The 141,885-nt window shown below is 47.5% G+C and overlaps 3 protein-coding genes and 1 long non-coding RNA gene across 4 annotated transcripts; 3 read left to right on the plus strand and 1 right to left on the minus strand.

Annotated features, from left to right (window-relative positions):
• Nucleotides 1-17,658: 17,658 nt before the first annotated feature.
• Nucleotides 17,659-28,023, plus strand: LOC100937417 (uncharacterized). Its single transcript, XM_024255035.1, has 8 exons — nucleotides 17,659-17,682; nucleotides 17,907-18,045; nucleotides 18,219-18,321; nucleotides 19,489-19,594; nucleotides 19,777-19,793; nucleotides 27,019-27,096; nucleotides 27,398-27,521; nucleotides 27,796-28,023. Exons 1-8 carry the CDS (start codon nucleotides 17,659-17,661, stop codon nucleotides 28,021-28,023), a joined length of 819 nt encoding a protein of 272 aa, XP_024110803.1.
• A 2,807-nt stretch (nucleotides 28,024-30,830) lies between these two features.
• ADAMTS8 (ADAM metallopeptidase with thrombospondin type 1 motif 8) lies at nucleotides 30,831-54,762 on the minus strand. The gene is made up of 9 exons (XM_002833636.4): nucleotides 53,723-54,762; nucleotides 45,189-45,428; nucleotides 43,096-43,231; nucleotides 42,325-42,492; nucleotides 40,688-40,989; nucleotides 37,592-37,775; nucleotides 34,939-35,111; nucleotides 34,634-34,809; nucleotides 30,831-32,172 (listed from the first exon to the last, which is right to left on the minus strand). Exons 1-9 carry the CDS (start codon nucleotides 54,437-54,439, stop codon nucleotides 31,602-31,604), a joined length of 2,667 nt encoding a protein of 888 aa, XP_002833682.3. The 5' UTR covers nucleotides 54,440-54,762; the 3' UTR covers nucleotides 30,831-31,601.
• Nucleotides 54,763-60,591: 5,829 nt separating this feature from the next.
• Nucleotides 60,592-72,236, plus strand: LOC129048836 (uncharacterized). The gene is made up of 4 exons (XR_008511521.2): nucleotides 60,592-60,980; nucleotides 61,391-61,498; nucleotides 71,155-71,295; nucleotides 71,755-72,236. It is a non-coding gene; the product is annotated as an uncharacterized LOC129048836 (long non-coding RNA).
• A 2,213-nt stretch (nucleotides 72,237-74,449) lies between these two features.
• Nucleotides 74,450-102,200, plus strand: ADAMTS15 (ADAM metallopeptidase with thrombospondin type 1 motif 15). Its single transcript, XM_002833637.6, has 8 exons — nucleotides 74,450-75,875; nucleotides 87,263-87,395; nucleotides 87,862-88,029; nucleotides 88,272-88,555; nucleotides 94,880-95,057; nucleotides 96,478-96,659; nucleotides 96,766-96,941; nucleotides 98,598-102,200. Exons 1-8 carry the CDS (start codon nucleotides 74,919-74,921, stop codon nucleotides 99,370-99,372), a joined length of 2,853 nt encoding a protein of 950 aa, XP_002833683.1. The 5' UTR covers nucleotides 74,450-74,918; the 3' UTR covers nucleotides 99,373-102,200.
• The last annotated feature ends 39,685 nt before the right edge of the window (nucleotides 102,201-141,885 follow it).

The raw sequence follows: 141,885 nt of genomic DNA on the forward strand, positions 1-141,885 counted from the left end.
TCTGACTCCTGTAGGTTGAAACAGGGTCACGCCAGTAATCCCAGCACTTTGGGAGCCCGAGGCAGGTGGATCATGAGGTCAGGAGATCGAGACCATCCTGGCTAACACAGTGAAACCCCGTCTCTACTAAAAATACAAAAAATTAGCTGGGCGTGGTGTCAGGTGCCTGTAGTCCCAGCTACTCAGGAGGCTGAGGCAGGAGAATCGCTTGAACCCGGGAGGTGGAGGTTTCAGTGAGCCAAAATTGTGCCACTGCACACCAGCTTGGGCGACAGAGGGAGATTCCGTCTAAAAAAAAAAGAAACAGGGAAGGGAGAGGGGGCAATAGGGAAGGTCCTACTTGCACAGCACTGACATGAGCTGGCATTAGAACTCCCTGAGCTGGACAGAAGTTTAAAGTCAACTTTTTGTAGCATGGAGCACTTTGTGAACTTTTTTTGAGATCGTGTCCCTCCACCCACCACCTGGCCCCTCCCTTTTTGGGAATCTCTCACCTGTCATTTCATTCTTGCAGGAGAATGCATCTTTTCTAAGTCTTCCCTTAGCAGCTCAGTGTTCAGTTCTCTTTCTAGTTCCAGTATTTTTTTTTTTTTTCGAGATAGGGTCTGGCTCTACTGCCCAGGCTGAAGTGCAATGGCACAATCTTGCTTTACTGCAACCTCCACCTCCTGGGCTTAAACCATCCTCCTATCTCAGCCTCCTTAGTAGGGATTTCAGGTACATGCCACCATACCTGATTAATTTTTGTATTTTGGGTAGAGACGAGGTTTCGCCATGTTGCCCAGGCTGGTCTCAAACTCCTGGCCTCAAGCGATCCTCCTGCCTCAGCATAGCTCTAGTTTTCTAGAAGCTGGTCGTCTTAGCTGGATCTAGGAAACTTTATAATGGCAAACAGTCTCTTATGGCTCACAACTGGCCCATGGAAGGTATCTTCATACTTTGCTCAGATAAACTCTGGGAATGTGGAATTTCCCCAGTGCCTCTCTTTGCTCTGCCCTCAGAGCGACTACCAGCCAGTCCCCCATACTTTAGAGTTCTCAGATGTTAGATACTGTCTTCTCTGTCCTTCGTGCTCTGGGAGACTCTGAGGAAGAGCAAGAGGCCAAGAAGACTAAATTCCATTTTTAAAAAGAAGATGGTGAGACTTGTTCTATGACGTCATAAGACTTATTTAAACTATAGAAATAAGAACATAGTGGGATGGTGCAAGAATTGGAAAATAAGTCAATGAAATAGGATAGGAGCCCAGAACATCCTCACACGTATCTGGACATTCACTATATGATAAAGACAGAATTAAAAATTGGCCAGGCGTTGTGGCTCATGCCTGTAATCCCAGCACTTTGGGAGGCTGAGGTGGGTGGAACATGAGGTCAGGAGTTCAAGACCAGCCTGGCCAAGATGGTGAACTCCTGTCTCTACTAAAAATACACAAATTAGCCAGGCATGGTGGTGCACACCTGTAATCCCAGCTACTCGGGAGGCTGAAGCAGAGAATTTCTTGAACCTGGGAGGTGGAGGTTGCAGTGAGCCGAGATCATGCCACTGCATTCCAGCCTGGGTGACAGAGCAAAACTCTATCTCAAAAAAAATAGAAAATCAATGAGAAACTAATGAACTGTTTAATACATAGTGCTTGGAAAATCAATTATCCATATAGAAAAACACAAAATTAGAACCCTGTCCTACATAACAGATGGGTTAAAAATCCTATAAGTGGGCCGGGAATGGTGGCTCATGCCTGTAATCCCGGCACTTTGGGAGGCCGAGGCTGGCGGATCACCTGAGGTCATGAGTTAGAGACCAGCCTGGCCAACATGGTGAAACCCCGTCTCTACTAAAAATACAAAATAATTTGCTGGGCATGGTGACGGGCGCCTGTAATCCCAGCTACTTGGTAGGCTAAGGTGGGAGAATCGCTTGAACCTGGGAGGTGGAGGTTGCAGTGAGCCGAGATGGCACCATTGCACTCTAGCCTGGGTGACAGACTGAGACTCCGTCTCAAAAAATAAAAGAAATAAAAAGAAAAAGGGAGGGCAGTAAAATCTGGGAGATGTCTGCACAGGAAGTCTCAATTATGTTTGCAATGCTTAATTAAAAAAATAAAAATCCTGAGGTAGATCTCTAAATACCATTTCCCTTGGTGAAATGGCTGGTTCCAGGTTTGGGGCAACATATGCACATGATGAGCATTGGAGAACTTGTTTTGCCAGGAAGTGAAGAAGCACTCCAAGACTACTTAGGATTGTGTCAAAACAGCAGAGGACCCACTTTGAATGGGTTCCCACTGGCTGAAGTGGGGCAATTTCTGCATCAAAAAGGATAGTAGTAATACAATGGATTAAAACCTATCAAATACATAAAAATCATAACTTCACAATGATACCTAAAAATAATAATAAACCCAAGCAACCTAATGGCTTGTCTTTGGAGGTTACGGTTAGGGTTTATTATTCTGAAAATGAATAAATAATGAGAAAGCATTTATTTTACCTTTCCTATGACAACTACATTTTAGAATAACTAAGTAGTTGATAAAAGTAGTTCCTGCCTATATAGAATTCCAACTTATCAATGCAGGAGAAATCATAGATTTTTAAAAAATTACCTCCAATGAAATAATTGATCTAGGGCTGGGTGCAGTGGCTCATGCCTGTAATCCTAGCACTTTGGGAGGCCGAGGCAGGAGGATCACTTGAGGTCAGGAGTTCAAGACCAGCCTGGGCAACATGGCAAAACCTCGTCTCTATCCAAAATATGAAAATTAGCGGGGTGTGGTGGCACATGCCTGAAGTCCCCACCAGGGAGGCTGAGATAGGAGGATGGTTTGAGCCCGGGAGGTGGAGGTTGTAGTGGACCAAGATCTTGCCATTGCACTTCAGCCTGGGCAACAGAGCCAGACGTGTCTCAAAAAAAAAAAAAAAAAAAAGAAAGAAAGAAAAAAAAAAGAAAGACTTGATCTAGGCAACAAGGCAACATTCAATAATGAGGCTAAAACTATTGACTGGAATATTGATGGATAACATTATAATGGAAGGGCCAAGCTGACCTCACCTATACCCCATGATCAATCTATGATCAATTTCAGCCTCCCTACAAGTAGGGCAGCTCAAACACTATGTGCCTCATGGTGTAATGCAACAGGAAGCATCATTTATACTTTCTTGCCTAAACAATTGAACCTGATTGTATCGTCTTTAGAATTTGCTACTAGTTTACAGGAAATATGGGGGACAGAAGAATGACTTAAATGACAAGAATACAGCCAGCAAAATAAAAAAGGTGGGACATTCCATTGGAAAGATGACCCAGTTTTTCTCCAATAATTATGCATTATCCTCCAACCAAGATGGCATTAGAAAAAAAGAGAGGGTGGATTTTTGGGATAAAATAGACTGAGAAGAGATAACAAATGCTACGTGAGACCCTTGTTTGCATCCCAATTTGAACAAATCAACAATAAAAACACAACTTGAGAAAATCAAGGAAATATGCATATGGATTGGTATTAGAAGACACTAAGGAATTATTATGTTTGTTATGTATGATGAAAGTATAGTGATTATGTTTAAAAAACATGGCACTCTAGCATGCTGATTATTTTAAATGAAGGATCCTTGAAAGTAAGCAGATACTGAAAGATGTTATGCTCTGATATTCTCTTATCTACTTTAAGATTTGACCCTTGGCCGGGTGCAGTGGCTCACGCCTGTAATCCCAGCACTTTGGGAGGCTGAGGTGGGAGGATCACTTGAGGTCAGGTGTTTGACACTATCCTGGGCAACATAGTGAGACCGCATTTCTACAAATATTAAAAAAGAAAAAAGAAAAAGTACTGGACCATGCAAAGAAAACACAATTGCCTTCCATCCCCTCCCTGAAATTTCATTATCTATGGCAGAAAAGAAGACTGAGGAATGCAACCACACCTGGTTGACTTTTTCACAAGACAATGTCTGCCTCTGTGGCTCATTTGAATTCCAAAAAGAATCATTTACAAGTTAATCTCTGTCTCCAGGGTCTATTCATTCTCCCTAACCATTGTTTACTACCCCTCAGATGCATGGCCTGCATTCTGCATCTCCCTCCACCTACGAAGAAGGGTGCAGAAGCATCTGTATCTCATTGGGTTATGGTAACCATTCTCCTGCGATCCCCCAGTGTTTCTGCATGTTAATAAAATTGTATACCTTACAGAAACAAAGTAAAATAACAACAAAAAAATTGTATGCCTTTTTTCCTCTGTTAATCTGTGTATTGATTTATTTTTAGATGGAGTCTCGCTCTGTCACCCAGGTTGGACTGCAAGAGCGCGATCTCGGCTCACTGTAACCTCCGCCTCCTGGGATCAAGCAATTCTCCCACCTCAGCCTCCCGAGTAGCTGGGATTACAGGCGCCCGCCACCGAGCCCAGGTAATTTTGTATTTTTAGTAGAGATGGGGTTTTGCCATGTTGGTCAGGCTGGTCTTGAACTCCTGATCTCAGGTGATCCGCCCGCCTCAGCCTCCCAAAGTGCTGGTATTACGGGTGTGAGCCTCCGTGCCTGGCCAATCTGTGTATTATCAATTGATTTCAATAGACTTAGACTTGAACCATCACGGGAAAGTTTGAACTTCACTGCAGTAACATAGTGTCATACTAGACCCCTATTGACTCCAATAGAGATGGCACCATGTCCAAGAGGCCAAAGAAAAGATCTAGAGACAGCCAATGAGACATAGGGTTTATGTGGGGGAACTTACATACAGGGATGGTCTAGTCACAGTGGGCTGGACAGGACAACCACTACTATTGGTAAAAAAGCATGCAGTTTATACAGCATTTTCACATAGCATCCTCCACCTAGCAACCTTCACCTACTAACCTCCATTTAATCCCCCAAAAAGGGACTTGATCCCCTGTATTACCTGTGTTCCAAGTTACGGGCCAAAGGTTCAGATGTCCTTCATAGATTAGGAGCGGATCTCCTGGTTGGCTGCTCCTGGATCCCTTAGCTTGGGACTCTGAACACACATTCTTCTTAGACCGCAGTCATTCACAGAGTCCTGCTTCAGTGAAGTTATTGCTGTCAGGGGCGTCTGCCACATGCACGCTGAAATGCCTTTCAAATGGACTTTTACCCCAACGCTTCAGGGAGCCTTAAAGAACGAGAAGTAAAAATGAAAATATAAGCTCCGCAACTGACTGAACAGAATCCCTCTTGGCCAAGGGGACCCCAGAGAGACCTTGGAATCTAAGTTCCTGGCCATGATGGGATGGAAGCTCAGAAATGCCTCATTGTATCCCATCCCTCACTAACCACCATTAGGCTTTCTTCCCTAAGGGCTAAACAGAAACTGGCCCTTTCAGAAGAGCATCACTGATTTCCACCAACACTGACTTCTGACCCTCCCTTTTGCAGTTTCAACACAACAACTGACCGACCTTCCTTACTGATCAGAGACCAGCAACCACAGAGAGGTTCTGGCTGGTCTGTGGAGGATGTACAGTGAGGGTCTTCATGTCCTCTGCTTCACCTTTTGATCAGAGGGCTGAATACTCCATCAATGGATCGTGGTAATGCCACCATCCTTTGAACATGGGTCCTGTGGAGAGGCATGAAGCTCAGTTGTGCATGTGCATGTTTCTCCTTTCATGAATATTCATGACTCCTCCTATAGCTTATTGAATATGTATAGGTGGCCACTACATTCAGTATAAATCCCTGTTTTATATTTCTGACGCTTGAAGTTCCTGTTTCTTTTTGAGACGGAGTCTTGCTCTGTCTCCCAGGCTGGAGTGCAGTGGCACCATCTTGGCTCACTGCAACCTCCGCCTCCCAGGTTCCAGCAATTCTTCCACTTCAGCCTTCCGAGTAGCTGGGATTACAGGTACCCACTACCACGACCAGCCAATTTTGTGTATTTTTAGTAGAAACTGGGTTTCACCATGTTGGCCAGGCTAATCTCAAACTCTTGACCTCAAGTGATTTGCCTACCTTGGCCTCCCAAAGTGCTGGGATTACAGGTGTGAGCCACCATGCCCAACAAAGTGCCTGTTTCTGGCTTCTGGATGGAGGCTGTGCTTCCCGGCCTGTCTGAATGGTCACCCTGCAGGCCACGACCTTTTATGAGAAACGAAGCTCTCATTCCCCAAGTTTATGAACCTTATCACTCTTCAGTTTTCACAAACTACACAAACTGGCCAGATGCTTCACTCAAAGGTCTATAATATGAGCATCTCAGTTGGTCCTGCTGGGCACCACAGCCTGAGAATGTAATAGAAACTAGGAGGAGCAGATTCCCTGCTTTCAGTGAGGTGCGCGCCGGAGCAGCGCACTGGAGCATCACACTGGAGCACCGCACCGGTGTTTGTGGGGCTCAGAGGAGGGCACCAATGGGTGCAGCAGTGTGAAGAGCAGTGTCCTGGGGGTCCTTGGAGAGAGGCTCCAGCACCCTTCCAGAGCGCCTGTGGGGTGCCCGGGGGCTCCTGGAACCAGAAAGGCAGGGTATGAGGAAGTCTTCTACCGATGAGGGCTGAGCCCCAGGACTCTTCTGTTAGGGTCACCACCCCAGCCTGATGGGGCTTGAGGACATCTGGCCTACACTCACAGAATGTAGATTAGGCATTTTACATACAAGCACAACAGTCCAAACCCTGGGTCACCCCTATTTTACAGTTACGGAAATAAAGGCAGAAAACCATTTAGCTTTTGACCTCTTCCAAAGGCTGGGCAAGAACTATCTCCTGCCTCCAGGCTGCTCTCTCACCCCCACCATCCAGTAAATCTTTCTGACTTTCTGCACACCTTTGTCTAACATGCTGAAAGACTGTCAAAGGACTTGCAGGGTTCAGCCCAAGAGGTGTTAATAGCTACTATCTTCTTTCTGAAGCTTTTATCAGGAACTGCTGTTCTCACAAATCAAACTGTGAGAACATTTGCCAGAAATTTCCCTGGAGCCCAGGATTCACTCTTCCTGCAGCATCAGAACAGGCATGTTTAGTGGTGGTGATTGCATTTCTTGAGGCCTGTGGCCACTACCAAGCCTGAGTCCATTGCGTCCTTAGAAGCTCTGCTCTTTCCGTTTGATGCCTGTGTCTCCGGTGGAGCCCAGGAGAGGAGGGGGTGGCAACGTTTCTGTGGCACTTTGCCAGCGGCAAGAAGGCTAGGCTTGCCCTGAGAATTTCCATTTGTAGGCTCTGAATCAAGTCCAGGGAGCTACTTGCCATGGAAATCCTGGTGGTGGTTTGGCTAGAGGAGACAGGTATACTTGCAGGCAGCTATTTTCCTGGCCCTGCCAGCTGAACTGATGAAGCACCTGTGATGGATTCATTGCTCACATTCCCACGATTTGGCAATTTCTTCTGATAAAAGTTTCCTCCTTGCCATGTCCGTGGACTCAAATCTGGGAATTATGTTTTTCATGCGCGTCCGTGTGAAGAGACCACCAAACAGGCTTTGTGTGAGCAACATGGCTGTTTATTTCACCTGGGTGCAGGTGGGCTGAGTCCGAAAAGAGAGTCAGCGAAGGGAGATGGATTATCATTAGTTCTTATAGGTTTTGGCATAGGTGGTGAAGTTAAGAGCAATGTTTTGTGGGCAGGGGTGGATCTCACAAAGTACATTCTCAAGGGTGGGGAGAATTACAAAGAAACTTCTTAAGGGTGGGGGAGATTACAAAGCACATTGATCAGTTAGGGTGGGGCAGGAACAAATCACAATGGTGGAATGTCATCAGTTAAGGCTGTTTTTACTTCTTTTGTGGATCTTCAGTTACTTTAGGCCATCTGGATGTATATGTGCAAGTCACAGGGGATGCGATGGCCTGGCCTGGGCTCAGAGGCCTGACAATGTTTGATGTTGAAAGACTTTTGCGTTTTGGACTTGTTTAGACCATGTCTGCCTTGTTTATAGAGTGGGGCATCTTCTGGTTTGACGCAGTGGCTCACGCCTGTATTCCCAGCACTTTGGGAGGCTGAGGTGGGTGGATCACTTGAGGTAAGGAGTTTGAGACCAGCCTGGCCAACATGGTGAAACCCTGTCTTTACTAAAAATATGAAAATTAGCCGGGCTGGTGGCTGGCGCCTGTAATCCCAGCTACTTGGGAGGCTGAGGCAGGAGAATTGATTGAACCAAGGAGGCAGAGGTTGCAGCAAACCAGGATCTAGCCACTCACTGCACTCCAGCCTGGGCGACAGAGTGAGACTCTACCTCAACAGCGACAGCAACAACAGTAACAGCAACAACAAACAATAACAACAGAGTCGAGCATCTTCCTGTTATAAGTATATGTTCATCTCTACTCTCTGTAAAGACAAGAAACTAAGAAGGGGTTAATAAGAAGAGGATAAAAAGTAGGGTATTTTCCCTGGTCTTCTTGAAGGTAATCCCATGATGTATGTACCAGATACTGAAACCAACAAAACCAGATACCAGTATCATGCAGAATGGTACAGAATAAAGAGCTCCACATTAGGAGGTGGGCGCTGTGGCCTTTTCAAGGTGTTCAGTCCACACTGGCCTTGGTTGGCTCCTCTGTAAAATAAGACTAAATAATGACTAACCTAAGTAAAGGCAAGAGGTTCAACCTGATCAATATCTGGAGTGACTTTCCTTTTCTTTAAATCTGGGCAATACTGACAATCTAACCATCCATTCACTCATTCACTATTGCTTCATGTACTCATTGATTTGTACATTCGTTCACTCAACAAGTTTTCGTCGAGGGCATATTATATTTTCTATGGAAAGAGCCCAACTCTGTAAAATATTTTAAGAGATTTATTCTGAGCCAACTGTGAGTGACCGGGGCCTGAGACACAGTTTCAAGAGGTCCTGAGAACATGTGCCCAAGGTGGTTGGGCACAGCTTAGTTTTATACATTTTAGGGAGGCATAAGACATCAGTCAATACATGTGAAGTATATATTGGTTTGGTCTGGAAAAGCAGGACAACTTGAAGTGGGGTGGGGCTTACAGGTCATAGGTGGATTCAAAGATTTTCTGATTGGCACAAAAAATACAAAAATTAGCTGGCCATGGTGTCACACACCTGTAGTCCCAGCTATTCAGGAGGCTGAGGTGGGAGGATTCCTTGAGCATGGGAGGTCAAGATTGCAGTGAGCCAAGATGGTGCCACTGCACTCCAGCTTGAGAAACAGAGTGAGACCCTGTCTCAAAAAAGAAGAAAAAAAAAAAAAAAGAAAACATTCAGTTCCAGTAATATGGGAAAGCATTAGGAAAGAGGTGACAAAGAAAATAAAATATGGTCTGTCTATAGATGCTCACAGGTGGGGAATCAGAAAGCAACAGGAGGTGGGTGGTTTGGAACTAAAGGTCTATGTAGCAGTGAATTTTGTCAGCATAAGCTGCCAGCCAGTTGTCTTGGTAGGGGCTGTCAAACTCAGTTTAGCAAGTTCCCACACAACCCACCTTGTTGGCCTCTGCAGTCTGCTTTTCTACTTGGGTTGAAACCATCAGTCTCTGGGGAAGGACTGTTGGCAGATGAGCCCGATGAGTTGGGGAATGAAGTTAGACCTAGGTGGTCTCCCAAGGGCAGGATTTTGTCAAGACTGAAATTTGACAATGAAGCTGATGCAAATGCAGACAGGTGGTGCCCGCTGTGCCCTTTGTGTTGCCTTCCTGTGCTTCTAACTTGGTGTGACTTGTTCCAAATCCCACCTACTACTTCACCAAGACTAGCTTTCCACATTCTGAAATGGATTTCTGCTTGTGGTCTGTTAGGCCACTGTGCGGTTTCCCCTACGGGATTCCTTTTTGTGGTTGGAGGTCAAATTCTTTCTTGCCTGCTGCTTCCAGGAATGTGTGCTGTGTGTCTCAGTGTGCTGCACAGGAGGGTTTTATTTCACCTCCCTTGAATGGAATGGCAGTTATCCAGCAGGTCTGGGTGCATGTATAAATAGAGGGATGCGTAAGCCTGCATTTAATATCTAGAACATAAACCAGCCACCACTGCGTGCTACACAGTCATGTTTTGATTAAAGGCTGCTGACAGCACCGCAGACCATGCTGTGGGGCCCAGCAAACCACCTAATCCCACTGCTTGATCCCAGGCATAGATGAGGCAGATTTCACTGCCAGGAACAATTTCTTTCCAGCCACCAGCAGCTCTGAGTTTTTGCTGCTTTTCCTGCTTCAGCTGCTCATTGCTGATGACTCTGGGTCAGACAGGCCAGAGTGCACATGGAAGACTGAAGTGGACAGCTAATCCCCAAGTTGTAGTCTTTTTTTTTTTTTTGCCAGAAGATTTAGATTCACTCCCCTGTGAATACTTTTGACTACAGAGCTGATGTCAGAAGAGCTGGTTGATCTTCTTTTCTTTTTTTTTGTTCTTGGCCATGAACCAAGAAGGGACATTAAAAGTTCAGCATTTCAGCCAGACGCGGTGGCTCACGCCTGCACTCCCAGCATTTTGGGAGGCCAAGGCGGATTGCTTGAGCCCAGGACTTTGAGACCAGCCTGTGCAACATGGCAAAACTCTACCTCTACAAAAAATACAAAAATTACCTGGGCATTGTGGCATGTGCCTGCAGTCCCAGCTACGCCGGGGGCTGAGGCGGTAGGATCACTTGAACCTGGGAAGTTGAAGCTGCCGTGAGCTATGATCAGACCACTGCACTCCAGCCAGGGAAACAGAGCAAGACTGTCTCCCGATTAAAAACAAACAAACAAACAAACAAAAACAACCAGTTGTTCAGCATTTCTGTATCTTTGCCCAACTTCCTACAATGTGCCATGTGAGGGCATCACTTCCTAGTCTATACAGGATACAGTATGAATTCCTGCTTCTGCCATTCAGATTCGTCACAGTGTAGTCCCAAACCTTTCTTTTTCTTTCTTTTTTTTGAGATAGGGTCTTGCTCTGTTGCTTAGGCTGGAGTGCAGTGGTGCAATCATGGCTTACTGCAGCCTCCACCTCCCCAGGCTCAGGTGATTCTCCCATCTCAGCCTTCCAAGTACCTGGGACTACAGGTGCATGCCATCACACCCAGCTAGTTTTGTATTTTTTTGTAGTGATGGGCTTTCACTATGTTACCCAGGGTGGCCTCAAACTCCTAGGCTCAAGGCATCCACCCACCTTGGCCTCCCAAAATTTTGGGGTTACAGACGAGAGCCACCATGCCCAGCCTCCAAACTGTCTTTTTGATCTTATGACCACTGTACCCCTACTTTAACATCTATGTAAGTGGATTGGTCTACTTTCCATTTTCCATGCACCTTGTACCATTTATCATTATTGTAGTGGTCTTTTCACCTAGATTGGCTCCCATTCTCTCTGCCTAGTGAAAGCCTTTCTGTCTATTGGGGCTGAGTTTGATTCTAGGGCCTCCATAACGACCCTTGTCCACAGGTGTCTTTCTATAGCATGCATTATTTCTACTATTTAGTCAACAAGTAATTGTATCATAATCCATACTTTATTGTTGTATATACTGACTACAACTGAAAGATTTTAGATTGGAATTCTAGATTCTAGTCTCCCCTAGATTGGAAACCCCGTGAGGTCAGGGGTCATGCATGTGCTATGTGCTTGGTAACTCGTGCAGTGTCAAGTGTTATGTTCTACACATGAGAGGGATTGGAAAGTGCTTGCTGATTGAATTAATCAAAATCCACTCTTGAAAAAGCAGAGTTGGCAGTATTTATTAGTGAATCACGTGACCCGTCAAGGACGTTCTCTGGCTACGCACTGGAAAACTGGAATATGAAGTAGTAATTAAAGTTATTCTCAGGTCCAGAAGGGAACCCAGAGAATGTTACTCTCTTGACATCCCCTGGAGCCATCCGGAATTTCAGTTTAACTGATCTTACAGGTTAGGTTACTTCCGAAACTGTAGGTTTCTTGGGATTCTATGCTATGAACTCAGAAGACCTGATTTTTACAATTATCATCCCTCAATAAGTAGTTGATAATTTGTATTAAGGAAGGAACAACTGTGTCTAACTTTCTGCTAGATATTGTGGAGAATGCCTGGGAGAGATATATATATATTTTTTTAATACAGGGTCTCACTCTGTCACCCAGGCTGGAGTACAGTGGTGTGATCTCAGCTCACAGCAGCCTTGACCTCCCATGCTCAAGAGATCCTCCTACCTAAGCCTCCCATGTAGCTGGGACTACAGGCATTTGCCACCATGTCTGGCTATTTTTTTGTATTTTTTGCAGAGATCAGGTTTTGCTGTGTTGCCCAGGCTGCTCTTGAACTCCTGGGCTCAAGCAATCCACCCCCCTTGGCTGCCCAGAGTGTTGGGATTACAGGCGTGAGCCACCATGCCTGGCATACCTGGGATATTTGTATAAGATATAAATGCTCTTTATACAAAATTTTGGTTTTGACCAATGCCTTTGGAATTCTTTAAGTAACTGAAACATATAGTCAGTGGCTGCAAACCTTTTTTTCTAAAACAACAAATTTGACTTTTATAAACATCTAAATATCATTTTAGCTATATCTGATTAATAAAATGGAGACTCAGATACAATAATATCATTTTAGCAAAAGTAAGAAACAGGCCAGAAACCGTGGCTCATGCCTGTAATCCCAGCACTTTGGGAGGCTGAGGCAGGCAGATCACTTGAGGTCAGGAGTTCGAGACCAGCCTGACCAACATGGTGAAACCCCATCTCTACTAAAAATACAAAATTAGCCAGATGTGGTGGTGTATGCCTGTAATCCCAGCCACTCTGAAGGCTGAGAAGGGAGAATCGCTTGAACCTGGGAGGCTGAGTTTGCAGTGAGCTGAGATGGCACCACCACACTCCAGCCTGGGCGACAGAGTGACACTCTGTCTTAAAAAAAGCAAGAAACACACACACACACACACACACACACACACACAAAACTGATGATTTTTGAATGTGGCTTAAGGACTTTGACGGTAATTTCAAAAGATACCTTTCAGAAATGTATTGAATTTTAGAAGCATTACTGTAATAATAGTGGCTTTCACTGACTGAACATTTGTTGTGAGTCCTTAAGCACTCGATATTTAAAATTTTGTGTAATCCTAAAAGTAACCCTGTGAAGAGGTTTTTTGATAAGCTACATTTTAGAGGCCTGGAAGCTAGTGGTTAGGATGGTTATCCAAGATGTGAACTCAGATTTCTCACACTCCAAGGTCCGTGCACCACTGTGATGCCCACCTTGAAGGATAAACACTGACTGGTTGTGTTCAACTTAGTATCATTAAGGCCACTTAGGGCTGTTCATTGTACAACCCCAGGAGGTGTCATTCATCTCCTGCTCCTAGCATATTTGGATAGTTTTTATGACAAATTTCTAGCAGATGACAGTAAAGTGTCTTGAGGAAGGGGAGGTCTTTAATTCACATTTGCTCAAAAGTTGAAAGTTGGTCTCAGTGCACCATGGTCACATATAGAAGGCCCTGAAACTGGAGGGATTCAAAACCTTGAGAAGCTTTTACTTAGTTTATTTATTTTTTTGAGATGGAGTTTCGCTCTTGTTGCCCAGGCTGGAGTGCAGTGGCACGATCTCAGCTCACTGCAACCTTTGCCTCCTGGGTTCAAGTGATTCTCCTGCCTCAGCCTCCTGAGTAGCTGGGATTACAGGTGCGTGCCACCACACCTGGCTGATTTTTGTATTTTTAGTAGAGACAGGGTTTCACCATGTTGGTCAGGCTGGTCATGAACTTCTGACCTTAGGTGATCCATCCACCCCAGCCTCCTAAAGTGCTGGGATTACAGGCTTGAGCCACCGCACCCAGCCTTGAGAAGCTTTTAGACGAGCCATGTTGGAACTGACAAATGAGAGTTCTTTCTTTCTTTCTTTTTTTTTTTTTTCTTGAGATGGTGTCTCGCTCTGTTGCTTGGGCTGGAGTGCAGTGGTGTGATCTCTGCTTACTACAACCTCCACCTCCCGGGTTCACGCGGTTCTCCTGACTCAACCTCCCAAGTAGCTGGGATTACAGGCGCCTGCCACCATGCCCGGCTAATTTTTTTGTATTTTCAGTAGAGATGGGGTTTCACTATGTTGGCCAGGCTGGTCTCAAACTCCTGACCTCGTGATCCACCTGCCTCGGCCTCCCAAAGTGCTGGGGTTACAGGCATGAGCCACCTCACTCGGCCTTTTCTGTTTTTTTAAGACAGGGTATCACACTGTTACCTAGGCTGGAGCGCAATGGCACCATCACGGCTCACTGCAGCCTCAATCTCCTGGGGCTCAAGCAATCCTCCTACCTCAGCCTCCTGAGTAGCTGGAACCATGGGTGCTTACCATCACACTTGGCTAAGTTTTAAAAAAATGTTTTTATTTTGTAGAGATGGGATCTCCCTATGTTGCCCATGCTGGAGACTTTGTATTACTTAGGATCTGACAGAATATATCACCTGCCTTTTTTCTGTCTTTGGAGTGAAGTATATTTTTCCCTAATCTTAGGTGTTAATTTAGTTTCATGGAACAGGCAATGCATAGTATTAAGAATTGATTGTATGGGAGATGCTATGGTAGGCCCCTGGCAGGAGGAATGAGGATGGGGAATGAGGAGAGAAGGATCAGCGGTGGGCATGGAGTGACATGGTGGGGGTGGGAACTCAAGAGAGATGCAAACATGAGTAAGATGTGGGCTTGACCACAATGCGTGAACTGTGGAGGAGACCCAACTATGAAGGCTGTCCCTAAGTGTTATGATGGTGGGGGAGGAAGGCATAAACAAAATCCTCTGGGTACACAGGAGAGAGAGAAATACATTCTGCCTGGGAGAGCTGGAGAAGGCTTCATGCAGAAGGTGACATCTGAGCTGACTCTTGAAGGATAGGTAGGCCCCAGACACACAGAGAAGAAAGGAACAGTAGCAGGAAAGCCATGAGGTGACAGTGGTCTGCGGCTAACATGACAGTGAGCCACACCTGTTGGGGTGGGTAGAAACTGTGGCAGGAAAAGCAAAGAACTTTGAATGTCCTCTTAAAGACTGTAGATTTTCTATGGGCAACGGGAGTGACTGAAGGTTTTTGAGCAGAGGAGTGACGTCTTTTGATTTTTTGATTTTCCAGGGATGGCTCCTTTGGCGTGTGTGGTTATTTGGCAGCGTTGGTTATATGATGTGGTGCGAAACTATGCTTTTATTTTTCCTTTCCAGGGGAGCCCTCTCAAGGAAAAGAACCTTATTGTGCTTTTATCTCCTTTTGTCCAGGCTTAGTTTGATCCTCTGTTTGCCATTTCCCCTCTCTTCTCTTTGATGTTCTTGGCAAGGGAAGAGTTATACCATTGACATCTTCCTATTGACATCTGTGTTAGGTACTTGATTCCTAATACCACATGATTATTGTTTTTGATGAATCAATGGGCAAGGAAATAAGTTGATCTCACTGTCCATGGGTTGGAAACCCAGGGAAGTTTAGGAATAAAAGAGTCGAAGAAAGCAGCACACAGACAGAGAGGTGGGACGTGCATCAGAGCGGAGGACAGCATGGTCGGAGGAGGTCTCAAAATAGAAGGTGCTTCTCTTGGGATTCACACCACGGGCCTTGGCAGGCAGCCCACCCTTATCGTCACTAATTTCCTGAGTTCAGAATTGGGCACCACACCCTGGTGTTAAGCTGTTAACCTCCAGCATCAAGGCCACAGCCGCTGGGGAGAATTCCTTTCTCAAGCTGTGGCCTCCTCAGAGTTGTCCTCTGAACATGCCACAAAGGGTGAATGTTCCATCCAGTCCCACGATTCTGGAATTCTATGTATACTTATGTACCTCCCACGCCTTTCCTCCAGGACACGCACACACAGAGCAAAGTCTTCCTGTAGTGGGCCATGATGCTGCAATTGCAGAGTATGTAAGTGTATGTGTAGGTGTGTGTATATTTGTAAAAGCAGAAGTGCGTGCATACGTGTGTGTGTGTGTGTGTGCATGTGTATGGGGCATGCACACAGGAATAGGTAGGCTTTCAATGCATAGAACACGACTTTCCTTTCAGACCTTTTTTTCTTCTATTGCCTGAAAGTATAAAACCTGAAATAATGTGGATAGTTTGAGGAAATCAAGGATGTTTCTAGAGCCTGGCTTTTCATAGGCTCTAGAAACAGAGCTCTGTCTGCTCTAGGTTTCAAGACTGGTTACCGTTCTCAGATCCAGGAGTTCTTTAGACTTCATCCAGTTTTCCTTGCTATGTGCTGTGAAATTACAGCCGTGCCATCAGTAGAGGGCTCCCTCAACCTTGGAAGCTGGTGAGACTGCTTGAAGGCCACGCAATGTAAATGGGAGAAAAATGCAGATCTGACTGTGAATTTAAAATCCAATGCCCCAAAGTACTTTTGTAGAGAAGAAACCCTAACCCATCCTGAAAACAGACCATTTCAGCAAGAAGGTATTTGTAGTGTTTACATTACACGACACTGTTTAAATTCCTGGATCAAGGTCAGCGTAATGTTTATGCTCAGAGTAACACACAGCTAAGTTATTCTTCAAAGAACGCAAGAAGCAGGATACCTCCCTGACCAATGGTTTAATTGTTTCTGGACGCGTCACTCGTGTTCCTAAACTCAGGGGTTCCTAACTATACAATTACAGAACCATCAATCACCTTCAGTCCCAGTCCTGGGCCAAAGCTTTGCAGATGGCAGATCTCAATTTGGCATTTACCCAGATTTGTGCCAGCTAAACGTCGAGTGTCCAGCTGACAAAGCACCATGTCCATGTGTTGAATGCCGCTGTCTGCTCAGGTGATTGCAGCTGGCTAGCTGCTCTGCATTAACATTGAGAAGGCTGTGTGGTGGATGTGCAGGCAGGGAAAGGAAGCTGGACACTGCTGAATCAATGTTTATCTATTGATTGATACCTCTCTTTTTTATAATTTTTAAAAAAGGGTCTTACTCTTTCACCCAGGCTGGAGTGCAGTGGCACAATCCTGGCTCACTGCAGCCTCTACCTCCTGGGTTCAAGCAATCCTCTTGCCTCAGCCTCTCAAGTAGCTGGACCTACAGGTGCGTGCCACCACATCTAGCTAAGTTTTTTAATTTTTGTAGAGATGTGGTTTTGCCATGTTGCCCAGGCTGGTCTCGAATTCCTGGGCTCAAGCCATCCTCCCACCTCGGCCTCCCAAAGTGCATGAGCCACTGCACCTGGTCTAAAGTTAGTATCTCGTGAGAGTATTCCAATTTTCCACTCTGAAGACAAAGTGGTCTAGGACCCAAGAGCACGTATTAGTCAGAATCGGAGTGTTCTCTCCCTCGAAATGTGCTAGATAACCACTGTCCCGGTTTTGGATTGAACTCTTTTCCTTATTAGCTCTAGTCGGCCAAGCACGCTCCATTATTATATCATCATCCGAGACATGTCACAATGAATGAGGCCACCATTTGCTTGGCCTCAGGTATGTGTTCCTGAGGAAACTGCAGAAGCACACCCCAAATTCCTTGACTACATTTGGGAGGTATCTTGGGCTTTTAATTGGGGGTGGTAAGGACATACCTGGGCAGTGGGTGAGGCTTCCTGATGTTTTCAAATTCTGGAGAAAAGGAGACACCATATACTGTGACCAAAATCTACCTCTGACCTGTCTGCTATCAAAATGTATCAAACACAGCAACAAAGCCAAAGAACCACCTGCAGACTGTGGCGCGGAAGGGCTTGGGGACTGGAAGGAAAGCGGAGTTCGTGAGGTCAGGGTCCGTTATTGTGAACTGGATAGGTTTCCAAGAAGTAGCATGAGTCTTCTTCGTGATAGAAAGGTAAATGCGCACAAGTAGAAGTCTTGGGGAAGCCACTTCAGCCCACTGCAGTGGGAAACAGTGATTTCTGTTTGTCCTGGCTTCCTCCATTCAGATGTTTCTCATCAGCTACGTTCAGATTGATTCCATTTGCAAAGCTCTCCTGGCAGTCTCAGTGGAGCAGGCTTGGTGGCAAAATCTCTGGCATTTTCTGATCCTGTCCAGGCTCTGCTCTTCTTGTGTAGTTTCTTGGTGTTTTGGCTCCCAAGCAGAAACTGGCTAAACAGAGGCTGCTGCTGAACAAAGCCAAATGTAAAACAGAACATTGGAACGCCAAGCGGAGTGGTTTTGCTAAATGTGGGGGCTGGGAATGGGCAGAGGACAGTAAGGGATCAGGAAAGGGAGGGACCTCCTTAGAATCAGGCTGAATTATGCCCTGGTGAAAGTCTGTCACGGCCCCATCAGGTCCGCATCCTCACTCACTGTGCAAGATCAAAGGTTGCATCCTTTCGCTCTCCAGTCTCACTAATGAACAACAATATTTGGGTTGCACCCAGCAGCACCCTCTCACTTCCTGGCCCTCGTGAAACTGTACGATCCTCGAGGCCCTGACACCTCTCTTCCTTCTCATCATCCGTCAGCCCCGCCTTGCAGCCTCTTGTCAGTTTCCTTCTTGGCATCCCCCTCCCCAGCCACACTGTTCCACACCTGCTCCCTCTTTCCTTCGTCCACTTGATGCTAACATTTCCTGTACTGTTCTGGAGGGTCCTCATCCTCCCTCTCTTCACACTGCCACAGCAGGGCGAGGAGGTCCGGTTGGAAAAACTGCCAGTTCCTCCCTTCCACTGTCAGGAGTGGGAGAAGGATGCTGCTGTCACGGCCCCTTGGTTCTTGGTTGCAGGGGCTGACAGCACACCTTCTGTTACTCTGGTCCTGCATCTTGCTGTCTGGATTTAACTTCCCCACGAGCAGGTCACACATCTGAACTTCCAGTGGATAGCTGAGTATTAGGAAGCAGGCAGCCCACTGGCTTTAAGTCCAAGGTGTTTATTGAGTCCAGTAAATCGGATTCACGCACACACGCACAGGCACATGCGTGCACACGATAATGCAGTCTTATGGTCACACAGTTCAAAAATCAAAAGGTGCAAAAAGGCAGAGAGTGAATGTTCTCCCCTTTGTTTTCCCCTAGCTTCTTAGTTCTCCTCAGCAGAGGCACCTGTGTTTAAGCATCTCCTCTTCTGGGCGTGTTTTATACACATTCAGACAAATACGTACTTACATTCATATACTTCTTCCACAATCGGTAGCATACCATAGATACGGTTCAACACCTTGCTGTTTTTCACTTTTTAAAATGGCTGCATAGTATTTTTTTTCTTTTTTTGAGATGGAATTTCGCTCTTGTTGCCCAGGTTGGAGTGTAATGGCGCGATCTTGGCTCGCTGCAACCTCCGCCTCTGGGTTCAGGAAAATCAAGGGATTCTCCTGCCTCAGCCTCCCCAGTAGCTGGGATTACAGGCACACACCACCACGCCTGGCTAATTTTTTGTATCTTTAGTAGAGATGGGGTTTCACCATGTTGGCCTGGCTGATCTTGAACTCCTGACCTCAGATGATCCACCCACTTTGGCCTCCCAAAGTGCTGGGATTACAGGCATGAGCCACCATGCCCAGCCATGGCTGCATAGTATTTTGTTGAGTGAATTTCCATAATTTATCTAACTAGTCCCATACAGATGGGCATCAGGTTGTTCCCAATCTTTTGCTATTATAAAAAATAAAGCTGACATTTTGATCCTCACATCTTGTGTTTATTTCCCAAAGGCTTAGGATTCAGAGGAGAGAGGAGTGTGGTCTACACTTCACATGTCTGCCAAGCCTGGCACTGGATTTGAAGTTCCACACCACTGAGCCAAACACATCCAGGTCTGCTTTTTTGTTCTCCTTAATTTCCTCCAACTTGCCAGCATGCACAGAATTTATGCTACCAATTTTGGTGTTCACTAAATTAGGTAATTTTATGCTTTTCTTTATCTTTCTCTGCCTAGACCCTCTTCCAACCCGGGGATCTGGTGGTAAGCAAAATACTATTCCAGCAAGTGATGCCCCCAGTCTCCTAAGGATATAAGGTATTGAATTTCCTACATTCATGTAGTGTGTTGTAATTTGCAAACCACCGTCACATAGCATTCTTTCATTTGATTTTTGCACACATTTTTTGAGGTTGGTAGGACATCTTCTAGATGAAGAAACTGAGGCTCAGAGGAACTGACTGAATGGCTTGCCCAAGGTCACCTAATTGGTGAATGGCGAAGACAAAACTCAAAACCAGGCCATCTAACTCTCCGCCTGTTGCTTTTCTAACACGTGCTGATCCTTTAGCATATATATGAAGTCAAAGTCAGCTCTCAATTTGCAATATGGTGGGAGGCCGAAGTTCTAGCAAATTTCCCTCCAGATTTTATTTTCATCACCAGATAGGGTGAGGCTATTGGGAATTAAGGACCAATACATCCCACAGTGGGCCACTGGGATAGTGCGCAACCTAATCAGGGCAATGCCAGTTGTCCAGGGGGCAGGGGAAAGTGTGTTGGAGAGGAGGGCCAGGACTGGAAGCCTCTGACCTAAAAGCACATGCTTGATGTGGAGGCTTACAAGCTGGGCAACAGGGAGCGAGGAAAGGAATGCACATTTACGGAGTGTCCACTGTGGGCCGTGCTGACCCATTAATCACTCTCAGAACTTGGGAAGGACACTCACAGAGATAGGCCAAGGCTGTGCCAGTTCACACCAGGTCTTGTGGTGCTCTGCCCAGCAGATGGGGGACATTCTCAAGGGTGGACAAGGGGCTTCATAAGTGGTGATGCCCAGTGCTGAGGGATAGGTTCTGGGCTCATCTCAGAACAGCCTCTTCTCTCCAGAGACTCAGGCCCAGTTCCGTGTGTGTGTGGCTCTGCCTCTGTCAGGATGAGGCTTCTTTGCAGCAGCTTCTCAGCTCTGGGAGCACATGTTTCTGGAAGTCATCTGCATCTGTTCACTCTGATGCTTGGATTTACTACTCAGGCTGCAGAGAGCATGCTTTGAGGGAGCTGTGGATGAGGTTCAGCGGCACCAATGCTGCAGAGAGCTGAGCAGCCCCCTGGGAGGCAGGGGCTATTGAACAGGCATGAACTCTGGGCACGCTCCTGAAAGAGAAAGACATACTTTCCAGGGGCACTGCTGAGTATCCCCATGGTAACCCAAGGCTGGGTTATCACAGGCCCAGATGCTGAGCTGAGGACTTTAGGACTTCTTCTATAGGCAGTGGGAATTATTGAAAAACTTTCAGGAAAGAAGTGACAAGATTAGACATACATTTTAGAAATACTTCTCTGTCAGCAATTCACTTATTTTTTTCTTGGAACACTGAGATCATTAGCTATGGACTGACTTTTGTCTCCCCAAAATTCATATATTGAAGCCCTGACTTCCAATGTGACAGTATTTGCAGCTGGGGCCTTTGGGAGATAATTAGGTTTAATGAGATCCTGAGGGTGGGGCGCTTGGGATGGGATTAGTGCCCTTATAAGAAGAAACTGCAGAGAGCTCCCTATCGCTTCTCTACACATATGCATGGAGGAAAGGCTGTATGAGCACACAGTGAGAAGGCAGCCATCTGCAGTCCAGGAAGAGAGTGCTCACCAGAACTCAGCCATACAGACTCCCTGAGCTCAAACTTCCAGCCTCCAGAACTGTGAAAATACATTTCTGTTGATTAGGCCATGCAGTCGGTGGCATTTTGTTACAGCAGCCCAAGCTAACTGAAACAGTGCATTACCACATGGCCAGTACTAGGTTGGCTTCAAATATCCATCAGTGAACAAAGAGTCCTTCCCTCATGGAGCTTGCAGTCTAGTGGGGTGGAGGGGGAAGCATTAAATGAATAGTAGTAATCCCAACACTCTGGGAGGACAAGGCGGGCGGGTCACCTGAGGTCAGGAGTTTGAGACAAGCCTGGCCAACATGGCGAAACCCCGTCTCTACTAAAAACACAAAAATTAGCCAGGGGTGCTGGCATGTGCCTGTAATCTCAGCTACTCGGGAGGCTGAGGCAGGAGAATCTCTTGAACCCAGGAGGCAGAGGTTGCAGTGAGCTAAGGCTGCATCATTGCACTCTAGCCTGGGCAACAAGAACGAAACTCTGTCTCAAAACAAACAAACAAAAGAACAGTCAACGTGAGATACATAGAATTATTAATTATGAGAGTTACAAGGACCTCATTTAGATTGGAGGAGATAGGAGAGGACTTTCTTAGGCTGTGATCGTCAACCTGAGACCCTAAGGATGAGTTGGGAAAGCCAGGGGGGAGCATGGGAGAGAGCATCCCAGGCTTGGGACTGGCATGTGGGAATCCGCTAAGTGAGAAAGGGCTTGGTGAGCAAGTGACAAAAGACAGTGTCACCAGGGGGATAGAGTGACATAAAATAAGACCGGGAGCTAGTTGGTGGCAGTCCACAGAGGAACTTGTAGGGCTTGTTAAGAGGTTTGGATTTTAAAAAAAAATTCTTAGTGCATTTGGAAGCCATTAAAGGGTTTCAAAGGGTTTTCAATGGAGAAGTGAAATGATCCAATTTTCTTTTCTTTTCTTTTTTTTTTTTTTTTTTGTGAGACAGAGTCTCACTCTGTCAGCCAGGCTGGAGTGCAGTGGCATGATCTCGGCTCACTGCAACCTCTGCCTCCCTGGCTCAAGCAATTCTCCTGCCTCAGCCTCCCAAGTAGCTGGGATTACAGGCGTGTGCCACCATGCCCGGCTAATTTTTGTATTTTTAGTAGAGACGAGGATTCACCATGTTGGCCAGTCTGGTCTCAAACTCTTGACCTCAGGTAATCTGCCTGCCTCAGCCTCCAAAAGTGCTGGGATTACAGGCGTGAGCCACTGTGCCCGGCCCCAATTTTCATGTTTAAAAGATCACTGAGTAATGTGAGGATGGGATTAGAGGGATGTGAAGTGAAATGGGACAGGGCTGTTGAAGCCATGCTGGGTGAGGGGATGGAGAGCCCCCACGAAGGCAGCAGCAATGGAGATGGAGAGAGGAGTTTGCATTTGAGGGCAAGTGGATAGGAGGGGTGGAGAAGAAGGGGAAACAGAAGATAGGTCCTGGCCAGGCACAGTGGCTCATGCCTGAAATCCTAGCACATTGGAAGGCTGAGGCAGGAGCATCACTGGAGCCTAGGAGTTGCAGTGAACTATGATTGCACCACCATACTCCAGCCTAGGTGACAGAGCAAGACTCTGTCTCTTTAAAAAAAAAAAAAAAAAAAAAAGATAGGTTATAGGTGTAATAGCTGGGAGGAAGACAGTGAGTTTGACTTTGAGCAAATTGAGTCAGGTGGGAAGTTGGAAACATACCCAGCCTGTGCAGAAAGGAGTTATCACAGTGGGCCTGACACTGCTGTTCATAGAAACACCTGCCTGCAAGGTTGGCCCTTGGCTGGCGTCTGGGAACTTGGCTCTCAGAGCATCCCTAGTTAACAGTTAACTGATAAGGTGGTTCCCCATGGCTAGACTGTCTGTGCAGACAACACAATTTATACCAAACATCTACTTTCCATCTGAGAGTCTAGAATTTTGCTAGGCAGAGGGTGCCCATGTGACCAGACTCCAGTTAAGACCTTTGGGCACTAAGTCTCTACCGGGCTTCCCCAGGCAGAAATGTCACACATGTGTTGCTGCATTTTTGTGGAGGGACAGTGGGCTCTGTGGGACCCTGGTGGTCGGAAAGAACATAAGGAAGCCTCGCATGGGTTCCTCTAGACTCTGCCCGTGCCTTGACCCCTTATGATCCAGCCGTGTGTCCTCACCACAGCAAAAGGATAAAGCCTCACCATGAGCACAGCTGTGTGCTGAGTCCCAGGAGCCCTTCCAGAGAACTTCCAAACATGAGGTAGGCATGGGGGCCCCTGACACAGAGCCTCTGGATTTAAATTTGAGACTAATCAGCAAATAGGAAAAAATGGAAACCATGGGGGTGGATGGGATCAGCCAGGAAGAGTGAACAGAACCCAGAGGAACTCAACAACTTAGGGATAACAAGAGGGAGAGGGCATGCAGAGGAGGCCGGGATGCAGGCACAGGATCGAGGCAGGTCTGTTGGACTTAGCACAAGGTCATCGATGACCTTGGCAACACAGTCCCGTGGGCAGTGGTGTGTGGAGCTGGCTTGTTAGGGCGTGAGGAAGGGAGCAGTTCTCTCAAGTATGACTGTGGAAGGTGCACAGAGGTAGCAGAGAGAAATATGGGGAAGTGGAAACATATTTTTCAAAGAGGAAAGGGAACGTGATCATTTTTTTTCTCTGCCTGCTTTATGGCAGGCTCTCAGCTAGATATGAGTGATGCAAATGAAGATGAGATGTGGCCTGGGACTCACAGTGTATGGTCCAGCAGCAAAGATGGAAGGAAGGGTGCGGAGTATTTGAAAAGTGAAGTGCAGGCAGGGCGTGGTGGCTCATGCCTATAATCCCAACGCTTTGGGAGGCCGAGGCGGGAGGATCACTTGAGGTCAGGAGTTTGAGACCAGCCTGGCCAACACGGTGAAACCTTAGCTCTACTAAAAATACAAAAATTAGCCTGGTATGGTGGCGGGAGCCTGTAATCCCAGCTACTCAGGAGGCTGAGGCAGGAGGATCACTTGAACCCAGGAGGCGGTGGTTGCAGTGAGCTGAGATTGTGCTGCCGCACTCCAGCCTGGGCAACAAAACCAGACTCTGTCAAAAAAAAAGCTAAGTGCACAGCAACATGAGGGTGCTGAACCTAACCTGAGGGTTTCTTTGAGGGCGAGACCTTTCATCTGTGACCTGAAGAATAAGTAGGATTGTGTTAAAGTGGGGAGAGAAGAAAGAGGAAAAGGAACATTTCCGGAAGAGGGAAGAGTATATGTGATGTTTGGAGAGAGAAGTTGTGTGCTTTGGAAGAGCAGCAGGAATTCAGGGAGTGAGGGGAGAGTGGAGAGACATAGCTGTGAAATGTGGGAGTGAAAAGACACAGCACCTGCGAACACTGATGGGGAGCTGTCAGCAGAGAGGGAGGGGCTGAGTCTTTGGGAAGGGAGGGATCTTGGAGGGGCTGAGTGCCTTGAGAGGGTGGAGGGCTGCAGTATTGAGAAGGGATTAGTTTTGACAGTGGGAAAATACCTCTCATGTAACAGAAACAGAAGGAGAAAGGATAGATTTTAAAAAGGATGGATATACAATGGTTTTCAATTTATGATGGTTCAGCTTACAATCAATTGTTTGACTGTTCGATGGGTTTATCCCAATGTAACCTGATTGTAAGTGGAGGAGCGTCTGGGCTTAGGACGATTCAACTTACACATTTTTGACTTTACAATGGATTTATTGGGATATTAAATGCATTTTAGTCTTACGATATTACGATGGGTTTATCGGGGATGTAACTCTGTGTAAATTGAGGCGCATCTGTAGCTACCAGCAAGATTTCAGGATTGGTGGTAAGAAACGAACATGGTTTTTAAAATTACGATTTCATTTTCTTGTGGGTTTTTTTTTTTTTTTTTCCTCACCCTGTCCTGCTTCCTGAGATCTGGCACATTTGTAGGCTAGGCTTTCGGTAATGTAACTCCAGATGGACAAGAGGGAGACATTTTTTCACATCCTAATGCACCAGAGATAGGCTAGCAGGAGGCCACAGTTAGCACTGTGCAAAGACTACTCTCTTGGGTATGCTGTCTTTGGTCCTGTCCCTGTGAGAGCTTTTCCCCCTTCCCCTCACCCACTTTTGGGATCTGAAGAACCATCTCCGTCTAACAGTGAAACTAGAAATAACTGAGGGACTGACAGACCATGTCAGGGCCACACCCAGGACTCTGAACAGTGGTGGAAACTGAGGGGCCAACAAGGAGGATGAGGTAGAGAAGCTGGGCCACGAGGGAGCCTGGGTGTGTATTTATTTATTTACTTTTGAGAAGGGGTCTGGCTCTGTCACCCAGGCTGAAGTGCAGTGGTAGGATCACAGCTCACTGCAGCCTCGACCTCCCTGGGCTCAGGTGATCCTCCCACCTCAGCCTCCTGGGTAGCTGGAACAGCCCTGGCTAAGTTTTTTATATGTTTTATAGAAACAAGGTCTTACCATGTTGTCCAGGCTGGTCTCAAACTCTCGGCCTCAAGTGATTTGCCTGCCTCAGCCTCCCTAGATACTGGGATTCCAGGCATGAGTCACTGTGCCCTGCATATTTTTCTTTTTCTTTTTTTTTTTTTAGACCTCGGTGTTTAAACCTCATGATGTACTGTGCCCTTCAGAGAGTTGGAGGATTAATTTAATCAGGGGGAGGAGTTATCTTCTGAGTCTCCACTCTCCTATAGACTTGACAGAGATTGAAACATGCCTGTTGAATCCAAAATAAGGGAGAGTTATAATGTTCCTCTAGATTCGTGTCTATATGTGGCCCGTTAATGGTGAGCTGGTGTCCCCTCTCCCTTCCATGATAAGAGATACGGTACTGTGCTCCACTTAGCAGTGGAGGTGAGTTTGTTTACCCACAGTGAAGCGTGGCAGGGGGATGAGCTGGAGGAGCATGGGAAGTGCAGAATAATTCTGTGGACGACCATCGGTAGAGCTGAGAGGGGGTCTGCTTGGGTTGCTGGACGGTTTCCATCAAACGCTGTAATTTTATGGTGGCGCCAGTGTGCTCAGGGCTGGGATTGCTCCGTGGTGTGGATCTGCTTGTAGCAGGATGACATGAGAGGTGAGAGGTGGGGAGAGGGGAATGGGTGCCGTGTGAGGCTCTGCCTGCTGAGCAGCACAGACAGTCCGTAGGGCAAGGGCGCTGAGAACACTGGCAAGATTGAGGTGGAGGTGCTGAACATGGAGTCCAAGCAGCTCAGGGAAAGAGCTGAAGACAGAGGAGCAGGAAAGATGGATGGGGGAAGGAGGTGGTCAGGGCATGCGGAGGTGGTCAGGGCGTGGGGAAGGATGCATTTATGGGAAAGATCTGGGAAGATGGGAGGTTGTGGTTGGGGCGGAGGAGATTTGATATAGGACTTCAGAGGTGGAGCAGTTCTGAGTAATGAGCAGCTTCAGGACGTGGCTTCAGGGCAGCCTCATTGAACCTTGTCACCAATGGGACCCTCTTTTCCATCCCATGTCCACATGGCCTGTCTCCTTGCAGCCTCTGATGCACCTCCCCTCCCAGCTACCCTTTTCCTATTTTCTGGTCCAGCAAGAGGAACTCACAGCATCTTTTCTTACTTCCGGAGAAATTCATTCCACATGTGTCTGATTCATTTGCGTTTACAGAAACTTGAAATCTCCAGTGTCCAAAAACCCTTTCAACTATTTTTTTTCTTCCCTTTCTTAGAAACAGGAAGTTGTGTTTGGCTGCAGACAAACTCTCTCAGTGCCCCTGGGACTTACAAGATGTTTGGAATGAGGAACGGTGAGGTCTGGGGAAGGCTTCTTTCCTCTCTCCTTTCCTGGGGTGATTCGCATCTGCCAGGGCTGGGCTGGGCAGCTCTAGGGGCTGGAAGGCCAGCCGGAACCTTCCTGTCTCTTTCCACTGAGCCCCAGGCCTGAGGGAAAGTATGTTCTAAAGAGACAGGTGGCTTTCTTGCTCCCTGCTTGTCATTATAGTTCAGAATGCACTTGTGCACTGGTGTCATGTCCCTTCCCAATACTTGAGCAGTGGCTGTGATGAGTCCCTTGATCTATTTCGGGGGTGTGGGCTGGCCGGCACTCAGTTTTAAGCACGTCCTGCTCTTTCCAAAGTGGAAGTTCAGAAAAACTCCCCACCTGAAGAAGAACGAGCCAGGGAAATGTGGTACCAGCTGTTTAGGACCACACCTATTGGCTACGTCTGGCCAGGTCATTCTGCAGTGTTGACCTGGAAAGCACACAGGTGCTTAGGAGGGGCTGGCCAGGGGCAGGGAAAGTGTGGGAGTCACAGCCCACCCACTCCGTTCGCGAGACACTCCAGCTTTTACTGTTGTTCGTTGTGTTCTCCTGTGTTGTTTAGAATGTTGTCATATGTACGGTCAATACAACCACAGTATTTGTCGCATTGGTGATCACCAACATTGAGCCAATGAAGACGTCGGCTTAGATGGGTGACTTCTTCTTTCCCACATTCCACATGCAGCTCTCCCAAGATGGCAAGCTCAGCGGAGGCCCCCAGAAAAATGTGCTATGCGGGAGGAGACTTTTCCCCATAAGACAGACTGTCCTTCAGCCCCGGCCACCAAAGAGGAATAACCCGGGCCTGCTATTCTCCGGGACTGAATGCAGCTGCATTCTTCCCTTCCTCTGCTTCCTGTCCCAGTACTTACTGATGGTGCACGCGCAGGGCCTGGGGAAGCTGGGTGTCTAACCCGCGGTGCAGCCACGGATGGGAAATTCTGGGCAGGGCCGAGCCTGTCTTCACCTGGGGAATTCCCTCCCACATCACACAGGGCAGAATGGGAGTGGAGGAAGGCAGAGGACACGTCTCAGGGCCAGTAACCTAGGCTTATAGAAGACGTCATCACCGTCCTCATGATGTTCACCCCGTCTCCTGTTTTTTGGGGCCATGTGTTCCGAAATGTAGCTTCAACTCATCATAGGGGCAAAAAGAAGTAATGAGTCTGTGGCAGCAGAAATCTGGGAATCCAAGGGTCATGCTACATCTAGTCCTCCTTAGTAGATTCTGCTTTCCTGTTCACACTTTTCGAGAAACCATTTTGAATTCCCAAACGGCAAAGGAAATGCTGCAGGTTCCTGGAGGGACCTGGTGATCCAGGGCAGAGCACACAGAGTCGAGATTGCTGCGGGGTTCACGAGCCTCCCCTCCTGGGACCAGGGGCACCTGGGCAGGGGAGTCTGCACCACGCAGGAAAGCCCAGTACACGCAGCTGCTCATCGCTGCAGACCCCATAGTGCAGGGCCGACAAGGCCTCCCTCTTTATCTGCCCTGGACCACAAGTGGGAAATATCAAGACAAAGCAAAAGCCAATATCCCTTAAGAACTTTCCGATTGTTCTTGTCATTTGTAGTTTTGTTTTTTGGGGGGTGTGGGGAGGGAGGGGTGGTTTGAAACAACTCCGAAGCACACTCCAGAGGAAAACAGGAAGGGTGACATGTTTGGACACCAGAAAAGAGGAAGAGTCCTCATTAAGAGGGTCACTTGGTTAAAAAGTTCAAGCACAAAGGATATAGAACCAGGTGGACATCATCAGAGAACAAGATGCGAATCTAGTGAGATGGGTCCTACCACCCCTGGAATATGTTCCTGGGAGAGGGTGTGGTCTGCTAGAATGGACTGGGAATGGTAATATTGCATACTTTTGTAAATTCACAAAACCCTCTGATCTGCGATAGAGGAATAAAGGGCAGAGGATAAACCCCAGACAAAGATTCACTTATCTTAAAAATGAAAGGTTGGAAATTAACTTTATGCTACTGTACCACCTTTGAAGTATTTCTGGCAGGTGCCTGGAGGATTCAGATTAATGACCAAATTACCTGCCGAGTCGGGGCCTCCCATTAGAAGAGAGTACCAGTTTCCATTAGGAGCACTAGCTGGAAAACACCATCTTTCAGCAGAGGAAATACAGTCTTCTTTCCTTCTGTGGGTTAACAGAGTGGTCGTGGTTGGCTGGGGCAGATAATGGTGTGGTCTTCCTCTGCAGATCTGTTTTCTGAGTCCCTGGGCTGCAGCTGTTGAATTTCCAGACACAAACAAGTATGCGTTCTGAGAGCTCACCGAGCCCACACAGCCGGGAGAGCCAAGCTGGATTCCATTCTGCTTTGCACATCAGCAGCTCTGCTGCCAGCTGAACTCCAGGGCAAAAGCTGTGCCTGGTAATGATGCAGGGAGCAGGGATGGCACAGCTGGCCTGGCTTAGGCCGTTAAGGGGGACACACTTGGCCTTATTTGGGGGAGAGTGAGAAATGGAGGGCGATGAAGAGTTGTGGAAACATACATCAGCCTCCACAAAACTGGTGCACAGCAGGGAAAGAGTCTGGTTTTGCTAGTCATCGACAACATGCCTGTGTGTGTGCCTGTTGATGCTTAGGTAAGCCCAGCCTCCCACTCGCTGAAAAGAGTAGGCAGACAAGAAGGAGTGACCAACTCTGTGTCAGCTGTCATCGTGTAGAGAGCAGCTAAGGGGAACAGTGGGGCTGGAATCCCATGGCCTCGCCTAGTGCCCCTACAGCATCCTCTCTGCCTGTGGTGCCAGATATCTGAATGGGAGGACAAAGGGGGCACAGGTGGTGAAAAAAGCCAAGATACACATTTGGGTATTTTCCTTCTTTTGCTAGAATGTCATTTCTTGATGTCTGTTTCTTGTCACCCATTTGTGATCAGGGACTAAGTAAGTTCCCTCTGCACCAGACCAGGGGAAGACTGAGCCAGAGTTCCTCCGAGACACAGGAGAGATGAGGAGCTATGGAGCGGAGTAGGGCTAAGAGGATCTGGTGCCCCCAGCTAGACTAAAAGGAGGCAGGCAGCATGTAAGAGGATGATGGGGTGGCTCACAGAGAGGAAGGGGATATTCTTTCTCAAGAATGACGAGCCCAAAGGCATCGCATAACAATTGTGATCTCCCAGCTGGACGTTTCCTGTAGCACAGGCGTTCACAGTGTGGTTCCCAAACCAGCAGCCTCCATGTCAGTCACTAGGAACTTGTTAGAAATGCAGATTCTCAGGCCACCCCAACCATTAGACCAGAAACTCTGGGGATGGGGCCCCACAATCTGTGTTTTCTTTTCTTTCTTTCTTTCTTTCTTTTTTTTTTTTTGAGACAGGGTCTCACTCTGTCATCCAGGCTGGAGTACAGTGGCACAAAAATGGCTCCTTGCAGCCTCAACCTCCTGGGCTCAAGTGACCCTCCCACCTCAGCCTCCTGAGTAGCTGAGACTACAGGCCTGCACTACCACGACCGACTGATTTCGTTTTTTAATTTTTTGTAGAAACAGGGTCTCGCCATGTTGTCATGGCTGGTCTTGAACTCCTGGGCTCAAGCAATCCTCCTGCCTCGGCCTCCCAAAGTGCTGGAATGACAGGTGTGAGCCACTGTGCCCAGCCTCACAATCTGTTTTCACAGCCCTCTAGATGATCCTAATGAAACCTTGGGAACCACTGGTCTAGATCATGCAAATGAAAGTTGCCCGAATGAGCTGGATTCTGCAGGCCTGTGAGGATCCAGAGCAGGCAGGGAGCCAGCTGCCCAGCATGAGTTCAACATGAGCTGACCTAGTTTCAGCCTCCATCCCTGGGTTCTAGGTCCCTGCCCTTTCCAAAGAAACAATGAATCAGACCAGACCACTGCATTGGCATAAGATCACACTTTAGTTCAGAGACACATTTGCATAAATACTTGAAATGGATCCACCCCTGCAGGTGGCAGCCTGAGAACATGTGGCTCTCCACAACCCTGCGATGCTGCGGGCCTTTAGGTGATGGATTTTAACACTGAAGACAGTCGTGGTCATTCTTGAAGACAGCTTGGGGTCCAGCTTTGGAGCCTGCTTTGACATTCACCATTGACTCCCTGCCCCATGCCTCTCTTGTACTAATTTTTTCCCCTCTGAGGTAGATTATTTATCGGGGAAACCAGATAGAATTTTTTTTTTCATTTTAGTTTGCTAGTCCTTTGCAAACAGACTGATGCGGAGTGTCCTGTCTGAGTCAATAAGTGCACTTTTACCTTTTAACCTATGCCCTCTGCTTGAACCCGAGCAAGGTCCAGTCCACTGGACAGCTGATGATAGGGTCTGCCGCCCCATCCCCTCTCCTCTTCCCCCTTAGGAATTTGTGCAGTACTGGAGGGGTTGCTGCATAGGGAGGCCTGGGTGGGCCATGCTGCCTTGGTATGGCCAAGGGACACAGTCACCACAGTGGAGACCCTTGTCTGCACCTCAGTACCCCACGTCCGGGAGCACAAGACTGGCCCCTGCCCCCCTGAATCACAGGGGGCACAGCTGGCTTTCGCAGGGCTTGGCATCCTCGGGTTTCAGAGCCTTGTTGCAGGTGGCAGAGGCCTGGCCGGAGGGGTCCCTGCACTCTACAGTTCGCCTCTGCCAGCCGGCCCCGCAGGTGCTGGAGCACTCAGACCAGTCCCCCAGCACCCACTGTGTGTGGAGCAGTGGCTGGATGATGTTGGTGGTTGCTCTCTCTTTGCTGCTCTGCATGCTGAAGTCCACGTCATTAGGAACAAAGAAGGTGTATTTGACTTTTGCGGGGAAGACCTCACCAGGGACTGTCAGGAGCTGCACTGTCAGAGGCTCTGGCAAGGGCCGGAAGCTCTGCAGGCGCTCCAGGGTGGCGATGGAGCCGCTGTACTTCAGGATGGTCCCCTTCACCAAGATGTCCTGCTCTATGGCAGAGATGGCCAGGTTGCCGTTGAGCAGGTATTGCCCGTCAGCCGTCTTCAGCGCCAGGTAGTTCCCATCGTGCTGCACACCCGGGTGGCTCCGCTGCTTCACGTCAATATTAGTGGCACCAGCTGGGATGGTGACAATGTCATTGTAGCCATAACTGTGATAGAAACAGAAAGACACCCTTAGACCAGTGGCTGCCCAGCCTAGGTCATGATGCCTTGGAGACTGAAGTGGGCACCCCAGGTGGCAGACAAGAAAAAAACAAAGCAAGTAATTAAGTAAGTTGCCTCAAAGTTCTCAATAAATTAGCTGTTTAGGCAGACAGAAATGTCTTGTACATTGGGATTTTCAAGGCTGTTTGCTTCATCTGGCAACTCTATTTCAACTCTATTTCAAGTTGCCTCAAAGTTCTCAATAAATCAGCTGTTTAGGCAGACAGAAATGTCTTGTACGTTGGGATTTTCAAGGGTTTTTGCTTCATCTGGCAACTCTATTCCAAAAGTGTGGTTGAGGAGTTGAGGTATGTGGGTGTTGAGAACAGCATAGAGAGGAGGAGAACCCAGAAGGATGTGGAAAGCTGCGCTGGTGTAGCCAAACCTGGCACCTGTCAAATGTGATCTCAAATACCTCTAGTTCCTTGCACTGGTATACAACTTTGATTGGCCACCTCCACGCCCAGAGCTCAAACCCACATGGAAAAAACTGTTCCACACACCCCTTCCAGAACGTGAACAGGAGGGAAATTTCACACCACCTCTTTGAGTCAGTCGGCTCCTAATATTTGATGAATATGGCCCTAGGGTGGGATCAGGGTGGGGTTGGGAGTTGGGGGTTCAAGCCTGCTTCTTTGAAGCCACCTTCTGGGAGAGCCCAGGCACCATGAGCACTGTGCTTCTGGAATGATAGGATGCTGTTTTGGGAAACTGTTTCCAGTCCATTATAGGCTTAGGGCTTTAGGTAGGATGAAGAAAGATTAGTTGTTTGTTCTTTTCTGGAAATCTGGGTTCCGTAGGCTGGGGAGAAAGTGAGGCGAATGGTCAGGTGGGCTTTTTGCTCTTCTTACCGTATGTCCAGCTGGGGCTAGCTGCTTAGTCTCAGACTCTGAGAGTGTCCACAGGCCCATCTGTCTAAAGCCTGAGGGAAAGTGGCCAAGGGACCCAGTATCTGAACAGTGTCTGCTTCTCTTTTTCTGTGTCTTTTGAGCTTAAATGTAAAAAGAGTTCCAAGGCAGGGCGCAGTGGCTCATAACCACAATCCCAGCACTTTGGGAGGCCAAGGCGGGCAGATCACTTGATGCCAGGAGTTCAAGACCAGCCTGGCCAACATGATGAAATCCCATCTCTACTAAAAATACAAAAATTAGCTGGGTGTGGTGGTGCATGCCTGTAATCCCAGCTACCTGGGAAGCTGAGGCAGGAGAATTGCTTGAACCTGGGAAGCAGAGGTTGCAGTGAGCCAAGATTGTGCCACTGCACTCCAGCCTAGGCGACAGAGTGAGACTCTGTCTCAAAATAATAAAAATAAATTAAAAAAAATGAAAACAGTCCCAAGTTGCCTGCTGTAGGCTGATTCTGTTCTCTCAGGCTGGTGAGATGAGAGATGTACAGACAGACACACACACACACACACACACACACACACACACACACACACAGAGAATGGGGCAGGGTTTGTGAGCTTCACTAGGTAGAAAACAATACAGTGAACACTTCTCAAAAACTCTGAGACCGTGAGTGGGGGAAGTGGTTGGATAGGTGGATGCTCACATAACCGCTAGGACACATTGATGTACTGGAGGCAGAGAGGCAGAGTGTGGCCCATATAAAACACCCGACCTTGCCCTTACTCTCCAGGAAGTACATGGAATGGGAGACAAAAGTCATCCAGGACTTAGGAAAACTAGGTTCTCTTCTGGCTGTCATTAACCATCAATATGACCTTAGAAAAGTCATTCAGTCTTTCTGTGCCTTAATTTCTTCCTCTGCAAAATGAAGAATAGTATTGGCCTTAGTCACCTCATGGACTTATTTCACAAATCAAACAAGACCATGGAAATGAAAGCACTTTGGAAAATCCTTGGAGTTTTATGAATGTGGGGCATTAGGATGAGAACAAAGTGTCTGGAGTTCTCAGATTCATGAAAGCCCTGAGGCTGCCAGGGCCCCTTTTTGGTAACCCCCTTCTCTGAAGATCCATCTGCAGAAAGGACAGGGCTTGCCAGATTTAGGGTGAGACGTCCTTCCCAAAACAGGCCTGGGAGAGCTGTTTTCTGGCAGAGGTCCAGGTTACTCAGTGTGGCTCGACTGACTCAGAGATGACAGCTCCCTATCCACATGGCCTCCAGCCCTCGTAAAAGTCATGGCTGCCCTGTGTTCTATCTTTTCTATGAGCTCGACACTGCCAAGTGCACATCCCATCTCAGGAAATCCTTACGACGACTCTGAGATAGAGATACTGCTGACATTTTATAAAGAAACTGAAGCTCGGAGAGTTTAAATAACTTGCCCAACCCTCACAGCTATTAAGTAGCAGCCACAATTCAAATTTGGGCCTATCAGAGTGCAAAGCCCATTATGGTCTTCTACCAAGCAAGATACAGAGCTCCTGGGGAGACTCACCTGGTGGGGGTGAGGGACCCGGAGACCTTCCTGCAGGAGTTGCCTTTGCCCCCACACACCCCGCATTTGTCCAGCTTCCGAGGCGAGTCCACCACATGGTCACAGCCGGCCTTGACACACTGGCCACGGACACAGATGGCCAGTGTCTCTGGCCCACACAGGGTGCCATCAATCACCTGCAACGGGGAAAGGGAAGGTGAGAGAGGGCGTGTTGAGCACAGAAGCAGCCTGCCGGGGGGCGGGGATGTGGGGTCAGGCGACCTTCCTCCCCATCTCTGGATTCTGAGTCCCAGGGTGATTCTCACCTTGGCCTCGAACACTTTGAACTCACTCCTCCCCCGGGCTCGGCAGAACAACTTGCAGCGGTCCCGGGGGGACACCCCAGTATACTTGGGGACCCACTGCAGGAGATTCCCGTCCACGTCAGTGTAATTGTAGGCATTATACTTCTCACACTGCTGCTCCCTGAAGCTCTTCCCTAGAAAAAGGAAGAAATGGCATGGAGGTGACACCCATGCCGAAGCAGGAGCACCCGGTGGAGAAATCCCGAATTTACAGCACTTTTCTTCTTTCTTTTGGTTTTGAACTCAACCCAGGGACCCAGGGCCAGTGTCTTCTGGGCATAACATTCCTACATGCATGTGTGACCCTTACTCAAAAGGGCAAGGAAAGGAGCCTCCAGCCTCCTGCTGGGCTTTCTAGGATAAATGCCCTTTCCATTAGGGAAAGAGACTCATCGTACTTTACAGGTGAATACACTCAGGGAGCAACAGGGAACAATTCAGTAAGCTTCGAAGGCACAGAATGGCACGTGGAGCTATATTCTTAGGACACAACTAATTGTGCAGTATCGATTTCCTCAGTGACACTGGACATGAATCCAAAGACTCCTAAATCTACATGTCTAGCTCCGATCTTGCCCCTACACCCACATTCTGTAATGCTGGGTGTCTCTGGGGAGCTCCATTTGTATGTACTATGATTACCTCCAACTCAGCACGGCCAAGCTCCTGATGGTCCTTCCACGAACTGTCTTGACTTTCATTTGCTGATCTTACCATGCTCAAGTCTGAGACTGGTATCCTGGTATCTCCCGAACATTTGAGCATCTCTATCTGCTATTTCCAAACTGTCACAAAGACCCACACTGTATTCAGGACAATCTGTGATTTAAAACGATGGCATCCCACTCTCACCACCACAAGCCCAGGCCTGCTGGCTTCATGGGGACCTGTGCCTGCCTCCTCTCCATCCTGCCACGTGCCGCTGCCAGACCAACCCATCTGAAGTTAGATGTGGGTTGCTTTCCACCCCCAAATCCTAAAATTAAAGCTGTTCTTCCTGCCAAGGTTCTCTGCCCAAACTGTGCATCTGAATGCCTGGGGAGACTTTGCCAAGGCAGATGCCACACTCCACGCCTGAGACTCTAAGTCAGTGCAGCTGCGGGGGTCTGGGCTGTGTCTGCAGGAGATTCCAGGTGACTTGATGGGACAGGTGGCACAGATAACCCCCAGATACTGTGTCAGCCTTCAAGGACCTCTGTGGTCTGGCCTTGACATAATGGTGTGCTTTGCTTGATTCCACCTAAGCGAATGAGGGCCCTTCTCACACCTTTCCTCCACCCCGGCAGGTCCCCTCACACCTCACCCCATCTCAGTCCTCCAGACTCTGCTCAGTCCTAACTCCCTTCAAAGCTTCCGCTCACCCAGCCTTTCCTTTCTCCGAGCCCCTCACCAACCTAGGGTCTGTGACTCATCCATTGAAATGTTAATGGCTGTGTTAAAGGGATTTGGGTCTCTAATTGGACTGCAAGCTCCTTAAGGACAGAGACCATGCCTTTTACATTTTCATACATTTTTATAGTCCTAGACACACAAAAAGTACTAAAAAATACTCGACAATAATGGCAGACTTTGGTGCATCTGAAATCATGACATCACTTTTCGTCCACGCCTACCTTGCACCCTATATTCATTCCTGTCCTCCTCCTTTCCCAGCAACGTCTCACCCCGTATGCCAGGCAAACTCTCACGCAATTCCAGGGCAAAGTTTCTAGAGCCTCAAACCATTGTGGATCCTTCTTGTCTTGTGAAACCACAAAGCCTACAGATTCTCCTATGAGACATCAACACAATGCCAATGTCTTTTCCCGTGGTTGAATCTCTCCAAAGGCTCTGCCTGATTTTTCTTGCCTGCCAATCCTTCCTGGAGCTGCACACTGGGCAGCTGGATGGGATGGTGGGGAAAAACCTTGTAATGATTTCCCTCTCACGAGTTTGCTGCTGCCCGTTTACTGCCTCTAAGTTAATGTTTGTGGTTTCCAGCAGGTACTGGGGATAGGAATATGCCAAGGCGAGGGAGAGGTAGTATTGCTTCCTGGGAAGATTCTGTCAAACAGTTGCCATGGCCCCAAGGGAAGATGGGCAACTCTTCTCAGAAGGAATGTGCACAGGAATCAGATTCAGAAATCCTCCCTCTGCCCTGGGCTGAATTTTGGCTAGAAAGACCTTGGAGGTTTGGCTCTGACACTTGCTTTGGAAAATGCTTCCATTCTGCACACAGATGAGGGTTCCGATGCCTCCAGGAGGATTAGTTTCCTAGACACCAGCCCCTCTGCAGAGGCTCCTCCCCAATAAGTTTGGTTGGGAGTGATGTCCTTCTCTCCACATCTTGGAAGATGAGCGTAATTTCTCTCCTTGACTTTGCCAGGCTCTCTGAACACTATGAGAGCTGTCCCGGGTCCCTGAGAGCTGCCCCTGGGATTGGAACCTTGCAGAACCCATTTAGGTGGAGATCACAGGCAAAACTCTACATCCCAGGAGACCCACTTTACTCCCCTCTGGGAGTAACTCTATATCCCGGGACACCCACTTTACTCCCACTTTACACATCCTCTGGGGATGTGCCACAGCAATGATAGTAGCTGCTCTGGCAGGGGCGGCCCTGAGTGGTAGTTACCGTCAGGGGGGCACTCCTCCGTGTGGCATGACTGGTACTTGGCTCTCCGACCCAGGCAGTATCTTCCTCCATTCTGAGGCTCGGGGTCCTTGCACTCACGGTGTGAAAACTGTACTCCTCCTCCACAGGTCCGAGAACATTCTCCCCAGGGTCCCCACGGTGCCCAGCCTCCATCTACCACGGGCTGCAACATACAATGGCACACTGAATGAGGAGCAAAGGCCAGGAGGCTTCAGTGTCTATGCCACTGGGTGGCCAAAGCCCTGGCTTCCTCATCTAGTCATTCTCATCTTGGCGCATGGAGTGCTGTAAACTGCCTCAATCGTTTGTTTAATGACTGTGTGGCCTGCATGGCTTTGTGAGCACAGAGACCAGGCTGGACTCATTCACTACTGACTCCTCAGCGCCTAAAACAGTGCCTTATGCTTAGTAAGGTGCTCAACAGACTATCTGCTGAATGAATGAATGACATTCTTTTATGGGAATAAGGTTGCATATAATGCAGTGGTTCTCCGTTGGGGCGAATTCTGCCCTCCAGGGCACATTTGGCAATGTCTGGAGATATTCTGGTGGCTACAGCTGTGGAGGGTGTACGTTACCACATCTAGTGGGTAGAGGCCAGGGATGCTGCTCAACATCCAGCAATGCACAGGCCCCACAGTAACAATTATCCAGGCCCAAGTGTCCTTAGTGCCAAGGTAGAGGAACTCTGGTCTAAAGGAAGCAACCCTGGGAGGTGTTGCCATAGTCTACCAGCCACTGGCTCCAGTGATAGGATAATGCCTGGAAAAGAAACAGAATTGCTTCTTTTTTTTTTTTTTTTTTGACAGAGTTTTGCTCTGTCGCCAAGGCTGGAGTGCAAAGGTGTGATCTCGGCTCACTGCAACCTCCGCCTCCTGGGTTCAAGCAATTCTTGTGCCTCGGCCTCCCGAATAGCTGGGATTACAGGCACACACCTCCATGCCTGGCTAAGTTTTGTATTTTTAGTAGAGATGGGGTTTTACCATGTTGGCCATGCTGGTCTTGAACTCCTGATCTCAAGTGATCAACCCGCCTCGGCCTCCCAAAGTACTGGGATTACAAGTGTGAGCCACCATGCCTGGCCCTGCTTCCCATTTTACAACTGACCTATGAGAACAAAGCTTTGCCCTTTTGAATGCTGTATGCCCAAAGGTTCATAGAGTATTCAAAATGAAAATGATTTTTTAAAAATTATAAAAGTAATAGTTGCTCATACGACAAATAAAAAAATGCAGAAAAGTGTAAAAAAGAAATTAACACTTCTTTAAAACACCACTACCCAGATAAAACCATTAACATGATTTTCACCAATATTTTTCATACTTTTGCTCTGAATATATCATCATAAAAATGCAATGCTTTTATTTTACAAAAGATATGATTCGGTGTATATATTCTTTCTCTCTTTCTCACTTTCTTTCTCTCTCTCTTTCTCTCTTTCTTTCTTTCTTGAAAGTCTTGCTCTGTTGCCCAGGCCAAAGTACAGTGGTGTGATCTTGGCTCACTGCAACTGCCGCCTCCTGGGTTCAAGTGATTCGGAGTAGCTGGGATTACAGGCACCCGCCACCACACCTGGATAATTGTTGTATTTTTAGTAGAGACAGGGTTTCACCATGTTGGTGAGGCTGGTCTTGAACTCCTGACCTCAGGTGATCCACCCGCCTTGGCCTCCCAAAGTGCTGGATTACAGCACCCGGCCTGATTCTATAAATATGTATTTTCTGATCTGACTTCTTAAAAATAGAGGCCACACATCATTCCACGATCATTTCATGTCAACCTCTCCCTGCACTTAGCTCGGCTGTGCTCTGGGACTGGTGGCAGATCCCTCTCCTCTCCCCTCCATGACATGTGATGAGAATGAACAGGGTGAATGGGAGGTGGCTGAGGATCAGTCCATGAATCCTGCGCCAGCTCAGGCTTAGGACAAGAGCATGGAGCTTACCTGGTGCAGGCAGGCTCCCAAGGCTCAGTGCAAAAGACATGCACTGAGGAGTGCTCGGGCCACCCTGGCGATTCAGCGCTGGCGGGGACCGGGCTGTGAAACTCGGTGGATGCTGCTTCACAGTGATGACTCCATGACTCACAGTAAGAGAAATGTGATCAGCCTCACAGTTTGGATGTATTCAGAGCAGGGCAAAGAAGTGAATCATTTAAAAACCCTCACTGGCACTGCCTTGGTTTTTCTTGTGAGTTTACTCTCTCCTGGGCCAAGTTTTTTTCTGCCTGGCCAGAGGCAGCTCTGAATCTGTCTCCTGTCCTCCTCTTTGAGTCCGGAATTCCCACAACTGCTCTCATTCTCCCAACCTGTAATTATGCATTCAGTTCAAGCACGGGCAGGCTGTGAATACTTTCCACTCAATTCTTGATGGAATTTATTCCACGTGTCTGTCTGCGTTCATGATGGAATTGACGGTGGCTCCAGCCTGTTGTGTGCCCACCTTCCTGTCTCCACACCTCTCACCAATCTGCATCTGCACCAGCCCTGAGTCAGCCCAAAGCAGCTCGCTAATGTCTGGAGCCATGGCAGTGTCAACCCACTGACTGAGGGGATAGCCTTCACGGGCTCCTCACTGTGTGGATAAATATGCTTTGGTTTGTTTGTTAAAAGATGAGTGATTTTACCTAGAAGTCCTATGTTGCAGCCTGGCCCGAAATTTCCTTTTTTTTTTTTTTTTTTTTTTTGGAGACAGGGTCTCCCTCTGTTGCCCAGACTAGAGCGCAGTGGCATGATCATGGTTCACTGCAGCCTCAAATTCCTGAGATCAAGTGATCTCCCTGCCTCCACCTTCTGAGTAGCTCGGACTACAAGTGTGAGTCACCACGCCCGACTTATTTTTTATTTTTTTGTACAGACAGGATCTCACTATGTTGCCCAGGCTGGTCTCGGTTCAAGTGATCCTTCTGCCTCAGCTTCCCAAAGTGCTGGGATTCCGGTGTGAGCCGCTCTGCCTGGCTGTCTCTCGGTTAACGACTCTCAAGTGTGGTTTCCTCCTTGAGAACAGCCCTCAGTCCTCCCCATTTCCTTTTGTTTATCCTTTCTCCTCCCCGCTATCCTCAGGGGCTGTCCCTCACCTTGGGCCTCTCCACTTCCTCCTCAGGTAGACAGCTGCCTTCTGAGCAGAGGTGCCCAGGCCCGCACGGTGTGCCGTCAGCCCAGGGCAGGCTGCCATTCTTCGTGTGGCACAGGGGCTCAGCCCCATCAGTGTGGCACCAAAGCTGGGCGCAGACGTCCTGAGCAGAGGTGTTGGGGCAGTGGCGGAAATCCGGCCCAAAGATCTGCCTGCACTGCTGGTCCAGATGGTACAGGGCCATGCGGCCCGGGAGGCCTGTGGGGAGGGGCAGGGCCGCAGCAGGGGCATCCAGGAGACAGTCTCCTGGGAAAAGAGGAAGCAGGGGTGTAAGAACGTGCGCAGGGCTGCCGCCCTCTCCACTCTTCATGGCCTGTGATGGATGGCACTGAAGGTCTAGGTGTCACGACTTCTTGACCTCCAACTAAAAGCTGTCACCACTCGATGATCTAGTGAGAGCATGCCCAATTTTTGACTATCAGTTGCAAATGCTTTTCAGGACGGACTTTCCTTTGCTGTCCTGAGTATCCAGGAAGCATTGCCCCCTACATTCAGTGTGTACCCAGTGAATGCCAGCTAACACAATATTCATTCGCATCACAACCTAACCGTGCTCCTAAAAGTCACAGCATATGCAAATGAAGACCAACCAATGCTGTCTGGATAATCTTATTTTTGCATCATACATGTCCCTGTGTCCTTCAGTGAGAAGGATCTAGAATATTTCATTACTTTACCAACAATTCCAACCACTTAACATTGTTTTTTCTTTAATCCCCTCTTCTGAGAAGCAATTTTTTTTTTTGAGACGAAGTCTAGCTCTGTTGCCCAGGCTGGAGTGCAGTGGCTCGATCTCGGCTCACTGCAACCTCCGCCTCCCAGGTTCAAGCGATTCTTCTGCTTCAGCCTCCTGAATAGCTGGGACTACAGGCGTGTGCTACCACGCCAGGCTAATTTTTTGTATTTTTAGTAGAGATGGGGTTTCACCATGTTGGACAGGCTGGTCTCGAACTCCTGACCTTGTGATCCACCTGCCTCAGCCTCCCAAAGTGCTGGGATTACAGGCATAAGCCACTACACCCGGCCTTTTTTTTTTTTTTTTAAGAGATGGCATCTCTTTCTGTCACCCAGGCTGGAGTCAGTGGCGTGATCACGGCTTACTGGTAGCCTTGACCTCCTGGGCTCAAGTGATCCTCCTGCCTCAGCCTCATGAGTATCTGGGACCACAAGTGCACACCCCATGCCTGGCTCCAGTCCTTTGAACCAGCTCCCCACCCTCCTGCTCTCACAGGACACAGTCACTGCCTCTGTCACGCCTGAGCTGTTGTAGGTTCGTCTCTCCTCTGTGCTATGTGCTTCTATTCCTTCAAGCGCTGCTCAAACCCTCCTCCTTCAGACAACCTTCTCGGATGACTTCCCCCTGCTTTGTGACTAATCTAAATTAGCCCAGAACTCGGCTGCTGGAAGATGGGGCCAGGAAGAGCAGACTTCGGGGGTGGTGTGAATGCCCCAGCGTGGGAGGCTGGCGGGGGACTCAGCTCTAAGGGCCCTGTGAGGAGGCACAGCTGGAGGGGGTCCCTGCGCCAGCACCAGTGGAAGGAGGCCCATGGGGACAAGTATGGTTGGGCCGCTGGTGCCTACCGTGCCCGCCGTCCAGAAGCTCCGTGAGGTACATGGCGCTGCAGGGGGACCAGGGCAGCGTCTGGTTCAGGTGGACGAACAGCGGCGCCATCATGTGGTGCTTGCCCATGGGCCCGAAGAGCCGCGTGCAGGGCTTGGAATCGTCGTGGGGCATGCTGAGGACGTGCCCTGGGGAGAGAGGCCTGGTTCACTCTGCCCTGTCCTGCCTGAGGGTGCCCCACCCGGCCCAGCTAGGGACAGAGATGGAGCTCCTCAGGGGAGCAGCCACCCCCTCACTCTCCGAAGATTTCTGCGTAAAGCTTTCCCCTGCTCTTTGCTCTTCCAGGACGCGTTCTCAGATGACTGAGAAACACAGTTACCCCTTTATTTTCTGCCTCAGCCCGTCCTGAATTTGGATCTAGCTCTATTATTTGCTCTCTTACATGACAGTCCCTGGACCATTGTTCTTCCCCCAGATCCCACGGCTTAGCTCGTGCACAGCTCCACGCCTCCACCCCAGCACGTGTCTGGTGTCCTGGCATTTGCCCGGTGACCTGTGATAATCGTGTGGGATGCTGCTTTGGTATTTTGGCCATGTGCTCGGGGGTAGGAGTGGAGTTGTGTTCAGCACTGTCAAGCGCAGGATCTGTTTGTATACAGTCACCCTGTCAAAATTAGGAAGAGCTATTCCTAAGCGAGGGCTGCCTATTCCTTAGGATCTACGCAACCTTGGATCCGGAAGAGCAGTGCCCTCTGATGTGGGGAAGTGGGCTTTGGCACAGCAAATCTTACCTAGTTCATGGGCCAGGGTGTGGGCTGCCTGGAGCCCCTCATCCTCGATCACGGAGCAGCTTTTGTTGGGGTCACAAATGGTCCCGATGTCTGCCACACCCAGGGTGTCACACAGCCCCTCCTGCCCACAGAAGTTCTGCTTGGCGAGGAGAGAGCAAGAGAGTGTATCAGTGTGTGTGTGGGGTGTGCTGCAGGCCTGCAGGGCTGGGGGTGGCCAGCGTGCACGTGGGAGTGGACCATTGAGCGTCCCATAGCATGCTTGCTGGCCTGTGCATCACCTGCATTTATTGAGCTTTTAAATTAAATTAAATTAATTTTTTTTTTTTAAGAGGCAGTCTTGCTCTGTCATCCAGGCTGGAGTGCAGTGGCACGATCTCAGCTCACTGCATCCTCTGCTTCCGCGGTTGAGGTGATTCTCCTACCTCAGCCTCCCAAGTAGTTAGGACTACAGGCGTGCACCACCACACCTGGCTAATTTTTGTATTTTTAGTAGAGACAGGGTTTCACCATGTTATCCAGGCTGGTCTCGAACTCCTGACCTCAGACAATCCGGCTCTCTCGGCCTCCCAAAGTGCTGGGATTCCAGGCGTGAGCCACTGTGCCCATCCTAAATTAAACTTTAGAGACGAGGTCTGGCTATGTTGCCCAGGCTAGAATGCAGTGGCTATTCACAGGAGTAATTGTAGCTCACTTAGCCTCAAACTCCTGGGCACAAGAGATTCTCTTACCTCAGCCTCCCAAGTAGCTGGGACTACAGGCGCTTGCCATGTGCCTGGCTGACCTTTTTTAAGGAGGAGGACGCAACAGCAGTTTCAACGCATCTGGATATCCCACCTAGTGGCCTCGCTTTATTGGTTCTTTTTGTGTTTATGGTCAAGCCAGTTCACCCAACTCCCATCTTTCTAAATTGGAGAGTAACCCGTGAAATTTCCTTTTGTTAAAAAATAAAAACGGTCTGTAATCTCAGCATTTTGAGAGGCTGAGGCAGGTAGATTGCTTGAGTCCAGGAGCTGGAGACCAGGCTGGGCAATATAGTGAAACCCCGTCCCTACAAAAAGTAACAAAAAAAAAAAAAAAAAATTAGCTGGGCAAGGTGGCTTGCACTTGTGGTCTCAGCTACTCAGGAGGCTGAGGTGGGTGGATCATTTGGACCTAGCAGGCAGAGGCTGCAGTGAGCTGTGATTGTGCCATTGCACTCCAGCCTGGGTGACAGAGCGAGACCTTGTCTCAAACAAAACAAAACAAAACAAAATTAAAAACCAAAAAGAATATAAAATACAAAGGCTATCAAGATGGATTTCTGAGTGACAAGATCGGGAAATCTCCGTCTGTCTTCACATCAGCCACTCATGTAAGGGAGCCTGCTCTATGTTACAAGCTGGCTGCATCCTAGGGCTGGCTGCATCCTAGGGCTGGCTGGGACTTCAAAGGCTTTTTGTGGGGGACAGGACAGCACAGTCATTCAGAACACGACTCTACAGCAGCACTGTCTTGGCTGGACTATGGGCGCTGCCGCTATGTGGCAAGAGAGCTGTGTGGCCACTCTGTGCCTCAGTTTTCTCTGTTACAAAATGGGGATAACACCAGGACCCGCCCGGTGGGGCCCTTATGAGACTGAAGGAGCAGACAGGGCCTGGCACACAGGATCACTCTCTTGCTTTCAGGAAGCTGTCTGTTGAAGTCATGCCGTGTAGGTGGGCAGCCCTCCTGCTGTGGGCAAATCTTGAGAGGACCCCCTGGCTACCTGCCCCTGTGTTTTACAACCACTGCAGCTAGAACTACTCTCTTCATTCCAAGCCCAGATCTCTCACTGGGCAGCTCGAGCCCATTTTTTCTTGTTATGTGTGACCTCAGGAGACAGCTGGTCACAAACTTTTGGAAGAGAGCCCTTACAAGATTCTTCTCCTTCCCTTGCAAATACCTCACACTTGTCCTCATGACCTCCTCCTCATCATTCTGGGCATGAGGCTCTGGCGTCCAGCTGGGGCCGGCAGGGAGACGTTTCCCATGTTTGGGCAGGCCTCATGGTCCTCCCTTTGATCTGCCCATCCCGTCTCCCTTCCTCCCCAGGGCTTCCGGAGCCAGGCACGGACCTGTCTAGTGAGCAGGATGGCCGTGTCGTAGTGCTCCGGGTGGCGGTCGCTGGGCTGGTTGAAACGCCGCTGCCAGTTGCAGAAGTTACGCAGTGTAAGCCCCCCATTGTCGGACACCTCTGGGCCCCATTTTTCATCTTCTACGATCAGCACTTTTACCACCATCAGGTTGATGGAACTCTTGATGCTGGGGTGTTTGTAGATTCGGGCTGCCACAGACATTAACGTCAGGATGTGGTTCTGTCAGGAAGGAGGAGACAAGAGGCAGAGTGAAGGGTTAAGTCTCAGGGCCCTCGGCCTGGCCTGTCTGCTGCCATCACCTCCTGTTATGGGGCTGAGCATCAGATTCTTACCAAAGCCTCAAAATACCCCCGAGGCCTCCGTGCTACTCCCTTCATTTTGCATGTGAGAAAACAGGCTCAAGAACCTGCACAAGGTCACAAAGCTGATGCATGAACAGTGGTCTTTGAACCCAGACCTGCCTTGCTCCGAACTTGCGTGTCTAACATCCAGAACAGCTTCACGCGACGACCTAAATCCAAATTCATTAAAATCCAAAACCTTAAACTTATAGTGCGGCACAGGCCACATTTCTAGTGCATCAATAGTCATATATGGCTCGTGGCTACTGCACTGGAATGTGCAGATAGAAAGTTCTACTGGACGGCATGGCTTATTCTGCCTTAATCCTGACACCATCTCCCTGCCAACCACCCCCACCCGTCCCCGGCCTCAGCCAGAAGCAAAGTTCTGAGTGCTCAAGGTTAGTAGCATTCCCTCTTAGAATCCAGCTGAACATTTTCCTGTTGTCTGTTGGGGTAACTCTACTCTTTGGGGTGGGAATTGTTAACACTGAAAACTTTGCTGTGATAATCACTCCTAACAACAGCTACTCTGCCACATTACCTCATTGAATTCTCACAATAACTGTGATGAAGGTACTGTAATTCCATTTCACGAATGAGGAAGGTCATGCAAATTAACTTGTCAAAGGTCACACAGCTATTGAAACCAGGAGGCCAGCCCAGGTGTGCCTGTCTCTGAGGTCCACCGTGCTCTCATTAGGTTTCCCAGGGCATGGCTTCCTGGTGTCTGCCTGGACAGCCCTGAAGGGCTCATTCCCTCCTGACTGGGGCTTGAGAGGATCCCGTGGGCCTAAGAGGACCCATGTGCTTCGGATCTCACCTGCTATCCCTTCCACCCAGGCTGGCCAACAGAGCATACATCACTGCTTGGCCTCTGTCTTGTCCCTGGGCTGCCAACTGCTCCCCCGCTGGATTCCAAGGCTTGGAGAGGAGGCCAGATGGGAACTCGCTCTCCTGCCTCGGCGACCCCTTGAAGTGGCCCTCTTTGAGCATTTCGTGGAAGGGGAGACACAGAGGCAGAGGTGGGTGTTCCTTGAGCCTGGAGTGTGGTCAGCTGGGCAGCACCTGCTTGCCCTGCCTCTCCGATCCCTAGATCACCACCTCTCGGGAGCCCCTCTTCCTCTTCTCCTGTGATCTGGAAGATGGGAGTGGAAGGAGGAGAAAGGAAAGGGTAGAGAGGGACATTCCATCGGGTGAGGCCACGTGTGGGCGTTCCAGATGAATCCCATTATTTGTGAATGGGATCTGTCTGTTCACCTCGCAGGCAATGAGCCAGGTATTTTGTTAGCCCTACAAGCAGGGGTTGGCAGGTTACTTGGCGTGTCAAGCACTCCAGCAATGTTTAGGCTGATGTAAACATCTTATCAACAAGGCTGAAACTTGGCACTTGCTCCTGGAGTTGGATTCTGGAGGGAAAAAAAGCAATCACATCATTATGCAACCGGGGGTGAGCGCTGAGGAATGGTGGCTTGCCGAGACGAACTCCTGGCCGGGTCTTTGCTGCTTCCAGGAGGCCAACAGTATCCTGCTCTCTAAGAAGGACCAGGGTCTCATGGGCCAGGGACCAACCCCTGGAATTTCTTCTGAGGCAAACTGCAACCGTCATCCCAAGATTTCTTCCCGTTGAGTCCCAGTTTCACAATCTCAAAATGGGGAAGATGAGGTCGTACAAGGAAGGTGTAAAGCTAAGGAACACCAGCTGCTAAGCTTCGGGGCCGAGACAGCTCAGCACAAGGAGCTAAAGACAGGAGGTTGGGGCAAGTCTGTGTGCCCACATTGAGCAGATCAGAGGGAGGCTGAGTGAGAGATGAAGCAGTGCTCACGTCCTCAGTGAAGACCGGAGGAAGGTGAGGGTTAACTCCCGATCTTCGTGCAGGAGAAACTGCTGCTTGAAGATCGGGGCGAGACAGCACAAGGAGCTTCCTGGCCCTAAGGTTCCCGGGGAGCCTCCTTCTCTGCAGCTCGGGATGCTCATATCATTGTCTTCTCCAGACAGTGCATAGCTGTCAGGCAGGGCCAGCTTCAGAGCCATTTAGCTTCAAGGGGTGGGCTGGACTTCAGGACATCTGAAGGTCTTTCTGGCCACTGTCTCAGAAGATACTTTTCATTTTCAAGAAGGCTAGGAGGATTCTGTGGTCCAGTGTTCCCTTCAGAATCCCAGATCCCGATCCCATTGGCCTCTCCTTATCTCTTGTTCTACTGAGTTTTTGGTTTTCCCCTCCCAGTCCGCTCTTCTGAGAAATGACCACAGGAATGCCTTATACATGCGGTGCGTCTCACACTTCTCTAGGGAGAAGGACCACTGAGCCTGGGTGAGGTGGGTGACCTCGGGGCTGTGAGGCTTTGATTCTCCCCTAGTCCCCTGGGCCCAGAGGACGGCCTGACTGAGAGTCCCATGGGGATCAGGCCTGCGGCTGGTGAAGGAGGAAGTCAGATGGCTTGCTCCACCACCTGGTGCAGATTTACACCTCCCTGCTCCCCACACCAGTGCAGGCTGCGTGTGAAGAATGTGAACGGGGTCCTGGCCCCCCTGAGGAGCAGACGCATCAGCACAGCAGCCACTCCCCAAACCACGGCAGGTAGGTGGGAGCCCACGGTCAGCCCAGCCGGGGTGGTCAAACAACCTGCTCTTGAATGACTTGGGGATCCCATACTCTTCACTTTTGTTAGGGAGAGGCAGCACTTTTTAGGGAGTCTGCTCCTGCATGAGTGACCCCAGGACCTGGAGTAGAGATGAACATCAGGCCAGTGAGGGTGGCTCCTGTCTGTAACCCCAGCACTTTGGAAGGCAAAGGTGGGAGAATCACTTGAGACCAGCCTGGGAAACACAGTGAGAACCTGTCTCTATTAAAAAAAAATAATGAATTAAAAAAAAAATAACAACACCCTGGCCAGTTGGGTAGGCCAGAGCCCATTTTGGTTCTTTGAGATACAAACAAGGAGATTCCTTCCTCGGAGCTCCTGTGGTAGCTGAAGCCAGCTGCGGTGGGTGATGGGGACGGGCCGGCCTCCTCCCGCCCTGATGTCATTACACTGAGCCGGTTTGTGCTTCACCTGCAGCGCCACTGCTTTCCCTTGCAGCGCGCCTGGTGGGAGGCCAGGTGAGGAAAAGTGGCCCTGGGAAGCTCTTGCTTCAGCATCTGGTGCATTCCCTCTTCCTATCTGATGTCTCTAGGGCCTGAGACTGAGCTGGGGGTGTGGAGATGGAGAAGCAAAGCAAGAGGAAAGAAGGGAGAGGAGAAAAGAGAGCAACCTGCATCACATGCTTCATCTCCTCTTGTTCTGCAAGCAGCAAAGGGCAATGTTGCGCCTTCAAAGCATACACTTACGCTGAACTACAAGTCAGCCTTCACCACTGAGCATGGGCAAGCTGAAAGAGAAGGTTCCTCTGCCGTGTGGAATAGCAAAGCTGAAACAGCGGTGGCCGACACTCTGATGGCATGGGCCAGCCCATCCTCCCCGCTCTAACAAATGGTTTCCATCACCGAAGGCAACTCTAGTAATAGCCATGCCTTGCTGAGTATGTCGTCTGAACCAGGCACCAGGTCAGGTGCATTCCATATTTTCTTACATCCTCAAGACAAGGCTAGGACGTTGGTATAACTGCTCCTACCTGAAATAATCGAGGTACAGAGAAATAGGTGACTTGCTCGAGGACACTACATTATTTCGATTTCATTCCAAAGTCTATGTTCTTAGTCTCTGCACTAACTGCCACCCATCTTTGCTGCTGTAAGGAAAACTGCAGCCTAGCCAAAGCGAACCCAAGGCTTGTAAAGCAGCAAGTCCTCCTTTCATTGCCTATGCACACCCCACCTCCTGGGGGATGGGGGAGGGGTGATCTTTGGACACTGAGACATTTTCTTTGGGAAATACTCCATAATCATTCTGACTGCAGCAGACATAAGGGATGGAAAAGATGCATTCTTTGCCAATGGGAAGGACATCACACACATATAACACTTGTTTTTCTCCCTGGTAGCCACAGAGGACGGGGGGACATGAATCTGTTTGTGTTGTCATCCAAACCAGGACACCCTTGAGAGGGAAAGACGGTAGTGTTAATAATTATGCCAGAACAGGCAGAAACTGGGATGCTGCTGGACAACCTAGGCTGCATGCCTACTCTAGTATCTAGTGTCTTGTGGAAGACATTTTCCCCAGAGCATGCAGGTAAGGGGGCATGGAGATGGCTGTGACAGCTGTCCCTGAAATCAGTTCCCAGAATCTGACCTCCTGCGAGTGTTCTGCTGGCCTTTGGGAAGATAAGCGCCACTTTTCGGACCCTCTCTGCTAAGAAGAGGACTCGAAAACTCTGCTCACTGCAGAAGCACTGGCGGGACAGGCGTCCCAGGCTGGCGAGAGTGGGCACTGCCATGCTGCCCCTCACTCCATCTCGCCCCGGGTTCACACAGGGGACAGTGAGCAGCAGCTAGATGTAGACGGAGCTAATGGAGTCTTCCCAGGTGGTCCCTCCTTTCAGAAAGGCCCCTCTGTCTGAGCTCCTTAACTCCGAAACCAGATAAGAAGGTGGGAGACAGGGGCCCCTTTTGTCATGGGATTAAATGAACTCAATTAACAGAGTTCTGGAAAACTTCATTGTCGCTTAACAGTGAGACCAGCCTTGGCAGTGGTGCGTTCTTTCTCTCAGCCTCCATGGTGGTTTCTTTGCAGGATAGGGCCTCACAGTGGGCCTGGACGGCTTTGAACTGCTGGATTTAAGGACCCACTCCCACAACATAAGCAAGTATCAGAGGGTCGACAGAGCCACAGACCCTAGTCCTGAGAAAGAGGCCGCCTGGTGGGATAACAGTGTGCAGGATTCAGCTTTGGGAGACTTGGGCTGCAGGTCCAGCCCTGCCACTTACTGATCCTGATCAGTGCTGTCTGATCCTGAGGAAGCCACATGTCCTCTGTGAGCTGTGCAGTCTTCCTCTGCCCCCCTCACTGGTATTTTCATGGAGGTGATGTGTATACAACCACGCTGTGAATTGAACATGCTCAGAGAGTGGCTAAACCTTCCAGAAGACCGGCTCATCACGAAACAGCCACACAGGTGCTTAGACCAGGATTGATCACCTAGTCCAGGTGTCTCGCTTCACAGATGAGGAACTCTAAGCCCTAGAGAGGTAAAGGCTGTTCTCATCCTCACACACCCCTGATTACCAAGAGTAATCACCCCAGAGTGCCTTCCCTCTGTGTGAATGAGGTCTACATATAAAGGACTGGCTTCCATTTGCAGGAGGTGGGTGTGGGCAGCCAAGGTCTTGAGGCACGGGAACTTGATTTTCATTCTTCTCTCAGCTGGGCTCATGGACCTGTTTTCGGAAGTGCAGGGGACTGAGCTGAGACAGTCACGCCTGTCCTGCAGCATCTCCGAGGCTGGTCAGCTCATAGTAGTGGAGGGGCCCGAGGGTGGTCCTGGACACAGCTGTACCTCAGTCCTTCCCCCACCCGCCACAGTGGCAGCAGGAGCGCAGGTGGGATGGGACATGAGACCCGGGGTGGAGGTGGCGGGGCTAGTCTCCCTGAGGGAAGACTTTCCTTCCAGGTGAGACTAAGAAGTCAACCCCCTAGGGAGAGGAACTCGGCCTTCAGAGATGTCCGATGCCTGTTTTGCTGCGCTCTCCTGGTCCAGGTGGGCTGGCTGGGTGTGCAGGTGCCAATGTGCAGCTGGGAAAGGTCCAGAAATGCGTGTTTGTGGGGGATGGGGAGTGGGGCAAGCAGGAGCCAGATCACCCGGTCAGGAGTCTCATGAGGATGGCAATGCCCGGGTATCTCCAACACAGAGAAAGCTGAATTGCCTGGGGCAGCAAACCTGGACTTTAAGCTGAAGGGAACAAAATTGAGTGCAAACCCCAGCAGAGTCTCCTGCTTCAGCAGCCTGGGCATCCTGGGGTCGGGCCTCAGAGCATGTCTGCCTCTAGATAGCTAGGATGTCTGGAGATGCGAGTATGTCCCTGAGGCAAATACTCAGTTATCTCCAGTGTCCAGGTGATCAGCTGAGAGAGTGAGACAGTCTGGCCCTGAAGGCTGAAAAACGGACTTTCTCTGCTGGCACAGAGTTCTCGTTGGCTTTCCTATGTTTTGGTTCTCAGGCAGATGTCAGAATCTGTTCCGTGTGTGCGGGTAGACGGGCACAGCACCCCGCTCTGCGTTTGCAGTGGGTGCATCTTAGCTTCTTTCTTTTTTTTTTCTGTTCCTTTTTTTTTTTTTTTTTTAAGATGGAGTGTTGCTCTGTCACCCAGGCTGCAGTGCAGTGGCGTGGTCTCCGCTCACTGCAAGCTCTGTCTCCTGGGTTGACGCCATTCTCCTGCCGCAGCCTCCCGAGTAGCTGGGACTACAGGCGCCCACCACCACGCCTAGCTAATTTTTTTGTATTTTTAGTAGAGACGAGGTTTCACCATGTTAGCCAGGATGGTCTTGATATCCTGACCTCGCGATCTGCCCGCCTCGGCCTCCTAAAGTGCTGGGATTACAGGCTTGAGCCACCGTGCCCAGCCATCTTAGCTTCTTTCTGGTGGAGCCCCCTAGGAGCCAGGTGTGGGGGTCCTAAAGAGATGGGAGAAGCCGTCTTCTCACCCCTCTTCTGCCACAGTCTCTAGTACTTGCTTAAAGAAAGGAGTCAGAGGAGAGGGCTGGTGCTCCCACCGCTCCCTGCTCTCAGGGCAGGCAGGGAAACAGGTATTAAATCAGCGTGACCCAAAGCTGCTCTGCCCTGCTTTTGAGGAAGCAAATACCACAAGAGCTTGCGGGGGTGCCTCCCTGGGGTGTAGTCAGCACCTGCAGTAGCCAGAGAGCAGCCACGTGGACTCTCACCCACAGCACTTCCCATCCTATGCATCTGTTTCCCCCTGGGTCTTTCCTACCCTGCCTTTCCCAGTGATAGAGGGTGGGAAAGATGGGGTGAGAAACAGAAGGCTGATCGCCTCCTTGTCTGGACTATTCTGCACAGACGATGCCTATGCCCTTGGGGCCCCCAGCGGTCGGGCACAGGCTGAGCCTAGTATTGGGTCCCGGCCAAGGACGCCATCACCACAAAGTGTCAGCTTAGCTGCCGCACTGCCAGGATCCCTGTTTCAGGGAACTATGACGTCTGGGCAGGTCAGTTCTTCCTTCCCTGGCACATCTCTAGTTCTGTGCTCCCTAGGGGCAAAGAGTACCCCTCTCCTGGAACCCTTACCCTCTTTTCCTCCTGGAAAAGCCTTCACCTGGTCTTTAGGGGAGAAATTGGGGTTTAGGGCAACACAGACACCTCCTGCTGAGTCAGCACCATCTTTGCATCTAGTCAGAAATGGTCTGGTCAGGTAGCCATCCCCTGGACTCTGTTTTTCTCCCCTGTTTAGGTAAGAGCTGTGTCTGGGCTAAGGGCAGCTGGGTGGACCAACTGTGGGTCTGGCTTTACTAGAGGCATTTACACCGAAAGAGCTGGTCCCAGCCCCTACACCCCTCGCGTTTCCACCAAAGCTTCAGTTTCTGGGCTGAGCCCCCAGGCAGAAGTTCTCTGCCCCTCCCTCTTGTGCTGGCTGCTGGCACTGCCAAGTTCTGTCGGGGCTGAGCGCCAGGTTGGCAAGGTAGTCCATGCTCCATTGATCACAACCAGCTGGCTGCACAGAAGCTGGGCAGCCCCTCTCCAGGTTCAGCTCCTTTCAAACAATGTCTTTTGCTTATGGCGACCTCCATACCCAAGGGAATCAGACAGCCATCTCTTTCCATCCCATCTGCCTTTCCCTGGGAGCCTCTCAGATCTGGAGGCAGTAGAGGGCTGAGGGGTGGGAGTGGGAGCTATTCCTAAACGCTCAATTTTCATCTCTGCTGGGAGAGGCAGGTGCCGGGGAATGCGTTGATACCCACTTTCGGGTCAGTGTGCCACGTGCCGCGGGAGATTCGGATGAGAGGGTTGGGCGTCGCAGCCCCACTCTAAACTGGAAGGGACCTGGGGGTGGGGGCGCAGGGAGCCAGGGTGGCAGAAGTTCAGCAAAGAGTTACTGCTCTTTCTCAGAAAGGAGAGAATCTCGTTTGGGGTAAGGCTGGAGAAGATGAGTGGGGAGGGCTGTTTTTTTTTGTTTTTTTTTTTCTCAGAGGGGTTGGAAGGGGAGATTTTAGAGACGCTGGGAGGCGTCTGGGGGGCCTCCGGGCACGGTGGCTGGAGGAGGCTCTCAGTCCTACCTGCAGGTCGGCCCCGTAGAAGGCAGCCATGGACGCATCGGCCACCAGCAGCGTCTCCACGAAGCGCGCCTCAGACACAAACCGCTTGGTCCTACTCGTGGCCCCCAGGGGCGGTGGCAGCTCGCTAGCGCCTTCTGCCTCCTCTTCTTGGCTCTCCTCCTCGCTGTCCTCCTCGTTGTCTCCTCTCTGCTGCCTCTGACCCTCTCCCGTCTCCACCTCCCACTCGGGTCCTCGCGGGAGGGGGCGGGCTCCGGCGGGACCCCAGCGCTGCAGGCGATGCGGCTGACCCAGGGAGCCCCCCGCGCCCTGCGGCTGGATGGTGAACTCCTCGCCGTCCAGCAGGAAGGAGCCGCTCAGCCCGCGGCACAGGCTGACCGCCGCCAGCGACTCGGGCTCCCCATTCACGGTGCCGGAGAAGAAGCAGCCGCGCAGCCCCCGCTCGCCCCCGGTCGCCCGGCCGGAGCCCCCGAGGCGCTCGATCTTGAACTCGGGCGCCAGGAAGCTGTCGTCGGGCGCCAGGCGCAGCACGAAGCCCTTGCCGAAGGCGGACAGGTGGAGCGCGAGCTCATCCGCGCTGCCGGGCAACCGCGTGGGCACCACCAGCTCCGAGGCCTGCCCCCCTGCTGCGGGCCGGGCCGGGGCGCCGCGGGCCAGCGGCGGCAGCAGCAGCAGCAGCAGGAGCGGAGGCCACCGGGGGGCGGCGGGGGCGGGGAGCATGGGGGCTGCGGCGGTGACTGCGCGCAGGAGAGGGAAGAAGCCCGCCAGGCGCGGGCAGGTGCTGGCGGCCCGAGCGCGGCCCGGCCGCTCTCTCCAGGAAAAGCGGAATCGATCGGATGCAAGGCCGACTCGGCCCGCGGGGCCCGGCGGCGGGAGCGCTCCCCCGGCGGCCCCTCTGGCTGGCGCAGCCCGCTCCTCCCGCGCCGCCGCCCCCGAGCCGAGCGCGAGCAGCTGGCCCCGGCCCGCGTGCGCCCGTCCTCCGCCCCTGCCCGCGCCGGCCCCGCGCAGCCGCCTCCTGCCTCCTCCCCGCCCCGGGAAGCACCGAGTGGGCTGCCGAGCCCTTCTTATTTATACTTCCTTCCCGGCTTGACATAAGAGGTTTATTTTTGATCTCTCACTATTCCCGTTTCCCCTCCCCTGGGATCAGAGAGAGAAACTGAAAAGAGGGAGAGAGAGCGGAGAAAAAAAATTGGGATGCAATGCAAAACCAATCAGGCAGCGAGACCCGTCCGCCACCCGCCCCCCTGAAGTGTCAACTACAACTTCTTTCCTTTCCCTTTACGCGCGGACCCACGTTAACCCCTACCATGCTGGACTGACCCTTTAGAAAGAGTCCTTGGGAGACCCCAACCGCTTCCTCCTCTGCGGCCGAGTCCAGGATGCATCCTCCGAAGAGGCTTGTGCACTGGTCTCAGCGACCCTGTTCGGATCCCTGCAGAGTCCGACTGCAGAGCCCGACACTGTTGGGATCCCTGCAGATCCCTCCGGAGATCCGACTGTGTGGGGAGAAGGTTCCAGAGCTTTTCATTGTAAAGCATAAAGGCAGAGGGGGAAAAGGTCATGCTAAAATCATGCCCTCCTCTCATCACTACTGCACAGCCTTCCTAACTTTCACTCCAAACTGAAGATGGGGAAAACAAAAACAAAACAAAAAACAACCCACCTGGTTAACCCTAAGAGGGACTCTCGCTGTCATGTTAGAGGGCAGGTGGGGCAGAGGCCAGCACAGTGGTAAGTTACCAGCAGTGAGGTTGGAAGTTAGCATTTCCCCAAGAGGGAAACAGACCTCCAGTCCCTGAAAACGGTCTTCTCTTCTGGATACTGCTAGTTGCCCGGGACTTCAAGTAAGGTGGCAGGCCCTTTCACTGCATTGCCCACAGCCCCAGGTATAAATGTGTATGAGGTGAATTCATTCTGTCCCATGTCACCACTGCCCCCTAGGGAAGGGGGTAGTACTCAGGAAGAGAGGGATGACATGGTCTCAAGACCACAAAACTGCATTCCACCCCAGTCTCAATGACACAGGTCTGGATTGGGTGGAGAGCCCTGTTCTCTACCTACAAACTCTAGACTCACCCACCAACTGTGCCTTTCTCTGAGTTGTCAATGTGGGTGATGCATTAGGGACCGCTGGGATCAGGGCCTTGAAATCCTTTGCCAATTCACCTGCCCCCACGTACCCAGCTCTGTGCTTATGCTGGGGATGTTGACAGTTGAGGTCATCGCTGATTCTTTTCAGCCCATCTGACCCCTTTCTGCAGCTGTGGTGGTTCGGCATGCATCTGAGACTCTCAGGGCTTGTTACCTCCAAAGAGGAGGCTCTTGCCCAGGGGAAAGTGCTGCCAAATTCCCTCTAAGTATCCCCCCTCTCTTTGCTTTCTCAGAAACACAGAGGGACAGCTGTGAATTAGATGAAAGGATGAACTTCCCAACCTAGCATGGTGCAGAACCTCCTTTCGTGCATAATTTATAGGATAGGAATAACTTGAGTCTAGAATGTTTTGGGGAAACACTTCTAGAGGCAGGAGAATGGAAAGAACAGTCTCTTCAAGCCTTTTCTCAAAACAAGCAAAACACTTCGTCCTAGCACAGTGTACAGTGCTTGGGACATCCTGTACAGTGCTTGGGACAGTCTGACCTGGGCAAGCAATGAATACAATTCTGTGTTGCCTCAGGGCTGTTGTAACAGTTCAATGACTGGTTTTTACCTCCTTGAAGACCCTTATTTGCTGTTTCCCAGAGTACAACTCCTGATTTTTTCCTTTTGAGACAGAGTCTCACTTTGTCGCCCAGGCTGGAGTGCAATGGTGCGATCTTGGCTCACAGCAACTTCTACCTCTCAGGTTCAAGAGATTCTCCTGCCTCAGCCTCCCAAGTAGCTGAGAATGCAGGCGGGCACCACTACACCTGGCTAACTTTTGTATTTTCAGTAGAAATGGGGTTTCACTATTTTGGCCAGGCTGTTCTCCAACTCCTGACCTCAGGTGATCCATCTGCCTCAACCTCCCAAAGTGCTGGGATTATAGGCGTGAGCTACTGCGCCAGCTAACTCCTGGTTTTCAGTAGCAGTTAGGTCCTGTAGGTTTTCCTTCTTTCTCGAGTGTAAGCATCTGGGAGAAGTGGGAGTGAGAAGCATGCCCAGTTTCCCTTTCTCTCACCCGAATGCTAAGGGCTAGAAGTGGGAGATTTAACTGAACCAAGGAAAGTCTTGAGTGTCCATGAAGCCTTCAGTTGTGAAGGCTCTGGAAATTGCTGCTTCATTTTTATTTTATTTTTTAATTTTTTGAGATGTCGTTTTGCTCTTGTTGCCCAGGCTGGAGTGCAATGGCGAGATCTCGGCTCACTGAAACCTCCGCCTCCAGGGTTCAAGTGATCCTCTTGCCTCAGCCTCCCAAGCAGCTGGGATTACAGGCTCCCACCACCATGCCCGGCTAATGTTTGTTTTTTTTTTTTTCAGTAGAGACAGGGTTTCACCATGTTGGTCAGGCTGGTCTTGAACTCCTGACGTCAGGTGATTCTCCCACCTCGGCCTCCCAAAGTACTGGGATTACAGGCGTTAGCCACCGAGCCTGGCCACTGCTGCTTCATTTTTTTAATAGGATGAAGTGCCCCCATAGGTAGCATTTTGGAGGTTCTCTTTGGGGAGAGAAGTCAGATAGTGAGTTCTGGACTTTATCCTTCCTCATTTCAACAACAACAACATCACCACCACCACCACCACCCACTACCGCCGCCGCCGCCGCCGCCGCCACCACCTGCTGACTGGTTCATTGACTGGCTCGGCAGCCCCCGCTCCCTCCTGGATTTCCCCTGCCCCAGATGTGCAGTGCCGCTAATTTCCAAGGTAGCTCCTGCCGTTCTCAATGCAACCACAAGGTGTCAGGCTTACCTTGGCTATGTTAAACCCAGGCCCCTTGCCACAGGGAGAGAAAAAGGGTGGGTGGTTTGTAGTGGAAACTCTTAGAGGAATGGCAGATGAAAACAGTACAGCAAAACAAACATCAACAAACCAACCCGTGAAAATCCCATAACGGCATTCTGCCAATTCCGGATTTCTTACATTACTACTTTATTTCCCAAAATATATAATTACAGCAGGGTTGCCAAACTACGGCCCAAGGGCTAATTGCTGCACACTGCTTGTTCTTTTGCACTCGACAAGCTAAGAATAATTTTTATATTTTAAGTGGTAAATTAAAAAAATTGGAAAGAATATTAAAATTTCTTGATAGTTGAAAATGGTATGAAATTCAAATTTGTGTCCATAAATAAAGTTTATTGGAATGCAGCCACAGCCATTCACGTACGCATTCTTTGCTCTTGAGCTGCGACGGAATGGTTGAGTAAGCCTAAAATATTTACTATCTGGCTCTTTGCAGAAAAGTTTGCTGACTCCTGAATGTAAAAGAGCATTAATTTGGATTCCTCAAATTTGGAATCTGGGATTACTTAGGCTTGCTATATGCCATTCTTACGGCATAAGAAGCTCAAAATAATTTCTTGCTCTGAATGTGAAAGGGAAATTATATAAAAAATGAAAATATCTTTGTTTTTGTCTTTAATTCTGTATCTAATAGTTGCTTATTATTTAATCCATCCTTAAATAATTAAAAGATTTTTATGTTTATGGTGTCTTATACGGTAGGCCCATAGTGATTTTTAAGTTTTTAATCAACTTACATTATTAGTGACTGGTTATTTCTTAGTTTATAACTAGAGTTTTATATGGTATATATGATACATTTTTAGTGTATATAAGTTCTGGTATTCTTTACAATTCCAGACTCCTTAAGATGGGAAGAAACATTGGTGATCATCTAATCCACTGCCACTCACATTTTGCAGAGAAGAAACAGAAATTCAGAGGTTTCAGTGACTTACCCAAAATGACATAACTAGTGATGAATTTTTTTTCCCAAAATACTATCGTATCCTCTACATGAAGATAAAAAAATTGTTTTGCTTTAGAACTTCATTTACAATTTTCATTAAAGTTTAGTGTTTACTATGGGCCTGGGCATTGTTCTGAGCACTTTTTTTTTTTTTTTTTTTTTTTGAGACAGAGTCTTGCTCTGTCACCAGGCTGGAGGGCAATGGCATGATCTCGGCTCACTGCAACCTCCGCCTCCCGGGTTCAAGTGATTCTCCTGCCTCAGCCTCCCGAGTAGCTGGGACTACAGGCGCGTGCCACCACGCCCAGCTGATTTTTGTATTTTTAGTAGAGACGGAGTTTTATCATGTTGGCCAGGATAGTCTCGATCTCTTGACTTCGTGATCTGCCCACCTCGGTCTCTCAAAGTGCTGGGGTTACAGGCGTGAGCCACTGTGCCTGGCCCCACTTATTTTAACTTAATTTAACTTTCGTTCAATCCTCAGTAATAATAGCTTCCATCTTTTGAGTGCTTGCTGTGCACTAGGCACTGTGCTGAGCAGCTCACAACTCTTATTTAATCATCATGACAATCCTCTGAAAAAGACATCTTACAGACAGGTAAAGAAATAGGATGGAGAGGTTAGAGAACTTGCTTATGGTCACCTAGCTAATAAGCAGCAGAGACAGGATTCTTAACCAAGGTGGAATTCATAAACTGGAAATTAAATATGACAGTTTTCTGGTGAGATTGTGGTACACTGAGTTAGTGTTCCTTTGAGCAGAACCAAGGATTAAATCATGGTATTACGGAGCTGGAAGAGACTCCAGGTGTTCATTGGGCCTGTCGTTGGAGATTTCTTGGAAGAATGGCCCTCCTTTAAAAATCTCAAAGAAGGGAATAAACAGCTTCTGTCAAAAGCATGTGCTAGCACTTAAATATAAACAGAGTTATTTCTTTCTAAACCAAGTAATACCATTTGTGCTACAATTCATGTCCATTTTCTGTAAGTTTGGCTATTGTGCAATGGCTGTGACTCCACATTGCCTGTAATAAAGGATTTCCTTGTCCTCATCTATCATATCACTGAGCACACATCCCAGGCAGGCAATGTCTGATTTTTGGCATCACTTTTGTGCTGACCGTCGCCTTGTATTCCCTTTGGCCTGCAGGTTTCTGTGATTGCCACCTGCATGTGTGGAGGCATTTCTGTGCTGCTTAATTCTTCCTTAGTCCTAGACAGTCTTTTTGGAATCTTTAAAGTTTTTCAGTATTTAGAAAATCTTTTTTTTTTTTTTTGAGACAGAGTCTTACTCTGTCACCCAGGCTGGAGTGCAGTGGCATGGTCTTGGCTCACTGCAATCTCCGCCTCCCAGGTTCAAGCAATTCTCCTGCCTCAGCCTCCTGAGTAGCTGGGATTATAGGCGCCCACCAATATGCCTGGCTAATTTTTGTAATTTTAGTTGAGATGGGGTTTCACCATATTGGCCAGGCTGGTCTTGAACTCCTGCCCTCGGCCTCCCAAAGTGCTAGGATGACAGATGTGAGCCACCACGCCTGGCTGGAAATCATTAAATCATATCCCTGAGGCCACTTTAAGTTCAATCCCCTGTAAAGTGCTAGCTACTCTGATTGTTTTTCCTGCCTTCATCTGGTGTTCACAGTCTCAACAGGCATGCTCCCAATTCTGTGAGGTATATCAGGGAAAACCAGATCCAGCAGAAACTTTACTGCGATATTGGCATTGTCCTGCTTGCTAATGAGATTTTAATTGATTTTAATACACTGAGAAACAAATCCACAAACAGCCCTTTCTGTTCCTGCCATTTGTATTTTTAGTGACTAACTGCCAAATATTGGGTTCCCAAAGTTGCAAAAGAGATGGTCCCTGTTCTCCCAAGATACAGTCTTGTGGAGGAGTCTAGCAAGACACTGGTAAAAGGTTGCCCAAGATTCCATTTGGAATGCATCCATGATTACAATCTGTGCTTACTACAGTACCTGGCCAGTAAGAGTTACTTGCACATTTTAGTATTATAAGCATGGTAACAATTGCCACCATGAGAACCAAGACATAGGTCATGCCTGTCTCACCACATTATGACCAGAAGGTGGCACTGTTGGAACTTGCTCTCTCTCTCTCTCTCTCTCTCTCTCTCTCTCCCCTCTCTCTCTCTCTCTCTCTCTCTCCCCCTGTCTCTCTCTCCTCTCTCTCTCTCTCTCTCTCTCTGTCTCGCAACTTTCTAAAAAATTAGGCATCACTACCGTGTCATGCCAGTCTAAGAAAACAGTCCTTCAACATTGTTCAAAAAATCTGAGCACACAGCAATTCCTCATAGCCAATCACCGGAGCCAGTTGAAGGAGGCGCTGTCCTGTTCCTTTGTTTAGCGTGAGTCGTACGTCTCTCCTTCCTATTCTTCTTTCTTCACTTTGATTTCTGCTCTTCATGACACCAGTGTCTCTCAACTCTAATTATCTCACAGGCCGGGAGAGCTTGCAAAGCTGAGATGTCTCCAGGGCCGGGGACAACCTTAATCATGAGGACGGCTTGGTTTCTGTACACCCCAATTAATTAATGCAAACATATATTTCTCCCAAATCTTCACTATTGATTCTAACCACCAGGTGGGAGTCTTGGCATATTTACCTTTTATAGGTCCTAGAAGAAGAGGGTCTGAAAACTCCCTCAACAATGGATCTCACTAGCTACTTAACCACTTCGGAGTTTATATATATATGTAATATGTGTAAATGTATTATACAAACTTGCAAAACTACACTTATTTATCTTTGTTTTAGAAGGAAAGAAAAGAGAAATGCAGGAAAGGAGCCGGGATCTTCAGGATCTGGGGTGATTTCTCCAAGCAGATAAGCTGCTTATTGAAAGTCACTGTAACAAGTCCCAATGTAAGTCCCATTGTAACAAGTCCCTTTTACAAGGAACTTGTAAAAACTACCCAATTCTTATAAATGTGCTTACAGTGAGTTAGAGCTGAAGTGCTAAGAAGCCTGCCTGGCACACAGTAGGCATGTTTATTGTTTTCTATCATCATCGTCCTATCCTCATCATATGTATTCCCATCTGGCCTGGTGCAATAGTTGTAAAGTATTTAAAATGTATCTTGTCATCTTTCCCCTCATCCTCAGGGTCTCTCTTCTTTTAGAATCACCTAGGGCTCTCCTCTGACCTTCTGTTCTCATGAATAGGACGCAAGCCAATAAGTCATGAACACTTTGTTTTGATAGCAAATACTACTAGAAATGTTTGAATTTTAAGAGATCTGAGGAAAGGGAAGCAAAAGAAATAAACGACTAATAGAATTTCAGACACTGTGGCTCTAGCATGAGGGAGCAATCTGGGGTCCAGTGACACATGCCAGGGCCCCTAAGTAACTATGCTACCCGTTCCTGCTTGCATCTCTGCAGAACTTTGCGCAGGGAGATATTTTTCATTCCCGGAAGTGTTTAAGCAATGACATGGGCACCTGCAGGCTGATATAAGAGAATTCCTGGACTGGGCAGGAGATTATAGGTCCTTGAAGGACCCATCCCTTCTAATTTTAAAATGTTCTTTAAAATTAAAAAAATTAAAACTTATTCTTGATCTAAAGAAAGGGTCTTACTGTGTTGCCCTGACTGGTCTTGCCCTCCTGGGCTCAAGTGATCCTCCTGCCTCAGCCTACAGACACTGGGAGTAGCTGGGACTACGGGCACGTGCCACCTTGCTGGGCCTAATCTTCAAATAGTCTTGAGTAGTAGAGGATTATTTGGATTCTGGATAAGAAACACAGAGTTTTGTTTTTGTTTTGACTTTTAGATATCTACCCCCATTGCAAATTGTGCAGCTGTCTGTTGATCCCACTTCCTGAGGTTACAGGAGTTCTTCCTTTTTGTCAGAGCATTCTCTCTGGCAGGCGCTCTGTCTGGAGTCTCCTCATGCTCACTGGTGTTAGAGAACTTTAAAGAGAGACATAGACAGTAGAGGGGAATGGAACCTAGGAGATCCTGTCTCTAACCTCTTACTTTTCTGATGGGGAAATTGAAACCTTTTTGGTCAAATGTCATTTGACCAAAGTCACACAGCTGGTTGGCAGGAGATTGAGGGCCAGAATGTAGGTTCTCGGCCACTGTTCTCTTTATGTCACTTTGAATGCCACTGTCTCCTGAAGAGCGGGATCTGGGCATGACATGACCAAGTCCTGGGGCTGTCTGGAGGCAGGGCTGACAGTTCAATCTGGGTCCATGGAGTGGGGTGGGATGTACTGATACAGTTCCGCATCTTCCCTAACCCAATGGACCATGTTATCTTCATTCAGACTGCTCTCTTTTGGGATGTTTGTTTTTTTCTTCATGAAAAGAGCCTTCTATTATGGAGGAATTCAAAATGTCTATAATTTAGCCATATTTAGTGACTTACAAAGGAGGGTTTTACCCTGTGTAAAACTATTTAAGAATGTGAAGGTATCCTCTGATTGCCTCAAAAGATGATGTTGAAAGTAAGAAGGGCTGAGGACTTAGGAAGAGAGTGAGGTTGACAGCAGCCACGTGCTGGGAGAGGAAGCAGGGGAGGGTGGGGATAGATGTAGCCTTGTGCACTTACATGGAAAAGCATTTTAATTAGCATTGAAGCTTCAAATATTGAAAGCTTTTTATTCACAGCTTGCCTCGTGTGTATGTATGGACAACAACTCACATCAAACCTGCCCACCCACCTACACACACGTGCACACACACGTATTTTGGTGGTGCTGGGAGAAGTGGTACACCTTTCTGTTTCTCCTCTTTCTCATTTTTCCTCTTTTGCTCCCATCTCTGGGCTCCCACCCTAGTCTTCTCTCTTCTCCTTGGACTTTACCAGATTTTCTTCTTTCCTCCTTTCCTTCCTCAGCTCCCCATTCCCTGTATCTTCACTTCCAGTAAGTAATTCCATTAACCTACTCTATGTCACAAATGGTGCTAGACACCAGAGGCAAAGAAATGCAAAAGACAGTTCCCACGTTCTGATCTCCTCTTTCATCATGACAGCTCTTTGTCTGGCAAAAGAGAAAGTTAAATAGCCAAATAAATATAATATAATGCTGCAAAAACAAGAATAAAGCTATAGCCACAAAACGTGGTATACAGAGTAGTAGTTCAGTAGACGTCTATCGTTGGAAGTAATACATTATGTTGGAAGTAATACGTTATGAGAACCCAGAAAAAGTAGTGATAGCTGTGTTTTGATGGGAAGGCAGCAGGTTGGGAAGGATTCCATTTGAGTGATATTTTTGTTGGACTTTAATGAATGAGTAGGAGTTCACCAGGCACTGGAGGGAGAAACCACCCCCCCCCCCGCCGCCAACACATGGACACACACACAGATGCACAAACACGAAGACATTAAAGAGTCTGCCATGTTTGAGAAAGTGAGGAGTTCCCTGAGTTTGTGGTGTAAGGGGCTGCTGAGGCATGGCAGGACTTGCAGCTGGAACAGTCAGCAGGGCAGGTACGTGAAGGGGGGTATTCATCACCCTGGGGACTTTGGGCTTTCTCCCAGAGGGCAATGCAGGTTCATTGAAGCCTTGTAGTCAGGGAAGTGACATGACTGTATTTGTCTTTGGAAAGACAGCTCTAGCAATTATGTAGAATCAGGATTGCATTAGTGGAGAGATTGGATAATGGAGACCTGTCAGGACATGACTTCAGGAGATGGCAGTAGCCTCAGCTAAGAAGTGGCGGCAGGGAGGAACGCGGTGACCATGGGAAGAGAGATGAGGCTGCCTAGTGGAGGCCTGAGGTGAAGAGATATGCCACTGGCCTAGCTGGGAAGACAGCAGGGAAGAGGTGTAAGTGGACACGCGCATTGCTTTGGGTGTGTGCATGGGGGAGGAAGAAGTCTGGGTACAATTTTGAAAGGAAACAAAGACAACCCCAAATTTCACAAATATTCATAGAGCAATGTGCTTGCCTGCCTGCCTGCCTTCCTTCCTTCTTTCCTTCCTTCCTTCCCTTTCCTTCCTTCCTTCTTTCCTTTCTTTCTTTCTCTCTCTCTTCCTTCCTTCCCTTCCTTCCTTCTTCCCTTCCCCTTCCCCTTTTTCTTTTTCTCTCTTTCTCTTTCTTTCTTTCCTTCTTTTTCTCTTTCTCTCTTTCTTTCTTTCTTTCTTTCTTTCATTTTCTTCCTTTCTTTTTTGACAGAATCTCACTCTGTCACCAGGCTGGAGTACAGTGATGAGATCTTGGCTCACTGCAACCTCCGCCTCTCAGGTTCAAGTGATTCTCCTGCCTCAGCTTCCCGAGTAAGTGGGACTGCAGGCCTGTGCCACCACGTTCAGCTAAATTTTGTATTTTTAGTAGATACAGGGTTTCACCATGTTGGCCAGGCTGATCTCGGACTCCTGACCTCAAGTGATCCACCCGCCTTGGCCTCCCAAAGTGCTGGGATTACAGGGGTGAGCCACTGCGTCCGGCCGAGCAATATGCTTTCACTTCCACTTCAACTGCACATGTCTGCACTTGACTCCCAAATCTACCTCTCTGGTCCCCATCACTACCTGAGCTTCATCACACATATTCATTGCCACCTTGATATCCAGAGGGTCCTTACCTAGCCTGAAACAGACTTTTTCCCCATTCCTCCATTTCTCTCCTTTTCCACATTTCCTAGAGCACAGGTGACATCTGCCTGTCAGTTACCCTTCTTGCTGTCTCCTCTCCCCCTACAGCTGGGGCCTTTCCAGAAGCAGGAAGCACCCCTGGTTTTCCTTTGCTGATTGCAGTGACTTTTATTCAGTTGAGTTCTGTGGTCAAGTGTCTTCCGGTTGGCCTGTTGGCTGATTCAAAATGTCAAAGTGGGAGGTACCGATGTGAAGGAGGAGGTTCCTGGCTAGTTCAGGGAGAGAAAGGAGAGGGAGGGTAGAATCTTCACTTGGAGTGACTTGACTTTTGGAGTTTCACCAACCACAGCTTAAAAGCATTGGGCAAGTTGCTGGGCCGCTTTTGCCAGCTTGGCTAAGAAGTGACATTACTGGATCCTATCACCTCTTGGCTCTCAACGATGACAAGAGATGCTGCACAAAGGTGCAGAGAGGAGAGAGTGAGGGGAAGCATGGTGTGGAAAGCCTTTATGGAGGAGACAACATCTGTTTCCTCAGTAGAGCACTGGGGAACCCATGGTGGGAGAACAGCAGGGTCTGCTGGGCGCCTCAGGCTCTGCTCTGGGAACTGTGTACAAGTGGGAGGTGGGCCTGAGCCAGGGCAGCCGGAAGCAGATTTCTTCTATGACTGGCCAGGCTCAAACACTAGTTTTATGTTCTTCTTTAGTTAAATACCAGAGTTGTCTGCCCTTTAATTTCCAATGTTCTTGAGGATCAGAGAAAACTCACATCTATAAGCCTCATGCATATCAGGTTCCTGGAGGCTCAGTTGTAAATTGTACCTGACTCTTGGGCCCATGCTGCCTTGTTGACTGTCCATGATGCTCATTCCCATTGCCTACTCACCTCCCACTTTTGGAGTGAAACACATTCCGTCTGAAGTGAGGTGATGTGCGTTGACCATTAGTAAAAGAGAGGGCCAGATGAGCTAAGCATTCCACACAACATTTCTAAATGAGATGCCAGATGAAAAATTTGAGGTTGAGAGCTTGCTGAATGGAAGTCCTCCCATCCTGGCTCTGTTGGGCTCAGAAAGAAGCCTGGTGGGTGACAGCAGGGTGAGTACACGGAATCAGTTGATGTGCATGTGCTCTTTATCAGCTATTTTCACCTTAGGATAAATGAAGACTCTGGTAGCAAATTTTGAGAGATGGGAGTGAGGATGTATGAGAAGAATTAGAGAGAGCAGCAGAAAGCATGGTGTAGGGGAGGCCAGACAGGGACTGGAGAGGGTGCAGGGGAGAGGGGCATGCTGGGGGAGAGAATTGACAGTAGGGTGTAAACCACAAGGGGCTGCTGCCTCTGGGTTTCCACAGGCTACTTGCCTACACCCTAAATTCACCTAGATGAAGAAAGTAAGAGCCTGCAGCTCCCCTCAGTTTTTCTTGGCAGAACAAATCAAATAAATTGCAGGCTCCTGAAATGGGAACTGTATCATACTTTCTGATTACAAGAGTCCTAAATAATGTTATTCACTCTGTGGGCTCAATGAGTCATTACTAATGATAATGAGACTATTCTTTCTCTTTCTGTAAGTAGGGGATTCAAAACTCCAGGAAGCATTTAACTAGCACCCCAAAATAAAGCAACCTCAAATAGGGCCGGGACTGGGCCCTGGCTTGCTGACCTGCAATTCTGGCAGTGAGTTAGACTGATCCTTGCTCTTGACCTCTCAGTCATACAAGGGCTGGTATGTTAGGCTCAGGTCCTGGCATGGTCTTTTTGATTTTCAAGTATTTTCACAACTTACTCCCAGTGGGAGAAGAAACTTTTCCTCCTCTTTGGGCATGGGCAGGTCTTTCTAAGCCTTTAGGAGCTAAAGAATGAACTTCTGAGAGGCTGCAAATCTCCCAAAATTGTGGGCAGAATTTTGTGTGTGCATGTGCCTGGGTGTTTGTCAGGGATGAGGTTTCACTGTGTTTATGGCATTCTCCAAGGACCCAGATGGTTAAGGATTGCTGCATTAGAGCCCATGTGATCTATGTTAATATCCAGTGAGTTGAGTTCCTTTAGTGTCTGTACTAGTCTGTTCTCTCATTGCTATAAAGAAATACCTGAGACTGGGTACTTTATAAAGAAAAAGAGGTTTAATTGGCTCATGGTCCCACAGAATATACAGGAAGTATGATGCTGGCATCTGCTCCGCTTCTGGGGAGGCTTCAGAAAACTTACACTCATGGTGGAATGTGAAAGGGAAGCACATACATCGTGTGGCCAGAGCAGGAGCAAGAGAGAGAGAAGAGGGAGGTGCCAGGCACTTTTAAACAAGCAGATCTCACAGGAACTCACTCGCTATCACAAGATCAGCACCAAATGGGAAACCCGCCCCCATGATTCAATCACCTCCCACCAGGCCCCACCTGCAACACTCGGAATTACAATTTGACATGAGATTTGGGTGGGGACAGAGATCCAAACCATATCCATGCCATAGTGCACAGGCAGCAAAGCAAAAATGAACGCAGTGGGAAAAATGCTCCATGGGTGTTTTCTGTGGCTTCTTGTTGAAGCTCCAAAGACAGTGGGCCAAGTCACTTTAGGGCCATTAAGCTAATTGTTGACCCACAGTAGGCTCAGCTTAAAGGCAACTCATTGGATTCTCACGAATTCTATTTCAACTAGCTTGTGAGCATGCGTTCGAGGAGTGTGAGAAGGAGTATGTGTAGGGGAGGAAGATGGGGGAGAGCTGAGTGTGGCTGGAAGTGCATGATACTGGGGTACACCCATGGTATGAGTCAGAATGGGAAAATGAAAAATGGAAATAGGATGGTCTTACCAGAAGAAAGGCAGCTGAGGTCAGAGGAGTCCCCAGGGCTGGAATTTAACAGGAGAGGAGTGTTTCAGTTATACCTCTGCTGCTCAGTGATAAGGTGATCTTTGTTGAGTCACTTAAACTCTGCGTCTTAGTTCTTCTTACTCAAAAAGGAGATGTTAATAACTCCTGTCCCATCGCTCCCCTCCCCAAGTATTTTTGTAAGGATGGAATGATAACATATATCAACTTATTTACAAATCATATGGTATTTTGTATATGCCAAGTATTTTTATTAGAAGGGAGGATGAGCTAATGGAAGAAACCATGCTACCTGGGAGAGCAATGAATTTTGTATTGGGACCTCATCTGGCATGCAGAAGCCTGGAGGTGGTCCTTTGCTAGAGATGGGGTGGGGGCCTGAGGCTCAAAGTCAAGCTCAATCTTGAAGCTACTCTTTGTTGATGGTGGGAAAAGGGGCATACTGGGAAGAGTAGAGGAGATAGAAGCTTTTTGGCAGGAAAAACTAATTGCTTTCTAAATCCCTAGACAGGAGTTGAGGATTTAGCATCCATCTCATCTCCATTTCAGGCATTCTCCTTCAACCAGCCTAAAAGCTAAAGGTGCAGCTATACACAGAATAGCCAAGAGCTCCAAAGTAATTTGCCCTGGGGGTGTGTGTAAATCTATAAAATAAATGATTGAATCAGGGAGCCTGAGATTTGAGGGGGGTGGCTCTTATTTAAAACTGTCTAAGGGGGATTCAGGGTGAAAGGAGGCAGCCTGGAACTATTGTTTGTTGAGTTTGTCCAAGCCAAATCAAGACCCTTTGCTCTAATTTCCTAGCATGCAAGAGAACAAATACAGGAGTTAGCACCAGAGAGACTTCTACTTAAACGCTTAGCCCCAGAGTAAAAAACAGAGTGGGTGGCTGAGAGGGAAAAAACAGAGTTAAATATTTCCTCTGAGTAATGAAGAATGAACTCAGGCCAGGGCTATAATTCATGGGGCCTTAGATGAATCTCCAGCTGCTTCAGCTGTCTCTGCATCTGGGAGAAGCCCAGTCAAGAGCTCCAGCAGTTGTGGAAGCCAGTGGATGATGGCAGCTCAGTCATTTAACACTCGCTGGGCCTTCCCGGGGGCTTCCTGAAGCCTGTGCCTTTCTATACTTTGCCTGCTTTGCCCACCTCTGTGGTACAGATTCCAAGAGGAGCAGATTAAATGCATCTGGGATTTTTAGGGATCTTTGGTAAAGAATGATTAAGTCCTAAAGCTCAAAACATGATAAATTTGCACATCTGTTTTCATGCTGCTGTGTAAAAACCGATTTAAGTCCTAACATGGTAGGCCAATGATTTAGAATAGCTAATCTGGGGAATTGGGAGACTCTCCTAAGTCATTTCCCTGCCCGTTAAAATGTTGCCCAGATCATAGTGCTTATCCCTCCACCCCATTTTTCCCCTTAATTATTTTCTCCTGTTTTGAAGAGATCCTCCAGGATGCCCAATTTCACAGGTAGGCAGAAGTCACCCTGTGATGAAGAAATCTGCCGGGCGTGATGGCTCATGCCTGTAATCCCAGGACTTTGGGAGGCCAAGGCAGGTGGATCACAAGGTTAGGAGTTCGAGACCAGCCTGGCCAAGATGGTGAAACCCCGTCTCTACTAAAAATACAAAAATTAGCCAGGCATGGTGGCGGGCACCTGTAATCCCAGCTACTTGAGAGGCTGAGGCAGAAGAATCGCTTGAACCCAGGGGGCGGAGGTTGCAGTGAGCTGAGATCGCACCACTGCACTTTAGCCTGGGCGACAGAGCAAGACTCTCTCTCAAAAAAAAAAAAAGAAAAAAAAAGAAGTGAAATCCAAACCTAATCCTTGTGGCTGCCTCCTTCTGGCGTCAGTGAGTTACCTTTTTGGGCTGATCTTCTACCTGGAACCTGCTGCATCCAGCTGGCTTGACCAGGAAGTTAACACCTCCTCTGGGGACTGTCATGGAGACTGGTATAATAGGAAAGGAAGCCCTGCTTTTGATGAGTTTCCAGACAAGTGTGGCTGCAGCCCAGTCTCAGGAAAAGGGATGAACACACAATTAGCAAAGGGCAAGCAAGTTCAAATGGACTCTGCCTATGCTGGAAATGGAATGCATATATGTCAGAGGAACTAACAAAAAAAGAGCAACCAGAGCTGTGTGAGTTAAGTCAAGGGGCTTCCTATAGGAGGTGAGGGTTATATAGGCAGGCATGGATGAGGCTGAGAGGCCATTCTGTATGGGAGGAAAGGCTCAACATAAATATGCATGCTGAAAGAACAGCTTCTGAGCAGGAGCACTCAGGCTAATGAATTTAGCTAGGGCCGGGCTTTCAGATGAAGAGTAAAGAGAAATGATTTCACGAGATGAGTAGAGAAACTGGCTGGGTAGCCTTAGGCAAGTAACTTCCTTTCTCTGGACCTCAGCTGCCACACCTATGGGATGAAGGTAGTGGGCTAGGTGACTAGGGTACTAGGCTAGGTGACTGGGGTATTGGGTTAGGTGACTAGGGTACTGGGCTAGGTAACTAGGGTGCCAGGCTAAGGTTTTTGTCAGAGAGATGTAGAAATACATAATTATGAGAGAAGTATGTCAGGCACTCGCTCTATGAGAGAGCCACATTTTTATTGTGGAGATGAAGTATCTTGTCCAATATTTTACAGACTGTAAGTGACCAAGCTGGAATAGAATTGGGTTGATTCATTTGCTCAGTATCTTTGGAGCGCCCCTGTGAGCCCAGCACTGTGTCAGGCCCTGGGAGATATAACAGTGAACGAGATGGGGAAGGTCCTGCTCTCATTTTAACGGAGGGAAGTCAGTCAAGAAAAAAATAAAGATCTAAGTGAGCAAAATAGGTTTAGATAGAGAGAAGAGGTAAATGCTAGTGGACAAGACAAAACATGTAATCATGGTTGTGACTTGGGACTTCTTAGATTGGGCGGCCTGGGAAGGCCCCTCTGAGGGGGCTGTACTTGGGTTGAGACCTGGAGGCTGTGAAGAGGCCAGCCTAGTTGGTGAAGGACAGAAAGGCCAAGCTGGGGATCTTAGATCTGACAGATGGCCTAGACCCCCAGTCGTTCTCTGGGAGAAGAGCTGCTTTTTTAAAAATTTTCATTTTCATACCTTGACAGGGAGTTGCTTTTTATTTCCCAGGGATCTTAAGATCACGGAGGGCAGGAGAAGCAAGAACTCCGTGGCGGTTGTGGAGTCCCATTATGGAAGTGGGATGTGGGAGCCGATGTGGAAGCTCCCGAGCAGAACCGGGAGAGGACACGCCCCGGAGAACTTCAGAAGGTGATGATAGCAATCAGCTTGGAGGGCCTAGCAGAGACTGGTAGCACTAGGAGTAGTAATAATAATAGCACATGAGAATATTAGCAGTACTATTCGATAATATTTAAGGAACTTTTAAAATATAGCAAGCATTGCCAAACACTTTGGAAGTATATTAACTCATTTAGTCCAGGCAGTGGGTACAATTCATATCCCCATTTTAATAATGAGAAAAGTGAGGCTTAGGGAGGTACAGTAATTTACCCAAGATTGCACAGCTAAGATCTGGTGGAGGCATGCACACAGGGCCCTCTGACCATGGGCTCTTAATCACTGTACCATGTTCCCTTCCATAGGCCTCAATCAGTCATGTAATATTTGACCTGGTCGTTATCTTAGGTATTATCTAGACCACAGATTTCGGATGCAGTCCTCTGGCTGAAGACCTCTGAGCTAGGATAAGCCCTTCTCTTTTGACAGATGAGTCAGAGAATCAGATCAGTGATAGAAGTGGAGTGCCAATCCTGAGTCTCACCTCTACTCAAGTGCTCAACATATCCCTAGATCCTCAATTCCCTGGCAAAAGTGATTGGATGGAACCACAGGCTTCCAAGGGGGGACAATCAAGCATTAAATACGAGAATGCACATATAACTCTTGGTGCAATGTTTAGCACATACTAAGCCTGCAATACATGCTAATCCCTTTGAGCAAATCCACATAGCCAGTTTCTGTGCTCAGGGATGAGAATAGCTGGGCTGTGACTGGGGCAGGGGGAGCACTAAGTGAGGAGGGAGCTTCCTCTCTCCGGGCCTGCCATCTTGACTGACATCCTGCAGCCCTTGCCAAAGCCCATGGGTCAGAATGAAAGTAAAATGTCGTTGGAAACCTTGCAATCCACCATTAAAACTGCTGGGTGTAGTAAAACAATTGCTTGCCCCAAATAAATGACTTATCATTGCTGTTGGTTGTCTGCGTTTCTCTTTAATTATAGGCCCTCTTTGAACGCTCAAACACACAGGGCCTTTGTAAACTTGAACTCCCTCTCTCACACACAGTCCTCCCATATGCATACACTCCCTTTCATTTACAGAGTATAAACACCCATCTCTCACTCATTCACATAATGAATTTCAGCTCCTTGCGTCCCAATCAAGGAGAGGCCTCACTGGAATTATGGGCATCTGAGACATCTTCATGTTCCAAGGCTCCAGGGGGTGCTTCCAAGAGTGGATCCTTTATGGGGAGAAGATAATGGGCGAAAAGTGCTCTTCACTGATGGACCAGTCCCAGCCTTTTCTCTCCTTGGACAATAGAGTTCTTTACTTGAACAGCCACTTCCCTAAAAAAAATTCCAAAATTCTCCCACATCATCCCTTTTATGCTTAAAATCATCACACACTCCCTTCTTTGTCCTGCCCTCTTGCAAACTCAACTCAGAGCCCTTTGGCTCCAGAAAGATTTTCTAGGTATCAGGAGAGACTAGCAAACCTCCCTCCTCTCCTTGCCTTTCTTCCTTGTCAGAGAAAGAAGTTGATTCTACGGAGAGGTAAGAAGGATCTTGAGGTCTAGAGCCTGAAAAACTCCTTGGGCTGTTCTCCAAACTAGATGGGAACATAAGGTGCAATTGTGTCTTCTCCACCTGATACCCACTCGGCCTCCTGTGCCAGTCCCCAGTCCAGGGTTTGGTCAAGGGTCAAATGAAATAATTTCATGGAGGAAGCCTGGCCCGATTTTTCTACTCTTTGCAGGAAGACAGCCTCTTCCTCTTGTACCTGCAGCCCCAGCACCTGATCTCCACATCACTGCCAGGCAGGTAGCTGTGTAACAAGGGCTCATCTTCCTGCCCCCAACCCCAGCTCTGATTTGCTTATTCAGGTGGTGTAAATACTTCTACCAGGACCTATTTCAAGCCACTGTGATGTCCCTGACTGGGGAGATGCAGGGCAGCACACCATTTAATATCTCCTTCACATTTCCACCCCACTCTACTCTCTTTTCTGGGAGTTGCTGTCTCAGAGGGTTGGTGGTTCTGGTGGCTCAAGACCACAAGTAATTATCAAATACTCAGGAAGCGACGGGTTTTGAGTATTTATTACCTTTTAAAAATGTACTTTGTGGCTAGGCATGGTGGCTCACGCCTGTAGTCCCAGCACCAGGAGGCCAAGGTGGGTGGATTGCTTGAGCTCAGGAGTTCAAGACCAGCCTGGGCAACACGGCGAAACCCCGTCTCTACCAAATACACACACACGCACACATACACACACACACACACAAACTGGCCTGGCGTGTTGTCGTGTGTCTGTGGTCGCAGTTACTCAGGAGACCGAGGTAGGAGGTAGGAGACCAAGGTAGGAGGATCACCTGAGGTCGGGAGTTCGAGACCAGACTGACCAACATGGAGAAACCCTCTCTTTACTAAAAATACAAAATTAGCTGGGCGTGGTGGTGCATGCCTGTAATTCCAGCTACTGGGGAGGCTGAGGCAGGAGAATGGCTTGAACCCGGAAGGCGGAGTTTGCGGTGAGCCGAGATGGCGCCATTGCACTCCAGCCTGGGCAACAAGAGCAAAACTCCGTCTCAAAAAAAAAAAATATATATATATATTATATAATATATATATAATTTGTTTAACTGTAAGTGTGTTTAGTTTAATTTTTAATAATGTCCGTGATTAACAGCTGGCTGGCAAGATTCCTGAGAACTGAAGAGTTTGCCTCAGCCCATCCAGCACACCATGGGCCCAGGGCAGACCTTGGGGCTAGGCGGTCCTGGGTTCCAGAGGGCTCCCATGCCCCTGTCCTATTGTTCTTCTGGCAATAGGACATTTACGTGGGGTGGGGGGGGGTTCTTGATTCTGGGTCTTTTAGGGGACTCTGTGATTAAGAAACAGCAGGGTTGTTGCAACAGCAGGGATGAGGTGGGCCTGGGGACGGGTCAGTGAAAGGTCTTCATTCCTAGCTGCTGACCTGGTCTGCCTTGAGATAAAGGCTAAGACCCAGAGAGTGGACGGTGTCCGCGGGGGCAGAAGCGACTGAGGCGTCGGGACAGTGGGGCATAACCGAGAGCAAAACGCGAACCGAGACTTCAGCGCCGGTTTCTCGGGCCAGCCCACGCCTCCTGCCTCAGCTCAACGCCACTCCCTCCCCGCCAAGTGGCTCTCCGCTCTGGAGGCGGGACCGAGTTCTCCGGTGGCCCCTGGAGGCTCGGGCTGCGAGCTCTGGGAGGCTGGGAGGGGAGTGAGGGGAGGGGCGCTGACTGGGCAGTCCAAAGAGGAGGGGGCCTTTAATAGGCTCGCCCAGCGCCTGGCTTGCTGCGCTGCGAGTGGCTGCGGTTGCGAGAAGCCGCCCGGTACCTTCCGCTAGTTCTCGGCTGCAAATCTTCGTCCTTGCACTTGACAGCGATTGTACTTAAGATCCCAGGGCGCGCTTTGCTTGGAAAGGCACAGGTAGGAAGCGCGGGCTGCCGGGTGCACGCTCGCTGCTCTGGGAGGAGTCTCCCTCCCTTGGCTCTCCTTTCTGGGAACTGCCGGCTGTCCCGGAGCGTCGGCGGTTCCAGAGTGCGGGCTGCACAGAGACCGCGTCAGCGGCCGGAGAGCCCGGCCCAGCCCCTTCCCAGAGCGCGACGGTGCGCTGCCCGGCGCCATGCTTCTGCTGGGCATCCTAACCCTGGCTTTCGCCGGGCGAACCGCTGGAGGCTCTGAGCCAGAGCGGGAGGTAGTCGTTCCCATCCGACTGGACCCGGACATCAACGGCCGCCGCTACTACTGGGGGGGTCCCGAGGACTCCGGGGATCAGGGACTCATTTTTCAGATCACAGCATTTCAGGAGGACTTTTACCTACACCTGACGCCGGATGCTCAGTTCTTGGCACCCGCCTTCGCCACTGAGCATCTGGGCGTCCCCCTCCAGGGGCTCACCGGGGGCTCTTCAGACCTGCGACGCTGCTTCTATTCCGGGGACGTGAACGCCGAGCCGGACTCGTTCGCTGCTGTGAGCCTGTGCGGGGGGCTCCGCGGAGCCTTTGGCTACCGAGGCGCAGAGTATGTCATTAGCCCGCTGCCCAATGCTAGCGCGCCGGCGGCGCAGCGCAACAGCCAGGGCGCACACCTTCTCCAGCGCCGGGGTGTTCCGGGCGGGCCTTCTGGAGACCCCACCTCTCGCTGCGGGGTGGCCTCGGGCTGGAACCCCGCCATCCTGCGGGCCCTGGACCCTTACAAGCCGCGGCGGGTGGGCTTCGGAGAGAGTCGTAGCCGGCGCAGGTCTGGGCGCGCCAAGCGTTTCGTGTCTATCCCGCGGTACGTGGAGACGCTGGTGGTCGCGGACGAGTCAATGGTCAAGTTCCACGGCGCGGACCTGGAACATTATCTGCTGACGCTGCTGGCAACGGCGGCGCGACTCTACCGCCATCCCAGCATCCTCAACCCCATCAACATCGTTGTGGTCAAGGTGCTGCTTCTTAGAGATCGTGACTCCGGGCCCAAGGTCACCGGCAACGCGGCCCTGACGCTGCGCAACTTCTGTGCCTGGCAGAAAAAGCTGAACAAAGTGAGTGACAAGCACCCCGAGTACTGGGACACTGCCATCCTCTTCACCAGGCAGGTGAGTTGATCTGCCGTCACTTTGCACCCAGATAGTCCCGTTCTTCAGGGTCACCTCCCCTAGCGCTCCAAATCCCCTTTGTATCGTGCAATGCTTCCGAGTTTAAACCTCGTTGACCTCTTCCGACTCCAACTCTGGAGTTTCCAGGGGGAGCCCTCTCCTAGGCTCCGCGGAGCGGCGGCTCACGTGCATCTGGGCCATTGGAGGAGGGCCTGCGCTTTCCGAAGGTGTTGGCCTGGCGCAGCCAATCAGCGCCTCCTGGATCAGGCGCCGAGGGGCCGGAACCCAGGAAGTTGCCGCCCCGGAGCTGCAGTTTGTGTCCAAGACCGATAGGAGACGCTATGAGGATGGTGTTGGAGAGGGCGGGACCGCCCCTATTGTATGGGCGGCTGTCTTCTCGGACACCTCCTGAGGTCTCTTTTCAAGGGTTGTAGAACTGAAGGTGATCCAAGGTCAGCGCCTGCTACATTTCTCTCTGGTAACATGTTGTCCCCTCTCTGTACTGGGCCTGGAAAGCCTGGATTGGGGTGGAGGGAATCATTGAGAGATTTTGTGGGTTGCAGTGACAGGCCAGACTCAAGTACTGCGAGCATCCCTCCTTCACTGCTGCTTCTCCTACAGCCTTCTCGGCTGGGCATGGTCCAAGAGGCTTCTAGACCATTCTGAGCAGGCGGTGTAGTTAGGGCACCTATTTGGAGCTGAGACTGTTTCACTTGGAGTTTCAAGTGGAGTTTTACTTGGAGCTGAGTTGGGAAAATCTCTTCCAATTTTCCTGTATCCTTGCTGTCAGAGGGTGACCCGTTTGCCCAGATGTATACTACAGAGCAGAGCGGGCACGCTTGCTCCTGCTCCCAAGTCACCAGAATTCCTATGACCACACTTGACTTCAGGGCTCTAGCTTCTGCCCTTGCTGGGGTGGAAGTGGTGTGAGCTTAGTCAAGAGTATTTGGAGATTCCAGCCGTAGAGCTAGAAGGAAATTGAGTATTGGAATTAGAAAGATGGACCCAGCCCAGGAAGCAGCCCTGCCTTTTTCAAGGCCTTACCTGATATTCTATGTCAGAGAAGCTATAAATCTGCAAACATTTAGATTCACAGGTGTTGGAGTGATTGGGCACTGAGGAGTATTTGGATTCTTGAAATTTCTCAGATACAGGAGGCTGGGAGGAAGAGCCATCCAAGTGAGCCTCTTCTTCTGATTTGGGGGACTGTGACTTGAATCTGTGCCATGCTCTTTTTTTGGTTATTATCATAACCACAGCATTCTGGGGATGGTGTGGAATCCTTGGTTACCTCTGGGGCTCTAACTCTCCACTGTTTCCAAATGGTCACTCAAAGTTGGACTGGCGCACACAGGCTGGAGCTGGAGTCTTCCACAGTAACCCATTTGGCACGGCTAGTCCCTTCCTGGAGTCGAACTTCCTCCTTTCCCAGCCTTCTTCTCCTCCCACCACCTGGTTTCTCTAGGGAGTCTTTGGCCTGAGTCTGTTTCCTTGTGCTCATTCTTCCAACTGAGGTCTGTTGAGCTGCCACTGCCCAGCCTCTGCAAGCACTGCCTGAGTCATGGGGAAGCTGCAAAGGAGGTGGCTTTGACCTCTGCACACAGACCAGCTTGGCAGTTAGATTGCTGGGGCTTGAAAAAAAGCAAAGGCCAAGAACAGGATATCTTAATGGGCAAAGCAGCTGTTGCCCCATTCGCTACCTGGGCTGCCCCAGTGAAGGTCACTCACTGGCTCCAAAATAAAAGACCTCAGCCTCTGCAGCCTGGTGGTGAAGGCTGGCTTCTGGAGTCAGCCCTAGGAGGAGAACTCCTGCTGGGAATAGGGACCATGCCATCAGAAGGAGGCCGCCTTTTGAAGAAGAAGCAATCAAACAGCATGACAGCTTCTATTTCTCAGTGTTGTGTGCTCAACCCCCCGGGGGCTGTATTGTCCATGCATAATGGGTACAAGATGCATGACCACTGGATCAGAAGCAGTGATGTGCAAGATGTGACTTTTAGAAGCTGCCTTCCCCTTAGGTGCCTAGAGAGCAAAGCCAGAGAGTGAGGTTTCTGTGTTGTCAGGGCCGCCATCAAGGTATGTACTTTATGCTTCAGAGTAAACACCTCTTCCCCCCCTCCTCGGCAGCTCAGACTTCAGGGCCTACTGCATTCTGAGAGTCTCAGGATCTTCTCACTCGTGATCTCTCTGGGGGAAGGTACAGTATTTGATGAGAAAAGGAGGGAGTAGCTGCCCTTTCTAAGATTAGGCAGATGTGGTCTCCGGGAACCTTAACTGCCCGGAAGGGAGAATATAGTGGTTATACAACAAGTATTTTGACAATTTGAGGAGTTTACTTACAGATTCAGAATAAGTTCATGGAGAAAAGTGCACATCTGATTTTGCAAAGTGATTGGTCTCCAGGCTCATAACAGCAGGGTGAGGTCAGCACAGGACTGGAACCAGGATCTGTGAAGAACTAGAGCCAGAGTGTTTCTCATTTATTTCTGTGAGGAGAAAAGTTTCTTTGGCTTCTTTTGCATTGGACGGCAGGAGCCAGGTATTTAATGCTGAAACTTTGTAGGCCCTCCCTCATTCCCTGAGACTTCTCTGTCTTTAAGTCCAATAACGCTGCCGTTTGGGTAACCCTTTGTAGTAGAATGGCTTTCATTCATTTATTCGTACACTCTTTTAACACTTGTTGAGCACTATTTATTATTATTTCTAGGTACTACCCTGGGCTGTGGAGCTACAAATTATAATAAAATGTGGCCTCGGCCGGGCGCGGTGGCTCACGCCTGTAATCCCAGCACTGTGGGAGGCCAAGACAGGCGGATCATGAGGCCAAGAGATCAAGACCATCCTGGCCAACATGGTGAAACCCCGTCTCTACTAAATATACAAAAATTAGCTGGGCATGGTGGCGCACGCCTGTAGTCCCAGCTACTCAGGAGGCTGAGGCAGGAGAATCACTTGAACCCGGGAGGCGGAGGTTGCAGTGAGCCGAGATGATGCCACTGCACTCCAGCCTGGTGACAGAGTGAGGCTCTGTCTCAAAACAAACAAACAAACAAAATGTGGCCTCAGGTCCCCAGGAATTCACCATGTGATGGGGAGCTTATAAGACAACAGCTAATTTCAACAGGATGTGCTAAGTGCCAGACCAGCCCCGTTGGGGAGGAGGGGGGTTCTTCTGAATGCTGAAGCTAAGGAAGCGCTCCAAGGGACGGGAGCAGGACGGGCACTGGCTGCGGAGTGGGGACTGGGGAGGGGAGCTTGTTTTCTATGTAGTCAGATGCCCTGTCCTCCATTCCACTGTCTGCTTTGCTATCTGTGACCTTTTCTCCTTTGGACTGATTTTTTTTTTTTTTTTTTTTTTTTTTAGGACTTGTAGTTTATGGTTTTACTGTCTGTTTCTTCATTTCTTTCTTTCTTTTTTTTTTTTTTTGGGACTTGTATTTTATGGTTATTCTGTCTGCTTCTTCATTTATTTCTTTATGTTTTAGAGACAGGGTCTCGTTCTGTCACCCAGGCTGGGGTGCAGTGGTGCCATTAACTCACTGCAGCCTTTAACTCCTGGGGTCAAGTGATCCTCCCACCTCAGCCTCCTGAGTAGCTGGACTACAGGCCTGCGCTACCGTGCCCAGCTAATTTATTTGTGTAGAGACAGGGTCTCACTATGTTAACCAGGCTGATCTTGAACTCCTGGCCTCAAGAGATCCTCCTGCCTCAGCCTCCTAACGTTTTGGGATTACAGGTGTGAGCCACCATGCCTGGGCTCTGTAATACTCTTTGTGAGAAGACTTTTAACTACAAATTTCATTTTTAAAACATATATATTCAAGTTATTTTTCTTGAGTGAGCTTTGGTCATTTATATTTTTCAAGAAATTTTTCCATGTCATTTGAGTTGTGAATTCATTGACAAAAAGTTTGTTATAATATTGTCTACTATCTTTCCCGCCTCAGTCTCCCAAGTAGCTGGGACTACAGGCATGTGACTAATTAAAAAAATGCTGACTAATTTAAAAAAATTTCTTTTTTTGGAGATGAGGTCTTGCTATGTTGCTATGTTGCTATGTTGCCCAGGCTGGTCTCAAACTCCTGGGCTCAAGCGATTTGCTCGCCTTGGCCTCCCAAAGTGCTGAGATTACAGGCGTGAGCCACTGCGCCTGGTCTATTTTGTTTGTTTGTTTTTTTCCTGTTGCCTCTTCATATCATTTGACGCCACCTCTGTTTCTTCTCCTCTCACTCTTCTTCCATGCTCTCACCTTCCTCTCTTGGGACCATCCAGGCAGGATCTTTACAGTCTTTCTCTTCCCCCTTATTCTCTTCATTTGTACTCTGACTTTTCCCCTCTCACAACCCTGAGCTTGGTGCTATCTTCTTGTTTTGACCTTGAGCAGTACTGTGTTTCATTGGGGATGCCCCACACTGCTCAGAGCAGAACAGCATTCTAGAACCTCATGTGAAACAGATGCCAGTTCTTTTGGTGATAAAGCACTTGTCATCGGGCAGTGATATTTAGTGTTCAGATAAAAATAGTTAATAATGAAGTGATAATACGTATGTTACACATATCTCCCTATACAATAGAAAAGGATCATGATTTCATTAGGATCTTTCTTGAAGTCAGGCCTTGGAAGATATTAGGAGAGAGGTCATTGGTAGATTGAGTATCTAATAGTTTATTATTCTTGGCCACTAACTGGAAACGCAACACCATGCCTTCTGGGAGGGAGGAGGGAAGGAGTGGGAAGAGAGAGGGAGGAGTGGAATATGTTGGTTCCCTGTCGTGCAGGATGAGCGCTCTCTCTCTTTAGTTACATCAAATGAGTTCGCCTGATATTAATGTCAGCAGATGGGGCAGGAAGGTTGGAGGGAATCTTTTTCTTTTATTTTTAACCACTGGTCTAGTCAGAAAGGCAAGTGAGTTTTTCTCTTTCTTTAGGTCTTGCTCTCCTTCTGCCTTTGAACTTCTCTGTAGTTGTTTGCGTCCCCTCCCACCCCTGGAATTTCCCCCCCAACCTTTCCTTGACACCTTGACTCGATCACGTGGCATGATGGAAAGAACACAGGCTTGGAGTCAGGCAGAGCTGAGTATGAGTCCGGGGGCTTGAACTCTCTAGCAATGGACATTGCGTGAGTCAGCTATGTGCACTTAACTTTCCTCACTCTTAGAATGAGGATAATGATGATGACATGATACCTCACTTACGGGGGTGTTGCAAAGATAAGTGTTACTGAGTGGTCCAGAATAGGCCCCCAATTATGGTAGTTATTATCATCACTACCTTAGTAGTCACTCAGTACATGCTTCTTGTTGAATAATTAGCTATGGATCCCTTGCCAGACTCAAGTTTGGGATAGCCCTGATTTAAAGCATTCTGTCCCATTGTCCTTTCAAGTATGCTTAACATTTGGTCCTGTTTTTGTATGGAAGCTATGGACATCAGAATTTGCTAATCCCACTGATCTGTAAGCTCCTTTTAGGCCGGAACCTCTTTAGTCTTTGTAAGCCCCTTTGTGGATCCCTGCAAGTCGGCTGTTCAGTAGGTGATTTTGGAAGGAAGGTGCAGACAGAAGTGCAAGGGCTGCCTGTAGCTCTGGATGCTTAGGTAGCTCACCTCTCTTCCTGGGGATCATTCATCCAGCTTTTGAGGCGGTCAGCCTGCAGGGTTGGGAGAGGGAGTCTTAGATTCTTCTGGCATTTCATCTTGGCTCTTTGCCATGAAGTTTTTGCCCTGAAGAAAGGAGGGGCTCCAGAGAGGTGTGTGTTTAATCCACCTTGGAGACAGCAGACAGGGTGCATGGCAGGGCAGGGACGGGGTCAGTGTGTCAATGCAGGTGTGGGGCAAGGAGCCAGGGGCTTGTTCAACCAGCGAGGCGGGGCAGACAGTGCACTCAGAGCACTCTCGGCACTTAATCCTGCCTCTCCCTCTCCCCAGGCCTCTCCCCACTCAGTGTCAACCAGCACTTGTTTAAGCCATAGGGCGAGGCCTTCCATTCTTGGGGTGATATGCACCAGAGGCAGCAGGAAGTCATGGTGAGAGCTCAACCCTGCCGCTGTGCTGCCTGGACTTCAATCCTCACTCTGTCCCCTTCCTCTCTGTCTAACCTTGGGCTTACTGTGTGACCCTGGGCTAGTTACTTACCTTCTCTGGGTCTCTTCTGTGTGATGGGGCCTGATAATGGCATCTTCTTCCTAAAGCTGTGAGGATTAAATGAATGAAGGCAGATAAAGCTCTCGCGACAGTTTGGCACACAGTAGCCAGTCAGTAACTGTTAGCTATTATCACTCTACTTATAGGCACCCTCTCTTGAAGGGGTGATTTTTTTTTATAGAAGATTTAGCCTTCTTGCAAGCTTGGGGTCCCTCTTCTTGCTCATTGAGGTAATGATTGTTGTTTTGGTTACCTCACTCTCTTGCAGTAATACCATTTTGTACATCTGGAGGGATTTATATGCCAGTGGAATAGAATCTGCCAGTAGAAGTAACTAACATTCTTCGTCACATTGCCAAGGCACTGAATTGCTAGATTTTATTTCTTCTAGCAAAGCAAGGCCCTCCCATCCTTGGGGATTACAAACAGACATGGATTTTGGGCTGGACAAGGAAATACAGTGATGCGTGGCAGAGATTCAGATGGGAAACAAGTTAAAGGCACAGTAGTAATACTCGCGCAGGGTGCTTTTCACCAGTAATTATGGTCTCCTAACTAGTGCTGCATGATTTAGACCAAAGAACATAGCTTTGGATTTGGGACCTCATTCTTCGCTCAATAGCCACGGGGACTGGGGTGCATAATCTCAAGTCACTGAGCCTCAGTTTCCTCATCTGCAGCATGAGAGGACAGCCCTGAAGTCCTGTGAGTATAATACCTGGATGCTGTGATGTAGCCATGAAGATGAGCTCTGGCTCTCCTGCCTAGAACTTCAATGGAAGCAAAGTCGGCTACATGAGAACGCACATGTCTTCTGCCACATTAAAAATGTTAATGTGCGGCCAGGCTCAGTGGCTCATGCCTGTAATCCCAGCACTTTGGGAGGCTGGGGCGGGTGGATCACTTGAGGCCAGGAGTTCGAGACCAGCCTGGCCAACATGGTGAAACCCAGTATCTGCTAAAAATGCAAAAATTAGCCAGGCGTGGTGGCCCATGCCTATAATCCCAGCTGCTCGGGAGTCTGAGGCACGAGATGCTTGAACCCGGGAGGCGGAGGTTGCAGTGAGCTGTGATCACACGACTGTATTCCAGCCTGGGCAATAGAGTGAGACTCAGTCTCCAAAAAAAAAGTTAATGTGCTTGATTTTTGTGCATCCCTCTGTCTTTGTATTGCTGGAAAACATTGAGCATCTTGGCACATGCCTGGGAAATGAGAGGAGGTGGGAAGGAGGTTCACAGGGATGGCAGCTGGTGGGAATCGTGGTGGAGGTGTGTATGGAGTGACGCTGGTAAACAAGCCACTGCCAGGTGTTATCCTTGTTTACTTATTTAAGTTGTGGCTCCAATCCTAAATTATTTTATAAGAAGGGACAGTTAGAAAATAACAGTCCAGGAGGATTAGGTTCCTGGCCAAGATGATTCCGGGATCATCTGGAAAAGTGGCTGCAGCTACAAAGAAAAACAGCCAATTGCTGGGAATCGTGAGGCAGGTAGGGGCTGGGTTAGGAATACCTACACCTTCTGGGAGGAAGAAGGCAGAACAGCTTCTGTTTTTTGGAGGAAAGCACTTGAGCCGAAGAGGTTAAGGCAGTTTTAGTGCCTCTGAGTTCATTCCAGAAGGGTGGAGATTTTTGATGCCACAAATGAGGCACTGCTGGGTCCCTGTATAAGCACTCGTAGGCGTTCAAAGTGCAGAGGCCCAGCGGTTCTTCACTGAGTCCCTGCCGGGGTGGAGAGGAGGACAGGCAGAGCTTCTGACCCCATACAGCTGTGTCTTCCCACAGTGAAGACGCTGGTTACTGCAAGACGGCTGCTTCCAGAGCCACTCTTACCCTCAGGAAATTTGCCGGCTCTTTCCTTGTTCCTCTTGTTTGATCCAGGGAAACCGGGACTTCTTGATGGAAAGAACAGGTTGCTTCTGGCCAAGAAGGGCCTGCAGCTGCATGTCTTTGCTCCAGAGAAAATCCACCCTCCCTAGGAGGAAGGAGGCTTTTGGCTGTCAGGACTTCCCAGCCACAGAGGCGGCTGCAGGGTGGCTGAGTTCCAGACGCCCTCTAGATCCCAGTCTGAGCATTCAATCTGGTCTAGCAGTTTCTTTCTTTCTTTTTTAAATTTAAATTTTTGTAGAGATGGCGTCTTGTTACGCTGCCCAGGCTGGTCTTGACCTCCTGGCCTCAAGTCATCCTCCTGCCTTGGCCTCCCAAAGTGCTAGGATTACAGGCCCGAGCCACTGCGTCCTGCCTGGTCTAGGCATTTCTGAAGAGCGGGGCCGGGGAACAGGACTCTGAATCTCCACGTGGGTGACTTCCATTTTTCTGAGAACGAGTGCTGTCAACTACATGACTTGGGTCAGTAGACAAGATGTTCCTTGGGGTTCTAAAAATATGTCATTCTGTGAGTTCCCTTTATAACCTACAGGGCCAGAAGGGGCTGCATGCTCTGGGACTGGGGAAGGAGCAGAGGCTGAAAGCACTGGTTGATTCAGGCTCTAGTTGAAAGTTGGCCCATCCCCAGAGCAGGAAACCAAGGCCCCGAAGAGAGAGAGGACTTGGATAAAGTCACACGTCTACTTAGTGATGGGGCCAGGACCAGAATCTAGACTTCTTGATTCTTATTTCTGCGCCCTCTCCCTCTTACACAGGGAGCAGTGAGTGTGCAGGGCAGCCCAGGGGCAAGGGTAGGTGCCTGCCCCCACAGGCTGCAACTGCTAGGCTAGAATGTCCAGAGCCCCAGCCTTGCTGGGTCCTACACTACACCCATCCTACACCTACATCCTTCACTATGCCCTTGCAAGAGCCTTCATCCCTGCCCTCCTCATCTTGGCTCCCTTCCCCACAGTTCACACGCTGATCCATGTTCCTCAGCTGTCACATTCCCTAAACTGCTGGTCAGGTGAAGGTCCCTTCCCAAGTTTGTTTTTTTTTTCTGTTCTTTTTCTTTTTTTTTTTTGAGACAGAGTCTTGCTTTGTCACCCAGGCTGGAATGCAGTGGCGTGATCACGGGTCACTGTAGACTTACCCTCCCAGTCTCAAGTGATCCTCCTACCTCAGCCTCCTGAGTAGCTGGGATTACAGGTGTGCAACATCATGCCTGGCTAATTTTGTTTATATTTTGTAGAGATGGGGTCTCACCATGTTTCCCAGGCTGGTCTTGTGCTCCTGGACTCAAGTGATCTGCCTGCCTTGGCCTCCCAAAGTGCTGGGATTACAGGCATGAGCCACTGCGCCCAGGCCCCTCCCAAGTTTTGACAGTGGTTGTTTTCTAGGTTTCAGAGCTCTTGAGAAGGAAAACTTTCTGGGAGAGTGAGTCTTTGAAGAAAGAATATGGGAAGAGAAGGGCGTCTGAAGCCCTTCACGGGGCTCCTAGAAGTGGAATAGTGCTTCCAGCAAGCACAGGCGGCAGACCTGGCTGGGTGTGCAGGGCACACGTCACTGCCTCTGGTGCACCCGGGTTCAGGCTGGTCACCCTCGGCATAACTGTTCACTCATTAGGAGGTGTGACTATCAGCTGACCGTGGGAAGCCAAGTTTGACTGCTCAGGTGGTAAACCTCTGAGTGCTTTGGATTAAATTTTGCTGATTTTCTGTACTCTGACCGCTTTTCCTCCCATGCACCCTGGCTCCTGGCTCCCTGCGCTGTGCTGCTGCCCGCCTTGGCCCCTCGCCAGCCTGTACACAGATGCACATGCGGCCTCGCGTATACACGCACGGGCACGCAGACACGCACTTCTTTGCTTGTGGAAGGTGGCAGTAATAGTCATTATTTCAGTGGGATGTTGTGAGGATTAAGTAGGGCTGTGTGTGCAAAGTGCATGCACAATGTCAGCATTTAATTTATCATAGCCATGATGAACTATGGGCATGAGCCTAGTTCCCACCTGTGACACATAGATACAATAATATGTCTGCATCATAAGCCTATTGTGAGGATTAAATGAGGTGACACACATAGTAGCTTCCTGTGAAATGCAGAATGCCTTATGCGTTGAAGGCAGCAATGTCATGAGAGAACCAGCATCACTGATTGAACACACGTCTTCTTCTTTTTTGTTTTTGAGATGGAGTTTTGCTCTTGTCACCCAGGCTGGAGTGCAATGGTGTGATCTTGGCTCACTGCAACCTCTGCCTCCCAGGTTCAAGCAATTCTCCTGCCTCAGCCTCCCTAGTAGCTGGTATTACAGGCACCCGCCACCATGCTCAGCTAATTTTTGTATTTTTAGTAGAGATGGGGTTTCGCCATGTTGGCCAGGCTGGTCTCGAACTCCTGACTTCAGGTGATTTACCTGCCTTGGCCTCCTAAAGTGCTGGGATTACAGGTGTGGGCCACCGTGCCTGGCCCAACACACGTCTTTTTAAGAGGAGCAGAATGTACACAAGTGTCTTATCCTATTTTCAACTCTTGGGCTTTTAAGGTATCTGAATGTGTTTCTGGCCAACGGTGCTCAGTAAGTTCTTTGAGATATCCGCCCCAGAAGCCCTATCCTGCCTTTCTGTGTCTGCTGGGAATACTTCCTGTCAGGGTTTGCTGCTGGAGGCCCTAGGTTCTGCGGCCAAGTTAAGCTTCAGTACAAAACGAAGGACCTTCCTGCTTAGGTGGCCATCTCTCTATTTCATGTATCTTTCTTCCTAGCAGCCACTGAGCCTGTGTCCCCATGAGCTTCTGTAGCCAGTGAAACTGTGTCTGGATGGGGTCTTGGGTCCGCCTGAATGCTTCCTCCCAGCCTAAGGCAGCCAAATCACTGGCATGGGTGGGTCCTTGGCCGGCAGCCCTCTGGCTGAGAATATGAACTTAATTCATAGTTGGCCAAAAGGCAGCACAGCAAAGACTGAGGCTGCTCGAAGCTGCCTCTGGGTGGGAATGGGACTGGCTCCCTCCCTGTTGCCTCGGCGAGCCTCGCTTGGCTATGGGAGTCACTGTTTTTCTGGTCTGGAGGGCCGTCTCTCTATAAAGTAGTGGCCCTTGTAGTTTAATTTTGTACCTCCTAATTTCCTCCCAGAGGACCTCCCTGCACAGGGTTTTGGTGAAGCCACAGAGCTCTTCTTGGGTTTCCTCCGTCAGCCTGGGTTGATTCTGTGAACAGCCCCACAACCTCCCAGGAAGAAGAGCCCAGCTGGAAGGTGCTGGGCCTGGTGAGGTTGGAATGAGATGAGCTGGAATGTCCCATAGGATGTCCTTTCTTCCCTTCAGGTCCCTTCTGTCACTGTCTCTAACTTCGGGCTGGCTTCTGCTTCTCCCCCACCCGGCAGGACCTGTGCGGAGCCACCACCTGTGACACCCTGGGCATGGCTGATGTTGGCACCATGTGTGACCCCAAGAGAAGCTGCTCTGTCATTGAGGACGATGGGCTTCCATCAGCCTTCACCACTGCCCACGAGCTGGGTAAGGCTGGATAAGCTCCTCCTGGGGTCTTCTGGGTTTGCCTGGGGCGCCCTGGAGGGTGGGAGACATGTGTCTTTGCCCCCTTGTGTTCTGAAGCCTTAGGACCCGTTCTTAGAGCACAGTGAGCCTTAGCAGCAGCTTTGTACTTTTTCCGATTGCCCAAGCCCTGCTGGCCAGTGACGTGGTTTGAGCCCCTTGGCAGAGTGTCTCAGCACTTAGGCACTGTGGGGACACCATGTCATCAACAAGGAGGTACACTCTGTTGTCAGGGAGCCCACAGCCTGATGGAGGGGACAGAAAACACAAGAACATGATCTTGAGGACATTTGAAAGCAGTCTATCAATAGGTGGCAATGACCAGCCTGAAAACCTCTGATATGGGCTTTCTAGTTCCCCTGCCCCATACCTCCCTCCAACCCCCATGTCCTTCCTCCTGCCCTCTCAGTCCTCTTGCCTTACCCCACAGGCCATGTGTTCAACATGCCCCATGACAATGTGAAAGTCTGTGAGGAGGTGTTTGGGAAGCTCCGAGCCAACCACATGATGTCCCCGACCCTCATCCAGATCGACCGCGCCAATCCCTGGTCAGCCTGCAGTGCTGCCATCATCACCGACTTCCTGGACAGTGGGCACGGTAAGCCAGGACGACGGGAGGGCAATGAGGCCACCTTGGAGGAGGCTTTGCTGCTGCCCCTGGTGGAGGTGCTCACTTCTCCGTCCTCTGTACCTTAGGTGTGTGTGCCCCCTCGGAGCCAGGCTCTGACATGAGTGCATTCCTGTTGCCCTTGGTTCATTCTCCCCTTACCATTCAGATTCTGGGCTAGCCAAACCTCATCTTCCCAGCTCAGCCTAACGAACACCCTCGGCTCTCTGCAGGTGACTGCCTCCTGGACCAACCCAGCAAGCCCATCTCCCTGCCCGAGGATCTGCCGGGCGCCAGCTACACCCTGAGCCAGCAGTGCGAGCTTGCTTTTGGCGTGGGCTCCAAGCCCTGTCCTTACATGCAGTACTGCACCAAGCTGTGGTGCACCGGGAAGGCCAAGGGACAGATGGTGTGCCAGACCCGCCACTTCCCCTGGGCCGATGGCACCAGCTGTGGCGAGGGCAAGTTCTGCCTCAAAGGGGCCTGCGTGGAGAGACACAACCTCAACAAGCACAGGGTGAGTGAGTGCTGGAGCTGCGCTCGGGGACTGCTGGGAGGAGGGACGGAGACCCGGGGGCCTCCCCTGCCCTTGGTCTTCACCAGGAAGGTGCCTATCACAGACTGGCCATGGGACCATCACTGTTGCATTGCTGAGCTGTGCCTTCACTGCCCTCTATATAGTCCTATCCCCTTCTTGACTCTAAGACTGGAGAGAAAAGCTATGGCAGATCAGAGGACTTGGTGAGGCCTCAGACACATGGGGAAAAGCCTTCAACAGGAGGTGGGGTCTCAGCCCTGAGCTCCGGGCCTCGTCCTACCTGGGGAGGAGCTCTGGGCTCAAAGCTGAACACCTAGAGTTAGGAGTGGCTCACTCGCTGGCTCCTCCCTTCCTTCTCTCATCCACTCTTTCCCAGTGTGTTCCACACCCAGGGAGCTGGGGACCATGCGCAGGAACAGGGCTCAGAGCTGCAATGAAGCAAAGCCCTGGGCAAGCTTCGGGAATTGGCTGCATTCTGAACCAAGCTTCCATTTCTGTTGCAATTGCTGTTTTTCTTCAGCAGAAACATAGTTGAATAATACTTGTTTTCCCTCCTGATAAATAGGAATAGCAACCAAACAAGAACACATTCAGAATGCCAAATATTCTCTGAATATAATAACTTTATCTTCTTCAGGTCTTGTTTTGGGGGTAGGAGAGGGATTTGTACTTTTCTGGGCAGGAATAAGAGGTCTGTTCTCCTCCCGGATCCTGGAGCTGACTGTCCCTTCCCATCCCCTGTTCTCAGCTTGGGGAGGACTTGCCTCTGGGCACAGAGGCAGTGTCACAAAAAAGCATCCACCAAGCACATTATCAATTGCCCTGAGATGAGTATGGCACAGAATTATTTAAAATGTTTTTCTGTGTTCTGGGGATACATACCTAATTAAACCTTCAACTGTTTGCTAGGCAACAACACACTGTGTTCAGGGAACTGTGTAAGATACTGCCGTGGTCAGAAAAAGAAATAAAACACAGGCCATGCCTCAGAGAGCTCACAGTCAAGTGGGGAAGCTCGAAATGTAGCTGTGATACAAGACACAGAGAGGCACATGTTATGCGGAAGGACAGAAGGATGGAAATGTGTCACAGGAGAACCAGGGTCAAGAGATTGATGATGAGAGGGGACTGAGAAAACTTGGAGGAGGAGGTTGGATTTGAAGAGAGCCTGAGGGATAAGTAGGATCCCTGTAGGCAGAAACAGAGCAAGGCAGGGAGGCGGGCAGTCCTGGGCAGGTTGGAGTGAGCTGCAGGGCTGTGTAGATGAGGGCTCTATGGGAACCGTCTTCAGAAAGGTCATTTGGGGCCAGACAGCAGCCACCTTGATTGCCAGGCACTAGAAGTTCCTGAGGACAGGCAATATATGGCCAGTACCTCCTCCTGAGAAGATGAGGCTGGAGGATGCAGAGACAAGTTGAGATAATATTGGATAGAGAAAATGCAGTCTGAGAAGCACCATCTTTCCACACTTTCTGGAATTCTGTCTATGATCAGGCAAGATCTACCTCCTCAACCTCTTTTCTAAACAATCGCTTGGCCACCTTGTTTTAACTGAAACTTTCCAGGAAACCTTCATGGAAGTCATTGCCCTCATTGGCCGAGGTCAGATCATAAAGCATGTCTTACAAATCACTGCAGCTCCCACAGATCTGTTTCAGGAATCCCATTCTGACCACCAAGGCCCTATCTTCCCAGATTACTCCCTCTGGGTTTTGGATTCCAACAATTCCTCAATCCCATCTGGGCCTACAATCTATTGCTACAGCAACCTTCCCATCATGCCTCACCCTTCTTGTGCCCTCACGTCCTCCTTGGTGAGCTGAAATTCCATGGTCCATTTTTGAAATCACTCCCTCGCATACACTCTTGACTCCCTTGCCCCTGTCTCTCTGCACCAAATTCACTTGGATAAGCCACCACGTGGGTTGAATCCAACTCACTCACCTTTCAATTGTGCTTGCACAGGTGACTATGGTTGGAGAAAAACATGCAATTGTGCTCACTGGTCTCAGTTTAAATTCATGATCTGAGCTGGGCACAGTGACCCCCACTTGTAATCTCAGCACTTTGGGAGGCTGAGGCGAGAGGATCCCTTGAGCCCTGGAGTTTGAGACCAGCCTGGGCAACATGGCAAAACCCCATCTCTACGAAAAATACAAAAATTAGTGGGGTGTGGTGGCAGATGCTTGTAGTTCCAGCTACTCAGGAGGGGAGGCTGAGGCAGAAGGATCACTTGGACACGGGAGGCAGAGGTTGCATTGAGCCATGATCACGCCACTGCACTACAGCCCGGGTGACACAGTGAGATCCCATCTCAAGGAAAAAAAAAAAAAGAAAGAAAAAAGTAAAATAAATTGATGACCTGGAAATTTAGGTGGGCCCATAATGCGGTCCAGGAGTCATATGTTTCATTTCCCCAGTTGGCCTACTCTCCCAACCTCCTGAACCATTAGTTCACACCCACCATCACCTCTCTCCTCCCATTACCAACTCTTTCTTCCTCCTTTTCAACTTTCACCGATGACCTTTCTTCTCATTTCCTGAAGAGGGAAAAAAAATCAAGTAATCAGAAGGGAACTTCCACCCACCCCCCGACCTGCTTCTGCACCTGTTGTCCACTGTCCCCCTTTACAGTGGCTGGATTGTCCCTGCTCTGATCTGAGACCACGCTGTGTGCTTTGCACAGGAACCCCATCCCCTCTCACTTGTTAAGGACGTCGCTGATCAATTCTCTCTCTCCTGCAGTGCCAGTATTTCCCAATCTTGAGCTGAATCATGCCTTTTAGAATACAAACCTGTTGTAATTTCTCCCACCTGAAATGAAACTTTTTATGATCCCACTTCCTTTGCGGTCTGTTTCTCTGACTCCCTTCACAGCAAGTTCCCGGAAGGAGTTGTACAAGTATGCTGTCTCCAATTCCATCTTCCCACTTTTCTCTGCTGTGCATTCCAAATAGGCTTTGACTGCCATCATTTCTCCAAAGCAACTCTTATTAAGGCTACCAAATGGCCTGACACTATGAAGGTCAGTGACTGTTACCTTTCCTCCCATCACCCAGCTGGCTAGCAGCATTTTTGGCAACCTAGAGCTCTGGCCCCTGGAACAGGGTCTCCACTGCTTCTTGGTTGTCCTCCTCCTCACACTGCCCCTCCCCTTCTCATTACCTTTACTGCTTCTTCCTTGTACTCTCATTTTCTTTTCTTTTTTTCTTTTTTTTTAATGTTTTTTTTTTTTTTTGAGACAGAGTTTCGCTCTCGTCACCCAGGCTGGAGGACAGTGGCGTGATCTTGGCTTACTGCAACCTCCACCTCCCGGGTTCAAGCAATTCTCCTGCCTCAGCCTCCCCAGTAGCTGGGATTACAGGTGCCCACCACCATGCCTGGCTAATTTTTGTATTTTTCGTAGAGACAGGGTTTCACCATGTTGGTCAGGCTGGTCTCGAACTCCTGACCTCAGGTGATCTGCCCACCTCGGCCTCCCAAGTGTTGGGATTACAGGTGTGAGCCACCGCGCCTGGCCTGTACTCTCATTTTCTTAAGTTTGGAGTGCTTTGGCACTCAGTCCTTTCCCTCTTCACCATCCACACTCAATCTCTTTGCTGATTCATCTAGACCATGACTTTAAATACCATTTAGAGCTTGAAGACTCCCAAATTTGCATCTTCAGTCCAGGCCTCACTCCTGACCTGCAGACTTGCATCTCTAAGGGAATCTGGACGTGTCCATTGGACACCTGATTAGCATCTTATACGTGTGTCTGTGAGACTGAGCTCCTGGTCATCTCCCCTGAAGCTGCGATGGCAACTCCACATTCTGGTTGCTCAAGCTGAAACCCTGTTTCTCTCACATGCTTCACACCCTGTATCTCCACGTCCCTGTGGACACTATCTTCAAGGCAGATCCAGGGTCATTTCTCACCACTTCATCTGCTCTCACCCTGGTCCCAGCCACCACCCCCTGTCCCCTGGATTAATACAGTTGCCTCTAACTGGTCTCCCTGCTTCTGATCTTACTCCTTACAGATGATTCCCCCCGTGGCAGCTCTTTTGGAATGCACCTTAGGTTATGCCACTTCTCTGCTCGGCACCTTTTAGGGGCTTTGCCCCAGCTCCCATTTCTTGCTGCCTTGTTGGCCCTGGTGACACTGGCGTACTTCAGGCTCATCCCCCCTCAGGGCCTGTGCACTTGCTCCCTCTGCTTGGAATGCCCTTTCCCTGATGTCTGCCTGGCTTACGCCACCTGTACTTCCTTCAGGCACAAGACGGGCCCCCATAATCCAGAGCAGCCCTTCCCAACTCCTCCCTACCACCTGCTATGAAGCCCACCCAACACTCTGTGTTCACGGATTCATTTTTATTGTCTGTCTCCCCACTAGGGAGTAATTGCTCTGAGGGCAGGTACTTCCACAAGTGTTTGGTGAAGGAATGAGTGAATGGCACAGGGCAGGAGCACAGTGAACGTTTTTTGTTCGATTAGGAAGCAATGATACCAAATAAAAACAAGTAGCATTGTCTCAGGAGCTGCAGGAACAGTGCTATGTGCTGAAGAAGAATTGGAGATCTTGAGGCCTAGGCACACTCTTTAGTCTTCCAGTGGCCATTGTGGCTTTTGAGGGGGCAGCTTCCGGGGTATGATGGGGACAACACGCACAGTGCGAGGCTCTGGGGAGTGAGTATGAGGAAAGAGCAAACGTGGGTGACGCTGTCAGGGAGTGAAAGGATGGAATGAGGTGAGGCGCTAGTTTGAGTAGTTTGAGGCCAAAGCAGGGTGGAAAGACGGTGGTGGTGGTTGTTTTTTATAGGATCAAACAGATTTTGAGAAAATGAAACAAGAGCTATCTGACAAAAGGGTAGATTGAATAAATATGCTGGATATGTACACAGGTTAAAGTGTTTCCATTACATGCAGCCAGTTCCTGCTTAGTTCCATGTGAGTTAGGCACTGTGTGGGATGGTCGGTGGCGGAGTTTTAATTCCAGGCGAGTACAGCAGCCGGGCTGCTTCCTCTATTGCTCAACTGATGTGTGTTCAGAGGATCCAAACTCATTTCACTGTCATTCTAAGGAAAACATCATGGACACTGTAAATTTTATTCTCTTTTTACCCTGTTAAAAAAAACTAAAAAAAAAAAAAAAATCTAAAAAAAAAAAAGCCCTCCAAAACACTGCACAATTCACTCCAAAGCTAAATCGAGTTTTAGGATTGCTTAATAGTGTCTTATCTTTATCTCTTCTTAAAAGAAACTTTAGAATGGTTCACGGTGAAACTTTCTCAAATACAGCCCCTGATCGAGGTTAAGATCAGTTTGGTCTGGCGTTGTCTGAATTATAGAACACTAAGAAATAAAAACATTCACGTCTATGGTGACATTTTTTATCTGCAAGGCTGGGGGTGGCCCTGCCTTAGGGTTGCCTATGAATGCACCGACAACAAATCAAGGGAATCTTTTCTGTTTTTTCCTTTTGTTCCCGGCAAGCTGTGAGATAAGAGGACTCTCTGAACTTCTGCTGGGGCCAGCGTGGTGCTGGGAATTTTCATGTCTGTTAGGCCACTTCTGTTATCCACCTGACATCAGGCCCGAGTATTAGTATTATCAAACCCATTTTTGCAAGTGAAGCACCGGAAAGCTAAGGAGGGTTTGCCGTTGCTCAAGCCCACTAGGGTGGTGTAGTGTGGGCAGAGTCTATCGAAACACGTCTGGCCGGGCGCGGTAGCTCACGCCTGTAATCCCAGCACTTTGGGAGGCTGAGAAGGGCGGATCAGTCGAGTTTGGGAGTTTGAGACCAGCCTGGCCAACATGGTGAAACCTCGTCTCTATTAAAAATACAAAATAATTAGCCGGGCATGGTGGCAGGCACCTGTAATCCCAGCTACTCGGGAGGCTGAGGCTGGAGAATCACTTGAACCTGGGAGGCGGAGGTTGCAGTGAGCCAATATTGCGCCATTGCACTCCAGCCTTGGCAAAAGAGGGAGACTCCACCTCAACAACAACAACAACAAAAAACAAAAGGAAAACACATCTCACATCTGCTTCACTCTACCGCCCAAAGAGGCCTCTCTTTTGCATGGCCTTCTTTGCACCTGGGAGCAGTTGCTGTTTGCTAATTAGTTGGTTGGAATGTTGGGTGGGCTTGGTGTACACTGGCCATTTGCTTATTGTTTTTTCCTTCATGATACAACATTAATTTCATTCCAGGAAGGTGGGATGAGAACTTGGAGGCTGTACAGTGTAGTTTTCTATGGGCTGAGGGGCTGGGTGTGGCACCTGGATCCGCCAAGGAGTATAATAGACTCTTCCTCACAGGTGGATGGTTCCTGGGCCAAATGGGAGCCCTATGGCCCCTGCTCACGCACATGTGGTGGGGGCGTGCAGCTGGCCAGGAGGCAGTGCACCAACCCCACCCCTGCCAACGGGGGCAAGTACTGCGAGGGAGTGAGGGTGAAATACCGATCCTGCAACCTGGAGCCCTGCCCCAGCTCAGGTGAGGTGGGGAGAGCAGTGGTGGCCTGGGCCCAGGGGAGGTGAGGCTGGAGGTCCCCCCCACCCCACCCCTATTCCATGTAATGCATGGCCTCCAGGTAACTGGGTATACAGGTAATTCAGGTAGTCTAATATTTCTATCATGGATTCCTGCTGGTGACAAAGGGACTGCAGTCAAGATTCCAACCTTCAGGACAAAGCCTGGAAGTGGAGAGGTGCAGATTCTTCTTGGGATCATTCCTCTTTCCACTCACCTTTGGCAAGGGTGTTTCTTTCTGGATGCTTAGCCTGGGAGACTAAATGGATCAGGGGAATGATACACTAGAAGTCCTCTTATCTGAGGCCTGTCCAGCCCATCTTTGTAAGCAGGAGTCCAGAGCCCAAGAACTTGATGGGGAAAACAAAATTACATCTCTATTTTTATTAATGTTTCTATCTAACATTTAGTATTTCTTTCAGAGAGAAATTAGTATTTTTTTAACTACCTTTCCATCTAAAATTTAGTATTTCTTTCAGTTAGACAACAAAACTGCAATAGTAGTAGAAGTACCTGTGACTTTGTCATCAATAGGAACCATGGATATTTTCACATGACATTTTGGTTGTTGCAGAATTTTCAAAATGCTGTTTAAGCTCATCCTTACTTCAGAATTATAGTAGTTATCAGGTTCATTACTGAATCATATATATATATATATATATATATTTTTTTTTTTTTTTTTTTTTTTTTTTGAGGCAGCATCTCACTCACTCTGTTGCCCAGGCTGGAGTGCAGTGGCGCGATCTCGGCTCACTGCAACCTCCACTTCCCAGTTTCAAGCTATTCTCCCTCCTCAGCCTCCCGAACAGCTGGGATTACAGGTGCCTGCCACCATGCCCGGCTAACTTTTGTATTTTTAGTACAGATGGGGTTTCACCATGTTCGTGAGGCTGGTCTTGAACCCCTGACCTCTGGTGATCTGCCCGCCTCGGCCTCCCGAAGTGCTGGGATTACAGGCATGAGCCACTGTGCCCGGCCCTGAATCATATTTAATGCATTAACAAAAAAACATATATATCACAGACTTGTTTCAAAATATATCGATAGTTGTATAGCAAATGTAACTGGTGTTGTCGTTAATCTATATACTTTACTTTATGCACTGAGTTACATTATTCTGAAAATAGTTTGCAACCTAGAGGGAGTTTGAGGCTGGGTTACTGGAGAAGGTGGTGCATAGCTCAGAGGATGTGTTTTCATCTGCGCCCTGGGTCCTTTGGGCCCAGCCTGCTTTAGTGCTTTGAGATGGGGGGAGGTTGCAGCTTCGGTGATGAGGGTGGGAAGGGCTACGAGAGCCACGGCAGGCTGGGAGAGAGGCTTGTCCTTTGCGCTGGCCTTGTCCCTTCCCCTCAACTTCTTTCTTATGCTTCTCCCTCCCTAGCCTCTGGAAAGAGCTTCCGGGAGGAGCAGTGTGAGGCTTTCAATGGCTACAACCACAGCACCAACCGGCTCACTCTGGCCGTGGCATGGGTGCCCAAGTACTCAGGTGTGTCTCCCCGGGACAAGTGCAAGCTCATCTGCCGAGCCAATGGCACTGGCTACTTCTATGTGCTGGCACCCAAGGTGAGTGAGCCTGGGGCCTGAGAACAAAGTAGGGACCAAGTCTTCGGGGGAGCATCAGCTGAGCTGCCCTGCTCTTCCTTGTTTTTCCCCTTCTGGGGTGCTGCAGGTGGTGGACGGCACGCTGTGCTCTCCTGACTCCACCTCCGTCTGTGTCCAAGGCAAGTGCATCAAGGCTGGCTGTGATGGGAACCTGGGCTCCAAGAAGAGATTCGACAAGTGTGGGGTGTGTGGGGGAGACAATAAGAGCTGCAAGAAGGTGACAGGACTCTTCACCAAGCCCATGTGAGTTCTGGGCCCTGGAAGGTCCTGCCAGGGAGCAAAGGGAGGGAGGTGGAGTTTCCCAGGGTATTGGAAGCTTGGGTTAGATTGGGGTAAATGTCAGATCCAGCCAGTACCCTTGCTGCAGAGGCCACCCGTACCCTTTTAGGGCTGCTAGTCCTTCACTCACTCATTCATTCATTCATTCATTCATTCATCCTTTCAGCAAGCAAAGACGAATGCTGGGGGAAGACCCACTTAACAGGAGATGGTCTTCAGGAAGGTGGGCAGAGTTGTTAGGGTCTGTATAGTGTTCTAGAGTAGGACCGACCGGATTCAGATTGCAGTTACCCATTTTCTGGATGACCTTGGGCAAGTGAACTCAATCTCCAGGTCTCTAGATGTCCCCACTTGTAAAGTGGGTATAATACTAATATATTTCATGTGTGCTCTTGTGAGGAATAAGGGAGTTAGTCCAAATAACATGGTTAGCGTCGTACCTTCACGTTGATGAGGCTGAACGTGACAGCTGCCAGCTTCTCCCTGGGCTTGAGGCCCCGACCTTGGGGATCGGACTGAGGTGAGAATGGCAATAAACTGCCAAGAGACAGCAAGTGAGCAGCTGGGACTGAAGGAGTCTTCACGTCTGGGGCAATCCCTGGGCATCCAGTCCCAACTCCAGAATCTGGGCCTCCAGCTTGAGCTTCCTGAGGTCAAACACATGCTCTTTGGAAAGCCCTGATCCACGTTCTGGAAGAAGAGGGGGCAGGCAGGGCACCTGAGGTCCCAGTTGGGGGTGGGGGCTGTGGTTGGCTCAGAAAATTTGGGAGCCCAGGTGCTGGTGATGGAAAGGCCTAGATGGCTGTCCTGGAGCCTTGATTGTGCCCCTGGACACGACACCCTCTCCTGAGCCCCTGGGTGGTGATGCAAAGGGAGGATGCCTAGCCCTGTCTCTGGGAGCTCGGGCACCAGGGACGGATGGCATTCCAGGCTGTGCTTTGCAGGGACCTGTGGTGGGGAGGCCCACGTGGGGAGTGGGAGGTACATACCCCAGGCTTGCCTCACTTGTTAAATGGCAGATGTTCCTTTCACAGCCTGTTGGAGCTGGAAGGAGCCTTAGAAATCATTTAGCTTAACCTACTCATTATGCAGATGAGGACACCAGAACCCAGAGATACTGGCTTGCTTAAAATTGCCAGGAGTTGGCGTGTGAGCCAGGCTGGATCTGCGTCCCTGCCTCCAGGGCCAGTGTCCTCTCACTGCATTGAGCTCTGAGCCTCAGGCTCCGGGATGGTGGACTTACTCCCCCACCCCACCCCTCGTCCTCCTCCTCCTCCTCCTTGTCCTCATGGCAGATGTCTACACATCCTTGATATGTGCTAGGCATCATGCTACATGCTTTATGTGCTTTGGTGGACTCAGTCCTCCCTGCAATTCAGTGAGGTGTGTGGAATTCTGAGCTCCACTTTACAGGTGAGGATGTGGAGGCTTGGAGAAGTTCAGCAACTTTCCAGCACCAGTCGCCGAGGGGCAGGGACCTCTCTGACTCCAAAACCTGTGCTTTTACTCCCATGCCAGAATTCACCGAAAGCTAGGTTTACTGAGGAAAACGGATCCTGGAGCGTGAGGTCCTTAGGTCCAGGCTTCTGTCTAATGCACAACCCCCCTTTCCCACTCCAGGCATGGCTACAATTTCGTGGTGGCCATCCCCGCAGGCGCCTCAAGCATCGACATCCGCCAGCGCGGCTACAAGGGGCTGATTGGGGATGACAACTACCTGGCTCTGAAGAACAGCCAAGGCAAGTACCTGCTCAACGGGCACTTCGTGGTGTCGGCAGTGGAGCGGGACCTGGTGGTGAAGGGCAGCCTGCTGCGGTACAGCGGCACGGGCACAGCGGTGGAGAGCCTGCAGGCCTCCCGGCCCATCCTGGAGCCTCTGACCGTGGAGGTCCTCTCCGTGGGGAAGATGACACCGCCCCGGGTCCGCTACTCCTTCTATCTGCCCAAAGAGCCTCGGGAGGACAAGTCCTCTCATCCCAAGGACCCCCGGGGACCCTCTGTCTTGCACAACAGCGTCCTTAGCCTCTCCAACCAGGTGGAGCAGCCGGACGACAGGCCCCCTGCACGCTGGGTGGCCGGCAGCTGGGGGCCGTGCTCTGCGAGCTGCGGCAGCGGCTTGCAGAAGCGGGCGGTGGACTGCCGGGGCTCCCCGGGGCAGCGCACGGTCCCTGCCTGTGATGCAGCCCATCGGCCCTTGGAGACACAAGCCTGCGGGGAGCCCTGCCCCACCTGGGAGCTCAGCGCCTGGTCACCCTGCTCCAAGAGCTGCGGCCGGGGATTTAAGAGGCGCCCACTCAAGTGCGTGGGCCACGGAGGCCGGCTGCTGGCCCGGGACCAGTGCAACCTGCGCCGCAAGCCCCAGGAGCTGGACTTCTGCGTCTTGAGGCCGTGCTGAGTGGGGTCATCACTTTCTCCCCCTCACTCTCCACCCCACTGATGTGCCAGCGTTCTGCCAGCTGGAGTAGCGGGCAGAGGATGGTGGCCAGGGGTTCACGCCACGATGTCACCCACATCCAGGGACAAGGACCATGGGCTGGGGCGAGAGGTTCCCTCCTCCTCCCTGGACTGGGCAGAGGAAAGCCCAGGAACTCCCGCACAGTCTACCTCAGGCCCCGCTCCTCGGGCCGGTTGCGGGGAGAGGCTTTGAGGTGCAGGGCAGAAGGTGCTGAGGCCCAGTTTCCAAGGGTCTTGGAGGATGGGCACCTTCCAGGCAGAACTTCAGGGACCCCGGCCCCCGGAACGGAGGCCACAGGCTGCTGGAAGAGCCATGTCCCAGCAGCTTGGCACCCTCAGGTGGCCCCATGGGCTCTAAGCCGTGTCTGAACGAGGCAGGGTTTTCACGGTGCTTTTAGCCCACTTTCCTTTTTGAACTGACATGGACTAAGCAATAAAAGCTGGCTGGGGCTGGGCAGAAGCCGCGGGGAGAGTGAGGTTAGGGCCCCTGGAGCCTGGCACTCCACCTTGGAAGACGTGGACGTGCACAGGGAGTCCTGAGGTTTCTCATCCTGCACTCTTGGCCCTCCCCTAAAGAAGCAGCCTCTCCTTCCTCTGATGTGCAGGGTGTAGGACTAGTGGTAGGGCTGCCACGGAAGCGTCCTCTGAGGCTCCTGCAGGTAGGGGGAAAGTCAGTAGGGAGCCTGCTGTCTTCTTCAAGATGGAGCCGGCCATTACAGAAAGATGTTGACATTTGCTAGGGGCGATGGAGTCTGTGGCTGATGCAGGGAGTTTTCGGAAAGTTCTGGAGGGTTCTGCTGTCATTGGACTGGGGTTGGTGCTGAGCTCTGGGCCTGGCTTTGGGGGATGTCACCCTGGGATAGGGAGGAGGAGGCTTCAGTTCTGATGGCTTCCTTCTCCAGAGAGGCACATATATGCAGGCTGACATCAGAGGGTCTGTGTTGCCTCAGACAGCCCTGACAGTGGCCACAGTCCTGTACCCATTGTGAGGGGGTGGGGCGTGCCTAGGAGGGCTAGGTGCTGAATACCTATGTGCCTATAAACTCGTCTTCATTCCAAACAGCTACTGCTGTCTGCCCTGGGCACGTCATGTTGCATCCTAGGCCTTAGCTTCTCCACTGTTTGCTACCTCAGATTATGCCCTCTGGGAACCCAGCCGTATCCCTCCCCTAGGACAGTGGTGACCTGGTCCTTCCACCACACTCAGTCTTTGGAGACTGAGCTGCCCAGCCACAGAAATGAGGGTGTGGTGCGTGGCTTCCTGCTCCCCACAGCCCAGCCCCCTGCTGGGGCTCCAAAGTCGAAGATAGGGCCTCTTCTGACTCCTTGGGAGTAGGTTTCAGGAGGCACCAAGAATCAATGACTGACCCAGGGGGCCTGGCAGCCGCTAGTATGAACTGCTGGAGACCTGTCTATCTTATAGACATGTCAGGAAAATAGAAACAGGCATCTTCTCTAGCTCCAAGTGGGGAGATATTTTGGGGTTACAGCTTCTTTGGCTAAGCAGGGTGTTTCTTGAAGGTTCAGATGCCCCACTGTGTACATGGGATATTCTGCTTTGGAGTGTAGGTGATGAATCCAGGACCTCAGTGGAGAATTTTATTGAGCTAAGATCAAAGCATGTGTCTTTCTGGGAGAGAAGAGTTCAGTTCTTTTATGTGGGTTTCCCTAATAGTCAGAATCCACAAACCAACTAGCCAGCCAGCCAAGCCTCTGCGATGATGTTCTCATCCGGTCTAACGCTGGGCTGGAAACCTTGGACAGAGTTCATGCAGGGGCAGAGGGGGTGCCAGTCTCTGAGGCAGGGCTGCAGTCACCCCTGAAGAACTAAGTGAAGAGGAACCCCTCTGTGCCAGTGACCACTGTGGGGCTACAGGGACAAAAAGGACCAGGGTACCAAGCAGAAGCAGATCCTTGCTAGCTGACGACAGCACTGCGCCCTGTGCTTGGTGCATTCCCTCCTTGAGGAGGAGAGGGTGGCATGGGGGCTGTGCGGGATGGCAGGGGGATTGGGTGGGTGGGAAGAGAGGTGCCATCTGTAGGAGACTGGCCTCCAGTAGAGAGCAGCTTTTGCCATCAGTCACTTTACAAACCGTTTCAAGGAAGGACAACCACTCTGGCTCCTGACACAAGCAAGGCCTCAGTGCTTTTATCTGTTGTGGTGTTTTTTCTTTTTTCTTCTTTCCCCTTTTAAAAGACGCATGACCAAGACAACCTAGGGAGTTTGTCTTGCTTGCCTTTGACTGTTTCCTTAATCCAACCATGCTCTCGAGGGCTGAGCAGAGACTAGACTCAAGGCACAGGTTTCTGGTGATGGAGTAAAGTTACAGCGGTATCTCATGTCTACACAAGAAGAGGAACATTCTGAAAGCTCCAACAACTTCTTGGGGGGGATGGACCAATACGGCTTTGGGCTCAGGATTCCCTAGCCTCCTCTGCCCATCGCGTGCACTGATTGGAGGAGTCTGGCCCAAACACTCTCATATGAACCTTGACATTCTGGAGTGGGGTGTGGCAGGAGCTGATGACAGTTTGAGGGACTTGAGTGTCCCTAGCCTGGCAGTTGGCTCCCAGAAGCACTAGACACTGACACTCATTGGTAGACCCTCCCTCCCCGCCGTTGTGTTTGGTTCTTTTGCATTCCATGTACTGCAGAAGGATGGAAGGACCTGGGTGCTGGCTGGGCTGTGTATACTGTGTATACAGGGGAGCTGGCTGCTCAGGTGACCACAGCCTTCTCCTAATAAAGCTGTAAGTATTTAAAACCTGTGTCCTGCCTCTGTGACTGCTTCTCATTCATGCATGCATTCCTCACATCCAAGGAATGCCCAGCTTCACCAGCCACTGTGCTAGGAGCTATGGAGACAGCAGTGACCTTGACAGGCACAGTCCTGGTCCTGTGCAGCTCCCAGGTTAGCTGAGGAGGCAGAGCTCAAGTCAGCAAGCACAGAGTTGTGACAGATTATGCTACAAGTGAAGGAGACACCAACTGATGCTGAGAGTGGGAGCTTGGGTGTGGGTGTTTGATTGCATTTGAACTTTTTCAGAGAGAAGGAGCTGAAAAAAGAAACGAGGAAAAAAGAGCTTGGGTGTGGGAGGGTGATCAGGGAAAGCCCCTCAGAGGAAGGAACAATGAAACAGATTGAAGGATGAGACAGCAGCCCTGTTAAAACGGGACAGGGGCCTTGTAGCAGACAAGCGAAAGGCCGAGTCCTGGTGGCCGCTGGGGCAGGGTGTGAGGAGGGCTTGAGAGAAGCTCTGGGGCTGTGCGTGGGTGAAGGGACAAGGCACGGGAGAGGCCAGAGGGGCCCCTGTCCTGTGGGCTTCCAGTCTCCTGCCTTAGGAGGAAACCCCAAGTGTCCCAAGGGAAAGGTTCATTCTCTTTGGAGAATGTTTCTCTCTTCCTAGTTTTGTTTTGGTCTGGAAATGTTAGCAAATATACAGGCATGGGAGAGGTGTGACACATTGCAAAGAACATCTAGAAACTCGTGTTGGTCGCGGGTCTGAGATCCTCTCTTGGAATCCTCATTTCCTACATGCAAAGTGAGAAGGGTAGATTCGGTGTTCTATTAGGGTACTTCCAGCTTTAGCAGTCTGGGTTTCTAGGCCCAGTTATGGTTTAGATTTTGCTAGCTGATGGTTTGTTTTCAGTTTGGGGTTCAGAGATGAAGGGGTTTCTCCTGTTGACTTTCCAGCAGGGCAAGGCCATGGGGAATGACTTCCTCTTGAGTTGGGAGAGCTGCCCCTTCAGGCGTGTAGGTGAGGGATGTGGGGAGGTTGGACAAAGTTTCAGCACTTGATCGAAGGTTCTGGAAGAAGGAAGAACTAGCCAGAAGAGCCTGCATGAGTCTATGAGCTAGCAGAAGGCCCAGAAGGGACCCGCAGGGGTCTGGGTTAATGTCTAAGCTGGAAGTCAGCAATTGTAAGATCTTTCTAAAATTGCTCAAAATGTTGTCATATTCCTGGGGTTATTTTTGTAATCCTTTTTGTTTTCCATTGAAGCAATTGCCAGTAAAACCTTTCTAAGGAAAAGGTCCTCTGGGCTGCTTTGGTGATCAGCAAATTAAAGAGGAAGCAGAGAAGACTGGGTCCCAACTATAGTCGGGCCTGGAGGCTCAGGAGAGCTCCAGGTAAGGCAATGGGGTGTGTGGCGGGCAACAAACTTGGCTGCATTTTAGTTTCTGGAGAAGGAAGGAGCAGTTTCCTAAATTTGCTGGCCTTTGAAGAGAGGCAGGAACGATCTACTTTGTAATCCATCCTCTGGAGGGGAATGTGTTCTTGCCCCAGTGAGAAAAAACCTTGATAATTGCAAAAAGGTGTCGACCCCTGGGTCGTGCTCCGCCTGCCCAGTGAACCCTGGCGAGCCCCCAGCAGGCTGAGCTGGCATGGCCAAGGGCAGCGCGTGTGACCCAAGCTTCTTTCCTTTGCTCCTTGGCTTGTGTCCAGCCCTCATGGATGAGTCAGCCCTGAAGCCTGCAATCCCAGCAACAAATCCCAGAAGAGCAGAACATCCCCCTTCAGGCTCTTCAGATATCACTGCCACGGTGTCACCCCTCAGCCCCTGGCAGCTGTGAGAAGGCTGCAATGAAATGTTTGCTGCTCCAAAGCATGAAACTGGGGAGGGAGAGGGCAGCCAGAAACTCGGCCCTCACCTTCCCCTCCCTCCAGGCCCACCCCTTCGTGCTCAGCTGGGCAGCCCTGCCTTTGTTTTGCTCTCCTGAGCTGTGATCAGTAATGTAAGTCACATTCCAAGCAGTGACCAGAATGTTGTGAAGGAGGAGATAAGAGTTCCTGACCTCCCGAGGCATTCCAAAGAAGAAACAGAACTATTTGTTTCCAAAGGAGAACAATTTTGGCAGAAGGGTAAGATAGAGGGAGATGAAGAGAGGAGGGAATCTCCTCATGAAAAACTGGATTTGGGAAAAGGGTGAAAATATTGTCATGGGGAATGGCTGGAATTTGATGAGATTTTAGCTATACTCTTAGGCTGTTATAAACAATTTCCTTCATATCATTTCCTGTTCCTGTACCTAGCCAAAGTCCCAGACAGTGTCCAGGGCCTTAAGCCACTGCTGTCCCAGACATCTGACCGACAGTTCAGAGGACCTCAGGGACCTCTGGGATTCTGGCCTCAGCAGGGATCACCCCGAATCTCTGCCATGGGTAATTGAGCAGATACTCCTGATGTGGTTTTGTCATTGTTGAGGATTTTGAGAAAAGAGCCTCTGAGAGTGTTCTGGAAATGTGTTTAGGAGGATGACATGACCTCTCTAAGCACCCTCCCTGGGCTGAGTCTGCAGTGCATGGGAACCTGGTTCTGAAGCTGCAGTTACACACAGCACCTAGAGCCCAGGGCTTGGGACACAGTCAGTGGCCAATGAGTATTTGTGATGCAGAGACTTCCTTGGGAACATGCACCAAACCAAGAGGGATGAAGGAGCCTGTCTTCGGTGGAACTGTGGGGACACTTCTCAGTGTGGGCACCGTCTGTCTGCATACATGGTCCTGTTTGATCTTCACCTCCTGCCCAGTGCTGCTGCTCCTTGCAGCCCTCTGCTGGGCTCATGCATTTCATACGCTTTCCTTGGGGATCACGTGCTCTCTCACTGCTCAGTTAAAACCAACACAACAGTGGATTCTGCGTCTGCATACGTAACCCTCCCACCCACCTGTGTTCACCCAGAATCCCCACCAACCCCACACAGACCACCCCAAACATCTCATTATTCATCCAGTCACATGACTTGATTCCACCTCCAGGATATCTTCAAACTCAGTCCCTTTCTTCCTTTCCACTGCTGCTGCTGTAGTGCAAGCCAGCATCATGTCTCACTGGAGTATGTCTGTAGTCTCTACCTGTTTTCCCTTGTTTCAGATTCATCCGCTTTCAATCTTTCCAGCAGGTGTGACATTTAGTGACAGCAGGTGACCCATCTTGAGCTCTCATGGCACCCTCTGCGTCTTCTGACGTTGAGCTAATTGCTTGTCCGTCTCTTTGGCTATACCCTAAAGACCTCGAGGGCGGGCTTTAATTGTCTTTGCACCAAGTGCTTGGCACACAGTAATCATATAATGATAATAGCCATCACCCAGCATTAACTATATATAAGTATTCTATTAAGGGCTTTACTTCTCTTATTGTATTTGTTGTTCATAACAACGTTATGAATTATATTCTATCACTGCCCCTCCTTGTGTATCAGGAAGCTGAGGATCAAAGATGTTAGGGACCTTAGATATTCCCCCAACTTGTAAATGGCAGCATCAGGACTCCAAGCCCTGTATTTACTGAGTAAGTTGTAGAATGAACCACTTAGTCTACTCCACGAGAAACATTTTTTTGGGGGAGATGGACATGAGAAAGTGATTATGATGGAGGATGAGAAGTGCTCCAACAGAGGTATGCTTCTAGATCTATGGGAATTATACAAGAAGCAATTGCGGGAATCACTTTGAGTGGACCTGGGAAGGAGTCAGTGGAAATGATGCTCTTGAGCTGGGTTTTGAAGAATGAATAGAATTTGTTGGGCAGATAAGGAGATTCCTGGAAGTGTGGCCAGCACGTACGATGGCATGGAGGTCAGGAATGAAAACAGCTTGATGTGGCTGGACTGTAGAATACATGAGAGAGAGTGGTGGGCTTGAAGCCTGGGCTGGGCTGGGGTCTGATCATGGAGGGCCTTCTATGTTGCATTAGGGAGTTTTTGCTTTGTTTGACAGGCAGCAGAAAGCCATGGAAATATTTTAAATCAGACTGTAATTAGCTCACCACTCCAGTGAGCTGGTAGTAAGCATGGACTGGGATAGGAAAAGACTGTTGGCAGAAAGACCAAGGAGCAAGAGGCTCCTGCAATAATCCAGATTTAAGACCATGAAAGCCTGGCAGTGTAAGTGGATTAGAGAGGATGACATAAATTCTAGAAATATCTAGGAGAAGTATGAGCTGGTCTTGAGCACTAACCGTGTGCAGGGTATGACAATAAAAGAAGTGTCAGAGGAAATGCAGATTAGTGTTTTCCATCTCAATGACTTCCTTGCTTTACAAAAGAAGTATAAAATTAGGCCATTCCTTGACACATAGACATAACCATGCAACAAGGGCAGGGGAAAGGCGGATATACTTGACTTCCTCTTGGGATTAAGTTTCTAAAATATGGTACTGCCAGGATTCAGAGGGATGAGATGACTGATGATTTCTCCTGTTGCTCTCACTTTCAACCACACCTCCTTACTCACTGCCTTAGTTCTTGGCATCACATCCCCCAACCTCCAGCCTTAGTGTCGTGTGGTTAGCATGGCACCAAGAAGACATGGGCCAGTGAAAAGAAAAAATAGAGACCAGAAAAAATGACAGAGATAGTTCACATACACTAGTGTGAAAGCAACGATATGGTATTTCAAATGTACTTTAGCAGAGGTCGTAGAAACAGATTTATTTTTTAATATACCCCCTGTATCTTTCAATTAACTGTACATTGTACATAATATATTTCAGTACTGGTATCTCAGGATGGGAATAGCAGAAACATATGTTAGTGGAGTTATATTAACTCTAGGGACAGTATCACTGGGTTACGAGATATTATGGCTCCACATGTCTCAGCAACATATGTTACCCATAAGGAAGCCTGTGGCTTTAACGTGTAACACACTGTGGACTGGATTGGCAAGCGGATGGGACTTAGGTTGACAAAAATTGAAGATCTTCTGAATGAGACGTTTATTTTATGTATTATATCTGGGCAAGAAGACCTTCCTGAAGCAATCTGGCTAAATCTCCTTGTTGCCTAATCTCTATCTGAAATGGAGATTCCAATGGTTTAGGCCACTGCTATTTTTTCCCCTAACATCCTAGGCAAGTTTGCACATATAGATTGCCTTTGAGATCATTAGATAAATACCTAACTGCTGAATGGGAAAGTTTCTGTTAGTTCTCATGAGTCCAGGGCACTATGTCTTGGTAAGTTCACTTTAGTCTTATTTCTTCAAAAGTCACCTATTTAGACATGGCCCGGGTGGCCTGGACAACCACAGCCTGGGAAGACAGGAGACCTAAGCTTCTGTCTAGACTCTGCTAGCACTGGGTCATTTGCACAAGGTCACCCTCTGGGTGTTCATCTCCCTGTTTGTTAGATGAGGCATTGAACTTGATTGTAAATTACGCATTCCCTTTCAAGCTCTAAGACACATCAATTCCATAAATTGAAAATCTCAGCTCCAAGAGGATTAAAAAAATTTGTCTGCCACTTCATTTGAAACAAAAGGAGATGTATCTTTTGGCTGTATACTTCAAAAATTTCCATGCTTCTCCACTCCTATTTGGAAGTTCCTCACCCAAGGCATGTCTACCTGCTCTTCCACTGGTAGGCAGCCCTCCAAAGGGGTTTGCAAAACCTCAGTACATAGATTAGCTTCTGAAGTTTCCTTAGCTCCTCTTAACTTTTAAAGTAGTTTTAGATGTCAGCGACCAGGAAACTGATACTTAAATATTTCTATTTCTTCCCTGTACTTGTCATGCCCATACCTAGCAAATAAAATCCGTTTTGAACTCTGTGCTGCTGCCCAGTGGGTAGCTCTATTCACTGCATTTTCCTTGTACTGGGCCTTGGGGAAAGAGACCTCAGTTCCTTGTGGAAGGTGGGATGAAAAGAAGGCTGGCTGTTGCCAAGGGAGAGTTCTCAATACCCAGGCACTCTTAAGGGATGATATGTTGCATATGTCATATGTGTTTATAGTTTATAAGTGTTTACATAAGTTATCTGTCCTCATTGGAACTTGATGAAGTACATCCTATTATTATCCCCATTTTGCAGATTAGAAAACTGGTGTTTATAAAAGTTGGTACGTGACAAGTGGCTTGATAAGTTTAGTGCTAGAAATGGTAAGAACGGTTACTCCTGGGCCTCTGATCTCACAGAGATTCTCAATAGCCAAGTTTCTATCTCAATTGTCAAAGAAGAGTGGGTTGGGTGGTGGATGGTATTTTCAGTTTAGTTCAATAACTACCGATGGCAGTGTGTGCTTGGAGTACTAAGAAAGAAACCCAAAGCGTTGGCCATATCCTTGAAGGGTCTATAGTCCAGGTCAGGGGACTGTGCATACACTTGGAAGGTAAAGAAAGAGTATAGAGTAGTCCAAAAAGAGGAGGAGTTCTGAAAGAGGAGTGGAAACAGGCAAGGAAAGCACAGGTCAGAGTTGGATGCTGGAGAAGAGAGCCAGGAAATGGTGCAGAGGAACTCAGGGGAGTCCTCCCCTTGACGCAGGGCTGTGTCTTTCCCCGTTCTTTTTCTCTTCCTTCTTTCTTTTTGATATTTTGTTATTATTTTCTCAGTATATTCCAGAAATAATGGAATATGAGACAAAGGATGTGCACTCTGAGAGGTCACAGTCTAATGTTGACATGGTACAGCTGATCTGAACAAAGACATGAGGCAGGGACAACTGAAGCCTCTCTGCAGGGGAGGGAGAAGCCGGCTTGGAGCAGTGGCGCTGTGCCTGAGAGGTGTGGTGAGGGAGAGGGTGTAGAACCAGACTGGTGGGGGAGCTTGAGTTCTGTCCAGAAAGTTGAGGCTTCATGTTAAGCCTTGGCAATGGAGAGTCTGGTTTCTAAACAAGGGAATAGTATTCTGAAATTCTGTGGTATTGACTTTTTTAGGTAAGAGAAATGAGGAGAGGAGAGAGGAATATAGATTTATATGCCTAGTGCCAGAAACGCGTCTCTGCGTTAATGGATTGAGCTCTTTGAAGCCAACTACGGAGAACTCTGCAACAATGCCATGCCACTGCCCGTCTCCACCCAGAACTATTCTTAGAGGGATTTAGCAATGACAACAATGACATATGGAGCAATGACAGCCATGTGACTTCCTAGGTTGGTCTCTACAAGTTTAAGGAATCACTTAGGGAACTCAAGAGATAATTAGTCCTAAACTGAAACTAGAGACATAACAGGCTCCGTGACTTCTCTAGAGTTAAGGGTTCTGTCATTTTCTAGAGTCAAGTATGTGAATGACTCTTTTTTCTTCCTTTTCTTTTTTTGGCTCTGAAAAAGGTCAAATTCAATAAAAAAAAAAAACAAACAAAAAAACAGGAAACATAGAAGGGAGAGCAGGAAGCCAGTTTAGTACAGGGAAAGAACCATGATGAATTATTTAACAAATTGTATGCTTGCAAAACTCAAAGCTCCCGGGTAACATGACTTATACTGACTTATAAGTATATAAGTCATATAAGTATATAAGTTATATTTGACATGAGAGCTCTTTGATGAATCTAACCTCTGAAAACACTCATTCATAAATATGCAAGATTACACCTATAGGAATGTTTAGCCCAGCATTGTTTGTAATGGAAAAGGATGAGAGAAGAAAGAAAAACGAAAGGGAGGAAGGAAGAGAGGAAGTTAGAAAGAAAGGAAGAGAGAAGGAACAAGAAAAAGGATTTAGAAAGCTACCAAAAAGAGAGCTATTTAAATCAGTTATAGTACATTCATAAAATGGAATTCTCTGTGGCAGTTAAAAAGAAACGTGGCAGAGCTATGTACTCGTTGGCCAGGGCTGCCATAACAAGTGTCACAGACTGGAGGGCTCACATAACAGAAATGGGTTTTCTCAACTCAGCAGGCTGGAAGTCTAAAATCAAGGCATCAGCAGGGTTGGTTTCTCTTGAGGCCTCTCCTTGGCTTGTAGATGGCTGTCTTCCCTTGTGTTTTCACGTAGTCTTCCCTCTGTATATGTCTGTGTCTTAGTCACTTTTTCTTATAAGGACACCAGTCATATTGGATTAGGGTCCACCGTAATGATCTCATGTTAATTTAATTAGCTCTTTAAAGCCTGTCTCTCAATACAGTTACATTCTAAGGTGTTGGGGGTTAGGACTTCGACATATGAATTTTGGGGAGGTCACAATTAAGTTTATAACAAGCTAAATATACTCATATGGAAAGGTGCCTAGAATTTTAAAAAATAAATAAATTGCAGATCAGTATAATTAGTATGATACCATTTTGAAAATAAATAGTATATACGTAACCTACATGTATATAGGTATACCAAAAAAACATGTGGAAAGATATATGCTGAATGTTTAACAGTGAAAATTTTGAGAAAGTGGGGGCCGTGCTGGTGATAGGGATGTGGCGGTATAGGAATGACCTCTGGTGATTTCCCTGCGTTTCTTTATTGTATGAATTTCTTTCGTTTTATGCTTTATTTTTGGTATTAGCTTAGTGATGAAGAGCACACACCTAGAGTCAGATTGTTTGACTCTTAATTTGAGCACAGGCTCAGATCCTGACTTTGCTGCTTTGTAACAGCTTCTCTAGATCTCTGTTTCTGCATTCATAATGGAGAAAATAATAAGATTTTTATGATAGATCAGATAATGAATGGAATGCATTCATTGGCACAGTGCTTGGCACCTAGTAAGACTGATGAATATTAGCTATTTTTATTACCTTGGAAAGGCAATAGACAAGGAAAAAAGCTCTTATATGCAATTTATGTTAAGAAGTATGGTGTTCTTAATCCCAGAGTGTTGTTAAATCTTGTTCAGTTTAATTGAACAAATAATTGAGAGTCTACCGTTTATGCAAGGGACTGCCCTGAAACGTGCAGAGAGGAATGAGGAATAAAAGTAGTTAGACCAACGTTTACTTGTAAATAACTTCACAATAGGCAGATACAGCTTCGTCTATGAAATAACCCTAACTCTGAGCGCTGTTGCATTCTGTTTAATGAAGAAATGTCTGTAAAGCAGATATTAGTAAGAATTCAACACACAGCAATGTTTTTGTTATTATATTCGCCTCTCTTTTGTAATAAAACCTACCTGGAAAATTAAATTTGGAAGGCAGCTCAGGAACTACAGATATAGGAAGAATTACTTAAGGGAAGTGTCATCAAGCCATGCAGACACTGGCTTATTCTAGACATCTCTAGAAGCATACAGGAATACCTGTCATGGCTGGGTGTTGTCTGCAACACCAGGTGGGAATCTGACAGGTTTCCTCCTCACTATTCCTTTTTGATGACCAAGAGCTTCTTTATAGCTTCACCACAGAGACAAGTGGCAGCTTCTTAGGTTATTGTCCCCACCCAAGAGATTGGCTTCTTTTTGGCACTTGCTTCCCTGTGGCATGGATTATTTCTGAAAAGCACCTGTACATTCTTGTCCCTTTTCCCTGGGTCTTGCAATACAGTTTTCTCTATGGGTCCCTGGTAGCCCACATTGACACTTGGTCAGTGACACTGTGGCCACTACATGAGTAGTGATGGTGCTGGCCCATCCTGGGCTCTGCACTCTTGGTCTCATGCATGGGCCGGGCCCCCGTCTGTGTGTCCACAGTGCGTGTCCACCCTGACGGCATCTGCTGGCGGCTTGCACCTCAGAGCCTGCGTGGGCCGCGGCTGCACCCGAGTCCTCTGCTTCATCGAAAGAGACTGACTTGGCAAGCTTAACTTGACAAAAAATTAAAAAGAATACTCGGGCTAGACATGGGGGACTATTTTATTTCTTCTTTTCATTCCTTCCTTTGGGGGATGTCTTGTGGGATTGACTTTCTTAGTGAGAGAGATGAGGAGAGAGGAATATATACTTGCAGGATTTGTGCCAGAGGCGGGGAGGTGAGAGGAGTCTGGGGAAAGGGTTACAAGAAGGGCCACGAGGAGCAGGGACTGAGGGAGGGGCTCCCGGGTCTGGGGTGGACCCCACCATCGGGGGAAGCAAGCGCAGCGAGAGCCTCGAGGGCGGTGTCCCACCTGCAGGGGTGCGCGGTTGGGGGCGGTGGGCATCTGGGAAGAGAGGTTGAGGCGCAGAGAAGCAGCTCAAGGATCCGGGTCCAAACCCCAGTTCCAGGCCCTGTGAACTATGCGTGACCTCCAGTGACGGTCGCTCCTGCTGGTGCTTTGGCCTCCTTATCTGTAGAGGGAGGTAATAGCAGTACCTGGCTGACAGGCTTGCGGAGGGCGTGCAGAGCACCGAGTGCCCGGTGTCCTTGTCACCCAGGCGTGCAGTGCAGGTGAGGGCAGCAGCGGTCAGGGCGCGTGGGCACGGGAAAGGGGGTCCTCCTGCGCCTCCCAAGCCTTCTGCCTTCCTGCCTCTCACGTTCTGCCTTACTCAGGCAGCTTCTTGGAGGACAACGTTCCCTCCAGCAACGTCACTTTTCCAACGCCCCTGGCTAGGGAGGCGGCACCTCCTTGAGCATCAGCCACCAATGTCCCCTTGGTGGGGACCTGGCTCTTTCTGGGTTGGATCTTATACGCTCTGGACACGCAGGCCCGGCTGACAGAGAAAAGGGCCTCAGCTGCAGCTGTCACGAGTCGCAGCAGATCACCCCTCGCGTGCTGGGCCTCTCCCTGCAGGGCACAGGCCCCAGCCTCTCAGCTTTCTGCCAGGTTCGAGGCCGGCCCATCTGGGACTTTCATGTTGGAAATATGAAGTGTGACTTCCCTTGCCTGGGGACGCCTGAGCCAGCCCAGGCTGGGCTTATCTCTTTACTCAACACAGTGTTTGTTTGAGGACAATCAAAGCATGTTCTCTTTCTGCTTTCTTCCAAGGGAGGAAAGAGCAAAGCCAGCTGCTGCCCTGGGGCAGGGGATGCCTAGCTCAGGGTCAGATCTGCACTCTCTTTTTAGCCTCTGATCCCGGCATACGCCTTTCTTGGGCCAGTCTATGGAATTAAGCATACTCAAGCTCAGGGCTCTGCAGCCGACAGCATCTCTGAACTTAGCTCTGCGGGGAGAGTTCACCCCAACCCGCGCCATGACTCCCTCACTCCCCGGTCACAACCCTTCATCTCCAGCACGCTGAAGCTTTTTCTCCATCCCAGACTGCAGCCGCAGGCTCCTTCTGGCTGGGCCACCTCTTCATCCCACAGTGTCTGCAGCTCCCTCTGCAAAGCTAACTTGCCTGTCTGCAGGCGAGAAGCCTTGGCTTCCCTAGGCCTCTGGTTTCCGCCTTTCCTCCTGTTCCTCCTCCTTCTCTTTCCTTCTTCCCATTCCAGACCCACCAGTCCCTAGGGCCAGCACCCCATTTTGCCTCCCCAACTCCAGGGAGAGCCAGAGTCCCTGATCTCCCTCTAGCTCCCACCTCCACTGAGGGTCAAGGTTTCTTGTTGCGGGCATGGAGGGAGCTAAGCCCAGCCACCAGAATGGGAACAATCAACTCATTGTTGGAGATGCTTCTGGGATCATTCAAAATCCACGGGTCACTGGATGCCCTCAGCCAGGACTGGAGGACAAGGCCTATGTGTGAACTCGGGAAAGCCACGTGGGGCCTCATGGAGTCTCACTGGCAGCCATGAGCAGTCAGTAACCCTTGGCTTGTGCTTCACAGGACCCAAATCACTTTCCTCAGGAGCCTGCATGAGAAATGTTTTAAAACATTTTTATGATGACACTCAAAGATGCAAAAGCAGAGAGAATTGAACAACCAAGGCCCAGGCACTCATCACCCCACTTTCTGCTGTTGTTGTTTCCTCAACATCATGCCCTCTTCCCTGAGTAATACTCTCCTTTTTTAACTTGCACACAGTTGATGACCTTTTAGATGAATTTATCACATGACCCTCTGCTACAAGAAACAGTAAACCTATGCGGTTATGTTTTATCATGGCCTGTGCTTTGCCCTCAGGAGTCGTGATCTGTTTTAGTAAAGACCTCAATTCAATGGCAAAATATTGTCAGAACAGCCCCACTTCATGCCAGATTGAAAATAGTTGTTTTAGGCAGGCATTTTCCTACATCTAATCAGCCAACATTAAATAATGATGTGACTGGCCAGTTTCTGCAGCTGCTTTGTGCTGGGTGTTGGCTGGGGCCTAGCTCTTTACTGCCAGTCCTTTCTGACCCTCTACCAGAAGCAGGGCTCCCCTAGATGAGAAACTCTTCAGCAGCCTCCCTGATTCTGTGATGATGCAGCAGGGGATGTTGCCCAAAGTGACATTCACTGGCCTTTTTAAAGGAATGACACCATAATTCCTTCTGGAAGGCAGCTCTGGGGAAGGGTGTGTGTTTTTTGGTAACTGGTATAATCTCTTTTTCTAACAATAAGAACTATGAACACCATTGAGTTTTGCTTTTTGCCTTGGCAACCAGGAAGCTTAGTGCTAAATTTAGGGCTCAACTAAGTGACTGTTTCACCTGCAATTCCAGTTAACTTATCTCCCCCATTTCCTTTATAATTTCTAATTTCTCCCTGTTATCTTTATGGGCATGGAGTTTTTATTGTACCCACCCTTCACTTTCATTTCTTTAAGCTTCAGAGTGGGAAATTAAAAGCAAAAGCAAATAGACTACAACTGCACGTTCCCTGTGATCCATATCCATAGAGCCTTGCTCGTGAGAAACCCAAAGGGGTTAAAGTACTAGCCCAAGATCACACAATCAGTGATGAGAATCAGACCTTAGTTTATGCAGTGCATGGACGCTTTATAATCCATGCTTTATACTTTTAAAAGGCTTCCTCCTATCTCGTCTTAATTTATTCTTGATTTATTCTTTCAACAAATACCCACTTCTCACTTTATTTGTAATATGCTAGGCACTATGGACCAATAAAGATAAAACACACACTTTTGCCTTTAGGGAATTTACAGTTTAACAGGGAATATCAGAGTGCTCATCTAATTAAAACACTAGATAAAAAGTGTGGGAATGTTTTAGACAAAATTTATTGAAGTTGAGGAGAGGAAGGGGTTATTTGAAGATAAGGAATGAGGACAGACTGTGAAGATGGTTGACATTTACACTGATTCTAGGAGAGGGAAGGATAGACATAGGGATCTTTTATTCTTACTATTGTCCCCATTTTACAGAGGATGAAATCAAGACAGAGGGAGGAGGATTTTCTCTATTCACCCAGTTGGACATTTTTACTGTTTTAATCACCCCTTCTGCCTCCCCCCACTATCAAAGGCTTTAGGACAAGCGAAGCCTGGAGTATATTTGTTCTTAGGTGACAACTACAGTCATGCACCGCATAACAAGTTTTCAGTGAATGACAGTCCACATGTTCAATGGCTGTCTCGTAAGGTTGTAAAGGAGCTGACAAGTTCCTATTGTCTCGTGATGTAGCCCTCTGAACGTTGCAGCACAAGGCATTACTCATGTGTTTGTGATGATGCTGGTGTAAACAAACCTACTGCACTGCCAGTCGTATAAAAATCTAGCACATACAATAATGTACAGCAAATAGTGCTCAATAATCATAAGTAATGACGATGTTGCTGGCTTAGGAATTTACTATACTATACTTTTTATCATTAGAGTGTACTCCTTCTACTTATAAAAAAGAGTTTACTGTAAATCAGTGTCAGGCAAGCAGGTCCCTCAGGAGGTGTCGAGAAGAAGGCATTGCTGTCACAGGAGATGACAGCTCCATGCCTGTTATTGTCCCTGAAGACGTGCTGCAGGATGAGCTGTCGGGGTGGAAGACAGTGATATTGATGACCCTAACCCTGTGTAGGCTTAGGCTATTGTGCGTGTTCGTGTCTTAAATTTTAACAAAAAAATTTAAAAAGTAAAAAAGTAATTAATACAAAAAGCTTATAAAATAAGGATATAAAGAAAAAATATTTTGGTACAGCTGAACAATGTTTTGGTGTTTTAAGCTAAGTGTTATTACAAAAGAACTGAAAAGTTAATAAAAATAAAAAAGTTTATAAAGTAAAAAAGTTATAATAAGCCAAGTTTAATTTTTTGTTGAAGAAAGAAAAATTTAAAAATAAATCCAGTGTAGCCCAAGTGTACAGTGTTTATAAAGCCTACAGTATATACAGCAATATCCTTGGCCTTCACATTTACTCACTCACTGACTCACCCAGAGTAACTTCCAGTCCTGCAAGCTTCATTCATGGTAAGTGCTCTGTGCAGGTATACCATTAAAAACATCTTTTATACTGTATTTTTACTGTACTTTTTCCATGTTTAGATATGTTTAGATACATAAACACTTACCATTATGTTACAATTGCCTACAGTGCTGAGCACAGCAACATGCTGTACAGGTTTATAGCCTGGGAGCAATAGGCTTTACCCTATAGCCTAGGCGTGTAGGTTTGTGTAAGTACACTCTAGGATGTTTGCACAATGATGAAATAGCCCAATAACATATTTCTCAGAATGTGTCTTTGTCATTAAGCAACTCATGACTGTACTTAATTAATGGTATTTAAACTGACAGAGGCCAAGCCTTGGTATTTGGGGCAGTGCTATTTTACTTGCAAGGCACAATAATTGTCTTGAGCTAACTTAGGGTAAAATGGAGGAAATTCATGGAGGCCACTGAAGGATCTCAGATACTTTAAGGCAGGGTTGAAGAAACAACTGAGGCTTGCCAGCGTTTGGTGTTATCAGCGTTCTGGATTTTGGTCATTCTAGTAGATGTGTAGTGGTATCTTATTGTTGTTTTAGTTTGCATTTCTCTGATGACATATGATGTGAAGCATCTTTTCATATCTTATTTTCTATCTGTATATTTTTGGTGGTGAGATGTTCTTTCAGGTCTTTGGCCCATTTTTAATTGAGTTGTGCATTTTTTAAATTGTTGAGTTTTGAGAGTTCTTTACATATTTTACATGATAGTCCTTTATCAGATATATCTTCTGCAAATATTTCTCCCAGTCTGTGGCTTGTCTTCTCATTCTCTCAAGAGTGTATTTTGTGCAGCAGTTTTGAATTTTAATGAAGTCTAGCTTATCAATTATTTCTTTCATGGATCATGCCCTTGATGTAATATTTAAAATGACATTACCATACCCAAGGTCATGTAGATTTTCTTTTACATACTTCTAGGAATTTTATGATTTTGCATTTTACACTTGGGAGTGATCCATTCTGAGTGAATTTTTGTGAAGAGTTTAAAGTCTGTATCTAGATTTGTTTTTCTTTTCATGTGGATGTCCAGTTGTTCCAGCATCATTTGTTAAAAGGGATGTGTTGGTTCCATTCTACTGCCTTTCCTCCTTTGTCAAAGATCAGGTGACCATTTTTATGAGGCTGTATTTCTGGGCTCTCTATCCCATTTCATTAATTTCTTTGTCTGTTTCCCATCAATATCACACTATTCTGATTACTGGAGCTCTATAGCAAGTTTTGGAGTTGGGTAGTGTCAGTCCTCTGACTTTGTTCTCTTTCAATGTTGTGTTGGCTACGCTGGGTCTCTTGCCTCTCCATATAAACTTTAGAATCAGCCTGTTGATATTCACAAAATAACATGCTGGGTGTTTGATTGGGATTGCACTGGATCTATAGATCAAGTTAGGAAGAACTGATGTCTTGACAATATTGGGTCTTCCTATCCATGAATGTGGAATATCTATCTGTTTAGTTTTTCTTTGACTTCCTTCATTAGAGCTTGTAGGTCTTATTTTCACATAGTTCTTGCACATATTTTGTTAGGTTTATACCCAAATATTTCATTATTTTGGGTGCCAATGCAAATGGCATTGTGTTTTAAATTTCAAATTCCACTTGTTGCTTGCTGGTATATAGGAAAGTGGTTGATTTTTGTATATTAACCTCATATCCTACAACCTTGCTTAATCATTTAAGTGGGTTTTTCTGGTCAACTCTTCTGGATTTTCTACATAGACAATAATGTTACCTGCGAACAAAGACAGTTTTACTTCTTCCTTCCTAGTCAGTATACATTTTGTTTCTTTTTTTTGTCTCAATGGATTAGCTATGGCTTCCAGTACAATGTTGAAAATGAATGGGGAGAGGAGACATCCTTGCCTTGTTCCTGATCTTAGTGGGAAAGTTTTGAGTTTCTCCTCATTAAGTATGTTGCTATCTGTAGTTTTTTCACTGGCATTAAAAAATATCAAGCTGAGGAAGTTCCCCTCTATTTCTAGTTTGCTGAGAGTCTTTATCATGAATCAGTGTTGGATTTCGTAAAATGCTTTTTCTGTGTCTATTGATGTGATTATGTGATTTTTCATTTTTATTCTGTCAATGTGACAGATTATGTTGAGTTTCAGATGTTGAACCACCCTTGCCTACTTGGGATGAATCCCACCTGGTGTATATTTCTTTTTATGCATTGTTGGATTTGATTTGCTAATATTTTGTTGAGAATTTTTGTGTTTGTGTTTATAAGAGATATTGGGCTGTAGTTTTCTTTCTTTTAATATCTTTGTCTTTTTTTGTGTGTTAGTGTAATGATGGCTTCACAGAATGAATTAGGAATGAATTATTCCCTCTGCTTCTATCTTCTGGAAGAAATTGCAGAGAACTGATATTTTTTTTTCCTTAAATGTTTAGACGAATTCACCAGCAAACCCAGATGGACCTGGTTCTTTCTGTTTTGAAAGGATATTTATTATTAACTCAATTCCTTTAATAAATATAAGTCTATTCAAAATGTTAATTTCTTCTGGTGTAAATTTTGACAGATAGCATTTTTTAAAGATATTGGTCCATTTCATCTAGGTTAGCAAGCTTGTGGGCATAAAGTTGTTCATAGCATTCCTTTGTTATCATTTTAATGTCCAGGTTATCTGTAGTGATATTCCCTTTCTCATTTTTTATATTACTAACTTGTGTCCTCTCTCTTTTCTTTTCTTAGTTATCCTAACTGGTGGCTTATTGATTTTATTGATCTTTTTAAAAACCCAGCTTTTGGTTTTGTTGATTTTTTAAAATTGATTTTATGCATTCAATTCCATGTATTTCTATTCTAATTTTTAAATTATTTGTTTTCTTCTGCTTACTTTGGATTTAATTTGGTCTTCCTTTCCCAGTTTCCTAAGGTGATATCTTAGATTATTTATTTTTATATTTTTTTCTTTTCAAATATATGCATTCAATGCTATAAATTTTCATCTAAGCACTAATTTCACTGCATTCCACAAAGTTTGATAAGAAGTGTGTTGTAGGCTAGGCACGGTGGCTCAAGCCTGTAATCCCAGCATTTTGGGAGGCTGAGGTGGATGGATCACCTGAGGTCAGGAGTTCAAGACCAGCCTGGCCAACATGGTGAAACCCCATCTCTACTAAAAATACAAAAATTAGCTGGACGTGGTGGCACACGCCTGTAATCCCAGCTACTCGGGAGACTGAGGCAGGAGAATCACTTGAACCTGGGAGGTGGAGATTGCAGTGAGCTGAGATGGCACCATTGCACTCCAGCCTGGGCAACAACAACAACAACAACAACAACAATAACAAAGAAATGTGTTGTTTAACCTCCAAGTATTTTGGGATTTTTCAACTACCATTTTGTTACTGATTTTTAGTTTAATTTCATTGCAGACTGAAAGGATACAGTGTATGATTTCATTTTTAAATTTGTTAAACTTTGTTTAAAGCCCAGAATTTGATCTATCTTGGTAAATGCTCTTCTAAGTTTGAGAGGAGTGTGTATTTTGCTGTTGTTTAATGAAGTAGTCCATAGATGTCAATAAATGTCATAGATGTCCAGTCGATTGATGGTGCTGTTGAGTTCAACTATAGCCTTAGCCTTATTGATTTTCTGTCTTCTGGATGTGTCCATTTCTGATACAAAGGTGTTGAGGTCTCCAACTATAATGGTGGATTTGCCTGTATCTCCTTGTGGTCTATCAGATTTTACTTCATGTATTTTGACACTCTGTTATTACATACATACGTATTAAAGATTGTTATGTCTTCTTGGGGAATTGATCCCTTTGTCATTATGTAATGCCCCTCTTTAGCCCCCATAACTTTCCTTACTCTGAAGTCTGCTCTGCTTGAAATTAATATAGCCCCTCTTGCTTTCTTTTGATTAGTGTTAATATCATATATCTTTCTCAGTCCTTTTACTTTTAATGTATATGTGTCTTTATATTTAAAGCGGGTTTCTTATAGACAACATATAGTTATGTATTGTTTCTTCATCCACTTTGACAGTCTCCAATCTCTGCCTTTTAATTGGTATATTTAGGCCATTGATGTTTTAAGTAATTTTTTTTTTTGAGGCAGAGTCTCTCTCTGTCCCCAGGCTGGAGTGCAGTGGTGTGATCTTGGCTCACTGCAACCTCTGCCTCCTGTGTTCAAGCGATTCTCCTCCTCAGCCTCCCAAATAGCTAGGACTACAGGTGTGTGCCACCACGCCCAGCTAATTTTTTTTTTTTTGTATTTTTAGTAGAGACGGGGTTTCACCATATTGGCCACAATGGCCTCTATCTCCTGACCTCATGATCCACCCGTCTTGGCCTCCCAAAGTGCTGGGATTACAAGTGTGAGCCACTGCGCCCGGCCCTTAAGTAATTATTGATGTACTTGGGTTAATACCTACTGTATTTGCTACTATTTTCTATTTATTGCCCTTGTTCTTTGATCCTATTTTTGCCTTCCACTCTGTCTTTTGTGGTTTTAATTGAGCATTTCATATAATTCCACCTACTCTAATTTCTTAGCATAAGGTTATACTTAAATTTTTTTTTAGTGGTGACCTTAGAGTTTGTAATATACATCTACAACTAATCCAAGTCCACTTTCAAATAACACTATACTACTTCACAGGTAGGACAAGTACATTGTAATAAGAAAAATTATTTCCTCTTATTTATTGTATCATTCCTGTCATTCATTTCACTTATAAATAAACATATATTATAAATGTAACATATACTATATATTAAAATGTACACACATAAGCATACATAATCAAATATATTGTTGCTATTATCATTTGGAACAAACTGTTATCTGTAAGATCAATAAGAATAAGAAAAATGAAAGTTTTTACTTTACCTTCACCTATTTGTCCTGTGATGATTTTCCTTTCTTTATGTAAATCTGAGTTTCTGACCTATATAATTTTCCTTCTTTCTGAAAAAAATTAAAAAAATTTTTTTTTTGCAGGGGAGGTCTACTGACAACAAATTCTTTCAATTTTTGTTTGTTTGAGAAAGTCTATATTTTTCCTCCATTATTGAAAGATAATTTCACAGAGTACAGAATTCTAGGTTGGTGTTTTTTTTTCTCTCAACACTTTAAATATTTCAGTACATCCTATTCTGAGGAGTTTCTGAGGAGAACTCAGATATAATTCTTATCTTTGCTTCTCTACATAGGTAAGGTGTTTTTCTCTCTGGTTTCTTTCAAGATTTTGTCCTTAGCTTTGATTTTCTGCAGTTTGGATATGACATGCCTAGGCGTAGTTTTTATCATTTATCCTGATGGTATTCTCTGAGCTTCCTAGATCTGGGTTTTGGTGTCATTAACTTGGGGGTAATTCTAAGTCATTATCACTTCAAATATTTCATCTATTCTTTCCTTTCTTCATTCTCCTTCTGGTGTTCTATCCCACATATGTTATACCTTTTGTAGTCCCACAGTTCTTGGATATTCTGTAGTGTTTTGCTTTTCAGTCTTTTTTCTCTTCGCTTTTCTGTTTTGGAAATTTGTACTGAGATATCCTCAAGCTCAGAGATTCTTTCTTCACTGTTTCTAGTCTACTAATGAGCTCATCGAAGGTATTCTTTACTTCTGTTATGGCATTTTTGATTTTTAGTATTTTTGATTCGTTCTTAGAATTTCTGTCTCTCTGCTTATACTACCCATCTGTTCTGACATACTATTTACTTTATCCATGAGCGTCTTTAGTGTATGAGGAGACTTTTAAAAGTTTGGTGAAAATGGAATTAAAAGACAAAAATAAAAACATAGACTTTATTTCTCAATATTGATCAAGTTCAAGACACTTTTGTAACTAATGATACTAGCCATTTAGTCCATCCCTAAAGAACTGAGCATCCTGAGAATTTAACCACATCAATGCAGTCTTTTTTACATTAACTGAAGAAAAATGCGTGCCTTTTAAAGGCTTTTGTTTGTTTGTTTTTTGTTGAGATGGAGTCTTGGTCTGTTGCCCAGGCTGGAGTGCAGTGGCATGGTCTTGGCTCACTGCAAGCTCCGCCTCCTGGGTTCATGCCATTCTCCTGCCTCAGCCTCCCGAGTAGCTGGGACTACAGGTGCCCATCACTACCCCTGGCTAATTTTTTTGTACTTTTAGTAGAGACGGGGTTTCACCACGTTAGCCAGGATGATCTCGGTCTCTTGACCTCATGATCTGCCCGCCTCGGCCTCCCAAAGTGTTCAGAACGGTAAGATGGATACCTAATAATTTTCCATTGAAACTCTCACAAAGTTTCCCTTGTCTGATGAGAGGAATGAGCAGGAGCTTTGCTGTGGTGGAGAATGACTCTCTACTGAAGCTTTCCTGGGCCTTTTTCAGCTTAAAGCTTTGGCTAACTAAAAATACTCTCATAATAAGCAGATCTTAATTGTTCTTTGGCCAAAGAGAAAGTCAACAAGAAAAATGCCTTGAGCATCCCCAAAAATGGTTGCTATGACTTTTGCCCTTAACTGGTCTGCTTTTGCTTTGACTGGAGCACTTCCACCCTCTTGGTAGCCATTGGTTTGATTGTGTTTTGTCTTCAGGATCATACTGGTAAACCATGTTTCATGTCCTGTTACAATTGTTTGAAGAAATGTTTTAGGATCTTTTAGTTAGTTAGTTTGTTTGTTTTGAGACACAGTTTCTCTCTTGTTGCCTGGGCTGGAGTGCGGTGGTGCCATCTTGGCTCATTACCACCTCTGCCTCCTGGGTTCAAGCGATTCTCCTGCCTCAGCCTCCGGAGTAGCTGGGATTACAGGCATGCGCCACCACGCCCAGCTAATTTTGTATTTTTAGTAGAGATGGCGTTTCACCATGTTGGCCAGCTGGTCTCGAACTCCTGACCTCAGGTGATCCACTCTTCTCGGCCTCCCAAAGTGTTGGGATTACAGGCATGAGCCACCGCGCCTGGCCCTGGGATCTTAATCCCACTTGTTTAAAAATTCCACTGAAAGCTCTGCTCTTGTCTGCAGCTGATCTTGGTGTAATGGTTTTGTCACCTGTTGAGTGGAATGTTTGCTCAACCTTAATTTTTCAGTCAGAATTATATAGGCTGAATCAATTGAGATGCCTGTGGTGTTGACTATTATTTGTACTGTTAATTGTCAGTCTTCAATTAGGGCACAAACAAGATACATTTTATTCCTTACAAATTATGTGAATGCTTTACTGCTGTGGGCTTCATCTTCAACATCATCTCCTTCTTTATCAAGTTATCCATTTGTAAACTGCTGATTTACTTGAAGAGTTGTCCCCACAAACTTTTTATAAAGTGTCAATGATTTCATCATTTTTTCACCTAAACTCCACTGTAAATGTGATGTTTGTCCTTGCTTCAATTTTAGTAGAATTCATGTTGATGTGATAGGGGCTCTTTTCAAACTGATGTCTTACCCTTTTTAGTGCCTCAAACTAGGTCCTGTTCAGACATGTTATTACAAGTTAGTACAAGTTTATTTTGGTGCAGACAAATTTGAAATTCATGTATGATTTTTTCTTAATGTGTATTTTTCATGAACTTTTTTTTTTTTTTTTTTAATGAGGTCTCACTCTGTTGCCCAGGTTGCAGTGCAGTGACAAGATCTTGGCTCACTTCAACCTCTGCCTCCCAGGCTCAATTGATCCTCCCACCTCAGTTCTCCACCCCTGAGTAGGTGGGACTACAGGTGCATGTCACCATGCCCAGCTAATTTTCTTGTATTTTTTTTTTTTTTTGTAGAGATAGGGTTTCACCATGTTGCCCAGGCTGGTCTCAAACTCCTGGCTCAAATGATCCACCCACTTCAGCCTCTCAAAGTGCTGGGATTACAGGCATGAGCCACCATGCCCAGACTTCATGAACTTTTGGAAGCCCCTTCATATTAATCATGGTTGTTTCCAATTCCTAGTCTGATAATTCCATCATCCCTGCCATAATCTAAATCTGTTCTGATGCTTCCTCTGTCTCTTCAAACTATTTTTATTGTCTTTTAGTATGCCTTGTAATTTTTTCTGGATAGTCAGACATGATATACTGGGTAAAAGAAAGTGCAGTAAAGAGGCCTTTATTAATGTGGTGGTAAGGTGTGGGGACAAGGGGGGTATCCTATAGTGTTGTGATTAGATCTCAGTCTATTAACATTGGACTATGAACTTCACCAGTGTTACTCAGTCTTTTTTTTTCCAACCCCCTTAGGTTGTACGTGATGGTTAGGGGTGTCTGGAACTGGGTATTTGCTTTGCCCAGGTCAGTTAGACTAGGGAAAAACATTCATAATTTAGGTTCTGGTAAAATAATTTGCTTTTGAAGAAAGGCCTTGCTAAGAAGAACAGAGAGCTCCCCCAACGACCTTAATCAAGGCTGGGACCTCTAGCATATTATATCTACCCAGGTGGGTATTATATCTACCCACCTGCTTTAGCTACAAATTTCAAGATGTTTCATTTCTCCCTTCCTCTCCTGGAAGCAGAAGGGGATTTTTTTGGTTTATTTTTTGAAACAGGGTCTTACTATGTCACACAGGTTGGAGTGCAGTGGCACAATCATGGCTTACTGCAGCCTTGATTTCCCGGGTTCAAGAGATCCTTCCACCTCAGCCTCCTGAGTGACTGGGACTGCAGGTGCACAATACAGCTAATTAATTTTTTTTTTTTTTGTAGAGACAGGGTCTCACTATGTTGCCCAGGCTGATCTCAAACTGCTGGACTTAAGCAATCCTCCCCTCAGCCTCCTAAGTAACTGGGACCACAGGTGCATGCCACCATGCCCAGCTAATTTTATTTATTTATTTATTTTTAGAGATTTGATCTTGCTATGTTGCCCAGACTAGACTTGAACCTGTGGGCTCAAGCAGTCCTCCCCCTTGTCCTCTCAAAGGGTTGAGATTACAGGTGTGAGCCGCTGCTCCTGGCCCACAAGAGGACTTTTAAATTAATATTCACTATGAGAACCTGGAGGCAAAACTCACAAAAGTGTGTGTGCATGGTTCACTCCATGACTGGCTGCCCCTGAAGTTTTTAACTCTGCGACATGACCACACTAAGCCTCTGGCAATTTGTTAATTACAGTTTAGGTTTTCCTACTCCAATACCTTCCACAAAGGTTTATGATTGTGGGTTTCTGCTCTGGTAAGTTGTGATTCTCTGTGTTAACCTGTCTGTCTCTCCAATTTTGGGGATGGTAGTTTGCCCTGTGACCTTACTTCTCCAATAGATCTAAGAAGAGTTGTTAATTTTCAGGTTTTTTTTTTTCCCCCAGCTTTTAAAACTTGTTAGACAGAATAGTGATTTCTAAGCTCCTTACATGCTGGACTGGAAATTAGAAGTTGGCTTGGCTTTTGCCATTATCATAATTCTTTTGTGATTCATCTAGATTGTTGTGTGTATCAGTAGTTTGTTTCTTTTCATTTCTGAGTAGTATTCTATAGTATAGATGTGCCACATTTTTTAAACCATTCACCCACTGAAGGATGTTTCAAGTTTTTGGCTTTAATTTAAAAAAAGGTGAAATAAATATTCATTTATAGGTTTTTGTATAAAAATATTTTCATTTATCTGGGATAAATGCCTAGGAGTTGCATGTTAAGTTTTATAAGATACTGCTAAACTTCTGCAGAGTGGTTATACCATTTTATATTCCTACCAACAATGAGCGATCTTGTTTCTCCACATTCTTGCCAGCATTTAGTATTGTTGTTATTTTTCATTTTAGCCATATTGATACGTGCATAGGGATATCTCATGGTTTTAATTTGCATTTCTCTAATGGTTAATGATGTGAACATCTTTTCATGTGCTTATTTTTTATTTTATGTCTTCTTGGATAAAATGTCTCCATGCTTTTTGCCCACTCTCTAGTTGGATCGTTGATTTATTTTTGTTTTGAGCATTCTTTATGTATTCTAGAGGATAGCCCTTTGTTGGAAATTTGTTTGCAAATACTTTCTTCTAGTCTGTAGACCTCTTGATAGAGTCTTCTGCAGAGCAAAAGTTTTTGATTTTGAAGAAGTCCCACTTATCATTTGTCCCTTTTGAGACTGTGATTTTGGTATCACCCAGGAACTCTTTGCCTAGTTCTGGATCATAAAGATTTTCTCGTTTAAAAAAAAGTTTTATAGTTTTATGCTTTATGTTTAAGTCCATGATCCATTTTGAGTGAATTTTTTCTTTTAATAAGATGTGAGACTTGGATTGAGGTCCATTTTATTGCCTCTGAGTATCCAATGGTTCCAGTGCCATTTGTTGAAAAGGCTATCTATCCTCCATAAATTGCTTTTACCCTTTTATTAATAACCAGTTTGGCATATTTATGTAGGTTTGTTTCGGGATTTTTCTGTTATGTTTCATTGATTTGTGTATTTTTCCCTTTGCCAATACCACACAGTACTTATTATGGTAGCTACACAGTAAGTCTTAAAATTGGGTAGATGATTTCCTCTTAGAATTATTCTTCTGTTAAAAAATTTCTTTAGCTATTCTAGTTCCTTTGGCTTTTCTTATAAATTTTAAAATAATTTTCTATATATCTACAAAAATCCTTGATAACATTTTAATAAGAATATGTTAGATCTGTATATAAATTTGAGGAGAATCTTCTCATGTTGAATCTTCTAATCCACAGCAAGATATTTATTGCCATTTATCTAGGTATTTTTTCTTTCATCAGCATTTTGTAGATTTTAGCATAGAAGTTCTACACATGTTAAATTTATACCCAAGTACTTAATTCTTTTTTAGCTATTGTAAGCAATATTGTATTTTTACTTTTAGTGTCTATATGTTCATTGCTCATATATAGAAATATAATTAACTCTTAGAATATTTGTCCTGGCTGGGTGCAGTGGCTAATGCCTGTAATCCCAGCACTTTGGGAGGCCAAGGTGGGAGGATTACTTGAACCCGGGCGTTAGAGACCAGCCTGAGCAAGATGATGAGACCCTGTTTCTACAAAAAATTTTAAAAATTGGCTGGGTATGGTGGTGTGCGCCTGTATTCCCAGATACTTGGGAGGCTGAGGTGCGAGCATCACTTGAGCTCAGGAATTTGAGGCTGCAGTCAGCCATGATTACACCACTGTGCTTCAACCTGGGTGACAGAGAGAGACCCTGTCTCAAAAAAAAAAAAAAAAAAAAGTCTTGTATCTCACAAGCTTGCTGAACTCATTCGTTATTTCTAGAAGTTTTTTTTTTTGGAAAAAATAGGTTAGTTGGAATTTTCAACATATATAATAATGTCATCTACAAATAGAGGCAGTTTCATTTGGATCTATACGCCTTTTATTTCTTTTTCTTTCCTTCACACTGGCTAGAACCTTCAGCACTATATTGAGTGCTCAGTGAGAGTAGGCAGTTCTTATCTTGTTCCTGAACTTGACAAAGGGCGGGTAGATAGCATTGATTCTTCACCATTAAGTATAATGTTAGCTGTAGGCTTTTTGTAGATACTCGTTGACAGACTGAGGAAGATTACCTCTATTTCTAGTGTTAAATTTTTTCAAATGCTTTATCCTTGTTGGTTAATATTATGATTATGAATACTTTCTTCTTTAGCCTGTTAATATAGTGGATGACGTTGACCGTGAATTGAATCAGCCTTGCATATCTGGAATAAACTCTAGTTGGTCATGTGTTCAGTTCTTTTATGTATTGCTGAATTCTGTTTGATTATATTTGGTTAAGGATATTGGCATTTATATTCGTGAGGAATAGTGGTGTGTAGTTTTCTTTTTTTCTGTACCACCTTTACCTGGTTTTGGTATCAGTGTAATGCTAACTTCTTTAAATGAATTGGGAAGTGTTTTCTACTTTTATGTTGTTTGTAAGAGTATAGAATTGTGTTAATTTTTCTTTACAAGTTTGGTAGAATGCTCTAGTGAAACCATATAGGCCTGGAGATTTCTCTTTTGGAATTTTAAAGTTACAAATTTAATTTTGTTAATAGTTATAGGACTATTCAAATTACTAATTTCATATTGGGTGAGTTATGAGTTTGTGTCTTTCAAAAAATTAATTTTTTTCTTCTAAGTTAAATTTATGGCTGGGCGTGGTGGCTCATGCCTGTAATCCCAGCACTTTGGGAGGCTGAGGCAGGCAGATCATGAGGTCAGGAGTTCGAGACCAGCCTGACCAACCTGGTAAAACCCTGTCTCTACTAAAATTAAACAAATTAGCTGGGCGTGGTGGCGAGCACCTGTAATTCCAGCTACTCGGGAGGCTGGAGCAGGAGAATCTCTTGAACCCAGGAGCCAGAGGTTGCAGTGAGCCAAGATTGTGCCATCGGACTCTAGCCTGGGCAACAGAGTGAGACTCTGTCTGAAAAAAAGAAAAAAAATTTATGTAAGAGAGTTGTTTGTAGTATTCCTATATTATTCTCTTGATATCTGTGAGCCTGTAATGATATCCTGTGTTTCATTCCTTATATTATTAATTTGTATTTTCTTTCCTTTTTCTTTTTCAGTCTTCTTAAAGATTTGTCAATTTCATTGATCTTTTCAAATAAGCTCTTTTTTGTTTTATTAAGTTTTAATCTTTTTTTGTTTTTGATTCCATTAATTTCTGCTCTTCCTTTTATTATTTCCTTTCTTCCACTTGCTTTGGGTTTATTTTGCTCTTTTTTTTCACTAGACTTTTTTGAGGTGGGAGCTTAGATTATCAATTCAAGACTTTTTTTTCTAGTGTATCATTTAGTTGTACAAATTTTCCTCAAAGCCCTGCTTTGTGTCCCCCAAATTTTGATATGTTGCATTTTCATTCAGTTCAATGTCTTTTAAAATATTTCCTGAGACTTCCTCTTTGACCTCTAGATTATTTAGAAATGAATTGTTTATTCTCCTATTATTTTTCTGGTATTGGTTTCTAGTTTTCTAGTTCGATTTTTATTGTAGTTGGAGAATAGAGTCCGTATGATTTAAATTAAAAACAATTTGTCAAGATGTGTTTTCCCAGGATATGATTTATCTTGATGTATGTTCTGTAAGCACTTGAAAAGAATGTACATTCTGCTTTTGTTGGGTGGAGTGTCTTATAAGTAAATGACAATTAGGTCCCATTTGGTTATGGTGGTGTTGAATTATTTTATATTTTTGCTGACTTTCTGTCTAGTTTTTCCATTAGTTGTTGAGAGAGGGTGTTAAAGTCCCCAACTGTAATTGTGAATTTGTTTATTTCTCCCTTCAGTTCTGTCAGTTTTTTCTTCACGTATTTTGCAGCTCTGTTGTTTGGTGCACACACATTTATTCATTTATTTATTTCTAGAGACACTCTGGTCTCACTCTGTTGCCCAGCCTGGAGTACAGTGGTGCAATCATAGCTCACTGCAGCCTTGAACTCCTGGGCTCAAGCAGTCTTCCCACCTCAGCCTCTTGAGTAGCTGGGACTACAGGCGTGTGCCACCATGCCCAGCTAATTCTTAAACTTTCTGTAGAGACAAGGTGTTGGTATGTTGCCCAGGCTGGTCTTGAATTCCTGAGTTTGAGCCATCTTCCAGCCTCAGACTCCCATAGTGTTGGGATTACAGGTGTGAGCCACCACACCTGGCCTGCATACACATTTAGAACTACTATGTCTATTAGTTAATTAACTCTTTTATTATTATATAATGTTCCTCTCTGTCTCTGGTAATTTTCTTTGCTCTGAAGTTGACTTTATTTGATATTAATATAACCAGCTGTGCTTTCTTTGATCATTGTTTGCATGATACATATTTTTTTCATTTTTCTACTTTAAATCTGCCTATATTGTTATATTTGAAGTATGTTGTAAACAACATATAGTTGGGCCATGTTTTAAATCCACTTTGCCAATATGTCTTTTAATTGGTATATTTAGACCATTTACATTTAATGTAATTATTGATATATTCAGGCTTAAATCAGCCATTTTATTTTTTGTTTTTTCCCTCTGTTTTTAGTCTCTCCGTTTTCTTTTATCTGCCTTCTTGTGGGTTACCTGAACGTTTTTTTCTAGAATTCCATTTTGATATATCTATAGTAGTTTGAATATAATTCTTTATATAGCATTCTTAGTGGTTGCTCAGGGTATTATATCATGTGCATATACACATAATATAATAATATATAAATAACTTATAAGAGTCTAATGATGTCATCATTTTATCAGTCTAAGTGGCATGTAGAAATCTCCTTTTATATCCCTTAGCCCCTCCTCATTTATATTATATTTGTATTAAATTTTTCTTACATACATTTAGAATCATATCAGACAGTGTTAGAATTTTTGCTTCATCTGTCAAACATTATTTACATATGGAGAAATATATTGTAGTTACCCCTATTTGTATTCTTTTCATTGTTTTTCCATGTTGATGTTACAAGATTCCTTCTTTTGTCATTTCCTTTCTGCCTGGAGAACTTCCTTTAGCCACTCTTTTATGGTAGGCCTGTTGGTGACAAGGCATGTTAGTTTTCATCTGAGATGTATTCATTTTCCCTTCATTTCAGAAGGATATTTTTGTTGGATATGGATTTTTGTTTGACAATCATTTTCTTTCAGCACTTGAAAAATGTTATGCCATTTCCTCATGGCCTTCTTGGTATCTGGTGAGAAATACACCATCATTCAAATCGTTTTTCTTCTCTACATGAAGTGTCATTTTTCTCTCATGGGTTATTTTCTTTGTTTTAGTTTTCAGAAGTTTTTTTCTAATGTGTTTGGTGTGGATTGCTTTGTGTTTATCCTTTTTGAGTTTCTTCAGGTTCTTGAGTCTACATGTTGCTGTCTTTTGCTAAATTTGAACGTTTTTAGCCACTATTTCTTCAAGTTTTTTTTCAGCCCTGTCCTCTTTCTCCTCTCCTTTCAGGACTCTGATGATATGAATGTTAGATTTTTTTTGGTGTGTGTTGCAAATCTACATGTCCTTAAGCCTCTGTCCATTTTTTTCAGTCTATTTTCTGTCTGTTGTTAATATTGAGTATTTTTTATTGTTCTATCTTAAGGTTCACTGATTCTTTTCTCTGTTCCCTCTATTATGCTGTTGAATCCATCAAGTGAGTTATTGTATTTTTCTGTTCTAAAATTTCCATTTGGCTCTTTATCTTCTAGAAATTTCCATTTGGCTCTATATCTTCTAGAAAGATATAGAAATGTATTCTATTTCTTTCCTTTAACCTACTATTTCTTTACTTACACTTTCCTTTTTTTTTTAATTTGTCCGAAGCCTGCTCATGAATTGTTTGTTAAAGTACTTTTATGATGGCTGTTTTAAAACCTTTGTCAGACAATTCTAACATCTTTTTTATGTTGGTATTGGTCTACAGATTGTCTTTTTCATTCAACTTGTTTTCCAATTTCTTGCATGATGAGTGATTTTTAATTGAAACTTGTACCTTCTGAATATTATATTTTGAGACTGAGTGTTATTTAAATCTTCTATTTCAGCTTTTCTCCCCCTTGATATGGTTTGGCTGTGTGTCCTCACCCAAATCTCATGTGGAATTGTAATCCTCAGTGTTGGGGGAGGGGCCTGGTGGGAGGTGATTTGTTCATGGAGGCTGTTTCCCCTTTGCTGTTCTCATAGTGAGTGAGTTCTCATGAGACCTGGTTGTTTGAAAATGGGTAGCACTTCCCTCTTCACTTTCTTTCTATTCTGCCACTATGTGAAGACCTATTTGCTTCCCTTTCACCCTTCTGCCATAATTGTAAGTTTTTTGAGGCCTCCCCTGCCATGTCTCCTGTACAGCCTGTGACACTGTGAGTCAATTAAACCTCTTTTCTTCATAAATTACCCAGTCTCAGGTAGTTCTTTATAGCAGTGTGAGAATGGACTAATACAGAAAATTGGTACCAGAAAAGTAGGGCATTGCTATAAAGACACCTGAAAATGTGGAGGCGACTTTGGAACTGGGTAACAGGCAGAAGTTGAAATAGTTTGGAGGGTTCAGAAGAGACAGGAATATGAGGGAAAGTTTGGAACTTCCTAGAGACTTGTTGAATGGTTTTGACCAAAATGCTGATAGTGATATGGACAATGAAGTCCAGGCTGAGGTGGTCTTAGGTGGAGATGAGGAACTTACTGGGAACTGAAGCGAAGGTCACTCTTTATATGCTTTAGCAAAGAGACTGGTGGCATTCTGCCCCTGCTCTAGGGATATGTGGAACTTTGAACTTGAGAGAGATGATTTAGGGTATCTGGTAGTAAAAATTTCTAAGCAGCAAAGCATTCGAGATATGGCCTGGTTTCTTCTAAAAGCCTATGCTAATTTACATAAGCAAAGAGAACTCACATTTAAAAGGGAAAAAGAGCATAACAGTTTGGAAAATTTGCAGCTTGACCATGTAGTAGAAAAGAGAAACCCATTTTCTGGGGAGGAATTCAAGGCTGCAGAAATTGGTATAAGTAAAGAAGAGATGAATGTCAATAGCCAAGACAATGAGGAAAATGCCTCCAGGGCATTTCAGAGGCCTTCCTAGCAACCCCTCTCATCACAGGCCTGGAAGCCTAAGAGGGAAGCATGGTTTTGTGGGCCAAGCCCAGGGCTCCACTGCTCTGTGCAGCCTCAGGTCATGACATCCTGTGTCCCAGCTGCTCCAGCTCTAGCTGTGGCTAATAGGGGCCAAGGAACAGCTCAGGCCATTGCTTCAGAGAGTGCAAGCCCTACACCTTAGCAACTTCCACGTGGTATTGGGCCTGCAGGTGCACAGAAGGCAAGAGTTGAGGTTTGGGAGCCTCTGCTAGATTTCAGAGGATGTATAGAAATGGCTGGATGTCTAGGCAGAAGTCTGCTGCAGGGGTGGAGCCCTCATGAAGAACCTCTACTAGGGCAGTGCAGAGGGGAAATGTAGGGTTGGAGCCCCCACATAGAATACCCACTGGGGCACTGCATGGTGGAGCTGTGAGAAGAGGGCCACTATCTTCCAGACTCCAGAATGGTAGATCCACTGACAGCTTGCACTGTGTGCCTGGAAAAGCTTCAGGTACTCAATGCCAGCCCATGAAAACAGCCATGGGAGCTGTACCCTACAGAGCCAGAGATGCAGAGCTGCCCAGGGCCTTGAGAGCCCACCCCTTGTGTCAGTGTGGACTGGATGTGAGACATGGAGTCAAAGGAGATTACTTTGGAGCTTCAAGATTTAATGACCACCCTACTGGTTTTCGGACTTGCATGGAGCCTGTAGCCTCTTTGTTTTGGCCAATTTCACCCTTTTGGAATGGGAGCATTTACCCAATGCCTATACCCCCTTTTTATCTTGGAAATAGATAACTTGTTTTTGATTCTATAGGCTCATAGGTGGAAGGGACTTGCCTTGTCTCAGATGAGACTTTGGACTTGGACTTTTGAGTTAATGCTGAAATGAGCTAAGACTTGGGGGATTGTTGGGACGGCATGAGTGTGTTTTGAAATGTGAGAAGGACATGAGATTTGGGAGGGGCCAGGGTGGAATGATATGATTTGGCTCTGTGTCCCCACCCAAATCTCATGCTGAACTGTAATCCTCAATGCTGGGGGAGGGGCCTGGTAGGAGGTGATTCGTTCGTGGGGCTGTTTCCCCCTTGCTGTTCTCACGATAGTGAGTGAGTTCTCATGTGATCTGGTTGTTTGAAGGTGTGTAGCACTTCTGTTTTCATTCTTTCTCATGCCACCATGAGAAGACATGCTTGCTTCCCCTTCACCCTTCTGTCATGATCATAAGTTTCCCAAGGCCTATCCAGCTATGCCTCCTGTACCGCCTGTGGAACTGTGAGTCAATGAAACCTCTTCTCTTCATAAATTACCTAGTCTCAGGTCGTTCTGTATAGCAGTGTGAGAACTAATATGCTTCTTAAACACCATTCCAGCAGAAGGGTACTTAGTTATTGCCATGTGGAAGCAGAAGCCTTGGCTGCCCACTTGACCTCTCAGGACACCTGAGAGAGGGTGATATGGTTTGGCTGTGTCCCCACCCAAAAATCTCATCTTGAATTATAATCCTCATAACCCCCACATGTCACAGGCAGGACCAAGTGGAGGTAATTGGATCATGGGGGTGGGTTCCCCCATGCTTTTCTCATGATAGTGAGTGAGTCTCATGAGATCTGATGGTTTTATAAGCACCTGGCATTTCCCCTGCTTGCACGCCCTCTGTCCCGCCATCCTGTGAAGAAGGTGCCTGCTTCTCCTTTGCCTTCTGCCGTGATTCTAAGTTTCCTGGGGCCTCCCCAGCAATGCAGAACTGTGAATGAATTAAGCCTCTTTCCTTTATAAATTACCCAGTCTCAGGTATTTCTTCATAGCAGTGTGAGAATGGACTAATCCAGAGGGATCCTCATTATGGCTGAGTGGGGGTGGGATTTCCAGCTCCTCACTAGGCCTCCACCGATACCTTTTATCTGGGAGGGGTAGGAATGCCTTGTTGCTGCTTTCCATGTTTCCTGCTGTCACATAAACTCTGCACAGTAGGGGAGAGGTATCTCATTATTGCTACATGCATGTGAATTCTAGGTCCCTTTTTGGTCTCCACCTACACTATGAGGGAGGTTGTCTTGTAACCATCCAATGAGAATAAAAGTCCTAGTTTCTTTCTTGGCCTTCTGTGACTGCACCCTGCAGGGGTCTTGGTGGTGCCTGATTTCAGCCTGGTGAGGATGGTGAAGAGTAGCTCCCCTCTGGCCTTTGCTGGTGTGGGTGTGAGTGGAGTCACAGTTTTTTCTGGGATGTTTGGCTGGAGTAGAGGAGTTATTTTCTAAAAGTGTTTGGTCTTGCTAGGCTGTTCCTTTCCTTGGGCTAGAGAGAGCAGGCCTTTGTGGGAGGGCTTGCCTGTCTTATTTTCTCTTGGCTGTATTCTTCAGTTCCAACTGTGGTATAGTTGAGGCAAAAAGAAAGCCCAGATTGCTCACCACTGTTGTCTTTGAGTCCCAAGATTCCTAGCTGATTTGCCTTTTTCTCTCCAGCTTTCAGAGTTCTCTTATGTTTGTTTTATATAGAGTGTTCAGGGCTTTTAGTTGTACTTAGTAGGAGGAATAGGAAAAAGTATGACTACCATATCTTCCATAAAGTGGAAATTCAGCACTCCTTTTGAAACCTCACAAAAGTTACCACAATGATCTAAATTAGGGCTTGGAATCCTGGGGGAAGGGAAGATTTATAATTTTTTTAATTTAATTTTTTTTCCCAAGACTGTCATAAAGCAGCATAATTATTTTATATTTTATTAAGTGCACATGTATTTAACACTGAATATTAAGATTTAATAGCCAGGAACTATGCAGGCTGCTTTACCAATGTCATCTTATTGCATCCTCACAGTCAGCCTCTAGGGCATTGCTATTACCCTGAATTTACAGATCAGGAAACTGGGTCTTGGTAAGAAGGTTACCAAGGGTTCCATGCATGGTGAGGGCAGGACTGGGCTCTGAACCTGCCCCTGATTCAAAGCCCAAGATTCTCATCACTGTGCTTTCTGTTGAGAGGCCTGGCCGGCTGCTGGCTCACTGATGGGTTGTTAACTGAAGGAGTTATGTGGTTTTGCCAGAATCTTCCTTGCTGTGATCCTTGGCACCTGTCAGGATGCCAATGTCCCAGGAAGACACTTGGACATGATTCTTAGAGGGTCAGGTTGTGCCCAGGATCTGAGGGCCATCTCTACCCTGTTTCCAGTCTCCAAACCCAAACAAGTCATTTTCTGTGGATGAGGTCTGTCTTACCTGTCTGCCTCACAGGAAATTAGACTTGTTTTGACCAGGCCACTTAAATCTGTACTTGACTTAGTTTGTATCCCCGAGTCTCTGAAAAGTTTCTAGAAAAGAAAAATCTTCCTTCATGTAAGGGGCTCTCTGGCTGCGCCCATGAATGTCTGTAAAAGGAGGTGTTTCCCTTGCAGGGTTTTCAGCTCAGGAGGCCTGGTTTAAAAACAAACATCACACATTTGTCTTGGATCTTGACCAGCTCCACCAATCTGATACTGACTTTAAAGTGCAGTCGTGACTGCAAAGCATGTGGTAAAGACAAAAAAGGAAAACCCTTCCTACTTCACATCTCTGAGCCTGCTGGGTCTAAGAGCCCCCTTGCACACTTTTGCCTGTGTGAGGCCTGCTCCTTCTGGGGAAGTGGCTTGGGCTGGGGGGAGCCAAGGGCCCGATTGTTCCCCTTGGGCCACACCTGGGGCTTATACTAGTGCTGCAGACATGAAATACAGATTTTATAAGTCCCTAGGAAATTTAGCTGTATGTGAACAAACATGGGAGTTCTCCCTGATTCCCACCCCCATGTTTTAGAATCTGGGATGAACTCACAGGCAGAAAGAATTGTGTTGAATTTGAGGAGATGAAGAAAAAGGGCTTTGGATTAGAGACATGCTAGTTCAATCTCAGCTTCTCCAGTTTTAATTTTGGGTCACCTGGAAGGTTCTTTAACCTTTTCAGCTTCCTCATCTTTGAAGTGAGGATAGCAATAATTGACTGCAGAGGAAATGCTTGGTACATAGTAAGTGCTCAATACGCAGCCTCTGTGTTAGTCAGGGTTCTCCAGAAAAATAGAACCCATAGGAGACATATGTAGATATTCACAGATATCTACAGATATAGCTATTTACGGATAGATGTATATATATAGGATATCTATCTATAGATAAATATAGGAGATATCTATCCATATCCTATATATAGCTATCTATAGATCCATATCCTATGTATATCTATCTACCTATAGATATACATAGGATATATATATCTATCCTATATATCTACCTATCCATGAAAAATATCTATCTATCTATCTATCTATCTATCTATCATCTATCGCTACCTGTCTATAGATATAGCTACAATAGCTAAAATAGCTATATCTATAGATAGATAGACAGCTATAGCCATAATATATTATAGATGTATCTAGCCATAAATAGGTATATCTATAGATAAATAGATATCCTATCTATCTATCTATCTATCTATCTATCTATCTATCTATCTACCTATCGCTATATCTATAGTTATTGATTTCTATATTTGTCTCTATATATGCAAGCTGGAGACCCAGAGATGCAGGTGTGCAATTCTGTCTGAATTGGAAGGCCTAAGAAGCAGAGGAGATGATGTTCAAAGACAGGAGAAGAGGGATAATCGAACTCAAGAAGAGAGAGAGAAAAGTTGGCCTTCCTCAGCCTTTTTGTTCTTTTTGGTCCCACAATGGATGGATTGAATGCCACCTGCCCACACTGGTGAGGGTGTATCCTCTTTACCCAGTCTGCTGCTTCAATTGCTAATGTTTTTTCAGAAACACCCTCACAGACACACCCAGAAATAATGTGTCACCAGCTATCTGGGTATACCTTGGCCCAGTCATGGTGACACATAACATTAAACACCACAGCCTCTGTACTAGATAACTTTGAGTGCATACAACTCATGGCATGATCAAAATGCAGTTTCATATTTCTTGTGTCTCATTGTCCCTTTAAAATTATTCAGTGGGTGCAATATTGCCTGCCCACCCTAGAAGGAAACATGAGGTACATCCTGTCAACACTTTAAGTCCCTAATCTCAGTTCAGAAATGGCAATGTCCAGTGCAAGATACTAATAAACATTTGGAACTAGATTTAATGTTCAGTCTTCCTGATTGGCTTTAGGCAAGAGCCACAGTGCAGTCTTCTGAGGAATGCCTGGAAGCCCCTTCTCACCAGACTCGGGGTAAGAAGGTAACCCCACATGGGAGAGGGGTGAGATCGCAGCTCATCCACGGCTCTCTCCACAGAAATCCTGAACCGTTCCCCACAACTCTCTGTTGCCTTCCTGTATTACTGATCTGCCCAAAGGTTCCAGGGTGGTGCAGTTTGTTCTGAAACATTCACTGTTTGAGGTCCCCACACTGGGACTGGTCTCATGCTCACAGTGGTCCCAGTTTTTATTTTGTAGGCTGTTCTGCTGAAACTTTTATTTTGGTATCTTTTTATACATTTAATAGGCCCAGCATTTCAATTCTTTTAAAATTTTAGTTACACTCCCCCTCCCTGTCAAGTCGTCGTTGATTTCTTCCCTCTTTGCCCTCCTGACAAATGGCCAGGGTGTGGTTACCCCATAGCCCCTCTCTGAGGCTTACCTTGCTCCCTAAAACTTTGGAGAACTGGCCTCAAAGCATTCTGGAGTTTGTGGAGTTCTCTGTGCTGAACTCCAGACTCAGCAGGGGGTGTCACAGGTGGACACTCAGTTTAGAGAGGACGTCACCAGAGCCTCAGCACAGAGGATGGCTGGATATCCGGTGTCTGGTCCAGGTCGGAAATGGGGAAGGCTGCAATTGGGAGGTCAGAGGGGGTGACATTGGAGAAGGCTATTCTCCAGGCAGCTGGCTCCCTGGGCTTCCCCAAGCGGCCTGGAGTTTTTGGGCTAATTTTCTGTCCCCACCTTGTGCCTGGGGAAGAACCTCAGTAGGGACTGTGAGGGGAGAAGAGGGCAGGTGGGTAGGAAGGAGAAGCTGGGCATGGAGCTGTTTTTCCAGACTGCCCACAGAAGCAGGTGAATGGGCCCCTGGCTGGTTCCCATTGCCCCCGGCTCAGGATGTCTGGTTGTGAAAGTTGGCTGCAGCCTGAGCTCTGAGCTGGCCTGGGGAGGAGCCCTGCCCATCCTTCCCCATCTGGGTTGATGCCAGTGTGCTGGCTCAAACAGAGCTCACACCTAGTTCTCACGCTGGGGCTCAGGCCAAGTGGCCTCACTTCCCCTGCAGCCTCTTCATGCCCCCAGCTGATGATTTATGGCTGCCCATTGACTATTAAAATGGCTCAGCTCTCAGGAACATCTGCTCTGTGGTAGAACAAGCTGTGTTGTTTGCAGGGACATATGGTCAGGCTCTTCTGGGGACAGATTAGGCTCATGAAGGGACAGATTCCTGGACTTTTGCTGCCTGAGGAAAGCCAGGCTCCCTACTAACTCAGCAGAGGGCAGATAGACCTTCTCCTTCCCTTCAGCCATTGCCCTATTGTGTGCAGGTTCCTGGGGCTCTTTCTGCTTGGCCCTCTCACCCCCAGCACCTGTCATCCTATTCCAGTTCTCATGGAGGGAGGGAGGGAGTCCAGGTCTGTGGTTCTTAAACCTGGAGAGCTTGGGAAAACACAGATTGCTGGGACCTATCCTAAGAATTTCTGATTTAGTAGGTCTAGGGTCTAGAGGCCAATATTTTGCATTTCCTTTTTTGAGATGAACTGTTGCTCTGTTGCCAGGCTGGAGTGCCGTGGCGCGATCTCGGCTCACTGCAACCTCTGCCTCCCAGGTTCAAGCGATTCTCCTCCCTCAGTCTCCCAAGTAGCTGGGACTACAGGTGTGCACCACCATGCCCAGCTAATTTTTGTATTTTTAATAGAGATGGGGTTTCGCCATGTTGGCCAGGATGGCCTCCATCTCTTGACCTCATGATCTACCCGCCTCGGCCTCCCAAAGTGCTGGGATTACGGGCATGAGCCACCGCGCATGGCCCAATATTTTGCATTTCTAACAAATTCTCATGTGATGTTGATGCCATTAATAGGTCTGGGAGCCACACTTTGAAAACCACTGATCTTGACCAAGCCTGGAACTGGGAACCTCTCTTGTAAGGTAAGAGAGCCTCCAGGGCTGAAGTGGAGGACTGATTGGCTCCAGGCTAGGAAGATGAAAGACAGATACAGGTGAGAAAGCTCTGAGATGCTGAGTTCTAAGCAGAGATTCAAAGACTCAGATTGCCAAATACCAAATTGTTCTGGAGTATAGATGTCTCAGAACCCAAATAACAGAACCTGGGCAGAGAGCCCACAGAGCCTGGTTTGTGGGCAGATGGTCATATGCTCTTGCATTCTGGGTTCTGTGAGTGCCTATGACCTGCCCAGTGAGCCCACGGGAAGAGTCCACATTGCAGATGTTGGGTCATCTGATAGAAGGACTGTCTACTAGACAGGCCAAGGGACTCCAATAATGGCTCCCTAACTGTGCTCCAGGGGGGCTCCCTGCCTTTGGGCACCTTCTTCCCATCTCCACCTATCACCCCCACTCCTCAGAATGAATGGAGGTGCTGCTTCCTCATCACCACCTGCAATGAAGGACCAGGTTCAAAGCACCTGCTCTGAATCCAATCTGCAGGTTCCTGAACAGGGGGCCCAATGGCTTGACAAGGTGGCCGAGTCAGCTACCCGTGGGTCCCATTTCCATCATGAGCTCTTAGGAGGCAGATGTGGCCTCTGTCCTTGTTTAGCATAGTGCTGAGTGCAGTTCACGCTGAGGCTGAAAAAAGTGAGGCAGTGATTTGAAGCACAGTGCTTGGGCTAGGGGGAAGAGGTAACATCTGAGCCAACATGGCTACTCATCTTTCAGCAGAGCTGAAGGAGCAGGGCAGGTTGGGCTTGGGCCGTGGACCAGCACAGAGATGGACATCTTGAAAAGTGACACCCTGCACTGAAATCTGTCCTTGAACGCTTCCTGGCCAGGCAGCCTGGGGAGGCCATGTGAGGACACCCTCTTCCTGCAGAAGCTCCCTCTGTCCTCCTTCCTTGCTCCTCCCTTGTTGGTTAGGCTTTGGTAATTCTCCCTTCTCCAGCTGCCACCCCTTGGATGTGAAGTTTGTGGCCAATGTGGAGATTCATGAAGGTGAGAGTGGGGAGAAGGGGAGCAGTCAAGTTTGTTCTGTATTTGCTTTTTGGTGTAGCTGGATATTGCAGAGCAAGAGAAACAACAGAGGAGAAAATGAAGGCTGGACAAAAGCTGTCAACTTGGCCAAGGTAGCTATTAGTAGGCAGAACTGGGATTTGATTCCAGAAACTCATGGCTCTGGAGCCTGGATTCCATTTGTTCCACCTCATCTGAGCTGTACTTTGAGGCTGTCTTTAGAGTCACCATTCCACACTGGGGTAGCAGGAGGGCTATTGTGCCTTTGCATACAAGTTATACCTGTGAGGATGTTAAGTCTACAAATGTGCTCGTCCAGGTGTAATCAGGGAAGCAGAGCCACTAGGAGTTATGGGATAAGAGGTTTCCTTTTTTTCTGTCTCCCTCCCTTTCCTTCCTTCCTTCCTTCTTTCCTTCCTTCCTTCCTTCCTTCCTTTCTTCCTTTCCTTCCCTCCCTCCCTCCCTTCCTCCCTTCCCTCCCTCCCCTCCCCTCCCCTCCCTCCCTCCCTCCCTTCCTTCCTTCGTTCCTTTTTCTTTCTTTTGACAGGGTCTCGTTCTCTCACCCAGACTGGAGTGCAGTGGCACTATTATAGCTCACTGCAGCCTCAAACTCCTGGGCTCAAGTGATCGTCCTGCGTCACCCTCCCAAAGTGCTGGTATTACAGGTGTGAGCCCCCACACCCTGCCAGAGATTTCTTCTAGGCACAAGTCCTCACACAGTGTGGGATGAGCTGGGCCAGTGCCGGGAGTGGCCAATTTGGAAAGCTGACTTGCTGAAGTGGCTCCAGGCAGGGGGAGCTGATGGAGAGTTGACAGGAAGCTGAGCATCTGATGATGGCCTGGAGCCCCCATGGGAGGGCAGGGCCAGGATTAGAGAGAAGAGCTGGACAGAGAGTGGAGGAGATTAAGGCTGCACCTCCACAATTGCCTGTCACTGCATCCAACCTCAACATATGGAGCAATGGTCTCTGCCCCATTTCTCCTCCAAAGCCGTTGCAAATCCCACTTTTGGCCAACTCTACTCTGGAACCATGCAGGAAGGGGGATTCTGG

Source organism: Pongo abelii, chromosome 9 (genome assembly GCF_028885655.2).
Source record: "Pongo abelii isolate AG06213 chromosome 9, NHGRI_mPonAbe1-v2.0_pri, whole genome shotgun sequence".
Classification (NCBI taxonomy): Eukaryota; Metazoa; Chordata; class Mammalia; order Primates; family Hominidae; genus Pongo; species Pongo abelii.

Excerpts from the sequence above, each read along its gene's own strand:
- LOC100937417 (XM_024255035.1), top strand. The coding sequence starts at position 17,659 with ATGAGTCTTCTTCGTGATAGAAAG. Across the intron at positions 17,683-17,906 it reads GTCTTCTTCGTGATAGAAAG|TTTCTTGGTGTTTTGGCTCC; the intron begins GTAAATGCGCAC and ends CTTCTTGTGTAG. Across the intron at positions 27,522-27,795 it reads TATTGGCTACGTCTGGCCAG|CTCTCCCAAGATGGCAAGCT; the intron begins GTCATTCTGCAG and ends TTCCACATGCAG.
- ADAMTS15 (XM_002833637.6), top strand. The coding sequence starts at position 74,919 with ATGCTTCTGCTGGGCATCCTAACCCTGGCTTTCGCCGGGCGAACCGCT. Across the intron at positions 75,876-87,262 it reads CCATCCTCTTCACCAGGCAG|GACCTGTGCGGAGCCACCAC; the intron begins GTGAGTTGATCT and ends CCCACCCGGCAG. Across the intron at positions 96,660-96,765 it reads TCTATGTGCTGGCACCCAAG|GTGGTGGACGGCACGCTGTG; the intron begins GTGAGTGAGCCT and ends GGGGTGCTGCAG.
- ADAMTS8 (XM_002833636.4), bottom strand. The coding sequence starts at position 54,439 with ATGCTCCCCGCCCCCGCCGCCCCCCGGTGGCCTCCGCTCCTGCTGCTG. Across the intron at positions 40,990-42,324 it reads GCTTCTGGACGGCGGGCACG|GAGACTGTCTCCTGGATGCC; the intron begins GTAGGCACCAGC and ends CTCTTTTCCCAG. Across the intron at positions 34,810-34,938 it reads TCAAAGTGTTCGAGGCCAAG|GTGATTGATGGCACCCTGTG; the intron begins GTGAGAATCACC and ends TCCCCGTTGCAG.